Consider the following 144,179-nt stretch of genomic DNA (forward strand, 5'->3'; position numbering starts at 1 on the left):
CTTTCCAGAGTAGTATCATCGAACAAACATATTTTTGAAGTCAAGTTTATAATCATCCCTTCAATCTTTCTTTCTAATTAATTTACCTACAACCAGTATAACAAAGCATGATCCCGCTAAACTAACATAAAATCCCCAGCCTTGGTCATTGTCGTAATATGCATCTAAAACAATCATACATCCAATGAAACCGAGGATTCCTGTAACAACGAATGTAAGAGATCATTGAAAAAGAAGCGATAAGCAATTGTGTAGCTTACGAATCAATAACAATTCCAGTTATAAAAATAAACAGTCTTCGTTTATGAAAAGTAGAATAAAAAAGCATAATTTTAATCAGATAAAAGCTACAAGAATAACATGAGAATTAGCAGTAAGATGCTTAAAATTTTGTGTGATAAAAGAATACCTGCAAGAACATAAAGGCCAAGCAAATAAAATACACAACTGCGCAATTCATGCTCGGGTATATCGTCTTTCTTGCAGCAAATGACAATCAATATAACCAGTGTTGTAAGAGCCATAACAAGCACAGAAGTAGCCTCAAGGCCTAATATAAGGTCGCCAAATGCTGTTAAAGTAAGATGGATATATTTTCAGATAGGAAAAAAATATAGCTGTAAACGTATTTCATTTGGTATTGTATTTTTTACTGCTTTTCGTTAAAAGAAACTTCCGCTAATTCAAATACAACGCTACAGATAATGACCGGTTGCGTGACTCGGATTTTAACTTTCGATCACTGATGATATGAATTGTCACAATAAATTAAAATAAATATGAAAGATTCATATATTCGAACATTCATATTTTGAAGGAACAATGAATATATTACACATGTATATCTATGCAAAATTTGGTCAGAATCGTTTTCATGTATACAAAGCTATAAACATTGTCTACGTTTGTTTCGGAAAACCCTTGTAAATAAGCACATTATTTACAATGTGAAATCCAGAAATACATATAATCTATTATAATTTCCTATTTCTAGTATATACATGTGTATTAATATATTCTTCCTTGTTTGACTGTGTGAGTTAGATGCAGCATTGTAACGACTGCACAAAGCGGACAGGGCCTAATTTCGTCACACAGAAATAACTACTCTAAGTAAGACCAGAAAATTATATATTTTGCCAATTTAAATTACAACTATCTTAACGTAATGACCAACATAAAAATTTTACAATGCCTTAATGTTTAATGCTAGTTACATCCCACACAGCAGGTTATAAACTAATCACTGATCGCAATCATGTTGTTGACAAAACGTCATTTTGGTGAAAATGATGTATTTCCTTTCTTGTGATAGGCAAATCAAAGATTTTTTTATAGTGAAAAATGCAATTTATCAAATATTAAACAGAATCTTTTCTTTTAGGTTTTCAGATAAGCAAGTGATAGTTATTCAAAACTTTCGTTAAGTGTGATTGTTCAATAATTATAGAGATTATTTATTGTTTTATCATTAATTGTTCCGTGTTTCAGGTTACACGTGTTTTATATCAATGTGCCTTATTAAATTGCCTTTACGCAAGGGCTTATACTTTAAAATAGATTTTAACAATTTTTTGATATAAATGGTTTTAATAGATATATATGTACTTCACATAAAGCAGTGTATGCTTTATAGCCATATTGGATCCAGTGGTTTTTGAGTTATTTCTAATTTTATCATTTTCCCCCAATAACACACAAGATCTCAACCCGGTATTATAATTATTACAAAATAAGTAGGGATGAATTCGTTCCTCAGATAATAAACAGTGATATATTTAATTTACCGAGCTTATTTCAGATTTACCTTCGACTGTGTCATCACAATTTACGGTGGAATAGATTCCAATATAGCAATTTGTACTGGTAGTTGAATCCAATTTTACCCAATATGGCGAGAAAAATCCCGTCGTTTGCAATATAACACTCGGTAGCAAAAGACAAGCAAAACCGGAGGCTAACTCAACAGACTCAATAGAAGCAGAACTCATGATGCTTGCAGTAATTGAACACGGATTGTAAAGTTAAATTTGATGAAAGTATTTTTATATTTTTAAAACTTCTATTTTATATGTAGCAAAACAACAAATGCGTGGTTCAACCATATTATACATGTATTTATTATCATATGTATTAACCATGGTTTGCACCTTGCACCGTAAATTAAGCCAATCGGATTTAATAAAAACATCGTATTTTCTTCCTAGTTCTAATATGACGAATAATTTCAATATCTTTAATTTAAAGGACAAGACAGGATAACGGTTGAATCTGGCCCCTTATTTGTAAAAATCAGAACATTGGTAAAAATTGTAATAGTTAAGAAGTTAAAATGATGATGACTTTAAAGGAAGCACTAATTTCAATTATTAAAAGCGTACTTAGAAGCCACTAGAGGGTGCGGAAGTAAGACATTTTCCAGAGTTTCTCCAATTCTGGTGGAGTTTCATCATATTTGAGATATTTTTTTCTTTAAAATATAGAGCATACGCTTGCCTATCTGGGAATTTTACACATAAACTGCATCTTATATTAGTGTATAAAATATATATATTTGGCACGCAAGTGAGTTAAGGCTAAATATGGATATTTCTATGCAAATGAGCTAATAAAAATTCGTTAGTTGTATATTTCATGTACAGAGAAATTTCAAATTGATTTCCTTATACATTCTTAGTACCCATATTTTATTAATGCAAGTGCATATTATGACGTCATATTATGAAGTCATCGCTCTCTCCCATTCAAGGTTATAAATCAAATCAACAGAACCATGTCGGTGCAAGGATCTTTCTAATTTAAAATAAACAATGTATAATATTAAGGAAAATATTCTTAAAATTAATAAAATTGCTGCACAAATCCTATGCACTTTTTCAATCGATAAAAATGTTAAGAAACTTACGCTAGACTGTGAATTTTTACCCTGTTTTAACTTAAAATTGCTCGAATAGTAACTAAGCAATTGCAGTGCAGACACACATTTGTGCAGCAATATCCTAAATCCTTAAAATACCCTGCGTCTTTTTATACCCTGTTTCTGTAAAACAAAGTAAGGTATGCCCTTGCGCCGAAGCGTTTTTGTTGATTTTCGTATAAACTTGTGTAGTAGAGGTCGATGACGTCATATTGTGTACTGGCTATCGCATGCCCTGGGTACAAAAATTGTATTAGAAAACAAGTCTTAACATTTTCTGTGTAGTATGTAGAACAATCATGGAATTTAATTAGATATTTTGCATAGAAACCTACATATAAATAGCCTTAACTGACATGCGTAGACAGACAAAAGTGTGCTCTATGTTCACTGAAACAAAATGTGCTTTAAAATTAATGAAAATTTGCATAACAACGAGAATTTTCGTAAAGTGACCTATTTCTTGGCTTCCGTGTGACCTCTGTATATTCTAACTCTTAGAACCAGTACTCTTTTTGTGGCAAGGGTGCTAAACGCAGCACTGTTAAGGCTTGAAAAAGTGGGCGGGGCTTAATTTATACGGGAAAAGTCTTTTGTGACGTCACACAGAAATATGACTTTTATGTATTCTCATAATACATGAGAATAAAATAATTTGCAACTTTTAACTGTATTAGCATAATAAACAACAATATAACTTATAAATGCATGAAAAAAAGTTACTAATTAAATCCCACGTAGCTGGTTATAAACATAGTACTGATCGCGATGAACTTGTAAGTATGACGTCATATTGGTAAACATGATGTATTTCATGTGCTGTGAGAGGCAGATTGAGGAATTTTTAACAATGAAAAATGCGTTTTCTTATTAAACGGAATATTATTTACAGGTTTTAAACAGTCGATTAATACCAAAGTATATCCTTTGTTTAGTGCGATTATTGATTAACTACCAAGAAAATGAATTTAATTAATTATGTCGTGCTTTTATGTACAGGTTACGTATATTTTACACCGAGATGCATTATAAAATCGTACTTTCGCAAGGGTATACACTGCATATATCTGAACCATTTTTTTTAATATAGATAAAGGATATTTTTCTAAACTTGAAAAGTACTGCTGCTTTCTTTAAATCGAGAGCGTGATTTAATCGGCACACAAAATATTTGGTAAAAGTCATACATATTTCGCCATTGGCCTATTTGCTTTAAATTTAACTATTAAAACATGAATTCTATTCAAAGCAGCAGCACTTTTCAGAATCTACAAAGTATGCAAAAACAATTAATAGCTACAATATTTAATTTCAACTACAGTATGCCCTTACGATATTGAAAGTTAATGACCTACATACAGTACACGAACTATGCATTCATCACGTGACTGTCCATTGATGGGACTCAGCTTCATACAGTACAGAGTGGGTTATACTATGTTATTTCACTAAGTATTAAAGTTATGTGATAATAAAACAGCTTAAGTAAAATAAATCAAATTTTTAAAAATCCCCCTTTTTGCACGTCTTTTTTCCGTTGATTTTCTCATAGTAGGTCTTAACAGTGCTGCGAAGGTTTTTATAAATAAGCTGTTGGATCATTCTGAAAGACACCCAAATTTGGGGGGCGAATACTGGTCTTACCCTATCTTGCTTTTGTTGTGGAACATGAACTTATGGGGAAATTCTAATATTTTAAATATATGTATAGCTCCGAATATGTGTTACATTCTATGTACATTTGAAATTATTAACGTCTTATAAATGTTTGAATTTTTTTCTTTTTCCGTTGTTTTCAAACTGTTTAAACAACACCCGTACTGATGTTTAATTTTTTTTGGATTTTAATTTTTTAAAAACTGATTAAGAGGCCTTTGTATATGTCTTTTTGTTGCGTCTGTATGCATCCTTTTTATAATTTTCACGGATAAGAATTTCAACTGATTTTTATTATAAGAATTAAAATTGGTTTTTATTGGCGTTATAATCCATTGGAGCAACAATAACTTTTTAACTTTCATATTACGGTCAAATCAGCTTCAACAGAAATGTGAAAACGCTAATTTAGATAGTAGTGAGTTTGTTTTATATTTGAAATAGAAATAAAACTAGATTTTAAAGAAATTGCATTCACCTGAACACAACTTTTTTTCTCGACAAATTATACATTTTCAACGGATTGGATTTCTGCAGCTGAGTAAGTGTTAAGCTGTTGCAATTCGTCATCACTAAGTAAAAGAAACCTGAAAATTGATCTTTGATCAAAGAATTTGAATAGTATATATAAGTGAATAATTGGGAGAAGAAGTTCATTTTAAATTCAAAGTTTTCTTTTATTTGCAAGTTACAGGAAATGTAAAATAAAATCACTAAAGTCCAAATCCTCTACCAAACACGAGAGACTCTTTCTAATATGTGTCCTTAATGGATTACACAAGGTTCATGCCAATAAATTAGATGTAGGCAGGAAGTGTTACAACCCCGTATTATAAAGACAGGCTATAAATATACATACGGAGACCAGGCATTTCAGCTGCTAGTTCAATAATGCTGATAAGTATGTCATGCAAATGAATTCTGTATTAAAGAGATAATGACGAACTATTGACAACGTTTTAATGTATCTTTAGAAATGTCAACACATCTGTATCACGAAGTATACCGTAACTATCTTAAAACAAATATTAAGTACCTTTTAAACTATCTTTATCTCTTCGTGCTGTCCTTACATTTTCGTATACTTAGATCTTATTGGTCAAGCTATATTTGTACATTTGATACCAGGCCTTCTTTGTAAACAAAGATAAACTATCTGCTCAGACAACATTTCATAGCTTAGCAATTTCGTGGCTAGAAAAAAAAGGAAATTCCACTCACTGAATCAAAACAAGTAGTCTACTCAACATTATAATAAGGTATCATAGATTTATTTGTCAGGTCATATTCGAATCACTGTATGTAGGAGGGGTGATCAAAAAGTTCGCGAACTAAATGAATAAATTTTATAAAAGAAACTGAATATGGTTTCAGTGTTGATTATATTTTAACTTAGGACTATCTGATTTTGATACACATCAGCCACCGTTCTGAGCATGTGCAAATCACTTGGCGGTTACCTGATCCGAAGCTTTCTGTCACAAAATCTGTAATATTTTTTCTGAGTGTTATATTTCTTTCCATGTAAGTTAATTTTCATAACAAGAACAGTTCATTTGTCAGAAATTGTCAAATCTCGGCAACAGAATGAGAAGATAAGAATATCCTTTCCAAAAATAAGCATGGCGACCATTAAAACACAAATCTTCTGTATCGGGAAAGATGTTTATTGAAGGTGTAAAGAGAATGGGTGCCTCCTTTTCAACATATCTAATATCTTTAAAATTTAAAGTAAACGATATCTTAGGTATTGAATAATTATATTATTGTTCAAATATTCAGCTATTTTTCAAAGTGTTAATTGGAGGTCTTTGATAGCAAATTGCTTAATTAAAAACACATATTTTTCAAACTCGCTTTCACTGAGCAATATGACGTGTGTCATTTTTAACCAGCTACCTTCCTTCACTTAAACAATCAATCCAATCATTTATTAAATTTATAGTAAGTCATTTGTCTAAATTAACTGTGTAACAATCATTATATGTTATATTTTCCTAAGATATGCAATAAATTGTACAGTCGTTTGTTGAACGAGTGAGACAACCATTTTTCGTCACAAGTGACCTACATAATGACGTCATTTTCACATTGAAACGTTACAAACAAGGGGAAAACATTATTCAGCATATGCTTTTTCTAGAACTTGTGTATGGTTAGGAGTGTACCAATTTTCATTCTCATCTGAATTTTGGTTTTATTGATATAGAGAGAGTTTGCGAACTTTTTTATCACCCCTCGAATGTTTAATTTTATAATCGGACTATAATGTTTTTTTTATATTATAATGAATTGATAAACTTTTCAAAACATATCGTTGTTGGCCTTTCACACGCCACGAAAATTCTTTGAAAGGAAGGATAAAATATTATCTGGACGTCAGTCTGTTACGCTTTCGGATACCCATCTCTAGTCCGCAAATCCTCTTAAACCACTGAATGAAATTTAACAAGAGTTTCAAAGAATCTTTATTACATAATAACATTGTTCAACTTTTGTTTTACTTTTTGATTTTAAATATTCCATAGCTAAATATGGTCACTGCCATCTATGATGTGAGGTGTGGCGGCTTTGAGTAAGATGGAAAACCAAGAGTTATTCATCTTTACACTTTACCTTAAAACAATATGGAGAGGACAATTTTCCATTTTCATAGCCATTTTATTTTTATGGGAGGCGGAAGTATCATTTAGTGAGCGCATTGCTCAAAGTACCTTTAGTTTTTCATTGCTTAGAAATTTATTGACAATACTCTTTTTTCAGAATTCGTGTACTTTCAAATTTATCTATCATTTTATTAACTATGTGTACAACTTGAAAAATTCTTGATTATGTTATATATAGTGTTATGTAGAATTTATCCGTCATTGTTTTAGTAATATGAAAATTATACAAAGCTCAAATTATCTGTAGCACCAGCATTACCTTTTCTCAATTATTTTTTCAATGATGCCCCCTGTAATTTATGTAAAACTTGGAAAATATACATGTACCAACGGAATTAAATTACGATTGATTGATTAATCAACAGTTGAATTGATATTGATATTCTTTTTAAAAAATGAAATGTATGCTAGCCAATATAGCTAAATATTTACCTGTAGAATGTTAAAAAATGTCAATCCTAAGATTTCTCGACACCTAAATAAAACGCCAATAGAACCCAACATTATTAAAAATTGTATCACCTAGGAGCATTGGTCAACCAAGGAAATACTTTGTAAATATTCCTACAATTTTATTTCAGGAATGAAATAGCAATCCATAATTTCAAGTGCATTGATACGTTTTTGGCGTTAGTCATTGCGATGTAGGCAAACCAGGTTATATGATTTAGCTATAGATTAATTATTTATCGAATCAAATGAAGTGTTAAAACCAAAATTAAATTATTTGATTTTACAATAAGATCGAAAACAATTTCTATGTTTAGTTTAATTGAATATATATCTTGCAAGTGTAAGGGAAATGTTTACAATTTTTGAGTATCAAATTATACATTTTATGTATGGGCAACACAAAGAAGCAAATGCAATTTTTCATTAAGTCTGAGTCATTGAGCTTTGCTCCTTTTTTGTATTGTTTTGTTGACCTTTATTCATAAATACTGTTCGATAACTTCATATATTTAAATAAGAGACCTTTTATACAGTCTTATGAAGCTGTACACTTCTAATAGAGTTATTTCTGAAACAAATATGCTTTAAATATACGCTTGGAAATTCGTTTTGTTACTTGATATAAATTTCTAAAAGTCCTTCTTACTGCAATATATGTTTATTATTTTGTTTAAGATCTAAATGGTGTTTTAAACTTAAAATATCTAGAGCAATTATCTTTTGGAGATACGAGTATCTGGTGAAAAGTAATTGTGAATGACTTGAAATCGATAAACACGAGAGAAGTATTATTAATAATTCTGCCATCGTATATGTTAGCTTATATGACCAATTACTCCAGCTAAAATATTTTGTATTAGTTAAGTTTACATGTGCAAATACTTGGACTGTTAATTCTCTATATATCTAAAGTTCACGCTACAGAAACAAAGGTTTAGAGAAAAAATCAAAATGAATATCAATGTTTTACTTTTGTCGTAGACAATGGGATTTTCGAATTTAAATAACCATATACTTTCTTTTATCATAGCTGTTCGTTAAACGTTGTTCTCACTGAAAGTATTCCAAAACAGTCATGCTCAAATATATACATAAAAGATTGATTTTTAGAGTCACAGTTGTTATTAGTTTATTTTAAACAGAAACAATTTGTCTGGAAGCAGGGTTCATTTGATATGGAAAATTCTTGCGAATTGTCGCGTGCTAATTATAATGCTCCCTCTGTTGCTAATTTCCACATGGTGTTCCTCATGCACATGACCCAAAACAAGACCCCCATCTCCTGAAGATACCATAACTCTGTTATCCTGACTGCTCCTAGATTCATCATATTGGGCAACCTCATTGCTTACATAGCTTCTATTCACTCTCCCTTCCTTATTATCTGTGCCTTTTTCTTGCTTTGCATTTTTGTATATGAAACAGCAGAAGACTAAGCTCTGAAAGTACAAAAAATACTTCAATTTAAGTTTTTAAAAAAATTCTAAAGACCTTTCACACTCATTAAAACCGCGTTGTATGTGCAATATTGTTTGAACATACCAAAAGCATCACGTAACATGATGCTGCAAGGGAGAGATAAAAGCTGAAGCCCTTCTCGTGGTCTTTGTAGTCGCTGGCAACAAGCATGCACCCAGCAAAGCCAATTATTCCTGTATAAATGAAGGCCATTCAGGAATTCATTAATAACAAATTAGCTGACCTTAAAGAGCTGAAATCTTTAAAAGGGTTGATAAGTGCATAAAGCAACGGATGCTGAGAGTCGTCGATTCTACTTCACGCTCGTCTGGAACCTGGTTGAACTGAATCGATCGTTTGTGGTGACGTGACTAGCACATTAGAATTTGGAATAAACCAACAGAGGGGAAACAAATAAGAAAAATCATTTCTTTTGTTTTGCATGTCCATATTCTGATATATACGATTCATAATTATGTTGTTTTAAGGAAGAAGATAAAATTTGTAGAAAGAATTTCTGAATTATAAGAAGATGGAGGTTACAATAACAAACTTTATTAAATTCCATGGAAGTTAGCACCCCCATTCATACAATAGAACAATCCAACAAAAGGCGAGTAGATCCCTTACTCATGACATTTGGCGCGAAAGGAGCGATTCACCTCTTTCGTAGAATTTAAATGGACTGATGGAAATGCAGAAAAAAAGATACACGGACACGTTGAAACGGTAAATCACATGGAATAATCTGCTTCATGCAAACAGAGTAAACAAAGTAAATACTGCATTATTTTGCATCTGTAAAATCATTGTTTTCCTGAAAAATGTTTCTTTTAAAATGCAGGTAAAAGATTTCCAATGTAAATCAGCTTGCACAAAATCTAGCTCTCTGGGTATGATCTATGAGTTTCGGATCAAGCAATTATCAATCCTTATACAGCCTGACACCGTGACGTCAGGCAATAAGGCCGCTTTAGCTCCTTACCTTTCGCTTAGCAAAATTTACATTCCGGTAGAATTATCAAGAGATAACAAACGTACAAACATAACTGCGAGTGCAGAAAAAACGAAACTAAAATAATTACGATGCTCTAATTATCAAATAAATAGATAGAGTTCGATTAATTTTCTTCAAAGCTTCTTATTGAGAAAAACTAGAAGCGTGAAGTTAAAAGCTTCCTTTTTATTGTTTGTCTGTTTTATTGTTTTAGCCCCTCTCAAGAATATCTCACTAAGACGAAGTCGCCACCATAGGCCATAGTAGAGTAAGAAATCCTTTTTATGCTTGCATCGATCTTTTCTGCGACACAGGACCTCGGTTTATCGGTTTATTAGGAAAAACCGGTCTCCACGTCCCACATTTGGTTCGAACCCGGGGCGTAAAGATCGACTCCTAACTTTTTGACTCCAGCACAAAAGCTTTAATTACTTTCCCACAAAGTCGATGAAAACGTGAACGTATTGACAATCGACGAATAATTTTTCTGACATCCTAAATGCATAAGAAATTCAGTATAATTAAATAAACGGTGCATTCAACTGTTTACCGTCCAAAACAGGCACTATTGACATATGGGAACTGATGATTGCCTCAAAAGTAATTACATTTTGTACGTACTCTTTCAGATTATTGAAAATATTGTTTTAGTTTTATAAATAGCTATATGTTACCGAAAGTACATGTAACACACGGCTACTACTAGGTTTACAACTTATGACCATTATTAAAATAATTCTCTTTCCGTTCCTTTCAGGGGGAATAAGGAAGCATAAAAAATATTCTACCTTGACTTAATCAGTGCTACATTATGACATCATAGTAGGCGAGTTGACGTCAAATTTAGAACACAATTCTTTGTAATAGCGAGCGCAACGAGACGGCGCGAAGCGCCGCTCGCGTAGCGAGCTCAATAGACTAACGTGTACAAACAGAGGAAATTCAGGTTGAAATCTGCACATTGATCCAAGAAATTTTTATGAGTGCACGTGAAAACATTCTTCAATCCCAATAATCCTTTGCGGTGCAAAGCAACATGGTGGCTAAAACATAGCAACAACTTACTTTAAAAAGATTACAAACAACGTTTAAATGCAATCTCCATGCCACAAAACTGTCGTTTGTGTCAACTGGACTTTTTATTTGACGTCATACTTTCGTCACTTTAACGGCTCGGGTATTTCCGATTTTGTCGGAAACTTCCGAAAAATCTCGATCCCGATGCCTGGGAAGTGATGAACTGAGGATAGGCAGTGCAAGTAAAAGTGTAAAGGTTTTTGATAGTTAAATAACTGCGCTCGCCCCAACGGTCGTACCGTAGAACATATTATTGGTATTTAGCGATATAATTTAGCTCTAGAAAATGAACAGATACGTGTAAACATTAACAAAAACTAGAGGTACTGTGAGCAATGAGTTCACTAAATGATACCCCCGCCTCCCATAATGTCGATGTGTTGCTATATTGTTTTATGGTAATGTGTAAAGAGAAATAACTCGTCCAATCAAAGTTATCCAGAAGCTTGTATTATGTGACGTCATAGGTAAACAAAAAATGGCAATGTCCATATTTTGCTCTTGGAAACGTAAAATACGTGTCGAATAAAAAAGTAAGATAGGAGGTGCACAATGGCAATATCTAATAAAGATTCTGTGAAAGTTTCATTAAATTTCACTCAATAGTATAAGAGGAGTTGCGGATAAGAGCAAAAGTGTAACAGACGGACGGAGGGAAGGACGGACGGACGTACAGACGGACGGACGGAATTAATGATTACTATATACCCTCCCGCTTTTCAAACAGGGGGTATGATAAAATGTTCTTATTTCGTTATGATGTATTCTGTCATTTTGATTAAAATCTACCACTGATGACGTCATCTGTTGAATTGATCGGGAATTGATCATGTCTGGCTATGACAGCATGAAAAAATGTACGTAAAAGCAAACATGAATATTTTCTAAAATTCATATGGAGTTCAGTTAATAAAATAGGTATGCTAATTTATTTTTGTAGATTATATTCTCTTTTGAAGACAGTCAGCTATACACGTATCCCGGACGGCATTTCCTCTGTCGATTGTGACAAAAATAATGCAACTGAAAAACAATTAGCTGTATATTTTCAAAACATAAAATTTGTACAGATGGAAAGTTTGCATCCTAAAATACTTGGAAAGTGTTGCTAGAATCAAGAGTTAAACATGGTTTTAGGAAAAATCTCAGTTCATAGGTAAAAAATTCAAAACATTGGGGACCGGTCACGGTAACCTAGTGGTAGAACGTTCGCTTCGTGATCGAGAGGCCCGAGTTCGATTCTCAATCGCGGTGCCGCGTCGTACCTAAGACGTAAACAAAGGTAGTGATTGTTTCTTTGCCAAGCGCTCGGCACTAGAAGTGAAAGTCACGGGTCTTTCGGATATGACCTTAAAAACGTTGGTCCCGTGTCACGGTAGGCGTTGGCACGATAAAGAACCCTCGCTGCTCAATGGCCCTAAGTACCGAGTTTAGGTCTCAATTTGAAGACCTTCACCGGCATCGGTGACGTCTCCATTTGAGTGAAAAATACTGAAGAGGGACGTAAAACAATATGCAATCAATCAAAACATCAGGTAAGGTTTCGTGCGAATGTGTGGAATAATTATTTTACTGACGGAACAGTGGGATTCTAGCAGGACTTTTAAGGCAAATTAGATGTTTTTCAACTAAATAATTTACGTAAAAAAATCATTAAAATCCGGGGTATTGTTGTTTTTGTTCGCTTTTTTTTTCAAGGAAAATTTCGCTATTAATAGAAGTCACATGATGCCGTGGTGGTGCTGCACGTCGTTTCGCTAGACATTCTTTTATCTTTACGCAATAGATGATAATAGGTAACGCTTATCAGCGGTTTTTTGTAAATTATCAAACATTTTTTTTAAAAAGTCTAAATTTCCAGAAAAATGACACGTATGCTTCCTTAACATACCCGCATATTATTTAGAGCATGTTTGTGCATATCGAATAAGTTTTGAGGTGTAAGCAACATATGCAGATGATTGAGGGATAAATCTACATATAATAAGAAAGTTGATGATAAAAAAAGTTAAAATTTCTCGTTTGTCACTCGGTTTGCCATCATCGTTTAAAGTAATACAAACCAGTATGTTTAATTACACAATTCCTGGTATATATCAAGTCGACATCTGAATGGAAATTAATATATTGAATGTCCTTAATACATTTAATTTTGTTAATAAGAAATAAAACAAACTGCAAGCAAAATTATTTTTAAAATATCATACCTTCGAATATTATTGAAAATACTTTGAAATTTTAAATTATAATTAATCTTACTATACAAACGTATTGTATAGTAAGCAAAAAATTAATGTACTATATTTTTTTTTTTGTTTGATCCTATGACACAAATCTAAATTTAAATAGTGAAACTAAATTTAATTAAATGAATGAAATATAAAAGATTACAAAAAAAATATTAATACTCAAAAAATACAATAAACAAAAAAATTGTAACATAGCAAAAAAGGATCTCAGAATCATCAGACGTTGGATCAGGTTCTATGGAGGAGTGATCATCTCCTTGTGCATTTTTTGTTTTATGATTTCAATACAATGAAGATATTCGTACCTGCAGCAGGATATAAACACAATACACCCACTCCAAATTTTGTACAACATCCCACTTTAACCAGGCCGTCTTTATTACAACAAATGGAATACATGATGACCGCTGTTGTCAGAGCGATAATAATGAACGCAGTAGCCTGAAGACCAAGAGCTGTGGTACCAAGTCCCTCTGACGTAATACAGGAAAAAATCAGGTTAAGCTTACAACCAAATGAAATTGAAGCATATATACTCTTCAAAAAAAGAAACGCATAGTAGAATTTTAGTGACGCATTGGACATAAAGATAATTTAGTAAAATGATGCATTGATAAAACAGAAATGTGGTAAGCAACAGGAATACTATCTAAATGTCATAATTACTCAACAATTTTAAAATTAAAGTCGGTTTAAAACCATTAAAGATCAATATCTGGTATGCCCCCCGCAGACACAAATGATAGCCACAAACGGCATCTAATGGAAGCAAATGTGTGTAACAAAAACTGTATAGGCATACTCTCCCACTCCAAATGTAGAACTTTAGTCAGCTGTTGCAGAGTCTGGGGATGCGATTGTCTTTGGCAAATCATGTCAATCCATTTTGTCCAATGCTGCTTAATTTGGATTAAATCTAGCGATTTAGATGACTGTGACTGAAACAGGTTGTTGTTTCTTTGCAAGAATAGGTGTGTCAAACGAGCCGTATGTGGATGTGTATTGTGAGATTGCAATACCGCTCTAGGATGCTGCAAAATTGAATGGGTATGTGTAGGTAGAACATGGTTAGAGTACCTTTTTAAATTCAAAGTCCAATGAATTCGAACCAAATCAATCTTACTTTCTTATAATACCGTGTTTTATATCGTTACACTACCACCACCAACTTTTTTAACGTCCTGGAGGCAATTATCTGTCTAACATTCATTACAAAGCATTAGCACTCTTAAACTTATAAGAGGCTTTCAGATAAACATTCTGGACTAGTAGGTTAACCAAAATGTTCAGCAGTGATGCTGTGATCATACGCTATTGATCTGAGATCTTTGAAGTCGATATTTGGGGTGTTGCGGGGTCGAAACAATGGCATGAATAATCCTCTTGCAATAATTCGTAGTCATCTGAAAACGGTTTTGTTAGATGATCTGTGCAGTTCAGGGATAGCTAATGCTTTAGATGACGTCCTTGCATTACATTTATGCAATTAACGAAATCCTCCGAAGTGATGCTGTGCTGCTGATGTCACACGTAGTCTACCATATTTTTTGCTAACATTGGGTGTTCGATGTTAATGGTTTATGTTTTATAGGTTAGATATGGTCTGTGTGTAACATTAAAACCTCTTGCAATTGTAGATTGCAGTACCCCTGCTTCCAGTCGCCCATTTTCCTTTTTGTGCCACGCAATATTCAGATGCAGCAATTTTAGGAAGCGTCATTTTTCAGATAAAACCAGATTCAAAATATCGAGAACCCCCGCTTTTGATAGCCCCTTTGTATCTGAAGGAATTGCATCGGAAATTAAGAGATGAAAATTGAGATAAAAATTTTGGGGGAAATTTTGCAAAGTCAGGTCTTTTTGTCTGTGAGACTTGAAGAATAGCTGTAAAGTTAACAATTGCATTAAAAAATCATGCATTTCACTCGAATACATCGTATCCATACAAAAATAAAAGGTATGACAAAACTATCATACATTTTTCAGGGCATTGTTCCTACTATGCGTTTCTTTTTTTGAAGAGTATATATGAGAAAGTTGATTGAAAAAGATTATTATTTTATCACATAATGTTCTGATACACATTTTTATATTTTGAATTATTTTTTAATTAATATGAAAGTTACAAAATGAAATTTTTCATTGTAAGTATCTAACTTTATATATTATTCTCTTAACCAACTGAACAAATAATTATTAAACGGTAGTTCTATATATATACATTATATAAATACATCGTAAAATTGAAGGGATTCAGAGATGTCATGTAGAGACAAATATTGTAAAATAAATAAGAAAGAAAAAGAAAACAAAGAAAAAACCCATAGACCCTAACGGATACTCAGTATCTAAGTGTTACACTATGTCACACAAGTATGAAAATAACCTGATAGATGAGGATTTGTTGCTTAATTAGAGGAGAAATTTGAAGAACAGGATATCCAGTATCAGCTTATAGAGTAAGTTTTTTTTTGTTTCCATTCATTTTTATTATCATGCAAACTACATGTACTATCAAAGCTTAATTTCTTCAGCATGCCGTGTGTGCAACAATTTTTTACTCATATTATAAGCTACTTCATACAAAGGCCTCACGTACGTCATTGACTGACCTCACGGCGGCAGACAGTACTAAATTTAACAAGTTTGGCTTTCCAGAAAGCCTTAAATGTCATCTCTTTGGCTCCATCTGTGTCAAAGTATAAACAGTGGAATGTAACATTTTTCTATTAAAGACAGAATATTTTCATTACTATTTTTAGGGGAATGGTAATTAGAACAGGAAAAGGGGTAGCTTTCAAACTCCAAAATCGTATGTTGTACATGGGAAGGAAAGTTCTTAAGTTTTTGATTTTTTTGAAAAACCATATATTTGGAGAAGACATGACTATGCTAAAAGAAAAAGTATGGATAAGGGAGATGACTTGCAGTGTACATGCATTTACAACAGTGAAATGTTAAAGGGCCGGGCTGGGACACTCAGATTTGAAGAAAATATATTTTTCTGAAATTGTCGAAATAATATTACGTTTCATGCTTAAGCATTTCACACTGAACTATATATAAATCGTGTTTAGAAAACTCTTTTATATGGAAAATCCCAAAACTACTATTTTTTTGCACGTTTGATTGTAACGTATTCTCATACTTAAGTATGTGAAAGGATTATAATCTTCATATAGGCATGTATCTAACTTTGGGATAATTATATTTTTAAAGGAAAATTTGTGGATGTCAATTTAAAATACGTTAAACATAAAGGAAAGAATGAATTGGCCATTCATTTCATACCTTCGTACTATTCAGATAGAATCAATGAGCAATTCATATTTTCTGAGAATTTTTTTTTTTTAAATCACATAATGTTATTATAACTAAAAGAATTTTAGATGCATTTGTATTTGTTAATTTATTTAAAAACACACTCAAGATAGTAACAACAGCTGTCCAAGTTCCACTTAGCGCAATACGATAGTAAAATTTAAAAGGTATCAGCTAAAATTAAGCATTCACGAATTATCTGGAAAAAATCCCAATTTTCCAACCCTGAATTTACGACTGTTTTTGGAATATATTTTAATTTTGGCTTCATTTCAATAAAATTGTATAGAAAATTATTGCAAGCTCTTTTATTATACCGGGTCATATGATTAAAAAGAAAACTGTAAACATTCAAGAAAATACTCAATCATAATCTTTGTGAGTTTTCTTCCAATGCTCGTAGTTTTTCAAATATTCTTGTCTCTTCTTATCCCCATACTTGTATTTTTTTGTGGAAAAAATGGCAATAAATTATAGAATGACAACCATAAAAAAGTTTTTGACATCAATTCATAGCAGTTTATAGTACTAAATGTAAATGTATTAACTTTGATGTTGTTTTTCTGTTAATTCTTGGATCCACGCCTCAGCAGATCATTTGTGATTCAACGCGCTGACCTAGTTAGAATATTTCATCTGGTGCAGACCATAGATCATTTACGCAGTAGCCTACATGGAAACATGTAGATGATTAAATAAGTACATATATATTTTGAACACCATGCAAACAACCAGCAGGCGATATTGTGTGTCTGGCCCTCTGTGATTCCTGTGCAGCCCTTTTTCTTTTTCAATGTTTGGATCGCTCATTGTTTACCGCTCTATATTTAGAAATTTGCATCATCATCAAAGTGACCACTCGGTGCTCCTCGGATAGTTCTTGCCCCGCACGAGCGTAATCATCCGAGGCTTACCGATTTTTAATGGCTGCTTACACTGGGACCTCACATCCGGAAATCAAACTTAATGTGTCATCTCTCGTGAGAGATGACAATCAGGGCTTATTTGAGCAGTCGTTCCATGAAATAGTTTAGATAGTTCGATAGTGGAAATTTCGATACATGCATATTCTCCAAAGACTTTTGTAGCTCGTCCCAGGAGGAAATAAGCTTTTATTTACATTTCTGAATGATCTTGTCTGTAGTATAATCCGTGCTTTCATCTTTCATGTCCACTTCTGTTCTTAATGAAAAATGCCTTATCATATGAATCTCACTGTTTTGTGTTGTGTATCAAAGATTAATCATTTTACATGTTATGGTTAAATAATTAATTGCTTATTTTCAGTACAATTATACATTGACATTGAATTACATGTACTAATACCTAACCATCAGGCACGTGGTCAAATATTTTCTCTTAGTTTCCCTGCTCCAAATATTGTAAAAACTGATAATACAGTGCCTGAGAATAATGCAGTGAAAACAGAAAAAATGTCTTATTCAAGTTCGCTTTTAATTATCTATTATGTAAATAGGTTTGTATGTTACTGAAGTGTTATACTTCACTCCTATCCAACGATTATATTTTGGACGATATAACATTGTAAATTAGAATGCAACTTCTTATTTCTTTTCGCAGATGCTTCAGTTCAGAATTTCATCAATCCATTCCGTAACAGTGTTTAGTAGATATAAATTGTATATCAAATGGTTTGAGAAGCAATTAAAACTGTAAAGCTCTGTCAAGATTGTTATCCCCAGGGCTAGGGTCAGGGTTATATGCGCCCATTAAGTGATTAAAGATCTTCCATTGATTTCATTATTTACAACCTTCATTTTATTCTGTTTGTTGAATAAAAAGTCAGTTAAGCCATTTAACATTAAAACATTACTTGAAAAATGCTGACCCGATATCTTGAAACATCTTAAGCCTAAGTTGATCAAGATCTTTATTTTTATATTAAAATGTTGTAAAATTCAAGCAGACCAAAAGGGTTAGGGTTGGGGATATTTTTATATTGTTTCACAGAGATGTTGTTATATGCAAATGAAGAAATAAATTCCATAATTAATAAATATTTTATCGGTGATTAAAAATTTCAATTAAGTCTTATAGTTTGTTTCATGATCCCGGAGCCAGGAACTTCAATTAAAAATTCTTTGTACAGTATTGTATACAATATTGATTACGCATGGTCTCTTGAAGATATATTATCGAACGAAAGATATTAAATAACATAATATATTATGAATGCCTAACAAGATTTCAAGTTATTTCATTTTTCAGTAATGTGTCAAATATTAAACTGCAGTGGAAGATAATCAACTTAACTACAGAAAGATATAAAGGATATGGAGTAAGGATATGGAAATAACGAACAGTATTCAATCTCAACGTCCATTACACAAATATACAAAACAAGAGCAGAGCAAACACGGACCTCCGAAACATCAGAAGTGGGATCAGGTGCCATGGAGGAGTGAGCATCCCCTGCTGACCGGTCACACCCGCCGTGTGCTCATTGTCATAATCAGGAAATAACGGAAAAAATCCGTAGTCAATTCAGTGTATAAATAATGGACTAACAATTGGTATGAAAAACGTCAGTCAGCATTTCATTCAATGATAAATTGTATTTGCTGACAAGGTCATTGTATCGACCATAGAATTTACGAAATGATGACTTTAAACGAGATAACGAACAGTATTCAAACTCAAAGTCCATTAAAAATATACAAAATAAAAGCAGAGCAAACACGGACCTCCAAAAATCAGAGGTGGGATCAGGTGCCATGGAGGAGTAAGCATCCCCTGCCGACCGGTTACACCCGCTGTGTGTTCGTTGTAATGATCAGGAAATTATGGGAAAACAAATCCGTCGTCAATTCAGTGTATGAATAATGGGCTAACAATAGGTATGAAAAACGTTCAATGATAAATTGTATTTGCTGACAAGGTCATTGCATTGACCATAGAACTTACGAAATGATAATTTTAAACGAGACTGCTGATATTTTTGCTTCATCAACTTGCTTGTCAATAATTTACCTCGTTGAGGAAACTGATCATACGTAGAGCATGGTCTAGTGTATCGAATCAACTGATATATATATATATATATATATATATATATATATATATATATATATATATATATATATATATATATTTCTTTCTAAAATTTTATAGCGATTTGATGAAAACAAACAACAGGCATATTCATAATATAGAGTCATTATGCAACAATATTGGAAAATTTTACTACTTTCCAATTACCAATGTGGTCACACGAACTTTCTGAAAATGGATAGTTGTGAAACCCGGGGGAGACTTCGACGTAACGTCAAGTTAGATATGTCACGTCCCGTTATACATGCAACTCACGCTAATTTAAATTGAATTCGTAATTCTACAAAAAGCTGTCTTTTTCTCTATTTTTTTTCTTTACAAAGCCTGGGTTTCCTCTTGCGCCAACTAATCTTCATTTTTTACAGATACTTCAAATTGCTACCCATCTTTCCACATGATGTTCCAGTAATGATCCAATTTCAGTAGCAATTAACAATAACAGTACGGCAGCCGACAACGTCCATTAACGCTTTTAATTTGTTTAAGGAGATCTGCACCTAAAACAGTCTCCAAAAAGCCACCACACCTTTAATCAACTTCCATGGCAGTTCTATTTTCTTAAATTTCTCATGCCACCGAAAAACTAGTCACTAAATGCATTTTTCCCAGGCCTTTGTCTATTATATACGCTTTTAAGAAAGAGTGGTCCCGGATTTCTCACAAAACGTATGACTTTACCGAAATTTGACGTTGTCTAACAACTTAAAGGTGAACCATAAATAATAAATTAATAAACTAAATATCCATTAAAAATCAATAAAACGTTCACACAAAGGTTTATAAAAGACCAAGCAATCGTAATAATGACATAATTTTCGTTTATATACCACACAGATCGGTTTAAATCTCATTTCACGTATTAAGAATTAAAATAAAAATGAACGTGTTTATGTCTCCCCCGCATAACCAAACAACCGTTTCTATGGCAACTGCCATAGGGTTACTATCAAAGATATTTTAACTATTTTTCAATTTAAAATATTCATCAAGTGTCCATATTTTCATTTTTGATTTTCAACCAATTCAACTTAAAAATGAATAAAATATGAAAAAATTCCACGAACTTTTGGATCAACCCTCGTATATATATATACACGGTATGCAGGTAATGAAGGTATATTGCATAAGTAAGGGAAGTTGACGATAGAAAAGTTTAAGTCATCACGTTTATCATACAGCTTGGTTGTTAGATTACAATAAGTGTTTTTTTTACAAGTAAAATATCCAAATATGAAGCAGAAGTGTCGGACTCTTTGGTATCTTTTATCTTCAGCCCACCAGGATATATCGTATCGACGTAGGAATGGAAATTATCATTAGTAATTGACAATACGTCGTCGATATATCTAAATGTCGAGTTTAAGGCCACAGCAAGTGTTTTCTTCTTTTCACGCATAATACTTTGAATGAATTCCGCTTCATATGAATATAAAAATCAGCCTGCTTATAACGGAGCGCAATTTTTTACCCATTGGACTTCCAATAGATTGTTGGAATACCTGGTCTCCAAAAACCACATAGATATTGTCAATCAGAAACTCAAGCATCTTCTTGATGTCAACTTCACAGTACTTGTGTGTGCAATCAGAATCTGTTTTAACAAAATAGTTTTGCAAATGAGCAATGACGAGGTAAGTAAATTTACGAATTCCATTTTTGTTGAAGAAGCAGCTGTCAATGATATCAAAAAGCCTGGATTTTAATTTTTCGTGGGGAGTTGTTTATTTTTGTAAAGTCTTGTGATTCCAAATTGTCCAAAAGTTCTTTAGAATTTTTAAGTATTCACATCTGATTCACACCACTTCTTGAATAAATAGTTGAACAGTTTTCTTGAAGTTTTTCTTTCACTACTGTCAATATCTTAGTGAGCAGTAACGCAAGAGGCTTGGTTGAATTTTTTTCTTAAACACTGTTTCGAACGTACAAGAATATATGTAAATACAATTGATATATACTGTATTTGAGTACAACATATAACAATTAACTAACAATTAAGGAAGATCAGGCGCTGAAGAAATAGCATGATAATGAAAATGCATTTCTGATTTGTCTACATTCAATAAGCTCTTATTCAGTACTATTCCTGTATAGCAACCGTTCTCAGTGGGTCTTCTGTCTATTCTTACATTACATTTTAGCCTAATTTAGTTTTGGATTGTTTCCAATATGTTTGCAAATATTATGATGAATTTGGCATGCATTGGGAGTTCTAACACCATAATTAATTATCGTCAAAAGTCTTATCATTTTAAATTGATTGATCGTATATTGTTTAACGTCCCTTTCGAGAATTTTTCACTCGTATGGAGACGTTATCATTTTAGAAAGATATAGATTATACTTGCAGGAAGGAAAATTATTTTCTTTATCTATTCTGTTACAAGGAGTAATTTTTATGTCAAATGATTTTTTAACCACGAAAAAGAATATCAGCAGGTAAGATTTATAAGTAACACGCATAAACTACGTCGTGAATATTTACCTTCTATCGTGCCATTACAATTCGCTGTATTGAAAGCGATTCCCCTGAAGCAGTCTGATGTTGAATTATGTTTGATCCAATATGGAAAGAAAAAACCTGTCGCCTGTAATAAATGACTTGGTATCAACAGACAAGTTAGACAAAAATAAAATGCTGCAGATTCAGAACACATGATGATGTCGTATGTAAGGATTGATAGTACAGTTGACGGTGATTTTCCCACCCTGGGATTTTTTACTTTTGGTTTGTGATAATAAGAAATTGAAGTATTTGTGTCACCCTGTGTTATCATGTATATTATGGCTCATGATTACACTGCACATGTACGTTTTTATAACTGGGTCATAAAGATTATAAAAAAATGGGCACATCTTTTCTTACAATTCATTGAAATTTGCAAATAAACTTCGAAACACTTGCATATGTTGAATTCTGTTATCTTCTTATATTTCATTGCACCAGAAATATTACCTTCTCCCTTTGGAATACAGCAGTATGAGGGGATATTCGAAAACTATATCGTTGATCCTTTGACGTTGACTTTGTAGTTTGACTGAATTTTACATTTGAAATCCTAACTTTTTCTATGGCCCAAATTTTTGAACGGTAGGTACTAGAAATTTCATAATTCAATATTCTTTTTGGGGTTAAAGCCTTTTATTTAAAACAAGCAATTTTGACCTTTTAACTTTGACTTTGGGGATTTCCATACTTACTAGAAAAGTTTAACCTTGTTCATAACATTTAAACGGTAAGGGATAGTTCTTTCATACTCTACATATGTAACCTCTGTGACAATGCCTTTCATTGGATATCAACAACTTCGACCATTTGACCTTAACCATGGAAATTGACCTACCTTTTACAAACTTGAACCTTCGTTTTGTATGTTTGTTTGGTGGACGTTGGGATTGAGTGCTGTTCGTTATTTCCATATCCTTCCTTACCATAACCTTTTAACAGCAAGGGTAAGAGCTTTCATACTTCAATTATGTTCTGAATGTGATAATACCTTTCATTGAATACCAACAACTTTGACCCTTTGGCATTGACCTTGGAGTTTTTACACACTTTGACCCCGGCAATGACTATTGAATGGTAAGTGTCAGCGCTTTAATACTTCCTTTATGTTATTTGTGAGAAAAAATCTTTTTTTAGAAACCAACAACTTTGACCCATCGATCTTGACCCCGGCAGTTTGTCCTCCCTTTAACTTTAGGTACCAGCATATTTGATCTGTAACTGAGAAAGCTTAATCTTCGATTGTTGCCATACGGGGGCATCAATGTTTCACAAACACATCTTCTTTAGGAAAACAAATAGGGATGTGTATCTCTATTTCTGTTCCTTACATATTTGTTGGATTTAAAAGTATTTCTTCAGAAGCCCAACATTTAACAGTCAGTTGAAAATATAATACTTTACAGCAGGAAAAAAAATGATTTCTCCAACAAAAGCGTGTCATTTAAATCTCTCTCTCTCTCTCTCTCTCTCTCTCTCTCTCTCTCTCTCTCTCTCTCTCTCTCTCTCTCTCTCTCTCTCTCTCTCTCTCTCTCTCACTTCTCAATAATTTGATAAGTATTTTTCATGAATAGAAAATTATAAGGTTACCAAAGATCTAGAAGGAGGATATGGAAATAACGAACAGAATTCAATCTCAAAGTCCATTAAACAATATACAAAATAAGAGCAGAGGAAACATGGACCTCCGAAACATCAGAGGTGGGATCAGGTGCCATGTAGGAGTGAGCATCCCCTGCCGACCGGTCACACCCGCTGAATGCTCGTTGTCATGATAAAGAAATAACGGGAAAAAACCTGTCGTCAATTCAGTGTATAAATAATGGACTAATAATTGGTATGAAATAAGTCCTTCAGCATTTGAGTCAATGATAAATTGAATTTGCTGAAAAGGTCATTGTATTGACCATAGAACTTACGAAATGGTGACTTTAAATGTACTTAGACACATATTTGAAGTTAATATTTTCTATATAATATTACGACTTGTATTTTAATGGCATTTCACACAAAAATTTGATTAAAAATCTTATTTCATATAAAAGATTTTCAAATTTCAAAGAGGTCGGTTCACTTTATGCATAAAATGGCCCTGTTGATATACCAATTAATTGATCAACACTTGACATTCTATTTAAAGCAATAAAATAAAATAGAGACTTGGTGCTTTCATATCCTATTAAAAAAATTCTCCTCAAAGTCCAGGTCTTGGAGAAATGGCTTTATGAAATTGCAATGTTCTTGAAATTTTAGAAAAATAATATGAGCGCACCCTCTGATCTAAAAAATAAAACATGTCCATGAATTCTCAGAAACAGTTAGTAGTTGCATATTTTAGATCAGAGGATGCGCTCTATATAAAATATCAAAAAATAACTTTAAAAAATTGTCGTTTTTGTAGACTTCTTCAGAATATGAGGAAATTGACGCATTTTGTGACGTCATAATGCATTTACTAGCCAGAAAATGACGTCATTTTTATGTGATCGCAGTCACCAACGATCGAAGTGATATTTTAATGCATTGTTAACTAAAATTATACAATATCAGTTTTTCAGAAATTCACAGGGCCAAATAAAGCAAACTTGAACCTTGTTCTCTTTTGGCGTGTTTGATTGACACATCCTTGCTCTTTGAAAAATTTAATTTTTTTCTTAATCCTTAGGAAAAGTGGCAATCTTGTTGTATATAAATGAAAAATATTAATACTTAGTCTATAATCCAGAAAATTCAGAGTAAATTTGTTCGAAAGCCAAACAAAAACACAATATATTGTCAGTCTGTTCAGTTGTGGTAAGCAGACTGTGACGATTGAACGCACCCGGTGAATTGTTCACATCAACAAAAACACAACCTCTATAAATAAAACGAGTGTGCTCGATTTGCTAAACTCTGTACGCAACTCTTAGTTCGGAATAACGATAATTGTGAAGGAGTTTTGCCTTCTAAAATTTCTACTCTGAATAAAATTATTTTTCTGAATAAAAGTTTTAATATTTCTCACCAATACACAACAAGAATGCAACTTTTCCTGATTAAGAACAAGGTTAAAATTTGTGAAAGTGCAAGGATGTGTCAATCAAACCCGCCAAAATATTTGAATTTTTAATAACTTTTAAATGAAATGAGATTTTTAATTAATTTTTGTGTGAAAGGCTATTAAAAATATGTAACTCGTAATATTATAGCGAAAATATTTACTTCAACTCTGTCTAAGTACCTTTAAACGAGACTGCTGATATTCCTGTTTCATCAGCAATGTAAACACATAAATGTACAATCGGTGCCTTGTTGTTTCTTTCGTTGTTGCTGTTGTTTTATGTCGAGTGACAAGCCAAGACTACAGGCACAACAATGCTTTAGCTTATGTTTATTTTTCGATTATACATCAATGTAATACATGTAAATAATCATCTTATAAAAAGGTAAAAAATAATTCATTTGTACTATTGCATGTTTTAATAAAAAAAAAATTGTCGCACATTGCAAATAAAATAAATCTTAGACTTTTCTCTGAATTTATCTTGTGAGATTTATCTCAGAAATGATGGTTTTTTTTTACCTTTGCACGGAGTGCTGACGGTGTGCTTTTAGACAAAGACAATGTACGGAAAGTTTTAACTATATAAACACATTAATCTCAACATTTCATAAAACAAAAATAACTGGTTTTAGAATAAAGCACAAAATTAAAATGTTGCCCTTGAAGACCGATAAGCAACCTTAACTAAACTCCCGGCCTTCACATGTTAGCGAATCCAACAGCATATCTATGACTACCAAAAAGGTTTTTCTATCTATTAATAAGTCAAAACAAGTTTAAATGTCAATTTAAACCTTCAACTGTAAAAGTCAATACTTCTTTTAAAAATTCTATCAAGGATATATCAACTGCATGAGGCAGGAATTTCGGATTTTAGGCTGATAATAGGCTGATATTTTGGTTTAAATTTTCAAATAATGGTGGCAGGTTGAAACCTTAAACTTACAATCACTTTTTTCACAGGAAAATAAATATTTTACACTCATGGTCAACAAGGGATTTATAACTCACATCAATGAGAATCAAAAGGTTTTTTTTATTTCAAAAGCATTTATCATATTCGTAGCGTGACTCTTTTTTCTTACTAAGAATAACCAGTTGACTTCAAGATTAAAATATGTTTGTAAAACATAAATAAACTTAATAAAGTCAAAATTTAAAATCAATATAACTTTGAAAATAATTTTGATAACAGACTTAATCAATTTTTCGTCAAATGTATGAATTTGAACAAACCTGCATTTTTTTTCTCAATAAAATATGTATTATAAAATTGCAAGGTATTTTTTTCCTCCGTTTATGGTCTCTGGGTTTAACTCGATTATCAGTTACAATGTGAACCTTTTTAAATAAGAGTTCTTCGCACTAAAGGTATTCCAAAACAGAATGTTCAAATATGTACATAAAAGGTTAATATTTACTATAACGGTTCTAACATATCTAATATTTTTTAAACACAGTCAATTTTATATTGAAATCATTTGACTGGAAATAGCATTCATCTGATATGGAGAACTCTCGCAATTTGTAGCTTTCTGATCATAATGCTCCCGCTACTGCTTATTTCCATCTGGTGGTGCTCTTGCACGTGACCAAAAATGATTCCTTCCGCTCCTGGATTAGCTATCGCGCGGTTGTCGTAACTGCTTCCTGATCCGCCATAAGAGACAACTTCCTGTCCAGCATAGCCAGTGTTGTCTTGCCCACTACCATGATTTGTTTCCTTTCCAGACTTGGCATACACACATAGTGCACAACAGCAAATTATGGTCTTGAAATATTTGAAAATCATCATAACATTTCTATCAAAATCATTTTGAACTACAACAACACGAAAATCATAATAATAAAAGCAGAATTCATACATCAAATTGTAATTTATGTTTCTTATCTAATCCCCCCCCCCCCCCCCTCCCAGATTATATTACCATAAAGTATCGAAAGCCATCCTTTCATTATACATTGTATAAATTTTCTTTCTTTTGTATTTGATGACAAACCTCAAGCATCACGTAGCATGACGCTGCCAGGCAAAGGTAAAGTCCCCAGCCTTTTTCATAGTCTTTATAATCTGCGATAACAACCATACATCCAGCAAAACCAATGATTCCTGTATAAACAGAAGTCGTTGAATACTAGTAAATTATTAATAATAAATCAGTTGATTCATATAAGTATGTAATTCATCTCTTGCTAAACAATAGTTGCATTTATTCTTAATTCATGAACTGTTTTTGACATGCATTTTTATTTAATTGTCAAAATCATCATAGCTCTCAAGTCAAACAGATATAGATATCTGTTTTTTTTAATAGACAAACTATCAAATGATTTAAATATCGATCATCGGACGACAGATGGCTTATGTGAAAACTCAATTAAGCTACCGAATCAAGCCAAGATATTAAATGTTTTCTATTTTTTCCCTAACTAGTGGTATTTCATTTTTGTAGAGAGGGTACAGTTAATATAGTTGTAAAGTTATTGAAATTTACAATTCTTCAATTTAGCTTTAATAACATATTGAATTGACTGCTCGGCTAAAAGAAGATGAAAGAGATTAGCTGGAGTACAGAAATAAAAAAAAACGGAATTTTTCCTGGGAATTTTTTTTTTCTGATACAAAAATAGAATTTGATATATTTTTCAGTTCTCGATGAATTGTAAAAAAAATAAAAAGAATTGCGCAATGAAAATATGTGTACCTGCAACAGGATATAGACATAACAAACAAACTCCACATTTTGTACAGCAACCCACATCATCATCGTCTTCGTCGTCGTCTTTATTGCAGCAAATGGTGTACAGGAGGACCGCTGTCGTCAGTGCAATAACAATAAGAGCAGTAGTTTGGAGACCGAGAATAGTGGTACCAAGTCCTGGATTGTTTTAAGACACAAATTAAGGTGCTAAATTTAACCTTATAATTACATTTATGATGAAGAAGGATATGACGATAACGAACATTATTCAACACCAAAGTCCATAAAACAATACAAAATAGGAGCAGATCAAACACAGACCTCCAAAACATCAAAAGTGGTATTAGGTGCCATGGGGGAGTGAGCATCACCTGTTGACCGGTCACACCTGTCGTGTGCTCCTTGTCATGATCGGGAAATAACGGGAAAATCTGTCGTCCATTCAATGTATAGATAATGGACTAACAATTAGTATGAAAAAATCCGTCAGCATTTGACTCAATGATAAATTGTATTTGCTGACAAGGTCTTTGTATCGACCATAAAACTTACGAAATGATAATTTTAAACTAGACTGCTGTAGTGATATTCTTGTTTCATTAACTTGCTTGTCAAAAATTCACCTGGTTTTAGAAATTGTTTTATGTTGAGCATGCTCTTGAGTATCGAATCAACTGAGATATGTATACTCTGTATGCAGGCGATGAAGGTATATTGCTACATAAGTAAGGGAAGTTGATGATAGAAAAGTTGATGTCATCGTGTTTATCATAGAGCTGGGTTGTTATATTACCATTAACGTCTTTTAATACATTAAACGAAAAACTGCTTACATTAAAATTTATTTAACTAACTATGATTTTTTTAAATTATCAAAGGTTAATAATTTTGGCGTAATTTTTTTAGCGGGCGCAGGGTTTCAGCTCTTTGCAAATGGACACTTACAGGTTTTATGATTAAAATTTTTATCACCCAAACGCCAAAATCAAAATTCTAAAATGCCTATTTATTATACAAATTTTTATCACTTAATCCAGGTTTTATGTACATGTATTCTTTAATGCCTATTTAATACAAAAACACTCTTGCTGTATACCTTTTTCTAAAGTGTAAAAAAGTTTTTTTTATTGTAAATTTCATCATCATTGGTGTGAAAGGAACAAAATGTACAAAACATTTAAAAACGGGAATCATTTACGGTAAATTCAAATAAAATAATAAGGGTTTATATTTTTTCTTTAAAAGAGAGCAAACAAAACCAAAAAGATAAACTATAAAAATCGTAAAAATTTTCCATCCTGGTTAATAGTTGACTTTTACGAGAAGCACTGACTTCTTCAGTTGACGGTTTACTTGGACATTTAGACTTGCGTCATGTACAGAGGTACAGAATTGGTAATACATAAGAAAACTTTTCAAGTGGTCATAGGTATGGTGTTAGTGGCACTTACATGTTTAGTTCGGGTTGAGAGTAGGGTAGCTGTTATTTTTTTCAAGGACAACTTATATGTGCATTGAAATGACCCTCTATTTTCGTTTAATTAAATGTTGAGTTTAATATGTATATCGAGAAAGAGCTTCCGTACATTGTCCTATTGTAAAAGTAAGTCGTAAACTATAAAAATCAGCGCTCTTCGTAAAATTCCACTATTGAAATCCTTATTGAAGACGCAAAATTCTGGATTATTATATCATATTTACATTTACAAATGTATTTCCTTTAATGTTTAAGTAAATTGATTTTCAATGACATAAAATTTGTAGCTTGCTCAGACTTTCTTTGCGTATGGGAAGAACAATTCCATGTTTCATTGTGATTTCTAAATAATTACGTAGTACAATTATGCTATGTTGAATTTCCTTTAAAAAAAACTTTAAATGGCATTTTTTTGTTACATGAATGAAAAAATATAATTCTAAGAAATAAAATACAATGATATAAAGATTCATTGGTACATAATCGACTTCATGCAATATCCCACTAAAAGTCCAAAAAATGTTTTTCTTAGTTGAACATTTTCAAATTATGACAAACTTTATCAACTTTAATATTATATAGATTTATTCCGATCCAGGAGTTGTATTAAGATATTGCTAATTTGGGGGATCATTACTTGGCATAACTTACTTTGCACTTCATGTTAAGGTCTAGTAAAGAAAAGGTGCCTATACATTTATCAAACTTGAAAAATGAGTTCTTTAAATGTTCAACAAATACAGCTTGGAAAACTAAGGTTATCGGGAATTAATTTTTATGTAAAGTAAACATTTTTATCTGTAATTTTCATTACAAAATTTAAAAATGTCAGATATATATTTCAGAGCTTTTTCAATTTAGAATGAAAAATCTATCAATATTTCCCAGAGTCTCTCACAATAGTTTTCTTGATGTCTACATTAACAGCTTTTAAATTTGATATTAAATTGAATGTAGGTATCTTTTTTCTCATTTTTTCAAATTATTCAAATTGAATTTCATGAAACAAAAATGAATCTTGCGCCAGAAACATTTTCTTTTAATGAATTTGTTTTACACAATAATTTTATGAAACTGATATGAATCCAATATGAATCTCGCACCAGAAAAACCTAGAGATTCCTTTAATGAATTTGTTGATTGTTATCAACTCTTCGTTAATAATTTTGTAGAGGTAAACATCTTATTTTCGTATAGTAAGTAAATTAAGATTCTTGCATGAATATTCCTGATTCTATTTTAATGCAAAATTACATGCATTTTTACACCTCATTTTATGAATATTCATAATTCTACATTGTGACATAATTGTGTATTTTTACATATACGAGAAAGACAGAGGGAGAAAGAGAGATAGAGGGGGAGGGAGGGGGAGAGTGAAAATTTTTATTGATCTATATTTTATTTTAATCGGATTCTACAATCCTGTTATGTAAGAAGGTTAAGGAATTGAATATATCAATTTAGATTTAAAGCAAATCAGATATTAAAAAGAGTGAATAGAGGGGAGGGGTGAGAAAGAATCTTTATAATCTGTCTTTATGTGATCCATAAGTTTTTGAAATATACAGTCAGTATTTCAAATTTACCTTTAATGGTGTCCTCGCAATTCACTGTTAAAAAGATTCCTCTGAAACAATCTGTTGTTGAATTTTGTTTGATCCAAAATGGCGAGAAAAACCCCGTTGTCTGTAAAACGAGGCCCGGCAGCAACAGACAACTAAGACAACAGATTAATGCAACAGATTCAGAACCCATGTTGTATGTTTGAATTAAACAAGGATCTCGAAAAAAAAATGAGTATTGGATTTTCCTACTTTTGGTTTAAAATATAAAGTAATTGATATATGACTTTATTTTGTGTCACCGTATCCTATTATGCAGTTTGTAAACAGAATCGCTCTTCGCCCAATACCTTTAAAACTAGGTCGATTTGAATTGATAAACGATTTAAACAATAAGAAGGAAGGAAAATCTATTTAAATAATCAAATAGATTCAGAGGGCGTATTTTTCTAAGATTATAATGCAATAGAAAACAAATAAGTTAAAGATGCATTGCATTAATAGATATATGCACCATTTTTTTTGCCTTGATTATTGATTTTGTATTGTGCAAGTATTCTATCACTGTTGACCAATACACATGTACTTCACATACCGTATTTTAAAAATGGTAAAAATGGACATTTTAATCACTCATGGACTTATTCCTATCTTCATATATGTAAACTTTTTAACTTATTCTTTTACGTTGAACCAATGTTTGTCCATGTTGCCTAATTCATTTTTCTTTGTATGTGTTAAGGAGAAATATTGTTGATTTTATGGTTTCCGTCCCATGGACGGTGATTAAAGGTTAACTGATGTAAACAGCATAAATATAAAGAGTGTCTAAGGCATAGACGTGCACCACCTCCACGCCCTCATGTGACTACTATTAATAGCAGTGTACCTTATTTTAAAAATGGTTAAAAAAACTTAAATAAATAAGGTAGTTGTAAAACAATTATTGAGCCTAAAGGGCTGCTAGAATCCCGCTGTCTGGTAATGAAATAATTATTTCACACATTTGCACGAAACCTTTCCCAAATTTTTAACATATAACCTGATAATTTTTGTGAAGCCATGTTTTCCTCGGGATTCTAGCAGCACTCTATAAGTATTTTGGAAGTCAAGCTTTCGATCTGTACAAATCTTATGTTTTGAAATATCCAGCTTATTGTTGTTCTGTTGATTTTTTTTGTCACTTTTTGTCACGAATGACAGAGGAAAGGCCAACCGGGATAGGTAAATAGCTGACTGTCTTCGAAAGAAAATATAATCGATGAAAATAAATTACCGTTCCTACATGTATTTAATAAACTTAAACTCTGTATGACTTTCACATAATATTTACATGATCAGTTCCCAAGTTGCTCGATGTACATTTATGACTTCATCTGTCGTAGATTTAGATCCAACTAACAGAGACAGCATAACAAAATAGAAAAAGATTTTATTTTTGCTTATGTTTTTATGTTTTATTTATTTTCTGGAGTTAAATTACATCTCTAAATACCAATATTACAAACCCTTGCGTTCTAAAATTGACGTCATCTTGCCTACTATGATGTGTTCATGCATCACTGATTTAGTCCTGTTAGATATTCTGAATGCTTCCCTATTACCTCTGTAATCCGACTCTTGAAGAAGTATGGGTGGAATATGCGAAGATATCGAACAGTTTATGAGTTGAAAATCTTTTTAACACTAGAAAATAGGAGTGAAGATCAGATGAGGGATTCGGTGTCCAGGGGGAATTAGCAACCCTGTCGACTTCAACCAATGAAACTTGTATTAAAGTGAAACGTAAATATGAGAATTAATTGTCCTTCCTAAATTTCATTATAAAAATAAAACAGTTTTTTAAAAACACAATTAGTACTGGTGGAAAATCTAAGAGATTATTAGAAGTTATCTTTATAAATTGTATCAGATACTTATCAATGAGAACATAAGAATTATAATTTTAACATATTTTATTTAGCTTAAATTAAAAGTTGATTGGGCACAAATTCTGAAAATTGATAGGACCATCTCCTTAATTAGCATAATGATTAGAGCATACAGAAACAGCTAAAATCCATGGCTGGATATGGATCCATGGAAGAATGGGTACCTCTGTTTAACAGCCAATCTCACCGTAGCTCTTTTTCAGGATCGGATAAACAAAAACAACCCGTAGATAAGTCAGTATGAAATTAAAGCCTACCAGAATGATCTGTCGACATGGCATTCAAATTAAATGTCATGCTTCCTCAACTCAAAAAAAAATACTTAAATCTGCTAAAAGACCCAAAGAATACAAAATAACCAAAACACTTCTTTATTTAATATATATTTTCCAATTAAGTTTTGAGCTTGACGATTGCTGTACGATATGTTCACAGTTTGTTAAAACAAAACGGATAATTATAATATAATATTATATATGATTTTTTTACTTTTATAATATTTTACAGCTCAACACACTTTTTTAAACTTACATGCTTTTTCGCACAAATTAAGGTCAATTATTATGATGTAATATTGTGTATCGAGACAAAAATACATTTGAAAAGTATTTGTTTACATTATTTGAGTTTTATTTCATTTACTAAAACATAATTCACACATATCAATTGGTAGAACTTTGATATATTCATGGCTGAAAAATACCATTTTTATCTCATTTGAATTTTTGTGGTTTCTTGCCAATTGCAGCTGTCTTTTTATCCGTTCTTTTGAAAGCAATAGCTCTTGGAATTAATGTAGACATGGACACGGTACAGTTACAGTAATTAGTATTTTCTGTACATTCTGACTTTTCAGCTCGGGCCAATAATAGTGTTTTTCATCTGTTTGACTGCTTTGTATGTAAATAAGTTTGGAGTTTTCAGAGTCAACTTCTAAAATCTAGAATCACGAGAGATTCATCCCTCTGAAAAATTTTAACGTATCAAACTGTAAATGCAGAGAAATTTTCCTTTTCATAGAAGGAATTAACTATTCAAAAGAATAAACAATACTTCATTATCCTACCCTTTAGTGTGGTTTCCTTCTGCAATATTATCCCTTTTCGGCGCTACATTTCGTCAAAACCAAGAGGAGAATGGTAAATGAGCAAAAACATTGTTAAAAATACTCACCTTTAAGAAGATAATTAAAATTTTCAACTACATGGTATCAAGAAAAGCTTGTTTTATACAATTTGTAAAAACCTATGGCAGAATCGTATAGTCGAAACATCCTACCATTTATTTATAAATTCCCCTTTAAAACGCTTTGGAAACTTAAGATAATAATTTAAAAGACATTATTTTATACTTGACATTATAAATGTATTTCTTCGTAGGGTTATGTAATCGTACTGCAGTTCGAAAATGGTAATTTTTATAATGTGACTTTAATTTGTGCGAACCCAACACGTCTCATCTTAAAATTTCTTTTATCTATTGTATTCTTAACAAGCTTCCGTCGACTACATTCTATACTATTTAAGGTATTAAATGAAGCAAATGCTCCAACATGGTAAGACAGACTATTTTATATGTTATGCATAATTTCATTAGTTGTTGGTAACATTACTCCGCGAAGGCAAGTGTTGCACAGGTATTGATTTAGTAAAAATTAATTTGTCAATTTGTAGCCCATTCAGTCAGACTGACTTTTGATATGAATCTATGACATCACAGATCTTGGATATATATCTTTATTTGTAGAATAGGATAGATATTCAAACAAACATCACTGAAGCATGCAAAATCAAATAGCAATAATATAAGATGCACAATATATATACTGGTATATGTATTCAGTCAAATTTACTTAATCGAATAACAATCAGAGATTTACATCTTTCACAAAATTGTTTACTCCAGAAACATCAGATTCATCATAAAATGCTTCAATACACTTGATTATGAAGATCATGTATAAATGTCCGTTGTCTATGTAATGTGGAATATGTTGTGAGTAACCTGTGTAATCTGGAGTTGCTGCATCACAATAACTCCAGTAGGTTCTTCTTCGCCGCTCCCCTCGTCTTCCATATGTCGGGCTTGGTAGATAAACCAGCAGCAGAAAAACATCTGAAACCAGAGGTTCCATTGAATAACTTCGTTGATGGTAAAATATATGTTTGTTTCAAAAAAAGTCTTATCGCCTTACCTGTAGAATGTTATAAATGGAGGCCGCTAAACAAAATGTAGAAGGCCCAGTAAAACGGCGCTAAACCTTCTGAAACTAGAATCATACACCCAGCAAAGCCAAGAATACCTAAAAAGTGATTTTTGAAAGCTTAATGATATTTTGCAAATGATATGATAAACAGTATAAAATCTCTGTAAAAATGATTTCAATGAATTAAAAATGTAAACAAGGATGTAAAAAAAAGTTATCTATCAAGTGATACAATGTGTTTGCTTTGTGTCGAAAATAGACTCTGTAAAGTGTTGACTTTAAAAGAAAGTGTTGATATCTGCGTTCTATTAGTTTCATTACTCACCGGAAAATGGATAAAAGATTGAAACACATCCAGTGCATAATCTACAACAGGAGGAGCTCTGCTCGTCCTCATCATCTGAGTATCGAAGAGAACACAAAGCGTTCAATGTTGTAAAGGCCATGATAATTGCCGTAATAATCTCAAGGCCGCGAACAGTACCTCCAAGATCTATCACTGTAAAATCAATTAGCAAATCAGTTTATTTAGAATTTCTTTCTTTGAGACTTCAAAATAGTGAATTTTCAAATGATTAAGTGAATGGCGATGTACATGGTACACTACATCTGCAGATTAAAGAAATTGCCCTCAATATAGACAGGAAAACAATTTTCGTTATGTCATTGATATCAGAAAGGAAGGTACACAATAAAAAGTGAATATGCTTTTTTAAGAGACACAAATACATGTATCGGTCCCTTTAATTAATTGGACTAAAGTACCTAATGAAGGCTAAGCTCAAATAAATACATCAATCACAAAAAAGAATCCGTTAGAAACAATTGGGTTTTAAAAACTAAACTTAATGTAATTAAAAGGTTAGATGATGAATTGGGCATTATCATATAATTATATATATATATATATATATATATATATATATATATATATATATATATATATATATATATATCCAAAATATATATATATATATATATATATATATATATATATATATATATATATATATATATATATAAATATATATATATATATATATATATATATATGACGTCACAATGCTATTAGAGGAAACAATAATAGAGCCAAAGTAAAATAACATAATTCATAGCGTAATACATAATTAAGTCATTAGACAGTCTATATTAAACTATTTAGGGATGGTTTAAAAATATTTATAAAATGTTTTTCTTTTTCCCGTCTTTCTAAAACGCTCTCTGTTTTGAGTTTATAAAAGGGATAAACTGTGAATTGTCCCTGTCCACAAATATCAAGATGTTCACTGAGTTTTATTTTTCTGTACTGGGGTTGGTTGATATGCTGTCTGTGTATACGTATGCGAGTGCGAATATAAATGTATAATTCTCCGCATCCAGCGCATTTTATACAATAAATAAGGTTTTTTGATGCACAGGTCATGTCTGCATTTACGGTAAATTTTTTATTTCCGAGTGTAAAAGTACTTCCCTCTTTAATATATCGGCAAGTTCCACAACGTGAATCGGAGCATGTATTGACCGTGTATGAATTCTGTTGTCGAAATACAGATTTGCACAATATTCTCCTGAGATTTTTAGGTTGTCTTTTACTGTTGATGAATTTATATTTTTTAGCACTTTGGACATTTTCATCTGTAGAAGGTTGTTGAGGTTACGCACTGTAGGGGTAATATTCCTGTTCCTCGGATTGTAGGTAGTTACAAGCGGTAATATTGAGGTATCCGGATTGTCACTATTTGAGGAATTAAAGTGTTTCTCTGTCGATTTCTGTGGCCTTTTTTATCCCGCTTGATTCCGGAAGGATAACATTGTTCAAGTAAATACTTTTTCAATTCATTTAGACGTTTATCTCTTGTTTTCTCGTCGCTAACTATTGTGCAGACTTTCTAGCTAAATTGTACGGGATCGAGCGTTTTGTATGGCTAGGATGACAGGAACTGAAATGAAGGTATTGATGTGTGTCCGTCGGTTTGTAGTATATGTAAAGACAGGAATCCTTTTTAATTAAGACGTCCAAAAATGGAATACTTTGAAAACTTTCTTCCATTGTGAAGTTGATGTCAGGATTTAGATCATTCATAATATTAACAAGCTGAAATCGCTGTCATTCCAAATTATAAAACAATATATATTTAGTTTGGAAATAATGTCCCATTTTTATGCTCAAACATTTATAAATAATTTAAATTTTAGTTGTAACACGTCATTGGATTGGTTAAGCGGTTTTATCCATTTTGTATACCATAACTTGCCTACGTCACAATGAGTTACGTCAAAAACGTATTACTCCGCTTAACTTTTAAAATAGGCAATATTTGAAGCCTTTTTCCGAAGGAAAAAAATGGGAAAATTGTCTCATTGTCTACAATGAAATTATAAGGAATGAAACTGAAACTTATTTCAACTTATGTTATACGATATTACATAACTTGAGTCAGTTTACGCTTTATAAACCGCGAAGCGAAGTTGAAACAAGCTTCATTCCTTAAATGATATTGTTCTTAAACTTAGCTGCTGAAACTATCGGCATGAAACGACAAAAGTTGATTTATGAACTTAAAACTTACATATTTTATCCTTATTCGATAAATCTTTTACGATTTGATTATCAGTCTGTGAAGCAAGGGTCGGAGAAATGAATAAAAGAAAATGGCCCAAATACTTTATAGATTATTTTAATTCGTTAATACTGATATCTTCCTTTTATCAACTTGAATAGTTAAACGTAAACATACACATTGAAACACTCTTTAATCATACATGTATATATTCTGATGTAATAAAAATGAAAAATCTACAATAAATTTCCGTTTAAATAAAAAATATCAGAAATTGTATATTAAGGCGAGGAAGAAAAGTTAGTATTCCGTTTTTTCTACTACGCACTTAATCGACTTAAAACGCGGCATTTTTTCTCCAATATTTTAAGAAAAATACCAAAAAGAAAAAAAAGCATAAAAATTGCTTTGTGTTTTTTTTTTTTTTTTTTTTTTTGTTTGTTTGTTTGTTTATATTTTTTTGTTTACCACTCCAGCATCTACAATGTCTATTATCAGTTCATATGTACCAATGGTTGTTAAGGGTCTAATAAAAATATCATTTTTTATCATTTCTACTCCATTACTTTTAAGTAAATCATCAGTGGTTAAAAACTAGGTACACAGATGAGTTGATCTTTTAAAATTATTCTGAGCATAGCTTTGCCTAATTGACATGTTCTCTCAATAATTTTAATCACTTGCACATTCATTGTAATATGATACACGTATTTAAGTAATCTCTCAGGGTTTTCCACGTTTGTCAATTTACCCAGCACAGTTTGTTAATGATATCATAGGCAAGCAACACTCAATGAAAAATAAACTACGGCAGAAAGATTACATAACTAATGTTTAATATTTTAATGATCTCTTACATGTCTTTAAGATATGAAATGCTATGAATATAAATAAATATAGAAAGAAATCTTTGGGAGGCGACTGAGAGATCATGAAAATTACAGGGAATCAACGTCTACCTAAGTATCATGGAAACAGAGATGCAGTAGAGACAGTCCTGGACAATCTCCTCAATTTTTATCTCAAAAAGAGTACATGATTTTCCTACTCATTTTAATAGAGAACGTAACTACTAGAAGATATGGTATCTGAATATTCTATTTAGGTATCTGGATATTTGATTTAAATATCTTATTTATAAAAGACTGCTCACTAATCTTCTATTCTCTTGGATGCAGCTTTACTTCGCAAAGGCGGCAACGCTGTAAGACATACTATTAAAACTCCCTTGATAAAATATGATTGTCATCAAACGATTTGTGTGTTTTTATCCTGGAAGTATTGGATAAAATTCAGTTCTAGATGAATCCAGATAAAACATGTTTTATAAAAAAAACTATCAATGTTTGACACAGATTTATATTTATATTTACCTCATGTTTTACGTGCAAAAACCATTGTGATGTTACAACAATGAAACAACAACAAAGTAGCCATTTCATGATATTCACGGGATAAAGGGATAAACATGAACAATAACCATATTTGAAAAGAGTAAGTTTTTCATGCTACAAATAAATATTTACATTGCATATGTTTTAGCATATAAATTAAATGGAAATCCATTGCATTCAAAACATCATAACACAGACTGGGTGCCAAGAGGTTAAAGCATGCGTTTTAGTTTGACTTCATAATCGTTGAACGCAGAGGAAGTGCAAAATCACAAGCGAAAAATAAAACAAAATCACGCTCAAATTGAATAAAAGCTGTTACGTTAACTGATCCATTAATTGTATCTTACACATACATGTAGGATAATACGTAGGTTTTGAAATAGAAATCAGATGTGCAGTTACGGAAGAAAGTTAAAAGATGTAGATAAAAACAATGAATCATTATTTTTTTAAAGATATATAGTCTCATAACTGCAACGTTGTGTAAAAACAAACGTTTCTTAATTTTTTGCACACACTGTTGCAGTTATTAGAATATATCTTTCAAAAAATAATGATTCATTGCTTAATTAACAGAAATCAATCAAATTAAGATTTGCATGGAGATTTGTTCTTTTCATTAAAGTATTATTTCTTTGAAATTCTTTAAATATTCAAATTGTTGTTGTTTATGTAATACAAAGACTTTCTTCTTCTGAAAACATATATTTTTCCTAGAAGGTGCAGTTAGAATTCCACTGTCCTGACAGTGGAATAATTATTCCACCTATTTGAACAAAACCTTACCCGAAGTTGCGAATTTTCGAATTGTATACATATGAACTGAGATTTTTCGTAAGACCATGCTCAATGCATGATTATAACAGCACTTTCCAAGTCAAAATCAGATTTTTCATTTCAGAATAATCTGATGGAGAAATTACCTCGAGGATAATCCCATGACCAGCAATTATTATTAAAGATGACTCCCACATAACATTCTCTTGTTGCATTAGTTGCTGGTATTTTCACCCATCTTGACGAGAAAATCCCAGAGAGCTGCAAGGCACAGGTAGGGATGAAAAAGAAAACGACTAGAGTCGATGCTAGTCCTCTGTCGCTCATTCTAAGTTCTGCTTTGAAAAAGACAGGGAGTTTTTTTAGGTTATCGATTCACAAATCTTTTTATGATCTATGTTTGAACAGTGATAACTTATCTGTCTTATCTGTCTTTCGTGGAAAGACAGGTATTAAAAAAATATCATAGTCTAGTTTTATTTGAACAGATTTGTATAGGATTACATAACAGATAATTTATATCATAATTATATATCTTATTCTTTCTTTTAATATCTGCTGTACAAAATTCAACTCGTTATCATAGAAGAGAAATTGGTATATATCTGAACAATATTACTTAATAAGTAAATATATTTACTTTGACCTTTTTGAAAACAGTGAAGAGAACCTACTAAATAAAGAAGGAATGTTAAATTTCCTCCTAAGTACTTACAATTTTTCATGTTATGCCACCGTAATCGAATATTATTACGTCTGTATACCAGTCCCTGTTTATCTATTGCTGACAACTTTTGTCTAAGTTTTGGCATTCATATTTATCGTCTGGGTTTTTTGTGAAGACACCTTGTTTGGTGAACCAGCATTTTTGAACTATTTTCGTCTGACCTTTTCCCGTTCTTATAATTACAAGTAATCGTAAATTAATCAATTACCAGGGGAAAAGTTCCGTTATCATGTTTTCTTTTTCTTAATTATTTTTATGATTATATTGGTATTAAGTCTGAAAATTTTCCTTTATGTAGCCAAATGTTCATGTATTATCGTAGATATTATTAAGACCATGTCCTTTGAACATGCAGTGAGTACATTCAAAATATTTGTAATTCATCTTTATACAAGAAATGAATGATTTTACGCTTTATCAACCAAATGTTGAATATAATTGACTCAGAGAAATATAAAATCTTTTATTGTAACTATATGCAATTAGTTATTTCTAGTTTACATGGAATATAAATTTGCACATGCAACCGACAATATTTATTTCCTTTTAATGAAGATATATTAATGAAAATAATAAGTAAGGTCTATAAAGGATATATAAACACCGTATTCAAGCGATGTAGGTATATTGCTGCATAAGTAAGGGAATTTGACGATAGAAAAAAACTCCGTAGTATCTCGAGCTCCCCAGGATATATCATATCGACATAGGAATGGAAATTACCATTGTTAATTGACAATACGTCGTCGATATATTTACATGCTGAGTTGAAGGCCACAGCCAGTGTTTTCTTTTCACACATAACATTTTGCACAAATTCTGCTTTAAATGAATACAAAAATAGGTCCGTTAATATCGTAATTGGTACATATGGGCATTCCAATTGATTGTTGGAAGACCTTGTCACCAAAATCCACATAGATATTGTCAATCAAGAACTCGGGCATCTTTTTGATGTCTACAGACATGTACACTACGTATGAACATGTATCCCACTGTATAGTGTATGTACCTATTGTATCGTATGTGTGTGAATAATTTCTGATTATGTATTTATATTTCCATTGTATCAAAGTTTGTACCCTATCGTATCGTGGGTGTATACTGTCATATTGAATGTTTGCCCTATCGTATCACTGGGCATTTCATCTTAAAGAGGGTGTATTCTATCATTTATAGTTTATTGTATCGTGTATGAATCCTTAACTGCATCTCTGTCGAGTAAAGAATGACACTGTGAGAAAGTATGAAAGTTTGTTTTTGATCATTTGTTTTGCAAAATGATTAGATGATTAATGAACATTCTTGAATACTTTAATAACTTTATAACATGAATACAATTTTAAATTTTGCTACCCTGTGCGTTTTGTTACAGGCGACTCTATATACATATTGCTATCTCTCAGTACATATTGACACCATAAACAATATTTTTCAAGGTATAATTTCGACTTCATTATCCTTATAATCTAACTCTTTTCAATAAAATCAGACAAACAAAAACTCTAGGACTATATCACACCTACATAAAATATGCTTATTTGACAAATGTAAATGATTAACGTACGAGTTTCACTCACAAAAACAGGGAAAAAATCAAAGAAGCCCAACTGTCGAGTGAAAATATGTGCACTGAGAATTGGCACATATTAATGCGAGTTAAAGTCTGTACATATAATTTATCAGTCATTGACAATAAATGTCGGTGGATGACAATGTATGCAGTGAATACTTTTTTAAAGTAGAAAATGTCAAAATGAGGTTACTTCATTGGGTACTCAATACAGATATTTGATAAAATGCTCCATTGAAAAAAATTATTGTTCGTCGGGATATAAATTCGTTGCTGAGAGAGACTCACAGCGTCCACTTATATCAATCCCCTTGTATATAGTCACCCAGAAACAATTGTGACTACTCAATATATTCAATGTGATAATACTTATTATAAAAGTAGATGCAGAACTAGGATAATCATGCTAGAGTTTGTAATACTGAATGTGTGAGTAACATATGAGTTTTTTCTAACTTGCTTTATTACCATATATTTGGAAACACGATAAACTAGCTTGATCTTGATCTGTTTATCACTATGTAATACAGAATATATGTGTCACTTGTATAATCGCGTACTGCTCCATCATTGTCCTTGTAATATGAAAACATTTGTGTAACTTTTTTTATATTTGTTTTGTTCAATAATTATCTATGAAATATGTGTGTATAACTTGTGAAGTCCAAATTGTCACATCATTACCTATGTAACATGGAATGTGTGTAACCTCTGCAGTCTAGAATTTTTCCATCACTATCTTTATAATATGGAATATATGTTTAAATCAAGTCATCTGAAGCTACTCCATCATAATCTTTGTAATATGAAATATGTGTGTAACCTGTGTGATCTGAAGCAATTCCATCATTAAGACTCCTGTTGGACTTTCGTCGGGGTTTTCCCCTTTCAGGTGTCTTGCTTGGTAAATGGAATAGCAGACGCAAAACATCTTAAATGAAAAGTTTGCTTGATTTACCAAATATGGAAATATGTTTGCATTGTAAAAAAATAAACACATTTCATAAATGATGAAAAAAAAACACTAGATTATTATGTTTTCCAACCTGTATGATATTATAAATGGACGCTGCCAAGCAAACGTAGAATACCCAAGAGAACTCCCCAAAGTCACATGACACCAAAATCATGCACCAGTGAAACTAAGAATACCCGAAAACTAGATCGAGAAAGAGTATTGTTTAGACAAGTCACACAAAAAAGCAATGTAAATATGAGGTCAAGAAACCGGTTTTTTGTAATGAAATACTACTATACTTGAGTTGTTGAGAATACTTGTTGATTATCTTAATAGGAATATAGACTTGTCTAAAAGGAAAATGGATAGAAGATTGAAACACATCCGGTGCAACATACACACCAGGAAAAGTCGTCTTCATCGACATTATGAGAGTAGCGAAATTATAATAGAGTATTTATTGTTGTTAGGGTAATCACAATACCCGCCACTATCTCAAGACCCCTAACAGTCTGACCAATATCTAAAGCTGTACTCAAATATCTCATCAGAACCATATACGAGGGTTGATTCAAAAGGAATGTCACAGTGTCCATATCTTTTATATTTGGCGTCATATTAACAAATACAATACACCAAAAGGTGCACAACTAGAAAACTAATTTATATTGAAATTTTGATTAAATAATTCTTATTTGAATTTATTCTATAGATTTTTAAAACATACAGCATAGGGGTGTCGCCGCGTCACAACGGAACATCACATTTTAAAGTGTATATTTTAGAATAAAAAAAGACAAACACATTAAAAAGATATTAAAAAACATCTAATATTCCAATTTTTTAAAAAGACACAATACTCATCTTTTTCTAGTCTTTAATTGAAAATTAAATGATTGATTGATTGTATACTGTTTAATGTCCCTCTCCAGAATATTTCACTGATATGGAGACGTCACCATTGCCGGTGAAGGGCTGAAATTTAGATTTAGGCCTATGCTTGGCACTTACGGCCTTTGAGCAAGGAGGGATCTTTTTTGTGCCACACCTGCTGTGACATGCGGCCTCGGTTTATACGGTCTCATCAGAATGACCGCCCCATTTAGTCGCCTTTTACGACAAGCAAGGGGGTACTGGGGACCTATTCTATCCCGGATCCCCACGGGCAAAAGTAAATGACGGCATTGGTATTGTGATCATAAACGTTGTTGTTTTACACTGTTAAATTGAACAATTGGATTGTCAAAATGGGAAACGGCACGACGAGTTGTTATGCGTATTTGCTTCAAAATACTGTAGAGGGACCTTAAACAATATACAATCAATCAATCAATCAAAATACTGTAAACCAACGTTTATTCACCACGACTTTATTTCGACAAATACGGTAATGCACAGGTGGGTAAATAACTGAAAATACAAACGACAAATACGGTAATGCACAGGTAGGTAAATAACCGAAAATAATGAAAGTCATCTTAACCTGCAGTCCGGCTGAAAAAAAGAGTTTTTTAAGTTTATCTAAGATTAAATAGTCGTATTATTGATATATTACAACAATTTGTTCATAAAAATGTATTCATTTAAGCAAGCATGTGAGCTTAGAAACATAAATTCATAACTCTAAAAGATCTACTATGTCTAATTTCAAACTTGTACGACATAACGTGTACAAACACAAAAGGAAAATAAAACCTATTTTATCCTTAACTATCCTTCATAATTATGATGCATGTTACATAACTCTTTTTGATATCTTTTAAGAAGCAAATTTGTGCATTAATTTTTGCGCCATTTAATACATTTGATTGCAATTATACATATTCTCATCAGTTTTCCATTTTGTAAATTATCCTAATAAACTTTGCTCGATTATTTAATATATCTTTTTATGGTATGCTGATTATATGAATCCACATTTCATTATGTCTTGTATACTCTAGACTAGGTTTCTTTTATTGGGCAATTAACATGAGAAATTGACATTAAATAAAATAAAATGTAATTCAAGGGATATGTTTGCCCCTAGAAATCTTAAATCAATATGTTTTTAAACTTTTCAAACAATCGTTATTCAAGGAAACTAAAACTAACAGATTGTTTTATCACAACGCTTTTTAAGCAATGGCTAAATTGTGTATAATGGCGCCCTAAGAAAAACATTCAAAGCTGCTCAATTCTTGCAAAAAGTTCAAGGATTCTTTTGTTTAAAACAGTTACATTAACGAATAAACACAATCAGTAATCTGACTAAAATCACAATATGTATAAAGAACAGGAAAACGAAAGTCAATCTTCCGTATAACAAAATTAAGATTTTAGGATAAGGAATTATGGTTTCTGATAATATCTATGTAAACATCAGAACACAACACACATATGTGTATATTTGGAATAAAATTTATGACAATCAATGGACATAAAATATTCAGATAATTTTCTTCTAAGCTTTTGATCTTAAAGTAATGCCACCTTCCTATGATGTCATAGGTTTTTGCAAAAAACTGTAATTATTTTAAATTCATACCCAATAGAACAATATCTCTTGGAAGAATACAGTAGGTGTAATGATAATCATTGCTAAATAATTTAGAAAATGCATAATTTCTTTATTTAATCAATTAATCAATCTTTAAAAATGTTGATAGGGGCAATAACTCCTTCCAAGGTCTCTTCATTCAGGCATTTGCTTTATTGTAAAATATTTTCCTTGATATTCACAATTCAAAAGTATCTATTACATAGGAAGTATTTAGGAACACTCAGCGTCGGAATTATGCATTTTATTCAGTTTTTACATATTTTTCATAAGAGTGTTTACAAAAAAATGCGATTTTTTATGTTGATATACACTTCTGTTTATCTGTGTTTAGCATCTTAAATAATATGGTATACATTTTTTGCCATTATTGGAAAGTTTAATGTATATTAAATGACAATAAATGCAGTTTGTGTACTTTGAACCTATAAAATTGTGAGGGTGGAATCACCTAAAGAAATTAATGTGTAATTAACCAATCTGAAACGTAAAAAACCATCAGAAGTGTCTTAATTTGTTTTTTTCTGAAATTGAAATTGTCTACATTTCAATTTCTTTTTGAAAATATTTCTCAGGTTAACCAAAGAATGTTTCAACATTACAGCATTTAAGACTCTGAGCAGACACAAAATTGTTGATATATCAAGATTTTCTTTGCAAACTCTTAATATTTATCAATCAAGTGTATCAAGAAAGTAAAACAACCTTACAGTGATTGGAATGAATTAGAAAAATATACTCAAACTTTGATGTAAAATGGTACCTATGCATGTATGACCCAGGAGCTTGAGGGCTAGTGCTAGATTTGCATTGCCTCTACCTCGATATCATATATTCTTACAAAGTACTTCTCCCTCATTTTGTTCTCTTTTTTCACATTTCATCCAGGCTGATACTTTAAGTACACATGCTTGCAAAACTCATTGTAACACCAATTAACACAAAGTCATTTTGATGGTAAAAGGAATTACTGAAACTTCGTAACTAAAGATTAGTATTAAAATTCTACATTGATTACAGTTATCATTGACTCACTATTTCATTTCTATGGCATTGTTAGCATGCTCGACTTTAGCTATGATTGCCACTTGAGCCATAATGCTGTTGCCGTATATGTTGGATTGTGTTTGTGTCTCGGCATCTTTATTATCTTCATTACTGTTCTTTGCCTCGACAGACTCTTCAGGTTTTTCGTCAGATTTATGTTCTGCGGATCTTATCTTCATCACGATTAATACAATCAGAGGAGCTATAATCTGTAAAAGTAGAAATATAATCTTCATTCTTAAAGTATAAAAGGAAATGTCATATTTTATCGTCTAGAAACTCTTCAGAAGAAAACTGAATTTTTTTCATGTTTAAATTGTTTTTAACTGTTTGCTTGGTAGTAAAAATTTGAGATATATTTACTGAAATGATACATTTGGAAGTTTCTTTTGTCTGCTTATAGCGAGGTTTAAGTCAACACCTGGCTAATTTGTCGGTGTGTTAGAATGTAGGTTTTAATTATTTTACAATGATATTTTTACTTATTTGTTAAGTCATTGAGCAACTGTCTAAACAACTTAGAAAATATTTCAAACTGTGAAGTTTTTGGTATATTGAAGCTTAATAACTCTGAAAAAATGTAGAATAGAATGAATTTTGTTACCAATAGAATCGGACAGGTTCAAATACAAAAGGTTTTAAAATCATTTTCAAAATTATGATGCATAATATGTTTACCTCAATCAAAATTATAACAGATGACCCAAGTTTTACATATACCAAAGTCCTTTTTAAAATAAAAACTCATGTGGAAGCATCTCAGGTAGTGGTGTAGTTTCAAAGAACCAGGCCAAACATAGGTAAAAGGACCATCCCCGCTCTAGGTCAGGGTAATCTCGCAGAATTAGCATACATCCAGCAAAGGTTAGAATACCTAATACAAAAATTGCAGTTTATAATTTATATATATTTTTATTTGTAGTGTAATTGCACGTGTATAGAAAATAAAGTGTAAACTTATACAAAGAGGAAATCAATACCAAAGTCCTCAATTTATTAAATCACATTATAACTACATAGTTTTTTTTAAAGCCGTTGAATTCTATTTCCTTGGTCTTGAACTTTTTTATGATTTTCAATTTTTTTTTTCATTATGCCTCTACCCTAATAAACCTATATACGATTTTCAATCATATCATAGCGACTTGACATTCCATTTTACTTAATATGTAATCATATAATTATTGTTTTGTTGTTTGAATGATTTTGGGGGGAAAAGCTTTTAATTAATCTCCTTAAATTTTGTTTTGAAGATATTTCAATGAGCTGCTTTTCATTATAAAATTATATCAATCGAAAGCCTCAGTTACGATCAGATTTTTATTGAATGCTATGAAACTGATTAAATTACTTTTCATTATAAGCTGCATTTCATTTCTGGAAATCTGCTTAGCATTTTCGACATTTTTTCTTTCCATTTCCGACAAAATTTCTTTTTCATTTTCGGATTTTACCTGCGCGGCAATGTAATGTTTTCCAAGTAAGTGAAAATGAGTTTTTTAAAGTATTTATTCCAAAATATTGATAAAAAATATAAAAACCATCTATTACACATAGCACTAAAGTCTAGGTAAAAGAGTTCAATAGACTGGTCACGTTCCTTAGTTGTCACAATTCTAACATGTATATATGTGGCCCAAGAAAAATATTATTAACAGTCGCTTTATCGATAGATTTACAAATCTCAGAAATTGGATTTTAAGTATTTATTGATGATTTATTCCTTCAAATAAAATTTTCATAGGTGAAGTCTTCACACGTGTTCCTAAAGGTACTATCTGAAAAATGTCGGAAATGCATGAATACTAAGGATGTCCAAAATGAAAAGTTTGTACTTACAAAAGATTCCGGAAATGAAATGCAGCCTCATTTTATATATAAGATTACAAAAGCAAATGAATACCTGTTATTGGATAGAGTAAAAACACAAACAAGGAACATATGCCACAATTTAATAGAAAAGAGTTATTGTGGTGTTGAAGAGCAAGTCCAGCTACCACTGAGAATGGGATTTTGGGTATCATGAAAATAGATGCTGTGATTTGAAGTTGTTTAGTTGCTGAATCAAGTCCTGGAATATGAAATAAAAATTAAATTTGATTGTCATTTTATATACCCTAAAACATCTGAAAGAAGTAATTTGCTCCACCTTTTTATTAAAATGTAGGGGAAAAAAAAGAAATCAGAATAATACTTCTTAATCAGAGCTAAAGTTGTCTAGAATTTGCTTTTAGACTTCATACAGTCAATGGTCTACGTTTTGTGAAAAATCTTACTGATCTTATATTTGATCATATAAATATATTCCACAATTAATTTAAGAGGATTCATGAACATGTTAAGCTCATGCAATGGGATTTTAATGCAGACATTTTTCTATTCCTTTAATAAATCAAAAAAGCATTATACTGCATGAATTCAATGTGTTAATTATATATGTTTTACGAGAATTAAAGCTATTAAACTACTCGTACCAGTTTTCAAATTTACATTTTCAATTTGTCTTGCACTCATAATACGTTAACATCGACGAGTGTTGCTCCAAAAGTTCAGTATCACAACTTCTCCGACTCATAACAATAGTAACGTAACAGTTTTACTTGTTGTCTTCAGATTCCATTCAGACAAGTAAAATTCTTTTAAAAATTAAAATAAGCATAAGGTGAAGATATCCACGGTGATAGTTCTCAGAAAATTAATAAACAGTATAATACTGTAAAGAGAACATAAAACACAGAACCCTGGAATGTCCATATAGCCTAATCTGTTAATCTCATATTCATCATGATTGATTGTATGTTGTTTAACGTCCCTCTCGAGAATTTTCACTCATATAGAGCCGCCACCACTTGCCGGTGGAGGGCTACAAATTTTGACCTGAAAGATTCCCAGAATATATTATTCATTAGAATGCAGTTGTTTACTTGTTTATCGAAAAATGTATTTGGTCGGGATGAAGAAGCAGCCAATAGTATTTAAGCGACCAGAGATCAGATGTTGGGTAGCTACAACAATAATATTTTAAGTGACACCTCCACTCTCCAACACTTGTGAGCCGCTCAGGTCAGGGAAGATCCTCAGATTTAGAAGGAATTGGATATTGAATTGTCAAGGAATTGTATGATAAGATAAAAGCTGAACTGAATCATCCCGGTACAGCTCAAAAGAATTATAAGAGGTATTACTATTACACCTGGTGTATCTTCCCTGAAATACAGATGATCCCGGTCCCTCCACGAGTTCCAGTTAATGAGATCAAATTGGTTATGAAAATAGTAATAGTGCCAGTTCTTGCGTTTTCCTGGCATGTAAAAAATCAAAATCCGGGGGAAAGCCTGGAAGATGTCAGATGTTTCAGACTTAATGTAAGACTGCTTTATAGCATGGATAAATGTACGAGTAATTCCTTAGGTTAGTTTTAAAATAACTTCTGCTATGCTATGCGTAGACATACTGCGTCGTACGATTCATTAACAAGTGTCCTTACTGTAGATAAATAGACTCATCGTCCACGCAATTTTTTCGCAACAGTTTATTATAACCCCTAGATTTAAAAAGTGTCCATGTCGTGATTGGGAGGCCTGAATTCGATCCTCCTTCGCCGCTTCAAACTTAAGGGTCCTGCACACACCCACAGCTTATGTTCTCATATTATTGAGCATTACTTTTAACAAGCATATCAACCTTTAAAAACTGTCCAGGGATTAAAATGTAATTTATACTGATTTTTTTAAATAATTATTTCACAAGTTTCAAGAAATTTTTCCCAAGTCGTTTTCATACCTAGCACAAAAAAATTTGTCTTGCCCTTTCGTATATTTTTAAGCTCACAGAATAACCATAAAAACTTAATTTTATTGATCAACACACTTTTTACAGAAATTTATTTTATTTATAAAAAGTACATAAATCTCATTTTCTCTGAAATACATCACGAGAACAATCAACAAAGACTCCTTTTGTAGAGAAGAAACATTTATGAATTAAATTTCATCAAAAAATTGATTTAAAATTAAATGCACTGATGTAGAAAAAAACATTTTCAAAATCTCTGGTATCAAAGTTCCTTTTTGGAGTTATCTTTCCTGTTGCTCGGGACTCAAAAACTTTGGCAAGTCTCCGCTTACGTCACCATACTATATTTAGTAATATACTGGCCACTGAACTGGACATAAATAAAAGAGGAAAACTAGAAACGCACACTATTTTATCAATATTTATAAACACACAATGAGATAATGTATTATACAAATTAGTGTGCCAAAATTTCAACATGTTCAACTATCAAAAACAGACTCGGTTGATTAGCCTGAAAGTTCAAAGTGTAAATAACCTATACTTTTCTCATAACCACCGGTACCTGTTGTCTAGGAATTATTATCTTTATTAACATAATCCAAGACGTCTGTTGTTCTTTTATTAAAAAAAAATACCGCAATCCTTTTCATCGGTCACTCCGTGATCATCATGCCATGTGTTCATTGTTTACAAACGGTGGTAGGACAATTCGTTCATGTATTTTCTCAATAAAACCGGAAGTAAAAGTATTTTTTTCTCTATATATGTCACAGGTCACATGGTGTGGAGGACCCTTAAGACGGAAATATAGGTAGCGACTGTTCCTTTGCCAAGCCCGCCAAACAGCATAAACAAAACACCCCTAGTAATGTGTTCGTAACCTTTATTTTTCGGTGCTCTGAAAACTTTAAACCCCGATGAGTTCAGAATAGCTCTGACAGTGGCTCCGGCGAGAGTTAGCGAGAATACAGCGAGATAAGGTTAATTATTCAAGGAAATGTGGCTAAGAAGTGATTAGAAGACATGGTAAACAGAAAAGTTATGTTGCGTTTTAGTTTTCACCATCCTATAATATCTGTAGAAATGTACTTCAATCGATCTATCTTGAATTCATTTAAATTTAAATAAGTGTTCTCTATTATACAATTGTCAGGAGTCATGAAGACAAATTTCTTTTTGGACAAATATTTTTGCATGGGAACTGGGACTATATTATGGGCGTCATATTAGCAAATGAGACACACACACACGCCTTTCACTGACAAATCAGCTGAAAGAGAATTATTGCATTATGGGTTACTACAAATACTACAGGAGCTTTGCGCTTGAAAATGGAAAATCTTTTGGCGATCCGAAAGGCACAAAGACCATTTTCCCATCCATTTCGTAACTAAAAAGCATTTTAATAATGCTATTACATGTATTTTCATGCTCACAATGACAAACACTTCATTTGTTAATTTAACGATGGAAGTCTGGGTTTCTCCAAGTCATAATGCCAAGCGATTTGCGTCTGTGTTTAATTCCTTCGTTGTACTATCGGTGAATACAATTGTCAGGTAGATTCCCTGGCCAAAACACGTGATCACGAGTATAGTTATGTAAAAAGTGTTTTGTTCATTTAATAATAATAATAATAACCTTTATTTATCCAGGATAACACAATTAGCATAAAGCTAGTTTTCATTGTGGTCCTGCATTTAAAACATATTTACAAACACATAAGGATATACAAAATTAACATCTTAATATAAACACAAGATATAAAAATACAACACATACATATATAAACATGAAGAAGCATATCTTTTGTACACATTTAAATGCATAGGAGACGCTGCTCGCTTTCGTTACCCTTGAAGCGCTAGTGTTTTTAACTTGACACAAGCTACATTTTATCAAACATGTTTTTTCAAGTTAACAAAATTAAAAACGCCCGTGACATCTTCCATAGTTTTTATTCTTTGTATTTTTTTTTGCATAAAAGCACATTTTCTTTAATTTTGCATTCCCTCATAGACTGGCCTGAACAACATACTGAAAGTAAAATGTAAACATGTATTTGGCATAAAGGTTGCTATCCATTCAACGATTGGTCAGTTGCTCTTGGTTATATCATCTGTGCGCATTAATAACAATAGTCATATAAGGCAAACAAGGTTTGTTAGTGAAGATGATATTACACATTTTTACCAGCGTATTGGTCAATGGTGAGCTTTAATTTTCGCCGTAAATTATTATATTAGATTTATTGTTTATTTAGCCCCCTCCCCATTAAGCAACCTTTTTCTGTTGAAATTCATGAAAGTCTTTCAGATACGTCTGGAAACAAATTTTTCTCATGACATGTTTTCAAAAGAAATAGACTGTAAAGCAATTTCCTGCTTACTGCCAATTTTATTAATAAAACCGGTTCTATCCTATAACATTTGAATAGGTCAACCTAAACCACATGTCTTAAATTAAAATTACAAATACATTAGTAGGGGTGCAAAAGACGAGTCTGCGAGTCACAGTAGGCGCTGGCACGATTAAAAAAAACATTCACTACTCAATGACCAGGGTGCCGAGTTAAAGTGACTTCTAAATTCGAAGCTCTTCGCCCATACATGTATAGTAAATTAATGATGTAACTTGTGAATGGGGCGTACACAGCATACAATAAATAAATCATTTCATTCCTTGCATTTGTCTTTAAATTCAATTTACAAAGGCATGCATTTCATGCAACTTGATTTTTCTCTAAAAATATTATAATTTCTGTGGATACAAAAATGTGTAACCGTCAACTTGTCGTCAACTACATGTAGCTATCAACTATTCTTTAATTTTTAACACAAGAACAGTTGACCACAAGGAGTTGAAACCTTTTCTGGAAAGAGTTTAACTGTTTTGCATAAAAAGGCCAGTTTACCATCAGTTGAATGTTAATACTTTATAATAATAATTCTAAAAAAAGGAATTTGAAATTGAAACATTTAAGATTTTTCTCGTACTTGTTATTTTTTTATACAGATAGTAGGAAGACAAAATCTGTAGCTTTTATATGTGTACTTATTAAAATATATTTAAAAGTGTCGTTTTGTTGCGGTTTGTTTTTTTTTTTTTTTTGCTGTATTGGTAAAAATTTGCCTTTGCTTGCGACAAAATCTATTCTTTATCTGCACAAAAAATAATTAAAGACGGCATGTAGTAAATTATGAGAATGTGCCAGCTTACTTTATTTATCATGTATTTAGATTATGTCATTTTAGAAACTTCATTGTTTTGACTTTTCATACTCAGAAACACGGCAGCTTAATTTTCATGAACACAGCTTATCTAAGATTTCAAATCTCCCTCAATTGGTCAAGTGTAAAGATAATAAAAGAAGATGTGAAGATAACGAAAAGTATTCAAGATCAAAGTCTATAAAACAATACGAAATAGGAGCAGAGTAAACACGGACCTCCGAAACATCAGAGGTGGGATCAGGTGCCATGGAGGAGTGAGCATCCCCTGCCGACCGGTCACACCTGCCATGTGCTCCTTGTCACGATCGGAAAATAACGGAAAAATCTGTCGTCAAGAAGAGAGTTCAACTAATGATCAACTGCAAAGAAAATAAAGGAGCATTCAACTAACGGTCATGCAACTTCAAAGAAATTAGAGGTTAATTCTAATGGTCAAGTGCAAAGATGCAAAAATAAAGGAATATTCAACTATTGACTTATTGTAAAAAATATATAGGACAATTCAACAGTGGTCCATTCTATGAAAATGAGTTGAACGCTCCCTCATTTACATGGCAAAAATTCAACTTCTAGTCAATTGACGGTCAGAACATCGTCAACTAGCTCAATATTCTGATTGAATTCTGATAGCTTTTTTCATATATGGGCTCATTTCTTTTAATGTAGCATCTTCGATAGTCAAAGGTTTCTGATACTCTAATCTCCTCATGAACCCTTGGCATACGATGAATTCAAAAGATGGTATTGTTTTCGTCACGTGATCTCCAATCTATCAGGTACGCAATGATTGCGTCATCGATAGAAATAAAGACGCGTGTTAAAAAACATTTTTGTTGTTTTTTTTTTTTCAAAAATAATTAGGAAGCAATAATTGTGTAATGTTTATTTATTATTTATAATACAAATGTGAATCTTCAATATAGATTCTTAATCACAGATTTAGAAGATATTGGATGACGCCATAGCTATTCATAGAATTGCATGTTATCTTACGGATTGTTGTTTACTTGAGTTTTTCATTTCCGAGATTAATGAATCAAGAAGTATACCGAACGCAAATATCGTAATTTACAACAACAAAAAAAAAACTATTGCTGAATATTTGACTGGGTGTACGTATTAGAAACCCTTGGCTAGCAAAGTTGTAGTATTAAATCGAGACTGAGGCTACTCTTGGTGTTCAATCAGGTTTAAACATGTCAATATTTTATCAGAGAAATTTAAACTTATCGTTTATTTCTCGTGTGGTGATTGACGAAGGCTTTGTTGTGGTTTATGTCTTATGTTTATCATGTTTATGATGCAAGAAGAATCAGTTACACTTGTAAATGAATATTTTAATCAACAGCCCACTTGGGAAGGATTGATAAATTATAAATTTTAGTGATGACTGCCTATTTAAAAGAAATTGATTGATGACATATTGATTTATGTACAAGTATATTACTATGGAACTTACCCTTTTATTCTCTTGTTCATTTATCTTTCAGCTCCGGATTTCTTTTTTGGATCCAGTAAAATACATGGAATATCCTATACTTAACAACAGCCTTTAACAGTTGTTCTATCTTTGTAACATAAGTTGCAATGCCAAAATCTTACCTTTTGTATTTTCAGGACAATTGACATTGTTTATGATTCCAACAAAACAGTCTGAAGAAGCATTGATTTTTATCCAGTATGGTGACAGTATGCCACATATCGCCATTATGATTGAAGGCCAATACAAAAGGCTAACAAAGAAAATGTAACGACACCAATTGAACTTCATTATGTTTGAAACCTGGAATTAATTTACAGCCATTTTCATCTATTTATATATAAGTCGATATATTATGGGTTGGTTGAATATTCTGGATTGGCCTGCTTGTCGGGGCGAAATTGTTAATTCAAAAAAGGAGAGAAAAGATGTATGTCATATATATCAGTTCTACTTGCCGTACAATTGTAAAGGAATTTAACATCTATTCTTTTTAATTCAAAATACCTTAAATATGAAATATCTGTTTCCATTTACAATTGAAAATAGTTGCAATGAATTGACTTAATATACATTAGCAGATTCTTATGTACATTGTTCTGCTTTAATTTGAGTTTCGTTGATAAAAATTTCACAAAGGAGTAAAAAATGATTGTTTGTTGTTTAACGCTCCTCTCGAGAACTTTGCACTCATATTGAGACGCCACCAATTGCCAGTGGAGAGCTAAATTGTTTTATACTCTGCACTCAGGGCCATTGAGCAGGGAGGAATCTTTTCCTGCCAGCACCTTCTGCGGCATGGGGCCTCGGTTTAAACGGTCTCCGAAAGATAAGTCTCCGTGTTCCATAATGGGATTTGAACCCCTTACTTTTAATTGGTGACTCTAGAGCAGAGGCTCTAACCACTGCGCCACGCTGGCGACCAAAATATATTCAAGATGTAGAACACTTCTTAACAATGAAAAAAATTACTTTATCATCGAAAACAAAATGCATTTTCAATTCTATAGACTCAAAATTTTTATTCACAGTTTGAAAATGAAAAACTGAATGAAACAAGTTTATTTGCTACAAGTTCTTCAATACGATCACTGTGAAAATCGGGGTGCTGGAGGTTGACCCGAAAATAACAATGTTTCAGAGTAAAATCATGTCAGTTAAATGATTGCTAGTATTTATATGACCTCCCCGCGGCACGTACAAAAGCGGCTCTACAAAGCCGAACCATGCTGCTCATCAGTCATGAAAGGCTAGCCTGAAGGATCTGTTGCAATTCCTCCTGCAACGCTTTCTGAAGCTCCTGTCGATTTCGAGCAATTGTTGGTCGAACTGAAATCCATTTCTGAAAAATGCCCCATGCATGTTAAATAGGGTTCAGGTCTCGAAGTTTCACCTTCTACGTACTCTTTTATGATTCGAGCTCGAACATTTTCACTCATAAAAATGAAATCCTCCCCCATAGTACCTGCAATAGGTCTAACAATGGGATAATGGATATCATCCCTCTATCTTATATCTGTCAAACAGTCTTTATTCATGTGGAGATCAGAATTGTAGTCAACACGTATGCCTGCCTAAATCATTACCAGGGATGGGGTAATCGTTATCAATAATCAGTTGTAATCGACAACAGTTTACTGTGTAATTATGAAAAGTCAGTAATCATCCGGTCTTTCTTATTACAAGTAATCGTAATCTAATCAGTTCCAAATCGAAAAAAATGCTGTAGTCATGATTTCTTTTTTTATTACTTTTATGATTACAATAGTATTCAATCTTGAGAATCGTTCAATAATTTTCAGTCTAGAAATGTGCATTTAATGTATAAAAATTTACATTTAACGTTATTATTATAGACATAATTATTTAGACCATGTCCATTTAACATGCAGTTGAGCAAATTTTGCCTTATACTTGGCACTCAAGGCCATTGAACAGTGAGGGGTCTTTTTCGTGCCAGCATTTACTGCTACACGGGACCTCGCTTTAATGGTGTCATCTGAAGGACCGGTCTCCACATCCCACTGTGGGATCGTAAGGATCAAATCCTTACTTACCAATTCTACAGCATACGCTCTAACCACTGCGCCACGCGGGAGATATATGTTGAATGATTGATTTATTGTTTGTTGTTTTACGTCCCAGAAGATAATTTTTTACTCATGTAAAGACGTTACCATATACCGGTGAAGGGCTTCAAATTTCACGGCACTCAGGGCAATTGAGGAGTAAGGGATCTTTATCGTGTCAACGCCTGCTGTGACAGGGGACCTGGGTTTTAGATGTTAAATGAAAAACTTATTTAAATTCACTTCATAACACCTACATAAAAACGTATGAACTAGCTTAAAAAATCTATTTTCTAGAGAACTGAGCAATCTTTAAGTTCAATGTTAAGAACATCATTAATATGTATCTGAGTTAACTTATTATTTTAGCTTTATTATAAAAAAAATCCCACCTAATCTATCATTAATCATTATTCCTTCCTTTCTGCATCATATTTCAAGCAAGACGTTGTATAAGAAAATATAATTTATTCAATGGATGTCAACCATGATATGTATACTGTCACAACTGGTTTTGAAAAAAAATAATTTTTAAGCATCAATTTACAAGTAGAGTTAAATCGACTTAGAATAATCTCTAATCAAGACATTTACATAAAAATTGCATCATACTAGTACTTCCATAAAACATACAAGTGTTGCGTTATATCAAAAAGTCTTCATAAATAAAATAGCTTAAGAAACGTAAAAGAAAATGAAAGAGAAGAAACAGTTGCAAAAGTTCACTATAATTACTGAAACAATGGAATGTTTAATAAGAATTATATCAATCAACATCAATTAAAAAAATTACGTAGCAAGAGATTGGAATATACATTAGGGAACAATGGGATTATGTTCTCAAAGGTTATCAAGTGACACGTAGATATATATCAACACAATATTCTTCTCTCTCTTTTATAAATATACACAAATATATCCAAATATCGTCATTTTCACATATTGACAGAAAAATATTCATTAAATATCAACATTTCACATGCATACACATTATATATGCAATATCTCTTTTACATATTACTTATTTATTAAATAAATTCATTTACAAATATGTAGAAAATTAACTACATAATACATGATTGCACCATCCTTATTTCATAATAATATCAAATATTTTTATTATATTTATAAATTCACGATTCCTCCATCAGAAAAGTCCGAACACACAGCAAATGACCAAAATATGAAGCATAATGAAGTATCCCCATATCATCTTCCTGACGCATGCGCATCAGGCGTATTAAACTCCGACTGGAAAAGCAGAGGTATTCCCTGAAGAGCATTATAACAGTGTGACAAACACAAACTAGCATGCTTACGTATAGGATATTCCTGTTACACAGTGGGACATTAAAACATAACACCAAAGCAATACCACAACATATGGGGTTATATATGTAATTGGACAAAAACTAGAATTCTTGAATTTCTAAATGTTCATGAAAGCAGATGTGAATATGAAAATCGTGTATAGGATACTCTTCTCACTCGGTGGGACATCAAAACATAACACAAAAGCAATACGACTACATGGGGGTTATGCATGTTATAGCACAAAAACTAGAATTCATAAATTTCTAAATGTTCATGGATGCAATATGTTGTTATCTAAAATATATCTTATGGTATGTTATAGCCATTTACTCATTTTAGCGCCATTACGTCAGTGTATTACGTCATAAATTTTTGAGTACACATAATATTCTTGAGTACTGCACAAGCAGTAACATTCGCTGAAAGGTATCGTTCTCTGGTCTGTACTTTTGATCAATGCATCTCTGGAATTGGGAAAAAACTACTTAATCGGCAAGCCAATTATTCAAACACCAGCAAATACATATGTGTATGTAGGCATGTTTGTATTTTATTCATGATTCAGTATCTTTGATACTCTGATAATGGACTACATAGTCGTGCATATTGGTTAATCATGACTGATTATGTAAAGCTACATTTATAGATTTATTATATTGAACACAGTAATTTTTAGATTATTTATAGATTCATTGATAGGTCTGCATATTTATACTGTTTGGGATAGGTGTTTAATGCATTAGGCTTAAACTGTGTATCGCAAGGGCAATAACTCTTATATCTGTTTGTTAGCATGAGTTCTGAAAGTTAGATATCTTTATGTACACTCAGTAATATATATAGAATATTAATTTATAATGTATAATTTTTGGTTATTATCTTTGATATTGATAGCATATATTCTGGCATATATTACTAGTCTGAATTGCCTTGGCACTGCCGAATTGCTAGTCCGAATTGTCTCTGTGTTACAAGAATTTTTGTTTACAATATTTTATTTTATTTACTTTATAGTAAATCGTATGATGAATTGAATGACGTATGAGAACATATGAGAAAGTAGGATATAGGATGAAACGAATGAGAACATATGAGACAGTAGGACATGTGAGATATGATGACGTATGATGTCAGTCGTGTGACGTATGATATGTCAATTGGAGGATGTCATTTTGTATGAGCGAATGTTCCTATGATGCGCAGCATTGTTAAGGCTGAAATAAGGAGGCGGGGCCTAATTTATACGGGAAAAGTTTACTGTGACGTCACACTAAAATATGACTTTTATGTATTCCTCATAATACCAGAAAATGAAATAATTTGCAACTTTAAACTGCATTAGCATAATAAACAACAATAAAACTTATCAATGCATTTAAAAATTTGCTAGTTAAAATCCCATACAGCTGGCTATAAACAAATCACTGATCTCGATGAACTTGTCAATCATGACGTCATTTTTGTAAAAATGACGTATTTCATGTGCTGTGAAAGGCAGATTGAGAAATTTTTTAACAATGATAAATGCGCTTTGTTATAAAACAGAATGTTATTTACAGATTTTAAATAGGCTATTCATACCAATGTATATCCTTTGTTTAGGGCGATTATTCATTAACTATCGAGAGAATGTATTTAAATAATTTTGTCGTGTTTTTATGTTCCGGTTAAATATTTTTTTACATCGAAGTGCCTCATTAAATCGTTCTTTCGCAAGGGCATACACCAAATAAATCCTAACCATTTTTTGAATATAAATAAAGGATATGTTCTTTAACTTGAAAAGTGCTGCTGCTTTCTTTAAATCGAGAGAGTGACTTTATAAGTACACAAAATATTTTGTAAAAGTCAAACATATTTCGACATGGGCCTATTTGCTTGAAATTTTAACTATGAAATCGAGAACTCTATTCAAAGCAGCAGCACTTTCCAGAAAGTACAAGGTATACAGAAACAATTAATAGCTTGAATTTTTAATTTCAAATAGGGTATGACCTTGAGATATTGAAATTTGTTAATGACCTACATTCGGTACACATAATATGCATTCATCACGTGTCTGTCCATCGATGAGGCCAAACTTCATACAATACAGAGTGGTTTATACTATGTTTTTTCCATAAGTATTTAAGTTCTGTGATAATAACACAGCTGAATAAAAATAAATTCAGTTTTAAAAACACTTCCCGTTTTTGCACTTCTATTTTTCGTTGATTTCTCATAGTGAGCCTTAACAGTGCTGCGTGTATGAAGGAGTTGAATAAAGACAACCATTTACAAATATTTCTCCATCTTTCTCTGGGCATTGAACAGAACAACAGTTACGAATAAGTATAATCAACAGCCATGTGTGATACAGAAGAAAGTGATACAGAAGAGCAGCCAGGACAGAGGCACTGAGTGATGACCGTGAAAGGAATTTTTTTAACAAGTGCAACAAAAGTTAAAGTTTAGAAGAAGTTGTGATCAGAAACTGTCAAAAGTAAGTGATAACATAGAACTGTTACTGCTGGAAAATCCGAGAAAAGATACAGTAAAAATTGAGTACAAGAAGTGGATGCAGATATACGAGGACTTGATTGTGTAACATAAAGAATATCAAGATTTGATATATTTAACAAAACTGAGAAAATCGCGGATGATAAGAATTTTCCGTCTAGGAATAAAAGATTCGCAGCATTGAAAGATGTCAGATTACCAAACAACAAGAAGCAAGCCGAGTAATGGTTATCGTGTATTATAAAACGATCCAATCGTGATGAAAACTTTCACAGTGAATATTGTGAGTTTATGAACAAGATTATGAAAGAAGGATATGCTGTCAAAGTTCCAACTGGAGATACGAAGCAAACGGATGGCAAGGTTTTGTACTTGCCGCATCATGGACTGTATCATCCAAAGAAGAAAAAAGTTGAGAGTGGCGTCTGATTGTGCGGCTAGATTTCAAGGCACATCATTAAATGGTCAACTTTTACCTGGACAACACTTAACTAGTTCACCAGTTCATTTGTAGGTACACTACTGAGATTCTGACAAGAGAAGATTGCAGTGATGGGAGACATAAACATTATGTTTTACCAAGTTCAAGTACCAATATAGATGCAAGATTCCTTAGATTTCTGTGGTGGGAAGATGGAGACACGACTAAGAAGACTGTAGAGTATCAGATGGTAGTACACTTGTTTGGCGCATCATCATCGCCTAGTTGTGCTTATTATGCTCTTAGAAAAACTGCTAGAGATTCTGAAGAACTCTTTGATTCTGAGATCATCAACACCGTGTTTAAGAACTTTTATGTTTGTGACTCTCTGAAGTCCGTCAAGACTGTTGATTATGCTATCGACTTAATCAAGGATGTACAAAGACTTCTTACTTCTTCGAGGAGGATTTCACATTTCAAAGTGGATAAGCAACAACAGAGATGTCATGATGACAATTCCAATCTCAGAGCGAACAAAAGAAGTCAAGGGCCAAGACTTACATTATAATGCACTACCGATTAAAAGACCCTTAGGAGTTCAGTGGTGTGTGGAATTAGATGTTTTCCGTTTCAACATAGAAGTTAATAAGAAACCCCTTACACGAAGAGGAATCTTATTCATGATAAGTAGTGTTTTTGATCCGTTTGGATTTCTTGCACCGTTCGTACCGAGAGCAAAAAAAATACTTCAAGAGTTAAGTAGAATTCATCTTGGATGGGATGATACCATACCTGAGAAATTTTCTGACCAATGGAACAGCTGGTTTTGTGACCTACAGAAGTTATCAGAATTTAGGATAGACAGATTTGTTAAACGTGTTGGATTTGGAACAGTGTGTTCTGCCCATTTGCACCATATTTCGGACGCCAGTGAAGTTGGCTATGGGATTGTGTCTTATCTGCAATTGGAAAATGTGAACAACGATGTCCATTGTTCTTTCATAATGGGAAAGCCGCATGTGGCTCCTTTGAAGCAAACAAGTATCCCAAGACTAAAACTGACAGCAACAACAGTTGCTGTGCGTACCGAAAAAATGCTGAAAGCAGAATTAGACATTCCTATAGATGAAACTGTTTAATGGACAGACAGTATGGCTTTGTTACTTTACATTAGAAAATAGAAATGAAACATCAAGATTTCACACGTTTCTAGCTTGCTGTTATTCATGAAGGAACAACACAACAGGAATGGAGATATGTTAATACCAAATTCAATCCTGCAGATTATGCTTCAAGAGGACTTTCAGCAGATGAAATAGTGCAGCAAGGACGCTGGATCCAAGCTCCAGAATTTCTATGGACTTCCGTTGATTGTTGGCCAGAAACACCTAAAGAAAATTTGCGTGAAACACTAGATGATCCGGAAATGAAAAAAGCATCAGTTAGAGCATTAGTATTTGATATACAAAAGGCAGAACCAAGTGTTGACCTGAAAGGTGTTGAAAAACTTATCAACTACCATTCTTCTTGGTATACGCTAAGAAAAACCGTGACATGGATTTTGAGGATCGGCAACAAACAACTTCATCGTATTCAACGAAATAAACTTCTTGACAACCCATCATCTAATGAAAACGTTGGATCCCCACCAGATGACTTGGGACACATTGTGAAGCGAAACAGTTACATCCAGTTTTGGATGAAGATGGACTTTTGCGGGTAGTAGGACGACTTCAGAGAGCCAATATGCCAATTGAATGTAAACATCCTATTATCTTACCCGAGAACCATCACAGTTCGACTTTGATTCTCATACAAATCCATGAAGACTTGAAACATAGCGGTAGAAACAATATGATGGCAGTTTTGAGGGAGAAATATTGGCTAGATCACGCAGCTTCAGCAATACGTAAACTTGTTTCAAAGTGCACGTTATGTCGTCGTCAAGGATCAAGTATTGGAGAACAAAGATGCCCAGTTTACCAGAAGATAGACTGATCACAGACGAACCACAATTCACCAGAGTAGGTGTAAATTATTTTGGACCATATATCGTGAAACAAAAGAGAGGTCATGTGGAACGATATTGAGTTTTATTTACAGGTTTGACCGGTCGTGCAGTTCAATTAGAAGTAGCAGCATCTCTGGACACAGACTCATACATCAACGCACTACATCGCTTTATTGTGCGCCGAGGTCAAGTTGTCAGGATGCGATCAGACAATGGTACCAACTTTGTAGGAGCTGAGCGGGAGTTAAGGAGTGCCATCAACGAATGGAATGTGTCTCAGATTGACGATTCTATACTACAGAAGAATATTGACTGGAAATTTAATCCACCTGCGGGATCTCACCATGGGGAAGTTTAGGAAAGAATCATCAGATCCGTCAGAAAAATCTTGAATAGTGTACTGAAAGAACAAGTTTTTCTGGATGACGAAGGACTTTATACCTTGATGTGCGAAAACGAGTCTATTCTGAATGGACGACCCATTACAAGATGTTCAGATCAACATGATGACCTGGAGACCTTAACACCAAATCACTTACTGTTAATGAAAACAAAACCCAACTAACCTCCTGGTGTCTTTGTGAAAGAACACAACTATTGTAGACGACACTGGAAACAGATTCAGTACATGGAAAGCCTTTTCTGGAAACACTGGACACGCGAATATCTTCCCTTACTTCAAGAGAGACAGAATTGGTGTGAAGAAATAATAAACTTCAAAGGGGGTGATATCGTTTTGGTTGTGGATTCTAATGCTTCGAGGAATTCGTGGCCCATGGGAATCATTCAAGAAACTTTACCAGATGAAAAGGGCTTTGTGCGTCAAGTGAGAGTTAAAACTTCATCGAACAGTTTGATCCGTCCTGTAGATAATTTGTGTCTTATTCTAGAAATGGATTAATTTCTGTAGATTTTGTAGATTTTGTATATTTTTGGACTCTGTTAGGATTATTTTGGAGTGTGTGTACATATATGCAGGTATCATGATTTGACAATATATGTTCTACATTGTAACTTTTTGTCAGAGTTTTTTTAATCAAAACATTGTATGATTTTTTTTTTTTTGGTTTTGAATTAAGCTTTTTGGGAGTAATTGTGTCACTATGCTCCACAATTAGGGGGCTGGGTTGTTATAGCCATTTACTCATGCTCAAATTTTAGCGCCATTATGTCAGTGTATTACTTCATAAATTTTTGAGTACACATAATATCCTTGAGTACTGCACGAGCAGTGGTATTCGCTGGAAGGTATCGTTCTCTGGTCTGTACTTTTGTTCAATGCTTCTCTGGAATTTGGAAAAAAACTACTTGTTCGGTAAGCCCATGATTCAAAGACCAGCAAACCCATATGTACATGTATATGTATTCATTTTTGTATTTATTCATGAATCATTATCTTTGATACTCTGATAATGGTCTATATAGTCGAGCATATTGGTTAATCATTACTTATTATGTAAAGCTACATTTATAGATTTATTGTATTGAACACAGTAATTTTTGGATTATTTATAGATTCATTGATAGGTCTGCATATTTATACTGTTTGGGATAGTTGTTTAATGCATTAGGCTAAAACTGTGCATCGCATGGGCAATAACTCTTATATCTGTTTGTAAACATGAGTTTCGAAAATTAGATATTTTTATGCATACTCAGCAATATATATACAGGGTTCTCCATCATTTTAAATTTTACTGTGTTGCAGGGTTTACGCTACGCGCTAAAATTTCGCGGTATTTTCGCGATCAAATTGGCAACTGAATCACTATTCATTGTAATTACAAGACAATACATTCACACACTTTAAAAAAAATCGCTAATTCTTTACAAAAACTCAGAATAGTAAAATATATATATTTTTTTTCAATAATAAAATCTGTTTTAATCGTGGCAACTACCAATTAGGCCGAGCCGTTGCATGGAAGTGTGAAAACAAATTATTTGTCTTTGTTCCTTCATGTGTTAAGTCCGGCAAAGGTCTAGGAGATAATTGATCATGCAAGATGAAGCCTTAGTAATTAAGTGCTCTACCTTTTAGAATTGAAAGACGGTAGAATTGTTTGAATAAAGTTTCAGTTAGAGAGAAGGATTTTCTAATTGTCACTTATCTTACTGTGTCGGCAATATTTTTACTGTGTTGCACGCATAAAATTTGAATCGGTAATAAAATTAAAAATATACCCTTTATATAGAACGTTAACTTATAATGTATTATGTTTGGTTATAATCTTGATATTGATAGCATATATTCTGGCATATATTACTATTTAACTTTTCTGAATAATTAAATATACCATTTTATGGTATGGTGATTATATGAATCCGCATTTCTTTATGTTTTGTATACTCTAGAAGGTTTCTTTTATTGGGCAATAAACCAGAGAACTTGACATTAAATAAAAGAAAATGTAATTCAAAGGATATGTTTGCCCCTTAAAAACGAAAATTAACATGTTTTTAAACTTTTCAAACAATCTTTATTCACGTAAACTAAAAGATTTTGCTCATGATATCATAAAATATTCACAATGCTATTTCACTTTATTTCATCACAAAGTTTTTATAAGCAATGGCTTAATAGTATCAAATATAAAATGTATATATAATAGTGCTTTAAAAACACATAAAGAAGCTAAATCCTTGCAAATAATTCAAGGACTCTTTTGTTTTAAACTAAAAAATTAACACAATCAGTAATCTAACTAAAACACAAAATGTGTAAAGAGCAGGAAAATGAAAGTCAATCTCCGTATAACAAGATAAAGATTTTAGGATAAGGAATTTGGTTGCTGATAATATTTGTGTAAACATGAGAACACAACACACATATGTGTACATTTGGTATAAAACTTATGACAATCATTGGATATAAACATATTCAGATAATTTTCCTCTAAGTTTTTTATGAAGATGAAATCAATGTGTAATTAATCAACTCGGAACCGTAAGAAAAAATCAGAAGTTTCTTAATTTTTTTCTGGAATTGAAATGGTCTACATTCCAATTTCTTTTTGAAAATATTTCTCAGGTTAACCAAAAAAATGTTTTCACATTAAATGCATTTATTTGTAAAGACACAAAATATATATGATATATCAAGATTTCTTTGTAAACTCTGAATTATTATCAATCAAGTGTATCAAGAAAGTCATACAACCTTACAGTGATAGGAATGAATTAGAAAAGATACTGAATCTTTGATGTCAAAAGGTAGCTATGGCCCAGGAGTTTGAGGTTTAATGCTAAACTGGATTGCCTCCACCTGGATATCACATATGTAAAAAATTTGTATCTGTTTTTTTCTCTGCCCACGTTTCATTTAGGCTAATGCTTTCAGTACACATACTTGGGAAACTCACTGTAACAGCAATTCAACACAATTTCAGCTCTATGGTAAAAGTAATAACTGGAACTTCATATCTAATAATCAGAATTACATCTCTACCTTGATTACATTCTCACTATTTCATTCCTATGACATTTTTCGCATGCTCGACTTTAGCTATGATTGCCACTTGAGCATATTTCATTATGCTATGGCCGTATATGTTGGATTGTGTTTGTGTCTCAGCTTAATCAAAAAAAATTTAACATTACTGTTCTTTGCCTCAACAGACACAAAATTTCAGATATATAAAGATTTTGTTTGAAGAATTATTATCAATCAAGTGTACAATTAACACAATCAGAGTAATTATAATCTGAAAAGTAGAAATAAAATCTTTATTCTTAAAGTACCCTTAATAGAAATGTCATATTTGATCGTCTAGAAACTCTTCAGAAGCATACTGACTTCCTTTCCATTTTTATTTGATTTCTCACTGGTTGCTTAAAATAACATAGAGAAAACTGAGATATATATATAATGTAAAAGTAATTAGGAACTAAGAACATAATCAGAAAATATTTTTACTATGTGATTACATTTGGAAATTGGTCAGATTTGTATTTTGGTTACTTTCTTATGTGTGATAAAATTTTGTAAATCCATACGATGCATTAGAGTCACAGACATCACTTTTGCAGTCAGTATAAAGTATTTAGTAGTTGAATTCAATAATGCATAAGTGAATAAACAGGCAAAAACATGAACAGATTGTTTTCAATTTTTCAACCCAATAAAAGTTTTTTTGGTTGTCAGAGAATCAAATTAAAACGTTTCCAACCAAACATGACTGTGACGGTGTAGTTTGCGCGTAACAACGTACGTCACAACAAGATAGGGCTTTTCATCTTGATTTTTATAGCATGTTTACACTGGAAAAATTTAGTATTATAGTATTTAGGTTTTAATTATTTCACAATTATAATTTTATTAAGTTGTTAAGTAATTGAATAACTGCCTAAACAACTTAGAAAATCTAAATAGTTGAGTATATAGTTGGTGATATATATATCTACATTTTTTGTGGTACAATTTTTGTTCACCTCGATTAGAATTATAACAGATGAGGCCAAACAGAGGTCAAAAGACCATCCCCTTTCTAGGTCAGGATAATCTCGAAGAATTAGCATACATCCAGCAAAGGCTAGAATACCTAATATAAAAAAGGAAATATAATTATATATTATAAATATATTACATCAGTCATCTAAAAAATATATTTATAGCTGTTAGTGTAATTTCACTTGTTAAAAACAAAAGAGTAAACAAAGAAAGAAAACAAAATCAGAGTCAGTTTTATGAATATCACTATTTTAACTACAAAGTTAAGGCTCATCTAAACAAACTGTACCTTATTCTTTTCTCTTTTACTTTTTTTATCATTATCTTTTTTTAATAAAACCAATTAATTTTATAACTATTTAAAATATAAAACCTTACAAAGACAAGTCAATACCTGATATTGGATAAAGTAAAAAAACAACGAGGGAACAGCACCACAAACTAATAGGAAAGTGTTGTCTGGGTCTTGAAGAGCAAGTCCAAATACAACTGAGAATGGGATTTGCACGATCATGAAAGCAAACGCTGTGATTTGAAGATTTATAGTTGCTGCATCTAATTCTGAAGTACAGAATAAAATCATATATGATTCTCATTTTTGGCCCCTTAAAAATTTGTTAATGAATAAACATTTGCTCCATCTTTTTATGAAAAATGTAAAAATAAAATTAGAATAACATGTCTACTCAATCAAGGTATAATTCTCTAGAATTTGTTAACCAGACTTTCTATTTTTAAAGAAAACATTTAATGTTCAAAAATGGTTTAATCCTTCAAATCTTATGATTAATTATACTAAAAATAATCTCATATTTGATAATGTAAATATATTCCACACTTAATATGAGAGGATTCATGAACATGCTATGCTTATGACATATGTTATCCAAAAACCTGTCAAGAACAGCAAAAATATGCAATTTTTGACTACTTCCTGTTTTTTTTTTACCGGAAGTGACATCACAAGACGTATTTTGACGACGCCATTAGATAAAGCTTGATATTTTAAACAATTTTTGCTTCTTTAAAACAGCATACACTAAATAAATCTTCTTTCCCCTTACATCTGCCTTTTTGAATTCCATTTATAAAATCGAGGCTTTCTAATGTAACTTTTTATCTCTACAAATATCATAAGTTCATTCCTTTAATCAATATTTGAAGAGTTTTACATTGCTTATCGGTGTTTAATCGATCAGGCTTAAGGGCAGATGATACAAACAAATATTTTCTTTGGATGAGACTTGATATCATGTTTCAAGTTTAGAAAAGTGGATAATTCTTAAGATTTTTACTCCAAAAAACAGGAAAATGAAATACACTTGGAAAATAATAGTAATGTTTCAATAAAATTACAAATATGGATATAACACACTCAGTAAAGGATTACAGATGAAAATAAATTTTAGAATATGTTATATTGGTGCTAAAACTGTAATATAATCTTTAGAAAAGTATACCAAGCTAGGTGAAATTTATCAGGAAAAGCAAAATGGTAAAAATTAGTATATGTGATATTGATGATTTTTTGTCATTTTGTTATTCTTCCTAAAAATCACCTGGCTTGGTATATTTTTCTATTTATAAAAGTATAATTTTAGCAATTTGTTAACCATACTTTCTGAAAGTTGTTTTCAAAGAAATCATTTAATGTGATTTGTCTATTTTTCTTTTTTCATTGAAATATATATCTAATATTTTAATGCAAATTACATTTTCCACACTTAATAAAAAATGAGAGAATTATGAACATGCTTTTCTAAACTTGTGACATGTTATTAATTCTCTTCCAAAGAAAAAAATTGTTTGTATCATCTGTCCTTAAACTGTTAAATATTTTATAATTCGGAGAAATTTAAACTTTACAAATATTTCTCATATGGTGATAGACAAAACCTTATTTGTGGTTAATGCATATGCCTTTGTTTATGTTTCAATTAGCATCAGCTACATATCTAAATATTTATATTCACTGTGTTTTTTCTACTAAGCCAACTGTGAAACCGATTTGAAAACCATTTCCGTGTATACTCACGCGTAGAAATATACTTTTTGAATTCCATTTTTACGTCACAATGAGGCTGCAGCGACGTTAGTAAAATGCAACGATATTCATTCGAGAAATTTAAATTTTGAAGTATATTTTAAATTGCTTATCAGACATGTAAAATGTAAATATAAGGAATGTTTTTAAGTTTAGTGTAAAATATTGGTGTGTGAATCACACAGACTTGCACGTAGGCATATTTTTCATTAAGCGCTAGCACGCTTCATGAAATATGCCTACGTGACAAGTCTGTGCGATTCACGCACCAATAACTCACACAAAACTTAAAAACATTCCTTAAATGAATATTTTAATCAAAGGCCTAAATTGGCAGGGCTTTTTGTTTTTTTGAATTTTGTTGAGGATTGTCTATTTTAAAGATCTGACTTATTACTGATACATGTAATTTTAAAATCGCAAATTTATGTTTAAGTACAGTACTAAAGGACAAACATTTGTATGTTCGTGATAATTTATTTGTCTTTTTTCGTCTCATTGAAATAGCTAGAAAATCCAAAACACAATTTAAAAGCCTAAGACCGGTTCTATATATCTTCATGACATCAATGCAATTTTAAATTCTTACCTTTTGTATTTTCAGGACAGTCAACATTGTTTATGATTCCAACAAAACAGTCTGAAGAAGCATTAAATTTTACCCAGTACGGTGACACAAGGCCACACGTCTCCAATATGATAGAAGGCAAAAACAAGAAGCTAAAACAGCAGATGTAAACATAACAAACACCCAAATCCATTATGATACGAATCCTTGAACTAATTGACAGCCATTTTCATCTATTTATAAATAAGTCGATACATCATGGGTTGGTCGTATATTCTGGATTGGATTTAAAAGGGTGGCATACGCGTGCTTGTCGAACCGAGAAAAAGTATCAGTTCAAAAAAAGGAGAAAAAGAAGTATGCCCTAGTTTTCAGTGAATAGATTTCATTTGCCTTATGATTGTTAGGGAAGTTAACATGATGGCATTTTTCCCTTTTAATTCGAAATACATTCCATGAAATATGTGTTTCCATAAACAATTCATATTTGTTGCCATTAGCATACTAAATATACATAGACAGATTTTTTTGTGTTAATTTTTTGAGTTTTGTTAACAAAATTTCATGAAGGAGAAAAAAAATGCGTTTAAAAATGTTATACAAAGATGTTTGTTGAATGATTTCAAAATACACTTTCAACAAACTTTTATTCTTGTGTTTCTAGAAGTAATTTTAAGTCTAGAAATGTGCCTATATGTAGCAAAATTTACATTTATTATCATAAGCATAATTAAGACCATGTCCATTTGTCATGCAGTTGATCAAATTCAATATATTTGTTAATATTTACATGTACCTTATGCAAGAAATGAGTGTCTTTACTCTTTATATCAACTCAATTTTTCATTTATTGACTTAAAAAATACATGACCTAAATATATACTGTACTTGTAGCTATATGCAGTAAAAGTTTATTCGAGTTTACCAGTGTTTACATAGAATGTGAATTACATAGGCACCTGATGTTACTTATTTTCTTTTAATGAAGGTATTTTCTTTTTTATTTAAAGAAAATAAAGTTATGTTAATTATAGGAGTTTAAATTTAGCGTGTGCCGATTTTTCTTTCCAAATTACCCAATTAAACAAGACTTACCTTGGTAAAAGGCGAAGTTCGATTGGAATTTTATGAGTCACATTAACACTGTAGGGATCAGATGAGATTTTTCGAGCCCGATACCACTCTTAAAAGGAAGGGATTGTGCATTTCCAAAATCAGATTATATCATTTAATATCAAAGAAATCTATAGTTTTCATTACAACATCTCTTCCTCAAGGGTGGGTATTATATCATGACAACAATGTTTGATGATCCCTACAGTGTTAATGTGACTCATAAAATTCCAATCAAACTTCGCCTTTTACCAAGGTACGTCTCGTTTAAATGGGGAATTTTATTACGTCACAACACTTCTGGAATCATATTCGACTTTAAAGCAAAAATGCACAAGCCCGCTGATCAAGTCAATTTTTTTTTATTTCTGCAAAATTCAATGTATTATACTTACTCTCAACTCGATACTGCAGACTGAAACCTTGAATCTATAATTTTCTTGTCATAAAATTTTACAAAGGTCCCAGCCTCACTCCACCCTGCAAAATGTCATCTACAGGTACAGAAGCGTATCTGCTTTAGATACTGAAGCACTCCTAACACTATGACTAGAAAACTTTTTCGTGTCAATACCTGCCCTTGCCATAACAGTTTTAAGCCATCTTGAAATAGTATCCTTAAAATTCTGTTATGAGGCTTCACATAAGCAGTACAGTTAAGGCAACATTTTCTTTAAAAAGTCACCGAAAACGATACAAATAATATTTTACTATTTTATTTTTCAGCATGACACTCTAGTTAAAAAAGCTTTATGCTATCTTGAAGAGTATGTCCTTCGCTATTCACCTAGGAATTTTTGTGATCATGTGACCCTCTAAAGTCACGTGGGCTCCGATTTTAGGTCAACAAATGAAATGTTAAATTTAACCAAAAAGTTCAAGGGCAAGGCAAACAAACAAATAACTGCACAGTGTTTTAAATTGTCCCTATGTATCTATACTTTCGCAAAAGTGATGCTCATTCAGTTGGTTTTCCGATACATTTGAGTTATTCATCTGAAACAGTTAGTAGTATATGAAAAATGGGGTATTTTCCTAATATCATCGGAAATTATAAATTACCTTAAGGTTAACAAAGAAATGAGCATCACTTTTTGAAAAATATACAGTAAAATGAATAATTTAAATCAAAAACCTACTTATTAGATTGTCGCCTTGCCCTTAAACTTTTTGATTCAAAATTTACATCTTGGTACAGTCAGTCTATATATAGTTTTCAAACGCATCGTTGACCCAGCATGGGAGATAACTCTTCCGTACTTGATAAAGTTTGTTTACCTCGTAGATTTTAAATAACCAGACCTAATAATGCGCCGGGATCTTTTTACTTAATCGAAAAGTATGCATATTACTTTCTATTTTGTGACTTCGTTCTCTAATGTGTGAATTATGTATGATATAAGACGTCTTTCAGACCTTCCGCATTTCCTCGAATTAGTGTAAACACCGTAGTTCATGTAGCTATAAATGTAGGTGTAAAGTTTGCCGCAGCATGTAATCTAAAACGCCGATTGTTAATAAAAATGGGAATATTCAATTATAATAGTCAATTGATAGCCTCCATCAATAATTAATTCGATAATCATACCCCTCTGTCACTAATGTACATATACTTGTGTACAAATATTTTTTTTTTTCGCATACAAGATTATATCATGGCTTTCTTTAAAACCTTCAACTCCTATGGGATTTAAGTCATACGTTTTAAGAACTAAGACTAAGTGGAAAACATACAAATTCCTGTATTTGTTAAATTTTATTTAAAAAGAGGGGGGAGGGGGGGTTGGTAGATCTGAAAGGTTGAAAATAAATATGTCCACATTACATGTTCAGTAAATCATTATCAACACATTGACTGCAGCAATGAAATTTTAAATTTAATCTAGTCTAAGTTTGTATTACTAATTAACACCCTTATTACACATGTCGTCTCAAAGAAAATAAGCTACTCGACTCTATATTTATAGTACAATTACATTTTTAAATATTTAGTAAAACAAAGTGATCAACTTTATGTGGGCTGTTAGGAGGGGGGCACACACTGCACTGCATTAGTTTTTCACTGACCGTGATGATACATAGAGAATAATACATACCCTTTTCCATATCACATCCTGTATCAGCCCGAGACACCAATATCAGCTGATATTGGTCGAGGGCTGATACAGGATGTGATGTGGAAAAGGGTATGTTTTATTATATTTATTACATACTTAGTAATAAAATACAGTTGAGAAGAAAATAAGTCAATAATCATGCATGGACTTCTTACATACATGCATGTACATAGTCTAATGTCTCATAAGATTTGGGTTTGTTTCTATTTCTATTTCAATGCACTTGATCCGTAATTTGAAAATTTTCTATAGTATTACATGTATTTGTAAATTAAGATTAACCTTATTTTCAAAAAGGTTAAAATTAAGAGAATATGAACCCACCAAAAATTGTGTATGAGTACAAGTACTGTAATTGTGGTTTTATTTACTATGGGTGTGAGATTGACGTCACAATAGCCGTATCAGCCCTGCAGGGCTGATACAGATATCAGCCCCGCAAATCCATATCAGCCCTGCAGGGTTGATACGGCTACTGTGACGTCAGCCATATCGCATATGCAAAAAACCTGTATTTATTACTAAGTGTGTAATAAATCTAAATATACACGTACACACTCGAAATCGTTTTTTCTTCGATGTTAACAGAAGCATATCTACATAATGTTCAAACATGTGCATACATACCTGGGCTGAATGCACTGCAGTGATGGATCTAGGGAGCTGGTGCAGATCGTCTTACTCTTCCATTATTTTCTGTAATAATGTCCTCATATTCTCGTAATAGGGATAAACAATGCCTTGTCTCTTATCTTATCCCTAAATTTTTAAAGAATGTCTGATTATTGCAAATAAATCCACTGCATATCTCAGCTGATGTCGCCACGTTTTTAGATGTAAACAACATTCCGTGTCATCGAGTGCAAGCGCTTGGCTGAAGCCGAATGCAACCAAACGGCACATAAGAAATCGGATTATTTTAAAAACGTGCCATTCTATATAGGAGAAAATCACTAATAATTATTAATTTAGACATGGAAATATTGCCTCATTACCATATTTTTTCCATGGGTTGCCTTAACCGTACTGCGTAACTAATAAACAAAAATTTACAATCTTTCCTAATAATACTTGTACTCTTCAAATACTCTTTTAACAAAGTAATCACACATAATCTTCTATCTGGTGGATAAGCATTCAATTCTACACAGTTTGTATGACACCCAGGTATATCTTGCTTAAGGAGACCTTCATAACACAACTTATATACATTGCAACTTTTCTCAATCCCATCTATACTCAACTAATGTAAAGATTGACATCTTGCTGCAGTAGTTAATGCAATCGACATACATAATTTGAGAGATAAATCTTTCAATGATATATATTTTTCCATATAACAGAATAGCGTGGTACACTGGGCCTCAAGTTAAAAATGCCCTTTAAAAATCTAATTACAAGCGGATGCTTTCCCACAGTAAAGCCATCACATCACTTCTCACTAAAATATTGACAGTAGTGAAGGAAAAACTTCAAGAGTACTGTACAACTATATATTCAAGAAGTGGTGAAAAATTATTTTGTTAAAACAGATTCTGATTGCACACATAACATGCATAAGTACTCTGAAGTTGCCATCAAGAAGATGCTTGAGTTTCTGATTGACAATATCTATGTGGTTTTTGGAGATCAGGTATTCCAACAATCTATGAGAATTTCCATGGGTACCAATTGCGCTCCGTTATTAGCAGACTTATTTTTATATTCATATGAAGCAGAATTTATGCAAAATCTTTTACGTGAAAAGAAAAACACTTGCTGTGGCCTTCAACTCGACATTTAGATATATCGACGACGTATTGTCAATTAATAATGATAATTTCCATTCCTACGTCGACACGATATTTCCTGTTGAGCTTGAGATAAAAGATACCACATTGTAAGTTGACGATAGAAAAGTTAAAGTCATCACGTTTATCATATAGCTTGGTTGTTAGATTACAATTAGTGTCTTTTTCAAGTAAAATATCCAAGTATGAAGCAGAAGTGTCGGACTCTGTAGTATCTTTTATTTCAAGCTCACCAGGATATATCGTACCTTACAAACGAAGACAATGTTGTTACCTGCTTTGTCGGCAGGAACCAGTACGTACTGATCGTGTAATCTATCTAAGTCTTTTTTCACTTTTGGTTTATTGAACACAGAAGGATAGATGGTTTTCACTTTGCCCCTCAATCTTTTAATACGTGACTTTAACATGGATCTGATACATTTAATCCATTCTGACAAGGTGTCAATGTGTTCTTTTTCATATCTAGCCCATCGTCTGGCGTAATTTTCAACAGAATCCATAATATTTATGAAATTCCGACGCCAGTTGAAGGATCGAGGTTCCCTATATTTATGACCTTTTAAAATAAGTGATCTAAGGTCCTCATTACGAACTATTTTTACGTCACCTGTAATAACGTGTCCAGCAGGACTATAGTTATAGGGCGAAGAAGAACATGAACTCGAAAGGGGATTATTTTTCAGATAGTCAATATCCAGGCCATGTAAAGTGTTTTTGTAATTGAAAAGTTTGGAACCAATGGTCGATGTATATTTGTAGGAAATACAAAGCGTAGTCTTTAAATTGAAATATGGTTGAATACAAGACTGGACCCTTTTGTGATTAAGAATATTACTATAGTAGAATACACAAGTTTCATTAACTTTGTGAATAATCGTGGTGCACATACAATGCCCATCGGTAAGCAGGAAAATTCAAAAAATTTTCCAAGCCAAATGAATCTCAAATATTTTCTTTGTCTTCTGCAATTGGTACTGAATAATAGGCATGCTTAAGATCTAATGATGCCATGAAACAATTTTTCTTTACCAATTTTATTGCACTTTCAAAAGAATCCATCTTAAAATGATGATAAGGAATGTATTTATTCAATTCTTTCAAATTTAATATCACTCTCAAATCTCCATCTTTCTTTGGTATAGTAAAAATTGGAGATAAAAATTGACCTTCTGCAAAGACACATTCCTTAATAATGCCTTGTTCGCTAAATTCATTTATTTGCTTATTTATTTTTTCTATTTCAGACTTTGCAAATACAGAATGAGGTATACTTTTCTGAAATGGAAAACCTAATTCTTCATCAAATTCAATATGACAATTTTCAACAATATCTAAGATGACTTTATCTTCTGTAAGTTTTTGCCATTCAGAGGAATTTTTTTTAATCTTCCTGCACAAAATATTTTATTTTCCACTTACCTGTTCATCTATTTGTTGGAGCTACGCTCCCCTTTCGAGTTTTTTTTAACTGTCTTTAGAGGTAGAGCTGTTTGACCATCGACCCCAACTACATGTACTAGTAGTTCTTTGGTTCCGTGATCGTCCTAATGTTCCTTTACCATAGGGACGTCCCCGTGCCCTAAACGGTCGGAAATTTCCTCTATGAAATTTTCCATGTACTTTACTGCTTATTCTGTTTACATCTTGGATTTCTTTTGCAGATTTTGCCACATCATCTCCATAAAGAAATTCTGAGAAAGGTAGAGAAGGTGAACTAAGATGGTAGTACTCTCTACCTAAATCAGGTCTATGGAGTTCCTTGCGTTTAACATTTATAAGTTTGTTGGTGTGCCCTAGAAGAGCTAACGCATCTGTGGCCAAAGTTATCAAACTCTGATCTATGACTTCTGAATCAATTTCATTCAGTTTATTAGCCAACTTTGTCAAGTTCACCGAAGCTTTAATTACAGCAGATTGAATAATCTGAAATTTTGAATCGCAATTACGTGTCTCTGGATTGAGAATTCTCCACATAGCTTGGTTCACTCATTTTTAATCAGAGCTGTACAATTTTCAGGTCTTTTGATACTTTTCAACAGTTCATTAAAATAGTCCTCATTAAGACTTTCTCTAAAAAGCTCATTAATCATTGAGGCCAATTCCTCATCTACATTTTCGTCACAGTCTTCCTTTACTTTATACTTTACACCAAGTTGTCTAAATCTAGAGGTTTCTTCTTCCTCTTTACTTTTTTTACAAGGAGGTTCACTTTCACCCTCAACATCAGATTGATTTGTATGCGTCATTAAGAATTCTTCTTCTTCCATTTCGTTAATGTCACCGTAATAAAGTTCATTAACTCTATTGTTCATCTTTTCAATTTTCCGGTCTTGACTATCTTGGTTTTCTTTAATTGACTTTAACAAAGTCATAACCTCTGTCATGCCGGGAGTAGGAACTGTAACGACAGGTGCATTCGACATGTTACCAACCGTACGTTCCTCATTATTGGTATTCTCTAACACAGAACTACCACTTTCTTCAATTGTAACTTTTTTCTCATCAGACTTCTTAGAGGAACGTCTAGACGATTCCTTTGTCTGTTTTTTTCTTTTTCAGCGCAGTCTCGTTCCGTAACACCCGCCATTTTTTCACACTTATAGTCTCAAAACCAAATTCACAATATTCACCAGCCACCTGGAGAAAAAGTATTTCGTTACCTTGTAACGAAAATCAACATAAACGAAAATATAACTACTGCGTAGTTATATAAATTGATAACTACCACGTAGTTATCTACTTCAAACAAATACTGACAACGAGAGTAGACCACGTCCACTCTCTATGACAAAAAGTACACTGACGTATCGGGCTCGGAGTACGCATCTCATATGATTCCGGAAGTGTTGTGACGTAATAAAATTATGTTGGTTCCAAAACTTCTTTCTTTTCTAAACTCCGTATATGAAGTTTGACATTAATTTCTTTAAAGTTAAGTCAAAATCAAAGGAAATGCCAAGGTCAAAACTTTTGATTTAGTTGAAAAGCTCTCAACAGTATTTATCAGCATATGAAGTTGAAAAAATATTATAAATGGTTTCTTTAAAACTGACTCAAACACAAATTGATAAAAGTGAGGTCAAGGTCAAATAAATGGACAAGGTTAAAATGTTAATATAGTTGAATTGCCTACCTCAATATGTATCAGCTCATGAAGTTTGACACTAATTTAGGAAAAAAGAGGTCAAGGTCAAAGCAAAGGTCAAGGTAAAAAATGATGATGCAGATACATATCTCTCATCAATGGTGATCAACATATGAAGTTTGATAAAAATATCTACAATGATTTCTTTACTAAAAATGACTTAAAATTATTTGACAAAGGTGAGTTTAAGGTCAAATAAAAAGTGAAGGTCAAAAATGTTGATGCAGTTGAATTCTTTTTATCATTATGAATCTGCATATGATGTTTGTCACCGATTCAGGGAAAGTAAGGTAAATGTTCAGTTTCATAAAAAATATCTTGAATGGTATCTTTAAAACTGAGCTAAACACTAATAAAGGATAAGTGACGTCAAGGTCAAAAATGGTGATGCAGTTCTCTCATTAGTATGCATCAACATGTGATGTTGATAACACCATCTGAATGCTTTGTTTAAAACTGGGCTACACACTAATTTAAGAAAAGTAAGGTCAATGTAAAATGAAAGTTCAAGGTCAAAAAATGATTATGCAGTTGCATAGCGCTCATCAATATCTATCAGCATATGAAGTTTAATGAAAATATCTTGGATCGTCTCTTTGAACTGAGCTTTGAACAGAGCTAAACACAAAGTGTGATGGAGGGACAGATGGAAGAACGGAAGACAGACATGACAAACACTATATGCCCCAGCCATATTCATGACAGGGCATAAAAAATCCACCTAATCTCTCATTCATCATTATTCCTTCCTTTCTGCATCATATTTCAAGCAAGACACTGTATCAGAAAATATAATTTATTCATTGGATCTTAACCATGATATGTATACTTCACAACTGGTTTTGAAAAAAAAACTTTGTTATGCATCAATTTACAAGTAGACTTAAATCTACTTAGAATAACCTCTTTATATTTTTAGACATTTACATAAACATTGCATCCATAATATATATACATGTATTATACTCTTTCCAAAAGTCTTCATAATTAAAATAACTTAGGAAACATAAACGAAAATAAAGGAGAAGATACAATTGCAAAGTTCACTAAAACTACTAAAACATGGAATGTTTAACAAAAATGAAATTTATCAACAACAATTAAAAAAAATTAGGAAGCAAGAGTTTGGAATATTCATGTACATCAGAGAACAATAGGATCATGTTCTCAAAGCTAATCAAGTGAAGAGTACATGTATCACATAATATTCCTTTCTCTCTTTTATAAGTATGTACAAATAAATTTATAGATTGTCATTTTTACATCTTTACAGGAAAATCTTCACATGCACACACATTATATACAAATATCTCTTTAACATTACTTATGAAATAAAATCATTCACATAAAAAATGTGGAAAATTAAGTTAATAATACACGATTGCACCATCTTATTTCATCATAATATCAAATATGTTTATTATATTCATAAATTCACGATTCCTCCATCAGAAAAGTCCAAACACACAGCCAACGACCAGAATATGTAGCAGGATGAAGTATCCCCAAATCATCTTCCTGATTCCAGGGCGCATGCGCATCAGGCGGTTCAAACTCCGACTGGAAAAGCAGAGGTATTCCCTGAAGAGCATTATAACAGTGTGACAAACACAAACTAGCATGCTAAGGTATAGGATATTCTTGTTAATCAGTGGAACACCAAAACAATACCACTAAATGGGGGTTATATATGTAAAAGGACAAAAAATAGAATTCTTAAATTTCTAAATGTTCATGAAAGCAGCTGTGAATATGAAGATCGTTTTGAAGAATGTTCCCATAATCTTGTTATTAATCTTATGATGATCAAATGGGTTAGAAACAACAATGGATGCAAATCATTGATATTAATGGTTTTTATTTTTAAAAATCAACAAAAATGATATAAAAGCTCAGAATAACTCTACTCACCGACGAACTGTTAGCCAGCTACACACCCTCTGTCCGTACCCTGCTCCACTACGGGCTGAAGAACAAAACAAAGTAATAATAACATTCCTTAGACTAAAAGCTTACTTAAAATAATTGATATCTTAGATATGTTAAATTCTTACACAACATGGGACTGGTTTCCAAAATTCTATTTTCATCCTCATCTTCTACTTGGAGCTGAAACTATAAACAAAACATGATAGTCATTGTATAACACAGGTGTGTAATATTCTTGTATGTATACGCCTTACAGAAATAATCAAAATGATAAAAAAAAAAGCATCCAAAACAGATTTTAATTTTTTTTTCACATATCCTTTCTGATCTTTATTCAATATTACAATTTAAATAGTCTGAGCCATACTGATACATGCTTGTTGCATAAATGATTATAAATCTGATCATAAAAAAATTTTCCAAAATAAAGGTAAATAATTTCAAATTCTTCTTTAAAAAATATGCAAGTTAAAAACAGATTTTGTCATATCTAAAGATAATCATGACTTTAAAAGTGAACTCAGTGAAAGGTGAATGATCATTATAAGCCTTAGATGTGAGCTGCACTTTCCACATTAACCCCCCACCCCACCCCTTCTCTATGAAATTCTATATTAATTATCTCCCCTACCTCTTTATTCTCCGCCGCCAGTCTGGCCTGCTCCTGTAGCGTGTTCAGGGCCTCTTCTAACTGTTGTCGCTGTTCTCTTTCTGTCTTCAGTGATTTCTCCATTGCATAGTATTGGTCTTGTAGTGACTCACGAGTTAACTCAGTCTCTTGCAACCTACAGTGAAATGTAGAACTTTTACTCTTCGGAAACCATTCAATAAAACTAACAGCATTCTTACAAAAATGTTTGATTGTCCTCTTCCTACTGACTAGAATAAGCCCAATTAAAAAACTTTTTTTACAATAAAGGACATATCTTTTTTTCTTTCTCTTATCCTATCAACACATGTGTTGAAATTTTCTGGATAACAATGTCTTCACACATACCTTCCGACCCTTTAATTTTACCATATAAGTCAGTGGCAGACAAGCAAGCATTATTTCATTGATAATCTTATCCAAAATAGATCACCGGAATATACAGTGTACATACTTTGAGCGAAGTTGTTTGACTTCCTCAACCTCTGGTTCTGCTGGAGACATGGTGATCCTGGTTTCCTCTGGTACAACCCGTGGTTCTGCTGCTTCGGTGATCTCCACTGAGGAGGCTCGCTGCATGGCAATGTTTATGGCCTTTGTTTCCGATTCCAGCAACTGAAAAAATCATGTATTTGTGATACAACATAAATGAACTTTATTTAATAATTATTGCCAAAAAACTGAAGTAAAAAAATTGTCTAGTAAAATGAAGTTATTTGATTCTGTAAAAGATTGAAAAAGACAGGCATTTACAGCTATAGGAAATGTGTTAAAGGAATAAAGAAAGCTTACCTTGGACTGAAGTGACATGTGAGTCTGGTATAAAATTCTATACTGTTGTTGCAGAGACGACAGCTCACTTTCTTTCTCTCTTAATGATCTGGATAAGTTTCCGAGCTGAACATTTAGGTAACCCCTGTCTTCAGCCAACTGGCTAACCTACAAGTGCAAAAATCGAGTAAAAACAAATTTTTCTATTAAATTGATATGGAAAAGCTGGAAAAATAAATGCTTCTAAATCTTACCTGCAGTGCCATTTGCTGACACCTTGCATCTCTCTGTTGCAGTCTGTGAGCCATTTGATTAACTTCAACTTGTGCCCTGTTTTTCTGATCCATCGCAGCTGAAAAATGTCCTTGAAGTCTCTGATAATCTCCATGGAAGTTTTCCATCTGCATCTGTCCATTCTGTGAAATACCTAACTGAGCTCTCATTGTTTCGTTGTCAAACTTCAGTTGTTGCATCTTTCCCTCTGATTCTACTAATTGGTGACTGAGATTTGAATTTTTCTGATTAAGGTCTTCACATCTTTTCTCAAGCTGCTTTATATTTTGAATAAATGTTTCTTTCTCCCTTGCCACATGCTCTCTTTCTTCCTTTATAAATAAGGCATCATGGTCACCACTTTTCTGTAGTTTGTTGTGTAATTCTTCAATGTTCTTCGCCATATTAGTGTTTTCCATCAACAATTTATTATGCTGTTCATTCAAAGATTCATACTCTTTCTTAACTTCATTAAACATCTGGCTCTGAATTTTAAGATGTGCTATTTCTCCTTTTAATGAATCATTTTCTGATGTCACTTCATTCAGATCCTCTACTAGTGATTCATACTGTTCTTGCTTTTCCTTTAATTCGTTCTGCAAATCACCTGGAGTCGACCGTTCACGTGATGCATCTTCTTTCTTTCCTTTCGACTCAATAGTCATCATAGAAAGTCGAGATTTCAACTGTTCATTTTCTGCCTGGCTTTCTTGAAGTCGTTTATTAAACGTGTCTACCGAATCCTTGCTTTGTTGCTTTATTTCTGATGAGCTGTTTTTTCTTAAACCTTCCACCTCTTCTTTTAAGCTTTGATATTCAACCTGGAGCTTATCAAATAAAAGCGCCTTGTAATCCGAAACCTGTGTTCCACTTCTCAATGTTTCATTTTCAGACATCGCCTCATTCAATTCCTCTTTAATTAGTTCAAGTTCCTCTTCTAGCTCTTGGACTCTGTTAGATGCTTCAGTTTCATCTCTGGAAACATTTCCTACTAAATTTCTTTTATCTTGTTGCATGCTTTCCATTTCTGTTTTAAGTTTATTTTTTTCCTCAAGTAAGTGATCAGCCGTTTTCACTCTTTCTTTCAGCACGATCAATTCTTCTTTTAATTGTTTATTCTCCACTATTGAATTATCCAGTTCATCCTTTATCAATTTGACTTGATCTTCACTCTCTTTCAGAGATTTTTCGACGTCAGTGTCATTGGATGAGCCAAGACCTTCGACTGCTGCATACTTTGACTTTAGAGCTGCGATTTCACTTTGTAAACTATCACAAATGGAAGCCTTGACAGAAGCAACAGTTAGTTCTCCTTTAAGACTATCGATTTCTGTCGACATTTCATTCAATTCCTCTTTAAAGGAATCGATTTGATCCTCTAAGTCTTTGTTTTCATCTGACTTCTTTTGGAGCTCATGTTTTAACGACTCAAAATCTTCATCCGGCAGAAGTTGTAATGTGCTGGTTGTGCTATTACGACTTTTTTCTAATTCTTCTTGAATAGTTTGCTTTTCTTTAATTGCTTGATTTAATTCTTGCTTCTTTTTGTCAAGTTCTGATCTGACTTCTTCTAGTTCCTCCTCCAAAGATTCAACCTCTTCAATCTTCCATTCCATGGCGCCTATTTTCTCTCTCATTCCTTTGTTCTCAATTGCAGCATCATTCAATTTAATATTAATTGTCTCTTTTTCCTCTTTCAAAGCATTCTTTTCTCGTTTCAGTTCGGACAGGTCATCTTTAAATCCATCAATCTCTTCAAGCAACTGTTCTCTTTCACTTTCAAGTTCTTTGATTGTATCCAACAATCTTTCCGACTTTGTTTTATCTTCTTCTGTATTTCTTTTCTCCTTCTCGAGCTCCGAATTAGATTCCCTCAATTTAGCCACAATATCTTTAAAACTTTTATTTTCGACCTCTAAAGAATCACACAGCATGACACTGTCCTCCAGTTTTCTCTCAAGTTCCACACGCTTTATCTCAGCAGCTTCCAATGAAAATTTCAAATCACTCTCCGAAGACAATTTGCTTTCATATTCAGAAATTTTTTCCATAAGTTCCCTTTCCTTTAAATTTAATTCCATGACTTTGCTTTCTAAAGATGATATTTCAATCTTCAGTTTTGAATTAACATTATTCACCGATTCCCATTCACTTTCTTTTTCTTCGTATTTTTGTTGTGTTTGACATATCTCTACTTTCAATGCCTCAATTTCTTTGTTCAATTGTTTCTCAGTTTCCTGTTGCTTTTCTACCGTGGTTTCCAAATTGTGTTGGATGTCCTTCAAAGTTTTAATTTCAGAAAGAAGACCCTCCCTGGTCTCCACATCTTTCTTACATTGCTCTTCTAAATCTTGAATCCTTTGTACATTTTCCTGAGAAAGCCCATGTTCAGAGTCCTTTTTCAAAGTCTTGACCTCTTCTTGAAGCTTATCACATTTGGTTTTGAAAGCTTTCAGTTTGATAAGCATTTTTTCACATTTTCCTTCAGATGCCTGCAATTTCTCGGAAACTTTTTCATAATTTTCTTCCAGCGTTCTTAAACTCTCTTTTGCTGTTTGCAGTTCTGTCTCCGTATCATGTGTTCCAGACTGCCTTAACTTTTCTACTTCTCTCTGTTCATTTCTTTCCACAACCTCAGAGAGGAGCTTGTTGCTGGAGGAGGCAGAAAAAACTTCTTGTGCCGGGGCAGAAGAAATACCCTCAAGTTTAGTCCTCATGTCACTGTTCTCAGACTGTAATTTTTCACTATTCTTGAACAAATCACTGCATTGCTGTTGTATTTCAACCCTTGCTTCTTCCATTGCGCTACACTTTTCAGACAAATTAATTAGTTCAGCTTTTAATTCATTATTTTCTTGCAATAGATTCTGAAATCTCAACTGTAGATCTTCACCTGAAGAATTTTTCTCATTTTCTAGCTCCTTCATTTCTCCGATTTTAGATGTTAAGCCAGTGATCTCGGTATGTAAACTATGATTGGTATTTTCCATTTCTTTCATTTTTTCAATTAAAGTATTGTTCTGTTCTTTTATTTCATCATTTGTTTTTCTGAGATTGTCTTTTTCCTTAAGAGCTTCTTCAAGTTCCATTTTGAATACCTGTATTTGATCCATCAGTTCCATGTTTTCTTTAGTTTTTATTTCTAACTCATTTGCAAGGTCATTAGATGACATTCTATTTTCAAGGTCTTCATGAATTTTGTTTTGAAGATCGATCACCTGTTGGGAAAGGGCCGATTTTTCTTCAATCACAGAACTATATTTGTGTTGCAAAGTTTGCATTCTTTCATGTTCATCTTTCAACTGATTCTCCATTTCACCAAGAATTTGCTGTTCTGCTAATCTTACTGATTCTTGATTTGCAGTCTCCAAACTATTTATTTTTTCTCGAAATGAATTTAATTGATCCTTTGAATAATTTTTTAAGGCCAAAAGAATATCTTCAATGCTTTGTATATTACATTCAACGCCTGTTACTTCTTCATAACATCCTTTCATTGAATGCACTATTCCAGACAAACTTTCCTCTTTTTCAGCTAGGGAATTTGAAAGACTTACAATTTTGTCTTTCAGTTGTTCTACATCTTTCACATAGGACTGAATAGATTCCTCCAACTGACCCTTTTCTATTTCCATTGTATGTAGATTTCCCTGAAGATCATTTGCCAGTTCACTCTTGCTGCGTACTTCTTGTTGTAATGACTGCAACATAACATCAAATTCACTACCTTTACGCTCGAACTCTTCCACTTCTCGACTCTTTTCTGCAAGTTGATTCTCAAATTCTTTAATATTTTTAGACAATTGATCAATGATATGGTCCTTTTCATTGTCATTTACTGTCTTTTCTAGCTTTTCCTTAATATTAGAGATTATTTCTTCCTTAGATGATATTTCTTGAGTCATTTGGTCAAATCCTTCTTTTAAATTTTCATATTCATCATTCTTTTCTTTAAGCAGTTGTTTGAAACTAGAGTTTTCCTCTTCTAATGTTAAAATCTGTGAATGCATCTCCGACTTCTGAGATTCAATTCTTATAATATTTTCTGTCAGTCTATCAGTTTCAGTTTGTAGCCTATCACTTAATTTGCTATTTTCAACTTCAAGCTCATTAATAGTCTCACCACGTATCTCGAAATTCCTTTGGAGCAAGTTCAACTCACTGCTTCTTTTTTCAAGTTCATTTTTCACAACAGTTACTTCTTCAACACTTGAATGAACCAAATCCTCATACTCTTTGAGTTTCAAATGTAAATTTTCTAATTCTTTTTCTTTGCCTTCAAACTCGCTAATTTTTCCTTCATACAACTGAATTTTCTTCTGGAGGTCTTCCATTGCATGTTGTTCTCCACTATCACTATTCTTGTTTATTTCTACACTTTCATCTGTGAATGATTCTTTTTCCCGCATCTTGTCTTTAAGAGAATTGATTTCAGTTTCAAGATCTTCCTTAGCTTTCGTTGCTTGTTGGAGTTGAAATTTGATTTTTTTAGCTGTCGCTAATGCTTTGCGGAAATTCATGTCTTTTTCTTCAAACTGCTTTTTCAATTCTTGAATTTCCTGTTCTTGTTTTTCACACATTTCTTTTGTATTTTCCAGCATTTCCTCTGCCTGTCCAAGTTGATTAAGACGTTCTTCCATTTCTTGCAGATTTCCTAGAAGTGATGCTATTTTTTCATCTTTCTCTAATAACTTTTTCATTAGCATCTCTTCATCAGAACTCTTATTTTCAATCAAATCAGTTAAAATGTTCTCTTTTTCTTCCATAGACTTTGCTAGTTCATCAGCGATTACTTTGGATTTCTGCAATTCTTCTAATTCTTTTTCAAGATCCTTTTCTCTCTTTTCGTGTTGATGAAGCTCGCTAGAAAGAGCTTCAATCTGACTCTCAAGAAAATTTGTTTTTTCCTTTTCTGCATTTAACTCCCTGGTTAAGCTTTCTATTTGCGTTGAAAAGTAGTTCTCAGTTTCCTGAAACTTTGCTCCATCTTTCTGTAGAGCTGTTGCAGCATCGTGACATTGTTTTTCAAGTTCACTGATTTGCAACTGATGCTGTTCAATCAAGCCAGTTAAAATATTTTCCTTCTCTTCCATAGATTTTGCCAGGTCATCAGCAATTGTTTTGGATTTTTCTAGTTCCATCAGTTTTCTCTCCATTTCATTTTTCTTTTGCTCTTCTTGATGTAAATTGTCTGAAAGAATTTTAACTTTCTCTTCAAATAAACGAGTTTTTTCTTTCTCTAGGCTTAATTCACTAGATAATTCTTTAATTTGTGCTGAAAGAGAGTTCTCTGATTCTTCAATTTTGGTCCTATCTTTCTCCAATGCCACAGTTACATCACAATTCTGTTTTTCAAGTTCACTGATCTGCAATTGATATCTTTCACAAGAAGTAATTAAATCTTTCTCTCTTTGTCTTAAATCCGAATTTTCCGCCTGTAAATCTACTGTCGCACCTTTCATCATTTCCACATCTTTTTGATATACTTCATAGGAATGGTTCCTTTCTTCAGTCATCTGTTCAATAGTCCTTTTAAGTTCACCAGTTTCACTTTCTTTGGTATTGATTTCCTCCATTCTTTCTGACAACATCTTTTGAAGTTCTTCATTCTGAGCTTGTAATACTTTCAGATTGTGTTCAGCTTCTTGAAGTTTACTTGTAACCACCTCTTTGTGACCTGTGTCCTCCATGTGGACCTTCCTAAGTTCCTCCAGTTCGGACTCTTGTCGTCTTACTTGGTCTTCAAGTTGCTGTCGGAATCCTTCCATTTGCACAATTTGCTCTTGAAGATGATGCCTCGTCTCATCAGCCTACAAAATAGGATTTAAATTCATCAGATATAGAAAGAAATTGTAATTAGAATAAAAAATGTCAAAACTATGGAGTACAAAAATATACTCTAATATATACAATTTAAACAATTTTATAAGTGTTGATAATAAATAGTATATTATCAAACAAGTGCTTGAATTAATTAGTTTTCTGTATAATATTTCATGCATGATATAAACATTTTATATGTTTTAAATATGAATATATAGTTGATTATATAGCTACACTAATAATCGTTATATCTAAAGAATTCATTATTGAATAGTCTAGCATAAAGGGGTCACAAATAATAATATTAATTTTATACACTTCATATTCTATTTCCACGTTCTTTTCCCAAACTCAAATGTAACCAATACAAATAAACAAAACCACTTTTCAATAACATTTTATAAATTAGCATTTTTCAATAAGACTTATTTATTTAATGACGGAAAATTTTTAACGAAAGGGAAAATGAACAAAATACATAAAAACTCATTACACAATTATAATGAACCAAACAGCATAAACCAAATTAAAACTAGTTAGTAAGAAGGCAAAGCATGCACATCTATATTATTGTTATACTAGACATGCAAATATATGTAAGCATACAATATAACTAAGTATGAGCAAGAAGAGACGTTAGTGGAAAGACAGGAAAATGCAGACCAATACATTCTCTACAACTGAATACATAAATCTACATAGCATTGAACAGCAAACTACACCACAGAGAGTACAGAGATTACAATGTTAGATAGAGTGCAAGTCTACAAAGTCTCTTACATCTTTTGCCAAGTTGATTGGATCCATTTGTTGCATGGATTGGGAAGGCGCAGCTCCTAAAAGTTTTTCTGTAGAAATTTGAATCATTGGTTCTTCTATGGCCTTAGGAATGCTGAAGTTCTCTGATAATTTTCGGTTCAATGATTCCATTTCTTTTTCCATTAAATTGCATTGACTTTTCAGAGACATTAATTGCTCTTCTTTCTCGGAAACAATGGACTGCAATTTGTAGTTTTCTTCTTTCACATGAGTAACTACTTCCCTTAAATTCACTAATTCATTCAACTCAATTTCTAATCGATTTTTTGCATTTTCATTTTCACTCAGTTTCATTCTTGCTGCATGAAGTTGTTCTTTGGTTTCTACTAAATCCTGTTTTAAAGCGCTGATTTCTTTTTCCATGTTTGTGTGTATATCTTGTAATCTTGAATAAGATTCTTCATATGCATGCAGCTTGCACTCAAGATCCCGAATCATCCTTTGACTTTCAGTAAAATTGATGGAAAGTTTCTCTATATGGTCATCCTTTTCAGTCATCAGCAAAGTTTGATTTTCTAAGGACTTCTGTAAACTGGCAATCTGAAGATTCATCTCCTGCGATTTGGTTTCCAATAACTTTTTTGCATCTTCGTTTGTACTCTTCAACTGTTCATTCAAAAGGGATTTTTCTCTTTCTATGTCACAATATTTTTCCTTGCATTCTTTAATTTCTTCTCTCAAGCCTGTAATAATCTGTTCATTTTGTTCGATATTTTGCTGGTATGCAGCGTTCATTCCCTGTAATGAAGCTTCAGTGTCATCCTTCTCCAATAAAACAGTCTTACATTTTTCTTCCAATGCACAGATTTTATCATCCTGTTGGGTACAGTATGTTTGCATTTCAGCACATCTCTGATTCAGACCATGAACTTCATTTTCTTTTTCTTGATAATAGTACTGGTATGCCTGATTGGCTTGATTTAAATTTTGCACCGTTTGCTGTAATTCGAGTATATTCTGCTGAGTCTGTTCCAAAGATAATGACAAATCTTTATTCTTCTCCTCTTCTTCCTGCAAACGTTTTCTTAAATGAGTAACAGCCAAGTCTTGTTCCTCCATTCTAATGCTCCTTACATTGTTAGCCTCATCTAATGCTCTGATTGTCTCCTCCAATTGCTCACTTTGGCTATTATACAGCATCTGTATATTTTGCATTTCGTTTCCTTGACGAGATAAGTTATCTTTTAGCCGTGTGATCTGATTCCTCAGGTCTTGGATTGTTTGTGTCTGGTGTGCATCGTTACCACTCTGCACAGCCTTCAATTGGTTACTGAGATTTTTAATGTATTCTTCCTTCTCTTCTGAGCTCCTTACATGAGTACTCCTCATTTCTTCTAGTGACTGTAACTTCTCTTCCAAGAACAGTACTTCCTGTACTTTTTTGTCGTTCACTTCTTGCAAGGACGTGACTTGTGATTCTTTGTCTTTCAGATTTGCAACATTTTCTTCAAATGATTGACGCAGTTGGGAAAATTCTTTACGAAGCATTGATAGGATTGCAACAGGACTACTAGCTGATTCCAAAGCCTCATGATAAACAAATTCCTGATCCTCTCTTATCACTTCAAAAACCTCTTTTTTGAACATGTTGAGTTCAATAGCTACTAAGTTTGACAATTCCTCTAATTTTGCACACTTATTTTCTAAGCCAATGTACTTTTCTTTGAGAGCCAGAATTTGATTAGTTTCCTCGCTTAACACTGACTCAAAATCTTGAACTCTTTGGATATGTTCAGTATTTAGCATTTCAATGTGTTGTCGCAACTTCTGGTTTTCACCTTGGCTATCTTCTAGAAGCTGATGCCACTCCATCTGTTGAGAGCTCGGTACAGGTGTCGATTCTTGTTCTTCTGACTTCTTTGTTTTTTCTTCTAGTTCTTTCTTTGCTTTTTCTAGCTGTTTAATTCTAGTTTCCTTCCCTTTGCATAATTTCTTTAATTTAGCTACTTCTTGTTGAAGAGATTTTTCTTCATTTTCCTTCGTATCAGAAGCTGTAGGATTTTCTTGTGCTGATGTATCTTTAAAGGATTCTAGTTCTTCCTTCAGATTAGCAATAACAGTGTCCTTTTCCATGACTAAATCTTCCATGGATTGATATGAAGACACAGTGTCCCTAAATTCTTTTTCATACCAATCCTCCCATCCATATATTCTATTTTTCAAATCATAAATTTCTTCATCTTTGGCAAGAAGAAATTCTCTTAATGATTGCAATTCTTCCTGTTGACTTACTGCAAAATTCCTCCCGTCAACAATCTCTTCATCTCGTGACTGAATGACATCTTTTAAATCTTCAATTTCTCTTTCAAGCTGCATAACTACTTCAGAATGCATTATTCTTTCTTTCCATTCACTATCAATATGACTGGAGCTTAAGGAAAGATTTTCTATGCTTTCTCTAGTTGTGTTACTTCCACTTTCATCAGCTTTACTTTGATCATCTTTGGCTGCACTTTGCAGTTTGGCAAGTTTAGCATCTTTGGCTTTACATAACGTTTTCAATTTGGATAATTTGGCATTTAAAGCTGTGAGTTCTTTTTGGTGATTATCTTGCATTGAAAGAATTAAAGTCTGCTTTTCTTCTAATAATGACTTCATTTGTTGTGGATCTTGTCCATCGAGCTGGGAAGCATTCTTTTCAGAATAAGTTTCTTGGAACACAGAGTTGCTACTTAAAGTGGATGTTGATTCTTGTTTTTCAATCAAGTCACTAACAACAGGCATGGCCTTAACCTGAGATTCGCTGCCATCTTCAAGTTTCTGACATCTGCTTTTCCAGTAGTCAGTCTCAGATGCAGCTGCTGTAAGAGACTGAATTTGTTGTTCCATATCTTTCTCTTGACGCTGCAAAAATTCAATGGTATTTTCAAGTGCAGAACATTTCTCTTCCAAGCTTAAAATTTTCCTTTTGCTGGAATTACTGTCATCTAAAATCTCTCTGTTTTTATCTCTCATATCCTGCTCCATATCCCCTATGTGCAATTCATGCTGTTTACAGAGTTCTTCCCACTGACTCATTCTCTCTAACTCTCCCTGCAATAGTTCTACTTCTTCTTCTTTCTGTCCAAGTTTTTCAGACAAATCATTGATTCGTTCTTTCATTAAAAGTAAATCTGTTTCCTTTTCTGACAAAATACTCTCTTGCTTTTCTACTACTTCTTGAAATTTGGTAAGTTTTGACAATTTTCCCTTTCCAACCTTTTTAATTTTTTCCACCTCAAAAACAATGGAATCTTTATCCTTCTGAACCTTTTGGATTTCTTCAGATAATCGTTCAACTTCTTTTTCGGCTTTATGAAGTTTTTCTTCAGTCTGCATTAGGGTATCCCTGATTTCTTGACATTGTTTTTCAATTCCTTCTTTCTCTATGAGCAATTTATTATAACTTTCTTTACTAAATTTCACCTCTGCCTTCAGATTTTCAATTTCTTCTTCCTTTTGATGTAGAGCTTGATTAAGATCAACTTGATTGTGTTCCATATCCTTACATTTTTCTTTCAGTTCCTCTACTGAATTTAAACTATCTTCAAAATTGCGTCTTAATTCTATTTCTGCAGCACTAAGACTTTCCAGTTCAATATTTAATTCTGAAATTCTTCCTTGGAGGATCACTGCATCTGTTTCTTTTTCAGCAATAATTTGTTCCTGTTTGGTTACAACATCTTCAAATTTCTTGGCCTTTGCCTCCTTTCCTTTTCCAAGTTTTTGTAATTTTATAATTTCTTGAGCAGTAATTTCCTCTTTCTCGATGACATTCTCATATACTTTTGTGACTTCCTGTAATTGAACACGTGTATTTTCTAACTCTTCCTCTTTTTTCTTCAGCATGTCTTCAAATTTCTTAAACTTAGCATCTTTTCCCTTCATCACTAAACTTACTTTCTTATATTCTGTCAAATGCTTTTCCTCGTTTTCTTCAAGACATTTTAACCGAGATTTCAGACTCTTGATTTCTTCTTCCATCTTTTGAACATTACTACTTAATGTTGTGTTTTCAGTTTCTAGTTGTAAAGCCGATTCTTGTTGGTTTTGATTCTCTTTTATTAATTGTAAGTATTTTTTTTCATGGGCATCTTTCATTGCACTGATTTCTTGATTTAAATCAAATATTTGTTGCTCTTTACTAGCGAGAGCCTGGTTAATGTCTTCAATTTTCTCCTCAAGTGCCTGCTGATTCATTAATTTCTTTTGAAGGTCTTTCTGTGCAAGTTGTTCCTCGTACCTTGCGTCCTCCACCTTTTCATTTAGCTCATTAACACTTTCTTTCAGAATCAGTTTTTCTGCTTCATATTCAGTAATGAGCTTTTCTTGTTCAGAAATAACCTCTTCAAACTTCTTTACCTTCAATTCCCTCCCTTTGTACATTTTCTGCAACTTCTGATTTTCATTGTTCAAACCGTCTCTTTCCTCTTTCATTTCCCTAAGTGCTGCTTCCAATTTTTGTAGTTTTTCTTCAGTTTGTGCCCCACTTTCAAAGTTTGGATTGTTCATATCATGTGTTAATTTGGAAATCTTTGTATCTTTAGCTTTACACAGCTTCTGTAGTTTCTTTACTTCATTTCTAAGTTTATTTAACTCTGTGGTGTTTCCCCCTGAACTCGTACTTGCTGAATCAGTAGACCCTGGGAATTCATGTTTTTGAAGCTCAGCCTGCACATGTTCAGAAGTTGTCAGTATTTTTAATTCCTGTTCAAGATTCATAATTTTAGCTTCAAGTTCACCTGAAGATACCTTGTGCTGCATTATACTTTCCTCCTTTCCTGCAATAGTACATTTTAAGGTAGAAACTTCAGTCTTTAGTTCCTCATTTTCTCTGTACAGTGTTGCTACTTCTTCTTGGAATGTTTCTAGTTTAATTTTAAGGTCGTTGTTTTTCGAATTCAGGTCTTCCTGCTCTGTAAGTAAGTCCTTCATCTTCCTTTTATCTTGTTCTAACTTGTCTTGCAATTGACTTTCAAGTCCAGAAAATTGCCCTTCTTTTTCCTTCAACTGAATAAGAGGAAGTCCAAAAGGTAAGTAAAAGACAAGCTTCAACAAAACAATAAAGCATTGGGGGATAACATAAAAATAAAACCATGCCCGATCTACTAAACGTAAAGAAAACCTAGATCAGTTGCTAGTGACTGCAGCAGCATTTTTTATGTTCAGTGTGATCTTAATTAAAAATACAAACCATAACACTTATTGAAAACGTAATTTCAAAATCTATATCATCAGACGGTTTTCAGTAAAAAAAAATTTTAGGTGAGACAAAAATATGCTTTGTATTAGGATTAAACATACATAATTAAATAAAGAACCATCAAAATCAAATGGTTTCCTTGATTAGTTTTCTGTGACCTCTCACTGGTAAACAAATACCTATTTAACTTCGTCTTACATTTACTCTTTTTTTAAGCCTGTATATATGTTTTCTTCTTGTTCATGGGAATCCAATATCAATGTGATTTTAATCAAGATCCTTATGTAAATAAAGATTTACAAATACTGTTTAATTCTTTTGTATTTATTTTTCACTACTATATGTAATTTCAATTTCTTTCTTTTTTCGTGGGGGGGGGGGGGTGTTAACAAAAAGGACACAATCGTTTTATTCCCAAAAATTCCCTAAAGAGATTGGATGATATAGATTCCTGAGACTTTATTACTGTTCACAAGCTTTCGCTCCATCTTCAACACACATTTATTGATCATAACCATGAATGATTTCTTAATTTACCTAATGCCAAATGTTTTGTCTTAGAATGACCTAATGAAATAAAAACAAAATGTACCCTAAAAATAATTTCTATATTAAACATATTAAATATTTCTTCTTCCATGGGTTAAAACACGTACATCTTTGATTTTAAAAAACCAGAAATAAAAATAGATAAAATACACTCAATAAAAAAAATATAAGTATTTTGTATCAACCTTTTTGCTGATAATTTCATTTACAACGTAATAGTGCAATGCAGGCCTGGTTTTAAAAACTATGTTTAATAATTGTCAATGAGAAAAAAAAACTTATTTTAGAAATTCAAAATTTAAATGACAATTCAAGAAAAAATGAAAAATATCATTGAAGAATAAGCTATGAAGAATTACCTGCAATGTTAGTGTGCTGTTCTCGGTCTTCAAAGCATGGACTTGCTCTCTCATTTCAGAATACTCACTCTTGATTTTTAAAAGCTCAGAGTCTAGCGACTCTTTGTTCTGAAACATCTCCTCTAAATGACTTTCTTTCTCTTTCATTTTTTGAGCAAATTCTTCTCGAGATGCTGTAACGTCTTTCAAATGAGTAACCGCGTTCCTCTGTTCATTTTCAAGGATGGCATTTTCTTCATGTAGCTTGAGAATATTCTCTTTTAAAGAATGTACATTTTCTTCAAGCTTTTCAATAATAGCTTTGTCCACATCATCTTTTCCAAGTTCAGTTGAACTGTCAGGAGAATCATTTTCTGTTTCTTTTATCAATTCAATCATCCTTTGTTCACATTCAGCTTGTCTTTGTTCTGATATATCTAAGGTTCTTTGTAGTCTTTGTAGTTCTGCCTTCTGGTCATTCATTTTCTCCTTCAATTTTTTGTTAGTTGTTAATGTCATCATGTTATTAACATCAACACTGTGGGAAGTCTGTTGCAGTTCCTCCAATTCTGCTAAGATTAAATCATGCTTCCTCTGCAAATCTTCCTTAACAGACTGACTTTTACTTAATTCTAGTTTCAGATCAGCCACATCACCTGAATGTGAATTTATCTCATCTTGAAGGTTGACGTTTTCTTGTGTAACCTTTTCTACTTCTTCTTTCCATTTCATAACTCTAGACTTCATAAATTCAACTAAGGGACCCATATCATATGTGTCTTGGGGGAATTCAGCAATTTCCTCCGAATTTGAACTCAATTCTTCGCATAGTGATTTCATAGGGATGACAATTGAATGTATTTTCTCATGGAGTTGCGTTTTCAATTCGTCACATTGTGATTGAAGGTCCGCCTGTACACCTTCTCCCTGTTCCTTCTCTTTTAAAAATTTTTCATTGTCTTTCATAATCTGTTCAATTTGTGTTGATGCTTCCTCTTTTGTCTTTTCTAAAGCAGTTTTCATTTGCTGACTTTCTGTTTTCAGTGTTTCTAACTCTCTATTACAATCTGTATACTGTTCATTCTTTTCTTGTAATTCAGCTTTGAGTAAATCATATTCAATTTCTACCTTACTTTTTTCCTCTCTCACAACCTTCAGCTTAGTTTTGCTTTCCTCTAGCTGATTATTCATATGAGCATTCTTCTTTCTTTCATTATTTAACAATGAATCCATATCCTGAATTTTCTTTTCATACATCTCATTTTCTGACATCAGAAGAGAGACATATTGTTCATAAGTGTCTTTCTTTGATGCAAACAAATCGTCCTTTTCTTTCATCTGTTGGGAAATAACTTGTTTTTCATTCTCTGAATCTTTTAACAGATCTTTCAAATTAACTACCTCTTTCTCCAGGCTTAATTTGATTTCAAGTAAAGAATCCAGTTTATTTCTAACGGTAGAAAGAGAATCCTCTTTTCCTTCAATTCTTCTGTTGAAATTTTCATTTTGGGTTTCCAGTCTTATCTGCAATTCTTTCATTTCTTCAAGAACTTTAGCCTTTTCTCTGCCTAAACACTCGATCTGTTCTCGGGCGGATGTGAATTCTTCGCGTGTTTTAGAAATTTTTCTATCTAAATCACGTTTCTGCAATTGAAGATTTCCAACCAGCATTTCCATATTATTTTTCTCATCTCTGAGCGACTGAATCTCTTCCTTTGTGTTTGTTAAACTCTCACTTAACATTTCGTTCATTTTAGCCAATTCTTCATACTTTTTAAGGGAATGGTTAAGATCATCATCTTTTGAGTGCATTGCATTACTAAATCTTTCTTCTGCCTCTTTTAATTTGCTTTCAAGGGTATCATATTCGAGTTCAAGTTCCTGATTTTTTTCTTCTAAGATGGAGTTGTTCTTACTTAATTCAAAGCTACCTGCTTCTAATTCAATCTTTCTCAAATCACTTTCCTTAAGCATGTCTTTATATTTTAAAATTTCTCGATCAAGTTCATTAATTTTATTTAATAAATTTAGTCTCCCTTGTTCTATTTCCTTTTCTTGTAAGCTGAAGTCGTTCTTCAGCTTGTCCGACTCTGCTTGCAGTAATTTAATCTCACTTTGTAGTTCGAGGATCTTATGGGATTTTTCTTTAATATTGGACTGCAATTTTTTGGAAAAAATTGTGATTCCTTGATTTTGTTCATTCAGCCTCTCACATTCATCTTTCAGCATCTCCATCTTTGAGACAATATCACATTGTTCCTTTTCATTTCGTGCACAAATGTTAAAGTATTTACTTTTCTGCTCCTCAAGTTTGGTCTCCAGGGAATGAATGTGTTCAGTACTTTTCTCAAGAGTCTTTTCTAAATCTTGACATTCCTTCCTAGCTATCACTTTCTCCTCCTGCAGATCATGCAGTCTTTGTTCAAAATGGCTTCTATCTTTTTCACAAGTCTGGAATGACCTTTCAAGCTCCATGGAAAGGGCAGTTTTTACCTCCAGATCAGTCTCTAGTGCAGCAATTCTCTTTTGCAGATCACTACACTTCTTTTGTTCAATAGCATACCTTTCTTCCAAATCTTTGCAAGATTGCTCTAATAGTTCTGTATTCTTTGCAGAGGTTTCTTCTGTAGATGCTAAATCTGAACAAACTTTTTCTAGTTCTTGGTCTTTACATTCCATTGAAATCAGCAACGTCTTTATCTTTTGATCAAGGTCTGTCACTTGAATACTCTTTTCATTTATTTCAGCAGTGTATTTGTCTGTTTTTTTCTTCAAATCTAATCTTAGTTTTGTTATTGTCTCAGAGGTGTCAGAGCATCGACTTTCAAGCTCCTCTATGTACTCTTTTAAAATGACAATTTGTAAATCCTGTTGTTCTAACTGCTTTAAGACTTTTTCATTTTCCTCTGCCTCTTTAAGGAGATCATTTCTTAACTGAATTTCCATCCTCTCTTTTTCTTCTTTCAAACACCTGTTTTCAGATAGATGTGATGTCTTTTCAATATCAAATTCTCGCATCATTTTGGAATGCTCTGATTTTAACTCTTCAAATTCTTTCAAAACATTTGAAAGGGCATTTTCTTGATCATTTTTCTCTGTTTTTGTTCTCTGTAATTCTGACTGCATAAGTAAATATTTCTCCTCTATCTCTACAATATTTTCAGACTGAGAATGGGATTCTGTCATGCTTTGTAGCAATAACTTTTCTTTCTCTTCTCTGATAGCTACATTTTCCTGCAATTCAGTCTTTAGCCTTTCTATCTCCATCTCTGCATCACATAAGGAGAGCCCAAGGTTCTGGTTAGTTGCCTTCAACTCGTCGATTTCAGACTCCAAAGCATTTAAATGAATTTCCTTTTCTGCCACAGATTTACTCCACAAATCATTTTCCAGTTTAACATCATCAAAGTCCTTGGATAATTTTTCATAGTTTAAACACAGGGATTCCCTTTCTGTTCCCACTTTCTCTAGATCTTTCAAAAGAGTTTCATTCTTAGAAATATGCGCTTCTTCTTTGTTTTTGAGTTCTTCAATTTTCTTCACTAAATCTTCTCTTTCTATGTTGAGAGAGTGAAGATTTTCTTGGAAATCTCCCACATTCTTTTCTAATGCCTGTTTCTCATCCTCAACATCTTCCAACTTCTTCTGTAAAAAGTCATTAGCATTTTGCATCTCTCCTAAAGTTAACATAAGTGACTCAATTTCTTTAACTTTGCTGTCAAAATTTGAATTTTCTTCTGATAAAGTTTGTTCCAACTCTTTAACCAAATTTTCCAATCTCTCTTTTTCTTTAAAACACTTTTCATATAAATCTTTCAAACTTTCCAACTCGTTCTTTAGTGTCTCTTTTTCCGTTGACAGTGCAGAGAGCTCCTTCATCTTTAATTCCAGAGATTCTTTCACTTCATGTAGTTCCTCTGTAACAGCCTTTCTCTTTTCCACTGCTTCCTCTAAGTTCTGTCGTGATATTTTTATGTCTTCCTGGTATTTACAGTTTGATTGCACAGCTTCATCATACATATGTTTCAATTCAATGCACTTTTTTGATTCCTCCTCTAATTTAGTTTCCAAGATAACCATGGATTCTTTAAGAGTTTTTACTTCATCCTGAAGACTAGCATTGGATACAGATAACTCCTGTGTTTCTTTTTGATGATTTATTCCTTCTTTGTCCTTTTCAAGCAATGCCAAATTTAGTTTTTCTTTCAGGGCTTGTTGATCACTTTCAAACTGCTCAAGAGTTTTCTTTTTACCAACCAGTTCATCAGTCAGCAGATCATTTTTTTGCTGCAAAAGATCCTTTTGTTTTGTCAATTCTGTATGACTTTTTGAAAAATCATCTGTCTTTTTCTGATCCTCAAGTTCTAAATTCTCTGATTTTGTTTTTAATTCTTCTACCTTGATTTCAAGGTCATGATTACATTTCTCCAAACAATCCTTTTCCTGTCTGACAGCCTCTAAAGCTTCTTCAGAATCCTTCAGTCTCTGCTCCTCATTCTTTATCTCTTCCTGCAATGAAGAGACCAGCTCTTTAAGCGCAGTTTTTTCCACTTCAAGGTTTCTTTTGCTCTCTGACAACTCATCATTTTGATTTAGCAAACCTGCATTGTTGTCCGAGAGTTTTGCTATTTCTTCTTTCAGATCTTTGTCTAGAATTTCCAGTTGCTTCTGAGTGCTGTGTAATTCTTGTACCTGAGTCTGCAATTCGGATTGGAGGTTCTCAATTACATCAGTCTTTTTACTTATTATTGAAAGATTATCTGACCTCTCCTGTGACAGAGATTCTTGTATACTCTTTACTTCTGTAACGAGACTTTCATTTTCATTTTCAACCTGTTCTAGTTTTGAAGATAAACTGGTACTCTTGGCTTCTAACTCAGATAAGTGCTTCTCTGAAATCTCTAATTTTTGGGTGGAAATGGTGTTCTGTTCATTTATACGCTTTAATTCTTCAATAAGACCATCTTTTTCTTTGTACATTTCCTGTAGAGTCTCTTTTGTTTTGCTCACTAATTCATCATGGCTTTGTTGCAAAACAGTAACTTCTTGTCTGTTGGCTAGCTTCAACTGTTCAATTTCTATCTTCAAGGAACAAACTACTTTGTCTTTATTACTGAGTTCACAAAGATGCCGATGAATTTCTTCCTGAGCATCATTCTTTGCTTTTGTGGCTTCTTTGAGATCATTTTCCATTTCATCTGACTTTTGCTTTTCTTTGACTAGAATCAATGATGTATGTAAATGACTAGATATCTGTGCTTCCAGTTTTACATTCATATCTTCCATTTCCTGTTTCAACACATCTATTTGACATGCTTTCTGACTACATTCCTCTTTGGTAATTTCAATTAAAGATTTTAACTGAACTAATCTGTGAACAGCTTTTTCCATTTGCTGTGAGACATTTGATCCAGGAGACAGATTTTGAGACAGGTCCTCACTGAGTAACATTTCCATAAGAGCTTCTTTTTCAAGCAAATTAACTTTCAGTTCTTCCTTTAAGCTTGAAATGATTTCATCTGATTCCTTCTCTTTTTCACATAGGACATTTTTAAAGGTTTTATTTTCTTCTTTTAGATTTGAAATTTCTGTTTGAAATTTGGAACTCTCCTGTAAAGCCAAATCTCTGTCTTTTCTGGCACTGTCTAGGTCTTTCATCACTTCTGTAAGCTGAGATTCTATTGAACCTATAAGAATCTCTTTTTCTTTCAAAGATGTAGCTAAAAATTGAGAAGAAATTTCCAACTTTTCTTTTTCACTAATGATTCTTTGTATTTCTTCTTCCATTTCTTTTACTTTTACCTCTGTATTCTTCAGTTCTAGCAATAAATGATTGCACTCTTCTTCCTTTTGTTTCAGAACTTCTTGAATTGAAGTTTTGGTTACACTATTCTCCTGAATATTGTCTTTGAGAGCTTCAATTTCTGAATTTTGATTGTCACATATTTTCTTTAGGTCTTCTATAGATTTTTCAGATTGTAATAAGCTATTTTCTAGGTCTGTTATCTGGTTATTTTTGGCCTGAATCTGTAATTCACACTTATGAATAATTTCCTCTTTTTCTAATAGAGTGCACTGAAGATCTTTGATTTCAGCATCTTTTGCTAATGTTGATTGTTCCATTATCTCCACTTTTTCACAGACAGCATTTAATGTTGACTTTAAATCAAATATCTCTTGTTTCTTTTCAGTCACTTCCTCACTCAGTATCTCTCTCTCCTGCAGGGTATTTTTTAGAATGTCCTCTTTTTCTTGAACCACAGTTGAAAGTTCTTGAATATGTTTTTCTTTTTTCTCGCTTTCTTCTTCCATAGATTTTATCATCTCTGTCTTTGACACAATTTCTTTCTGAACAAGGTCACACTTCATTATGGACTCTTTCAAAGATTTCTCTTTTGTGACCATCAACTCATTCAATTTTTCCAATTCTTCAATCTTTTGGTTTTGTTCCTTTTTAAGCTTATCCAAGTGGTTTTCCAAGGTTTCTTTTTCTGATTTTTCTTTCTCACACTCTTCTTCAAGCTTAGCGGTGCTTTCTTTCAGAAAAATTACTTCCTGGTTTGACATTTTGAGATTGTCATTTAATTGACTTTCCAACTTTTCCAACTCTAGAATTCTTGCTTGAGCATTTTCTATAGCATGATCTTTTGCTTGAATCATTTTTTCTAGTCTCTCAGCATTACTTTCACTGCTTTTTCGAAGCACTTCCATTTCTTTGCTTGATAATTCACTAGCAACCTCTTTTTGACTCAACAAGTCCTTTACATAATTAGCATTCTTCAATAATTCTTCTTTCAGTGAAGCCTCCGATATTTCCAAGCTTTGTACTTTTTCATTTAATTTTTGAACTTCAGATTTCTTTTCAGATATAATTTTAAATGAATTTTCTATATCCGTATTTTTCATTTGAATTGATTCCTCTAAAGCCTGCATCTCAATTTTTAAATCAGCATGTTTATTTTTTAAATCGGACAGTTCTTCCTCTTTGCAATTTACTGTGTGTCTAAGTCTTGTGCATTCCTCTTCAGATTGTCCTAATGATTTTTCCAAGTTAGAATTAGTCTCAACCTTTTCCTCAAAGGCAAGCTGCAATTCTTTCAAAGCTTTCTCTTTCTCTGCAATTAGCTTTTCTAATGCTGATGCTTTTTCTTCTAATTTTTCCAAATAAGTTTGCATATTTAAAATTGATTCAGATTGGTCTTTCTTTTCTCTTTGTAATAAGATCACTTCATCAGAAAGTTCTTTCTTTGTATTTTTCAACGAATCAAGGTGGTTTTGATATTCATCAATTTCTTTCTGAAGTTTACTTATGGAAACTGCTTTGCTGTCCTCTGCTTCTTTAATTCTGGTGTTTAAGTCGGAAATACACTCAGCAAGGCCTTCAATCTCTTCCTCTTTCTCCTTTAGTCGAAACTCAACAGTTTTCCTAGACATAGTAACCTCAGCCAACTTATCTATTTGATGCTGTTCAGCAGCTTCTTTTTCTTCAAGAATTCCGTCCTTCTCCTGGATCTTTTGCTGTAAACAATCAATACTTTCTCTTTGCTCTGTAAGACTTCTCTCCTTTGTGACAATGATGTCATTTAGTCTGTTCATCTCTTCAGTTCTGCTTTCTTGATCTTTTTGAAGTTCCAGTATTGTTTGGTCTTTTTGGACAACTTCATCCTGAAGCTCCTTTAATTTGTCAGTACAAACATTTTTCTCTCTTTCAAGAGATCTGGTGTACTTTTCTCTCTGTTCTTTGTCTTTCTCTAATGCACACACTTTGTCTTCAATGTTCACTAAATTAGTTTCCAATTTTCTTATCTCTTCTTCTTTCTCCTGAGTACACTTTTGGACTGCAGCAAGACCTTCACGTTCAGAATCCAGGTCCCGTTTTAATGAAACATTTTCCTGTTTTATCAATGATAAAGAGTGGGAGGTTGTAGAGAGCTTGGATGTTAATTGTTCAATTTCATATAAATACTCAGATAACAAAACTTTAGTTTCTTGAAGACTTTTCTCACTTTCATCCAAACAAGTTTGAACAGAAACATGTTGATTTTTTGCTTCCTGTAAATCATGCTCATATTTCTTTGCTTTTTCTTCTACATTTTTCAGGCAATGACTAGTTTCCTCGTGCTTTTCATGCAATTCTGTCATGCTGTGATTGGCATGCTCAAGCTGAGATTCGAGTGATTCACAGAGGGTTTTAAGATTTTGGCATTCCAGGGATAAGGAATTCACATGCTCATTTAAAGAAGATATTTCAGAGTTCTTAATCTGAGAGAGCTCGTCCATGCTTGTCTGTAAGTTTGCAACAGAACTATTAAGTGTCTCTATAGTGGACTGTCTTTCATTGCATAAAACTGATAATTCACTAACCTTTTCTGCAAGAAGGTTTCTCTCCGTGGTTGAACCCTGTATCTCCTGTGTTAACTTTTCCACTGTCTCTGCTAAGTCAGCCTTCTCCTGTCGTATACTTTCTAGATCCCTCGTCAGTTGATCAATGACTTCCACTTGATGCTCTTTCACTTCCTGCACAGAATTGAGTGAAGAAGACATCTCTCTGATTACCTCCTCTTTTTCACCAAGATTCTTTTGCAACTGTGAGAGTTGCTCTGCTAACTTCCTTTCAGCTTCCTTTTTTATAGCTAATTCTTTTGAAATTGCAGATCTATTGTCTAACAATGTTCTTATTTCACTTTGGAGAGATTCAACTTTTGAATTATGCCCCGAGTCCATATCTGTTAATTTATCAGATACTCTTTCTACCTCAAGGTTCTTGGCAGTAAGAAGTTCCTCCAATTCTGCAACTTTCTTTTCAAGCCCCTCCTGTATTTCAGAGTTCCTTTGTACATTCTTTTCACTTTGGTCTTTCAAAAGTGTCATGTTACTATCCATTTCCTTTAATTTGGCCTCACTTGCATTAACACTTTCCATCATAGTTTGAATTTTGGCATCTTTTTCTCCAACAAGTTCCTGTAAAGATTTTAAGCTATCCTCAGAACTTGAGGACAAATTTTTAATTTGCTCATCTTTTTCACAACAAATTGTTTGTAATTCTGTTACCTGACGTTCAAGTCCACTTTTTTGACTAGATAAATCAGACACAGATGTCCTGACTTCATTCAAGTCTGAATGAAGATTTTCGATTTCATCATCCTTCCTTTTAAGTTCAATTTCTTTATTTGATAAAGTCTCAGTTAATTCACTAACTTGTGTTGATATATAGTCTAATTTTCCTCTTGTCTCTGTTAACTCACTCTGAATCTGTTCCTTTTCCTGGCTTACCTCTTTAAATTGATCTGAAACACTACTTAACTCCTCTTTAGTCTGTTTCAATTCATTTGAAAGCCGCTCATTTTCTGAGTTTGCATTACTTAACATGGAATGTGATTCTTTATATTTTATATCAACATCTTCAATTTCAGAGTCTTTTTTCAACAATGAATGTTTTAATTCCTCAATCTGAATATTAAGGGATTGTATCACAGATTCTTTTTCCTCATTTTCAGTTTGTAATGAACACAATTGAGATTTCAGTTCACTTTCAGTGTCCTGAAGTTTTGAAGTTATAGCCTCTTTCTCGTGTAAATTGTCTTTGAGATCATTGATTTCTTTTTGTTTGCTTTCACAGTCCCTCCGTAAATCCACTACTTCACTTTCTTTAAGGTCAGAATTTGAACTTAAACTTTTTAACTGATTTTCTAAGTCACTGAGTTGAGATTTTAAATTCTCAACTTCTGATTCACTGTCAAGTTTAGATTGTTGTATTTCATTTTCATGTTGTTGAATTATCTGTTGTAGTGAACTTGCTTCCTGTACTTTACCTTTAAGCTCCTCATACAATGAATTTACTTGTTCTTCCTTACTCTGGAGTACTGCATTCAAGTTTTCAATCTTTTGTTCTTGACACTTGACAAGTTTCTGAAGGCCTTCATTTTCAGACATTAAAGCTGTGATTTCTTCTTTGAGGGAACTTGAGTCATCAGACGTTTTTAGATGAAGCTCTTCTTCTTTCGCTTGCTGTTCCTTGAGTAGAGCAACTTCCTCTAAATGTTTGCTCTTCTCAGCACTGGTGGATACCTGTAAAAAATTTAACATTTAAGATTTAACATTTAGAACTTTTTATTTTCCATAGCTTGACAAATTGGAAAATAGTTTAAATTTTGTAATCAATTTGGAAACAACAGAAGTCATGTATGTAAGATTTAATTTGTTTTATACAATGTGCAAATTACTTTATTTCAACACTAAGACAATCAAGCTAATGGTGGTAAATTTTACAATCTCTAATCACTAATGTACAGCCCCCTTCAAAAAATGAAATTAAAAAATGAAAAAAATGTACAGTTACGATTCATTCAAAAGTTTTCAATGATTTCTAATTTTAATAAATTCAAGTACTTGAAACATTAAATATGAGAGAAATATGAGAGAAAATATAAGTACTTCCAGACATAGATAAGTATTTTTCATTCCCATAAATCACTAACAAATCAAAATTTTTGTGTGACCTTGACATTTTATTAACAAAAGACGTCATTTTTTCCCTCTCACCTTGAGTTCTTTAATTTCCTTCTCCAGGGACTTCACCTTTGCTGTTAGCTGGGCTTTCTGTTTCAGATTCTTAGAACTAGCTTCCTCTGTCCCTTTCATACTCTTCTTCAACTCCTCAATTTTTTCTTCCATTTGTTTCTCAACTTCCACCACTTTGGCTTGAGCCATTTCAAAGTCACTCTTATAATGTTCTAGCTCTTTGATTACCTTTTCCTTTTCTAAGAGTTTTTCTTTCAATTCCGCCATCACCTGTGCTGTGGCATCCAGTTGCTCTGGAGCCTGGAGTGTGGTCTTTTCCTCTTCCTGTGGTGGTACCTGAGAGACTGGGACAGCTCCCCCAGGCCTCGTGTTATGAAGAAATCTTTCCTGAAGACTGTTATAATGAGCTACAGCTTGAGTGTAAGCTGTCTGATATTGATAAAGCTGAACTTGCATGGTCTGTACTGTCAGTTCTTTTTCCGTTTTCTCTAGTTCATGCTTTTCAATTAGATCTCTGATTTTTCCATCTAGCTTCTTTTTCTCGTCTTTCCATTGCATTTCCATGTCTACGATGTTGGCCTGCATGAGCATCAGTTGTTCTGAAGTGGATTGAAGCTTTTCTTTGAAGTTCTTTTGCACCTCTAAACTTTCCTCAATTTGTTTGTCTTTAGCTGTCACTTCTTTCTGAAGCACTTCAATCACTTTTATTTTTCCTTCTAAAACTTCATTTGTATCTTTCAGTTTCTGCTCCAACATTTTTAACACATGATCTTGCAAATCTACTTCACCTTTCGCCATTATCCTCTGAATGTCTTTTTCGTGTCTGGCTATTAATTCTCGAAGGTCATTCTCCCTCATTAGAAGTTCATCATCCTTCACTTTTACATTCTCACGAAGACTTGTCACTAATCCTTGACTCTCTTGTAAGGATTCCTCGAAATATTTCTGTGTCTCCCGAAGCTTCAAATCGAACTTTTCACTTTCTAGTTTCAGAGCATGATCAGCTTTTTCTACTTGTTCTTTCATTTCTGCAATTTTCTCTTCATAGTTTTCAACTTTGGCGGAAAGTTTGGATATTAGCATAGCTTGGCTCTGGATGTTTTGGTCCTTTTCTCTAATTGTGGTCTGCAAAATCTGAAAATTAAAAAAAATGTTTTAAAATGTCATCATTAAAGTATAAGAGTATAATTTTTTTCATTATTAGAAATTGACATTAGATCAATCAGATATGCACTTGCACACTGTATCCTCAAACATCGATATCTTAAAAGGTGCACTGTGGAATCCTTTAAATTAATGGGGTCAGGGCTCATGGGCAAGTAAAATCTTACTTTTTCATAATAAATAATTTAGTTTGTTACTCATTTTCAAGGAAGATATGATGAAACAATATGTTTACAAAATAAATGTGCATGGAAATATAATTTTGTGGGTAAGATTGACCATTAATTCCATGAGCATTGATCTCACATAAAGACTGGTGATTTCAGAGAATGTTCCAGTTCACTGGAAATTCCTACAACTTTTTCATGCTAACTTATTTAACAACTGCTATCTCAAATTCTCAATTTTTTATAAACTTGGTCACATTTAGTTTAAGAAAAAGAAAAACTTTATTTCCCCATCAATTATTCTTGTGACTGGCAGATGCATAACTGTGACATAGGGTTCAAAATCAGCTAGTTGAAAATAACATCAAGTGTACAAGGTTGACAAAGTGAATATGGAGCATAGACTTATGAATCAGAATGAGAGTTGGTGTATTGTTAATTACTAATGTTGCTTACTTCAAACACTTTGTCCCTCCCCTTGATGACCTCGTTCTTTTCTGAGATGAATTCCTGGAGATCCATCATCTTCTTCTCCAGATCCAGAACCTTGTTGTTGAGCTCCAGAATTTTGTTGTCTTTGTACACAATCTGAGCATACATCTCCTGCACTCCACTCTACCAATAAAAATACCTAACATGTTAATCTCCAAAACTTAAAACTAGCAATGGATTTCTTTTGTAGACATTAATTTACTCTCTATCCAGATTCCATCTTCACAATATCAAGGTTTAGTGATGCCTTTCCTCTTCAAAAAATTCATAACAGAGATTGCTATTTAAAAGTTGGGCTTGTGGTTGCACGACAGAATGACTAATAATAAATCAACCAATGAGAAGATATATCTTTCAAATCTGTCATTTTCCAGTGACTCAAAGCCTTAGCCATTCTTTTGAAATTATAACGCTGAGGACCTTCCGAAAATCAATTTCTGATATTTTACTTGACAAAACTAATCTCAAATCCTGCAATATTTTGCAATTTCAATTTTAAAGACACACTATATTTTTTTATACAAAACTTAAAAATATCTACAATAAAGGCTATTTTCTAATCCATTCCAGTTCGAGACAGGGAACTAATGAAAAAGCAGCTTTCTAGCTCTCTTTTAAATTGCAATTTTTGTCAAAAGTTTGTGAAGAGGAATAAGAGGGAGAGGTTTTTCTAAGTTGCTAGAACTTCTTACCAATCCCTTTGTATCAATTATACAATAGAATGTGTTAAAAACAAGACGAATGACATTATGAAGACATTCAGATTCCAGACCCTTACCTCTGGAGAGGAGCTCTCTGCCGTCTGTTCAGACTGTAATTGTGCGATCAGATTGGCGTTTCCCTCTAGCTGGGATGACAGGGTCTTGATGGCTTCCTCCTGCTCGGATATGACCTTGACCTTTGCCTCAATCAGTGCATCCTTGGAGGCTAGGAGTTCCTCTTTCTCACTGATGATGCGATGTCTCTCCTCCAGTTTCTTCTTTAACATGATCATTTTAGCCCTCCCTGCTTTGTCAGTGGCACTCTCATCTTCTCCTGTGGCTCCATCCTGGTGTTCCTTTATAAAGTATTAAAACAAATTGGTTAGATTTCTAAACATACTATCAATTAGAGCTCAAAAATGCTAAGTTCAAGAAGAATTACAGTAACTGTAGACCACCAAAATACTGTAAACGTACTTTTTTTCTACGGGGTCATAATTCCGTGGAATCTCTATTTCTGTTTAATCCACTGGAAGTAAATTACACGGATATCTTAAGATTCTCCTTATATGCCTTATATTTGAATTAAGTTCGATGGGACTATTTTCCGCGGAAAGTTTGTGACCGCGTACATAGCGTAAATAAATACCACACGGATAAAAGTACTTCTACAGTATTGGGCTATCTAACTTTAATTCTCTGGTTCTCAGGCCAATTTTCTCCAAAACAGATGCTGGAGAGCGGCATTTTATTTATCATTTTATTGGCAATAAAGTAGATGAGGAAGGTTTTTTTTTTATTTTAATTTTCGAATTTTCTTTAAAATAAAGATAATTATTTTTATTCACAGATATACTTTCCATACTGTTCAAAGGGTATGTGTTATCCATTGCTTATCAGCGTGTGATGTCTTTGAAAGTATTTTCAAATGAAGTAGCCAAAATCTCTTTGCAAATGGCAAACGAAAGTGATATTTGAGTACTAAACTATGAAAAAATCAATACAGAATTTTTTTCTTAGATTGGTCTCCGCAATACCAACTTTTTATTTTATCAAAAGTAAAATAAAATTAGCAATGTGGCTACCTCAAAACGGATGCACGCGGGCCTGAGAACCAGAATTTCAATATTAAGTAGCCTTGTGATGTCTTATTTTCATGAGAAAGATATTTAGTACATGTATTCATAAGCAAGACCAAATTTTCATGAATCTAGTTTAAAATTTTGTAGAAAAACAAAAAGATACCTGAAAATTGTATTTTTGCTAGCAAACAATTTCATGTAATGATGTGAACATTTTCTATATGTCCTTGATTAAAAATTGATTTAATATATAAGGCCAAAAAAAATTAATCAATTGTTTCTCAGGCCAAAAAAATCAAAATTTGATGCGGCAGGCAGGCTTTTTTTTTTTTTTTTAGAAGCAGGTTTAGCACCTTTTCTAAGCCATTTGTTCAATAAAGTGATAATATCTACCAATTCTTAATTTTTGCCCTCTGAAATTGGTTGTAGTATGTATTCAACTTTAAATAATGTTACTCCAAACATTTATTTAAAAGTTAATTAATAAAATGCTGAAAATTTAGAAGAAATATATTGATTTTCTTAAAAAATAGCATTTATGAAAAGGGGAATAATCGATTTTCTTTTTCAACTTGGAAAAATAGAAAAATCTCTCTTTTCAATATGTCAATAAAATTGATCAATGCGGCCGTTTTTGAACTGATGCGGCGGTGCCTGAAAAACTATTGATTAATTTTTTTTGGCCTAAATGGCCTTTTTAGACCCTCCCATACTAAGAGTATAACTTAATGTAAAATACAACCTAATGTGTTAGGGGGAAAATTGCAAAGAATTTGTATATCAATAGAAACGACTACAGCAATGAATGTTTTCTCTAAGCATTCATCTCAACTTTGGAGTTGGAAAGTTAGCTCAGAACTGTTTCAGTGCCACACTCCTCACATGTAACACATTATCTGTACCTTTGTAGTTTCCTCAACTTTCTTTCCAGCAGCTTTTGCATCCTTGGCCACTTTAGCTTTTGCTTGAAGTTTTAATTTGGAAATCTTTGCATTGGTCTCCTATTACAAGAGAAAATAATATCTGTATTGTGGGGAAAAATAAATTCCTATTGCTATTTGTACTGCAGTGCATTCTTGAGATTAAAGTTAGAGATCAACAATTTCCTCAATTTAAAATAAAATGTCAATAAAAAACAGTATTCATTTAAAAGTATACGTATGGACTACATTGAGATCATTCCAGCAAAGTATGCATATTTTTTCTGCCATTGACAATGTAGATAGTTTGTTATATTCAGTACTGTTTGTTTTTACCTGCAGCTCTTTATCCTTGGCTTTTATAGTTTCCTCCCTGTCTCGGATCATGGTCTTCAGCTGTTCTATCATCCTCCCCTGTGCCTCGCACTGCATGGCAAGGTCACTGTCAGCCATGTTGCTGTCTTCCCTTAGGCTGTAAATGAACAGACAGTAATAACACTTCAATTCCATTAACTCTGACAATATATTGTTACCAAAATCATGTTTTTCTACAAGGTCATTTTACATTAAATGTCTCCTTTACTGACTATGTTTGAGAATGGTGTGATGCATATCAAATTTAAAAATATGGACTGGTTCAGAAAAAAAATTGTTTTGTTTTTATTTTAACTTCAAAATTAAAATTGTGGTAAAGAAAATTACTGAACATGGAATAAGAGGGATTTCTCTTTTATCTCAGATAAAGTTTGAAATTCTTAAAAATAAAGGATTTGCACAAATTGTAATACTGTACCTGTTTGCACCTTTAGGACTTTTTTCAGGTTTCAACACATATTATATTCATCCTCCATATTCTGCAATAGAAAAAAAATACATTCATGGCTTTTTTTTAATGCCACACATATTTTCTTTCTTTTGACATATCCTTCAAGACTCCCACTTTGACACTTACACGAATAAGAAAATTCAGAAAATCTTTTTGGTTAAGAATGACAGAAAGAGTTCTCACTCCAATTAATTATTACTTTATGTAGAAATAAGATTGGTTACAGTAAATACTTATCTGGTTTGCTATTGACTATCAACAGATAATCAACCTTTAGGCTTACAAGAGTGGGGTAAAGTCTTCATGGGATTAATTAATCCTAAATATTTCTTTCCTAACAGACTGGGTAAAAAAGTGGTTATGCGCAGTGTTTGAAATAATTGTATGGCCAACCGCCCCAGATTCTGTCACATGTGAGCAGATTTGCACCTATTGCGTGATGCCCCGCTGGACATGTAAAAATTTTCCATAAATTAAAATTCAGATATTTGATAAAACTCTCAAATCAACTTATATTTCTGGTTGCAATGTGTAACAAACAACCGGATAAAATTCATCATGCACCCTATGGACCCGGGATCGCAAGTATAGTGAGCTGGCCCAATTCACATTATTGCTAAATCAAACTTTTCAAAGACAATTATTTTTTTCTGGCTTGTACATTTTTTGCAGGCCTTTTACTAGCAATCAGTCCTGCATATCTAGCTAATTTTACAGTGAGTTTCAAACACTGGTCATTCATTATATATAGTGAGAGTAGGCTCCCACTAGTGCTATAACATGTATAACTAGGTTACCCTATAGCTTAGTTGGTAGAGCCTTGCATTTTAAATCTGAGGGTAGTAGATTCCAGATACAGTGTGAACAATCCCCTTTCTATACAGTTATACTTAAAATGTATTTCCCCTCAAATGAAAAGTCACAATTTTATCATTTAATCCTGTCTCACAATCTATGAGATTCATCAACCTGGTATATCTCTGTAGTTGGTCAGTAACAAACCTTATAAGTAATATTAGACAGTCATTAACAAATGTAATAAGTTATTTATTTAACCAAGAAGGGCACATACTTAATATCAAGAGGGATAGTTTGTCAGTCATTATACTTGTACAATCATTTCATCAGTCATGCATAGCAAATACAGCAGGGTTGCAAATAACCACTCGCCCACTCGCAAATGCGAGTAAATTTTCCTGTGGGCGACCAGCTTTTGAGAATGTTACATGTTACATGTTACATGGCGAGTAAGAATTTATAGGACCTTTTCCAGAATCAGATCGTAGTTTGTTTCTACTCAATGTACTTTCGTTTTCATATCCCAGACGGATTTTTCTGTGTTTGATCATTCAGCTGATTCCATTTTTCAACAAATATTAATTGTAGCTTTATTTGCGATATAAAATATGTCAACCTAGTCAACATTTACCTTAAATTTAAAGAGTAATAATTATTGTCACAAGAATTCCCCCAACAACTTTTTGAAATTCATTTTCTGCCGCTGGGCAGCCATTTTGGGTGTCCACTGTAAATACAACACCTGCTCAATTCAGTCCAGGGATGTTTGGCTCTCTCATTTATAAACCAAAAATACCTGGCATACCGACCCTTGGTTTTTATGGAATCAAACATTTTTTTAAGCCTAATTCAAAATACATGCCCCGAAACAACTGAAATCAAAAGAAGCAAATTTGAATTGAATGACAACATGGAATTTCATACATATAGTAGTGTCAAAGTCTGCAGGAAAATTTTGAAAATAAATAATGAAATACTATGGGCAGTAAAGTTTTTTCTAATGTTTTAATATTAAAAGATTTTTTAAAAAAGTGAAAAAAAAATTGTGGGCCCCATAATATCAATGTTGGCTAGTAAAATTTGTGAAGTTGGGGGCACATGCCTTTAACAGGTCCAGTACAAAATACATTTAGCTACATATAGAATTACCTACGTAAAATACCAAGGTAAATTTAGCTATTTCAATGTAACTTTTCTTTTTATTGGAAAAGAGACCAAAAATCGCAGTTAAATGACTATTGATATTTATACTAGGGAGACTCTAAAAAACATTCCTAGTAAAGCAGAGATAGTTTAAACATCGCTGTGTTTGGTCAGTTTTTGCAAAACATTAATTCCATTGTTTGGTTATCTGTCCATGCGGTGAGGCATGACTGAGTATGATTACTTCAAATTGTGCTGAATAATTACCGACCTATTATCATGTTAACCAGAACTGGACTTCTTTGTCATTTCATTCAAGGAGTAACTGTTCTAACTGTCATACATAACATGGAATTTCATACTTTAATTACAATTAGCAGAAAAAGACATTTGCAAGAGGGAAAAAATTGTTTTGAAAATAAAGTTAAAAATGATCACTGCATCAAAATGAAAGTTTTTTCACATGTTTTAATATTAAAAGATGCTTTTTTAAAAAAGAAATTCATTTGGTAAAAAAAATTGTGAGGCCCCAGGTAATATCAATGTTGCTAGTAAAATTTGTGAAGTTGGGGGCCCACATGGACCTGTCTAAGGTTTATATGTTATTTGCAACCCTGTACAGCCAGCAAGTGTGTGTCAGTTGTTCTTGTGTATGTGTATTTGTGTATGTGTGCTGTAACTGCCTTCCTGTTTCACATAAAATTAATCGTGTTTATATGAATGTAGGATATAAACGATTAACATGTAAACAAACACGCCAACAGGATTTTATAGCTCTTTTCCTTTACATTCATTTACTCATGGCTTTTCACATTATTTTACAATACACCAGAATGTAACTGCATGTAAATATGTATATAATTTTTTGTAACTTTCATATGTTTGTTTTGGTAAGTAAGATAAGGTATCGTGTCGCCGAGATGTGACGTGTCATCCACATGTGCCTCAGGTAGACGCGTTCGTCATCCAATCTGGGCATAAATTCCAATTGAGCATCGGTTATCCTTACAATCAATGCTTACTTGGTATTATTTTGTGAAAGATTCGTTGTTTCTATCTACTTACGCTCAATCCTGCCTGCAAATGTTTATGTTGTCTTCCAGCCGTCAACAATGTCCTCCATGTTGGAATTTTGCACTTGATCACGTGACATTCCGATCCCGATGAAAATTTGAAAATATTTTCATAAGTGCACAGATCGGCCGGCGAGTTTAGTCTCATGCTAAAACTTGAAGTAAACATTTCTGTTGTCCATATAAATAAAAATATATTAGAACGCTATCCTTGTAAACTAAATTAACCAACATAAAATGGATTTTTTTTTTTTTTTTAGATATTTTACATATTTTGTCTTCAGTTTGCTTAGAGATTATACATGTACTGTAGTAATCAATTTGAAATAAGTTACTGATGGTGAAAAATTTATATACATATATTCATGGTGACAAACAGTCAAATTCTGAACAGTCAGGCCCGTTTCACTTTGTTTGGGATTGGGAAGGAGAAACAAATATTTGCATCTTGCTAAATATGACCATGGTTTTTCATATATGAATTAAAATTAAAACATTTTTGTTATGTAATCCTTTGTGTTTTTAGTACATTATATAGCATAATAGATTTGGATATATTAAAACCTGTACATTAAGTCACCTTTAACCGTACATTAAGTTGACAAAACTCTCAATTCTTAACTTAATCGACAGCGTTTTGTTAACTTAATGTACAGTTACAGGTAACTTAATGTCCAGGTTTTAAATATCCAAATCTATTATGCTAAAAACAATCCATGAAATGCTAAACATTTTCTGAACTTCATTAGTAATGAAAACAGTCAAATATTTTTTTTTAATTTAATACACAATTATGCATAAATATCAAACATTTTATTTTATACATGAAATGATCAACAGTATATCGTCTTTGGAAAAAATCTAATGAAAAAAGACACACTTGTAATTTCCTGATGCATAATAATTTTATAACATGCACATCCAGAAGTTTCTTAGTTTATTAATAAACAAACGTTTATCCTCTTCACAACATTTGTAAATGAATGCTGGACGTGGTAAATCCATTCCATAAACGTTTAGAAATACATATCCAACAGCAATTTAAATTTTGAAAGAGAAAGGTGTATTTCCCGATGAAATTATAATCTCACTAGAGGCACCGCAGAATCATTTTTGGGACAGGGATCACAAATTTTCATCTTTTTAATACACTTGCCATCATCTGAATCTCCCATATTTCCATGAATTATTTCATTTACTTCAGAATTTGTATACCTACAGAGATTTTTGTAGAAATATTTTGGAGAAATATGTATTACTTTCTTCATCCTATGAGGACATCTTTACTCATGAAGCTTTACGTGGGAAGTGGCCAGAAATCAAGGGAACTATGATTTAAATCTAAATTTACTTGGCACTGTCCATTAAGTTAAACAATACACTATTGTTTTCTCCCCTCACTCTCTGGATAATCAAGTGTGTTACGTAATCATAGCAAATACATAACCATCTCCTGGGACAGTTTATTAAGTTAACAAAAGAGAAAATGTTTTAAGTAGGAGAAAGTCCTCAAACTGTCCATTCTGTGAGAGAGAAAAACTATCCTCGGCCCTTCGGGCCTCGAACAGTTCTTTCTCTCACAGAATGGACAGTTTTCGGACTTTCTCCTTTACATAAAATATTAAAAGATAAACAATATACCAAGTTTATGAAGATTATGTATTCTATTAGAACAATGCAACAGCATTTTGTGTACGTATCATTACAATTTATATGTAAAACTAAGTTGTTTAGGTTATTAACAAATAAATTGATGATGCAGGGATATCGGTAATAGTAATCTAATTTAAAGAAAGCATTTTGCAAATTCTACGTTTAATATGATGAAATTGTTGGCAGATATATACATCATTGATCATTTGATTGTTATGTCGATTGTTCACTTGTATATACACTGAATTGAATGTATAAATTATATTATGGATTTTTTCGGTTTACCCTATTATGATAAAAATCCTTTGTGGTCCTTGCTACAACCCTGTTGTTTTAACCTTACGCCCGCTCCGTTTGAGCTATTTCAAATAATTATTTGTAACTTTAAGAAAAAACTGCATCGAGATCAACCCAAAATGTAATAATGCAAAATGTCATTATCATTTTTAAGGGGTTAGAATATATATCATACATGTATTACCATTTAACATCGAGGTCAACGTAATTAATATTGTGTTAAAATAAAGTATATAATCATCATTTTGCTCTTTTTAAATATTTATTGGAGGATCAAATAAGATTTTTATTCTTTAGAGTAGAGTACAGTCTAAAGTTTGCACATTGCATTAGTTTTAAAATTATTTTACTTTGGTTAAAAAAATACGAATGTACAATTAGACATTTTATACTTAAGGGGTTATTAAAAAGCTCGTGGACTGATGCGATAAAATTAAGATCAAGTACCCTGCATGTGGTTACAAAAATTTAAAGGAACAAATATTCTTTAAGCTTGATACTTCAAATTATCATAAGGCGAGAAAGAAATATGAATTAAAAGATGAATTTCATTTTATACTTAAATTAGTACAATTCTCAGTTAACCTTGGACTTTCATGCAGTAATTAAGACGTCCGCCATTTGACAGACGCTAAATTTTACGTAGCGCCGAGAATTCCAAGCCTCACTAAAAGTGCAAGGTTAACTGAGAATTATACTAATGCCCTAAATATGACAATTTGTTGACAAAGAAAATTATGCATGTCGCCCAAGTGTTTATAAACTGATACAAACAATACTGTTGTCAAGTTCCAATACAGGATTGAGGAAATATGTAACCTTTGAAAAAATAGATTATACGTTTTGAAAACAGATCAAGAAATGAACTGTTGGATTTATACGTATGCATGCTTTATTTATTCATACAATATCAATCTACTGTAATATATACGGTATGTATAATGGTTTAATTCCTATAAGATGTGTCTCTTTGTTTTAATAAAATCTGAATTTTTAAATCTGAACTAAATCGGATGTATCTTATCTCTCTGTACTCTGTAACCCGTTGAAATATTTTCTGGGTGTATGTCATTGTTTTTCCAGGGATGATACTACATGCGTAGAATCTTGGAAAACGGAACCCATTTCCCCTTTTGACGACAATGCAGTTTCTTAAATGATTAGATATTATTCATATAAAATCTACGATTACAATAATTAGAAACTGCAGAATAGGGAAAAATTGAAAATTTTCAGGAACAATTGTATCCTATCATATGAGAGAAATAATTGGATTTTTGGATTAATTACATTTACTCGATCATATTAATGGAAATTTTTTTTTTCTCCGTCAAACTTTTAGAAAAAACGTCTTCTTCGAGGTTGCACCGCCTGGACATACCATGATTGAAAATTCCTCATTCATTGATTTAATTATTGTTTTGTTTTCCTGTGAATAGATAAACATGTACAAGAAGTAGAAACATTGTTGATTTGTTCCTTTTATTCTCCATAACTTTACGTACAATTCTCAGTGTATATAAATAAATGTTTCACTATATACAAAAAAAAATTATTATTAATTCAATAACATTTGAAAATCCTAATTCCATCGTCGCTACCTAGTTTTTCTTGTATTTAAAACTTTCTTTTTCAATAAATGGCTGCTCCGTATCATGTCTGCCGCCTTTTCCGCCATCATTATAGATGGCGCTACTAGATCAGGTGACACTAATGTCGGCATCACAGAAGAATCTACAACACGAAGTCGATCTATCCCCTTCACCCTGCAAAAAAGTAGAATGCATTATATGCGCTAATTATACATCAATTACTACCAAGATTTAACCTTGCTGCACGATTTCTTTTCCAAGAATTTTAAATGGCCAAATGCAGGTGTGCATACAAATTCAAAACCGTAAAATGTATGTACATGCATGTATATTGCATGCCTAGTCTGTGAATGATGTAAAAATGTGATGTGATAATCAAAAGTGAGAATACTGTTAAAGTAACATCCGCTGAAGAAAATTCATACTCTTACAAAGGTATATGTTGAGGCAAATATTTGAAAAAGAGAGCTTTTGCTGCTCAGTTTGAGAAATAAAGATCATCATCAGCCATTAAGACGAGATGTGCAGACGACATGACACGTACCTCAGCTTGTGATCAACCACTGTTGTGTTATCCTTCTGGGACCCCATTTTACATCCACCAATCAGATTGCTCCCTGGTACCGCTAGATGGCGCACTAAGCACTCTAAATAATTGTCAGAATTCAGTTTATGTTTCGAACACTTGGTAAATGGAGAGTATGGTGGCCTTGTCTGTATGCGGCTAAAGGCTTTAGTCTTCATAAGCTTATAGTAATACCTTATCCCTGTATAATGGAAAAAATGTGAAGATAAGAACAGTGAGTGATCTAAAAGGAAACTATACAACAAATCTATGAACAGGGCATAAAACACGGATCCGGGTTATTCCAGCAGTGGGATCAGGCGTCTTGGAGAGGTCAGATTTCCTGTCAAACGGTAACACCCACCACAAGCCCTGACCAATAATTATTATACTGAATATATACCTTAGTCAAATGTATATTTCGAATGTTATCTCCATGAATGAATAAACAAGTAGTGAACAAGATTTTATTCTTGACAAGCACAGATTACCTTGGATGAGACCAGTGACGTCATCTGGATGATCCAGATACCTGGGATCCACATCCGGCGGATCAAACGGATTAGTGCTACGTATCCTCAATGTTCCTTTACTCTTAATCCCCAGAAGTTTGATAAGGAAGGTGACGCCTTCAGTAGAGTTAGGCTTCCCATTTCTGACAGGTATGAGCTCTTTCTTAACCTTCAGTGAGAAACAATTTGAAGTCGAATACACTTTAAGTCGGAATGATTACGTCCAATAAACCTTCTCAGTACTTCTTACAAATACTGGTAATGAGCGGTATAATTAACATTAAAATGAATTAGGGAGCAACAAAATGCGCAAACTTAATCTTCAAGTAGGGATTTTAAACTTTAAAATTATACAGAATATTTGTTATATTGTACCTACATTTGCATCATAGCCATAATCCATTGCTGACCAAAGTTCCGGAATGGTTGCTAGGAAACTGAACATTACATCGGCTTGATTCGTCTTATTCTGTTTTGTTTCTACCAAGGAATGGCCTACAATTGCGCCATTTGATGACAAAGGACCTGCCAAAAGATTAATATTTTACCATTTTTGTGTGAAAATATGAATACTGATACATGTAACACATGTTGAATATTCTAATATTCAAATATCCTGACAATAAATAACTTACCTCCCCCAAACAAACTGTATTTCAGTTTTGCCAGGACGCTGGTTGACCTTGGGTAGTTCACTGTTAAGGATTCGTTTATGGAGCCTCGGATTGGAAAGATCACGTGATCTTGAATGAAGTTTCCTACCGGAAGATCAGAGTGGACCGAAATCTGTTTCAGAAAGAAGACTCCGTGTTTAACTTTTGAATTTCAATGTACAACTGATACAAAAATCAAATATGAAGTAAGGGCATTGAGTATAGGATCACAATGTTTGTTTGCCTATCTACACATAGTAACACGTACTTTATATAATATGTTGTATTTTTATAGAAAAGGGGTAGTAAAAATATAAGTTGGAAGAAAAATAGATCATGACAAATTTTCAATGTGCTTTCAACTTAAATTCTTGATTCGTAGTGATTGATACACTTTTTACCAAATGCAAACTCACTTTGTGTTCCTCTAGGTGGGCCCTCGGCCCGACCCCCGACAGAAGCAGTATGTGTGGGGACCCTATGGCTCCTGCCGTTAGCACCACCTCCTTCGTGGCCCCCACGACTTCCCGCCTCCCGTTCTGTAGGTACTCCACCCCTAACGCTTTACCGTTAGAAATCAGAATCTGGAGGCAAAATATTTCTGATCATCGTTAGATCCATTTTGCAACAATTCAGTGAGTAATAAGTTCCAGTGTAAGATGAACGTCATTCTTACAGTAACCTTAATTCTGTACCAACCTTGGTGACATGGCAGTAGGTGGCGATGTGGAGATTCTTTCTGTCCATGGCCTGTGTTAGGTACGCAGAAGCAGTACTCACTCGTCTTGAGCGGTCCAACAGCGAAGGACTGGAGCAAAATCCTGAAAAGATATACTCAAGTAACGTATACATGTACCTCTCAAGGTAAAAATAAAAGTCGTCTTCTTAATTGCGCCTAGCCCAGCAGGAACTTGATTAGACTCGCTCTTCTGCTGTCACAGAGGGGACACTATTTGCTCTGTTCACAATTTTTTTTATTTGGTCACTTTTGAGCATGGTTACTGTTCATCATGTTCACATTTTATTAACGATATATGTTAATGCAAATAAGGTTCGAAGCAATGCTGCCACGGTTACTTGCCTATGGCGTCTTTGCCGTTACAGTCTGTGGCTTTACTCCCCATTGTTTCTGACGCTTTCTGGTATATGTCGTGAAGAAGTGGGTGATGCTGAGAGCCGTCGCTGACAACTACAGGTCCTCTTGTGGAATGATATGCTGCTCAGGCAAAGGAAAAGTTCGAAATAGTTACTGTATTTCCTGACAAGTGACAACATTCCAAGAAGCGAAGAAAAGATCAGGGGAAGAATTACTGTGAACATATAAGTCTGTCAAAATTGCTTTGATCTTTGAAGTAAGCAAAATGATTATAAAATAAATGTACATGTAAATATCAAAATTGTGTAGCATATACCCGAAGTTTGGAATTTTTCAATACGAAAGTCTTCTAATTTGTGGAAGTATGGAATGACGTCACGGAAGCCCCACCCTGAGGCCCCATTCCTCTCCCATTCATTATAGTTAGTGCTGCCACCCCGTAAGTATACCATGTTATTTATAGAACTGCTTCCTCCTAGAACGCGACCCATGTTGAAGTGCCCCCTCTGTAGAAACGAAATCAGCATGATTTTACTTAAACTCAATCAGGATAATCAACGAAATTCAAATACTTTTGTATAATTTCTTCGCTAAACTTTCAGATTATAAGAACCTATTGCTGTAAACAGAGAACTTTTCGTCTCCGTTTTATTTTTCGTCCCTTTTTCCATAGCTTTAGTTGGGCAAATTTAAAAAGGGGCGAAATCAAAGAATCCAGTATAATTTCTTAAACAAAACTGTAACTGGGCGAATTTTTAAGCGGGGAAAAATTGTTTGCAAGGGTGAAATTGCGAAAATAACACGAAGCGAAAGTAACCCTTTATACAATATGTATTGTAGCATGTCTTTTTAAACCATTGTGGCAACGCACTTTGAAAAAAAATTTTCAAAGTGCGTTAAAATTGGGACAAAATCAACGCACTTTGAAAAATTTTTTCAAAGTGCGTTAAATTTTGGACATACTCAACGCACTTTGAAAATTTTTTTCAAAGTGCGTTAAGAGTTTTCATCAATATATTTTACCATGGAGACACTTAACGCACTTCGAAAAAAAATATGTAAACACGAAAATACGGGATATAGATTTTAGTAATGGAACGATTCTATTTCAGTGTTATTTATCTGACAAAAAACTTATGAATTGTTTTAATCCCGAGGAGAAGAGGAAATGCCGGGTAGAAGATCTTTCAGCTTAACTCTTTCTCTTTCAATACACAGGCGTCGGTAACAACTCAACCTACCTAAAATGGATATGTACATGTATTTACATAACCGGTATGACGTTAAAAACTATATATCAATAATTGTATTAACTTAAAGCAGATGAAAACTAGAAATTTTTAAGCACAGTAAAACTTATGAGAAAGAATTTTCATAGTCTTGAAAAATCAGATTACCCCTTTTTGTGAAGATAAATGGCTATGCTCCCCCCCCCCCTCCCCCCTTACTTCCTACATCTACTTATTACAGATTAGAACTTTTTCTTTTAAAAAGAAACGAAATAATGATATTAAAGAATCATCTCTATTTTTTCTAAAAGACCCATTCCTGTTTTATAATTACTGTATTTATCAAAACCTTAAATATTTAAAACGTCAATATCTCTGGTCCTGAAGTGATCTTATCACCAAAAAGTGATCCAACCAGTGTCAATTATTTATCAAACCAATTATTTGTAAGAATATTGATCAAGCTTTATATTTTTTTCAAAGTGCGTTAATATGGTCGATATTAACGCACTTTGCAAAGAAATGTTATTTTTTCAAAGTGCGTTAGCTTGGTCCCAAAATTTAACGCACTTTGAAAAAATTTTTTCAAAGTGCGTTGTAACAAACCATGTCTACTTCAAACCTTAAAAGGTTCCCCAGAGGCCATTGGAATAAAAGGATCAAACTTGAAGAAGTCAAATTTGTAGGTTATTCTCGTATATCATTCAACTTGCTTTAAATGCTTAAAAATTTATTTGGAATAATTTTACAAATTTTAATATCAATATCAAACATCCTTAAGTTAAATCTACATCTCCAAATTCAAACCCCTTTCTTTTTATGTGTTTATTCAAGTTAATAAACGGCTTTGCAGAATCAAATTTGATCAGACACCACCCATTATAAAACTATTATAAGAGGGCGAGTATTACCTTTCCAGCCAAAGATTTGAAAGCATGTTGTTGTGGAGTTGACATAAACTTCCAATCATGCTCCGTTTTCCGCTCAAGTGCGGACAGAAGAGGGACTTTGAGATCGGGATCGGAGTCTAAACCCCCAGCCTCCAGGAGAAGGACCGTCACATCTGGGGACTCTGACAGACGACTGGCCAACACCGAGCCGGTGGTGCCCCCTCCAACTAAAAATAGCATACATGCACTACAAATTTAATATTGGTTGATTACTATAATTTCAGGGAATAAATTGAATCCCACATAAAACAAAAATGAGAAATTGAACCTTAAAAACAATTTTGATTCTAGAAGCAAAATTTGCATTTTTTTTACACACTGTTTTTTTTTTTAAAGTATTGAAAAATATTTTTGAATATCACTCTTTGGTCATACCAATAACGAAATCATAAGTAGCGTTGATTTTGTCTGGAAGAGCCGCCCTGGACTTTGTTCCGTTAAAGTAAAGAAATGCTAGAATGGCAGACAGCAGTCCTAAACCCAACCACCAGGCTAGAGAGCGCCTATAATATACAAAAATACAGACTAGAGAGTGCCTACAATATACAAAAATAGGCTAGAGAGCGCCTTCAATGTACAAAAACACAAGCTAGAAAGCAGATACAACAGACATTTTCTACAAATCAACAATAAGGCTAAAAAGCGCCTAAAATATATTTTTAAAAACATATACAATATATTGTCTACAATACACACTAGGCTATAGAGAGCGCCTAAAATATACAAAAACGCAGGCTAAAGATCGCCTACAATATATATAACAGATATACGACAGACATTGTATACAATATAACCACCAGACTAGAGAGCGCCTAAAATATACCCAAAAACAGGTAATAGATCGACTACAATATAAACAGATATACTATGGATAGAACCACCAGGCTAGATAGCGCCTAAAATATACAAAAAAAATCAGGTTAGTGATCACCTATAATATACAACAGATATACAACAGACATTGTCTACAATTCCATTACTAGGCTATAGAGCACCTACAATATACAAAAACACAGGCTAATGATCGCCTATAATATACAACAGACATGCAACTGATATTGTCTACAATGCACCCATCTGATCAGGCTAAAGGGCGCCTAAAATATACAAAAATGCTTGCTAAAATATACTAAAGATATACTACAGATATTGTATACAATATTCATAATCATCTATCAGAGTTAGTGATCGCCTACAATTTGCAACAAATATTAACTATACAATATTAACTACAATTAAATAAAATAACACTACTAGACCATTTACAATAATACAAGAGGAGTCGAAGTTAATATTTTTGTTGTTTTAAAAATGATGCGCCCTCCTTCCCCGAATTTAATGTATGGATTTTAAGTTTGGTAGGCAAAATTTATGACCACATAGTGGAGAACGTCAGATAGATTCCGTTCCTCAGATATCATGCAGACATAAATCATCTTACAGAGCAGTTATACCAGTAAGGTGTCCATCCATTATCAAGTAATGATTTTGTTGACTTTTTGTGGTTGATGTTGATATAAGTGATGATTGATGTTGATATATGTGATGTTGACTTTGAAAATTATATCTTATATAATGTAAATCTAAATTATATAATATGTGAAATCCGGTAATCTGATTGGTCAATACGAAGTAATTATTTTTTAATAACGACCGCTGAATTAGCGAATAAGGACTCGCACGAGCTGCCTCGTTTTCACTTTCGCTTTAGACAAACATGAAAGTTCGCAAGTTGTAGGTGAGGAAAATTTAAAACATATAGTGCAGAACTCTGAGACTGATAATACATAACAATTACTAGGATATTTGTGAATATTTTTCGGGAATAATACGCACATACCATTTCATGATTGAGTTCGACATTTCAACTCGGCGAGCAGAGTTTTAACGCTGTTTACGCGATTACGAAGACTAAAGAAAATATAGACAAGCATGCCATGTAAGATTGTATCTGTTCTTAGAAGACATAGGATATCTATTTTGTCAGTGCATTTCGTCTGCAAGTGTAAACGAGAGCGATTCTCAATCTGGGGGAGGGGTTACTCTGTGTCGCGGTTATTCGGAGATAGATATCTTGTGTCATTATTATGATATGGGAAATTTATTGCAGAAACAATTTCCTCTGAGTAATATTCAATGAATTCTGAAACATTTACATTCAACTTATTTATGGTTAATACCATCTATGTAATTAATAGGATGATATACATTGCATTAATAAATTTGGGAAATTATTATTTATATAATATAATAAATAGACTATGTAGGTCAATATGCATTTATAATGACCCAGGATCAATATTGACCTCAGATACATGAAGTATATCGACCTCGGGCTAGCGCCCTCGGTCGATATTATGTAATCCTGGGTCATTATAAATGCATATTGACCTACATTGAGTCCATATTTGTATATTAAACCGTGTTTATTTTATGTAGATACATTTATTTGTTTTATGTTCAAATCAACTGGCATGTTAGTGATACAAATAGTTATATTCTATAATGGTAAGACAGAAAATTATCTCTTCTATGATTACGTGAAAATCCTCAGATTTACGATAATTATTGTATGATCAAAGATATAACTGAAACTAAATCGTCTATCAAACAAAACTGTCAAAAAACATTCTATATTAAAGCTTCTTAAACCCAAAACTTAAATATGATCGTCTTATCAGAATTTTTCATTACATCATTGAAGTACGAATCACAAAGTTTATACCACACCACACCCTTATAACAGATAATCTCAAGTTTTTGTTCAAACATAACATTCATTATCAACCATTTAATCATGCACATCGGTCAAACGATGCACTGCACGCGCGAGCACGTGCTATTCTCGTTAACGCTTTACGCTACTTTAAAAACCTAATTGCTGAGGTAATATAGTGGTAATACATTGGCTCCTACCTTCAGCTTGATGCAATAGTTAGAACGTAACCCTGCGTCATGGTAAATCACTTACACTGGGCGGACATACATTGATTGCTGTGATCGATGTGCTTTTGCAGACTTTACTCTTGCTCTTGGAATACAGTAAAATCTTCCATGTTGTTAGTAAAATTATTCTTTGACTAATGTTAGCATTATTGGGATGTCACTTTGGGATGATCAGACCGGTAGTAACCGTTTCAAAGGGGGCAGGGGGCAAGAAATCTAACAATACCCCCCCCTTTTAAAAAAAAACTATAACTGATTCAATGTTATATCCCCAAAACATTTATACACTGAATTGTCGAAGTTTTCCCCGTTACTTCCCAATCATGACAAGGAGCACACGTCAGGTGTGACGGGCGACAGGGGATGCTCACTTCTCCATGACACCTGATACCGCCTCTGAATTTTATATACAACCAAAAACGTCGTTATAGATTTATATACATACCTTGTTTATACTACAAACCCATGAAACCGTTTGATCACTTCATTTAGAGATAAAAATTAAGAAAAAGAAAGATTCTTTACGACTGAACTTTTTTGTAAGACGTATTAAGGCGATCAAAAGGCTGTGGTTTAAAATAAAGAGAATGGAGCTAATAAGAATGGTATACGATACAGATATTTATACGGCAGAAGTTTAAATTAGAAACAGCGAAGACATGAAACAAACAGTAAAAAGGCTTATATAACGATAAGACTCACTTATCGCCAGAAGTTAATGGTTAATTATACACACTGCTTAAACAGATAGCGTAATAAGCGGGAATTAATAAAATGGCGGGAATCGCTTTGATGTGGGAGAAAGAAGAGGCAGTGATGGCGAGTAAAGAGGCAGACATTTGCGGAATCAAACAAGAGTGAAAATAGAGATTTGAGAGTCGGAGATAGAGTGTTGTTAAATAGGTTGAAAAGGCTATTCAAAATTCAACTTGTTATAAAAGTCTAGTAAACAAAATAAAAAAATATGTTTTATCTGAGAAGAAAGGTTAAGTGCCTTTCAATCTGTGGAAGTGTATTTTGTAACAACAATTTTCAAGAAACGAAATAAAATTCTAACTGTGCCAATTTTTCAGAACATGAGATTAGGGAATGCATGTATATATTTATGTTCAGGTCTGGAAAAAAGTGTTTGAAAAAGGTTACGTTGTGGTGGAGGCGAAAATTTTGAATCAGTTATTAAAAAAAGTGCATTCGGGAAGAAAAATTCATTTTAATACCGAGTGAAAAAGTCTTTGATCCGCCAATGCCGCCTCTCGTGCACTCGCCAGCTCCATCTAGTGTCGTCCCACTCAATGATGAGTACGTAAGAACGGTCACTCATTGCTAAATTATGACAAAATTGTTGAAATGATCCGAAAGTCTGTATTCCTCTCCCTTGTTTTAGTATCAGAGATCATTTTGCATGGTTAATCTTCCTGTTACAAAAATTAATGAAGAAAAAGATATTATACTTCTAGCACATTTAAGGAATTAAAACCCTGTTTTTGTTGTTTTTTTTCCTTCAATTTAATAGTTATTGCAAAACAAACACAAGCAAAATTAATCAAAACTGAAGAAAAATTGTACTGCAGTCAACGCTGAGTTAGGGGTACTCATGTATTCAAAATTGATAAACTTTTGTATTTGTTTTTCAAAGGGTGAATTGCAAAACAAACAAACGTCAGAACCAGGGTATAGAGGGAAATTAGCCCCCCCATTCCTTTTTTAAAAATAAACATTATACATGTATATGCATTGAAAAATGGGATTTACTTTGTTTTGTTGGTTTACCCCCCCCACCTTTCAATTTGCTTCCGACGCCCATGCTGAACAGTGAACAAATCATAAGAATAGTGAAAAGCATTATATTTATAACGTTTCTTTAAAGAGGAATTTGTCAAAAAGGGTAACAAAATGATCAGAGAGCCCACTAAAAAGTTAAATGAAAACGATGTAAATGTAGGTAAATGACACAAAAACATTCCTTCGCTATGCTAACAATTTTCTGGTTTGTCGAGAACCTGACTGTGAAATAGATGAGGAGTAATCTCCCAATCTTAGTCTATCTTTTATCGCCGGGGAACCTTCGACGCGTGCGTCATCAGAATCAGAAATAAAACACGCTGTGCTAATTCCGCGCTCAACGTACAGAAAATGCTTATCTCTATTTCTTTTAATTACTAGCTGAGAATTTAAAACATCTTTCGTTCCTCTTCCATTTGTAACCTCGTATCCTGGTTGTATCGTATAATAGAATCTGTCTGTTTTGTTTATGTATCGTGTAAACAGGGCAAATTAAGCTGTTGTTTTACGTTAACGAAGAAAGACGTCTTAGATTAGACTAATTCAATGTTTGCTTTTTTTGTTTACACGTCCCTATCATCTTTTGTTATTGTTATTTTTCATATGATAAATTTATAATTACAATAATAGTTAAATAAAGATTCATGATACTAACAAATTACATTAAAATCAATTCAAATTTTAATTTACTTACATCATGTGTATTATATTGTATAAATTTATTGCTTATTGATATAACTTTTAGAAATAATACAATATAATAATAATAATAATAAAATTCAAAAATACTAATTCAGTATAGCGTGCATGTAAAATCTAGTATATTCCCTGGCTGTAACAGGTGGTATATATAAGAATAAACAATTAATTGTTAAAGGAAAGAAATTAATTAGAGGGGGGAGTAGTAACAAAACCTTGTACATACCCCACTTCTCCACTTTTCATCTCTTAAAAAGGAAAAGTAAAATATCCACTTTTCACATCATTACGAAAATTATCCTTCAAGAAAAGGACATGCAGCCATGGTCAGCGACGGGAGAGCTCTAATAACAGACGGGGGTCACTAATCATATGCCCCTTATCAATGCCATAGACGATAGGTATTGAACAGACATGCAAAATGTAATAAAGCACCCCCGGTAAAATGCGCTCACGCGCCCTGCTAATAATATTGAGAATTGCAGGTAATTTACTCGACAGCGCAGCTCGTGTGTGCGGTGATGGGGAAATGATGGCTTACACACGGGAAGACAAAAAGGTATCCCAAGATGATGGAATTGTTTGCATGCTGATTATAACTGATGTTTTGCTAAAGTATTTCGGAGGAAATAATGTTAGAAACAAAACGAATTGGACCTGATTATAACTGTATCCGGACGTTTCATCGGAACAAAATTTTTAAATGTATTTTGTCTTGTTTAAGATTCAGAATCCGGATACATATGTGGACAAATTACTGGGAAAGCGTCCATAAACGTCCAATATTATGATGAAAAGCATATTGGAAGAAAACATACCGTAAGCATCAGTAACGGATCCAGAAATTTTGAAAAGGGGGGTGGGCCGACCAGTTTGAGGTCATGGTAGGGGCCTACAGCCACACCATAAAAACATTGAATCAAAATGTATTTTTTGACTCTCCTTTCCGCCAGTGAGAGAGAGAGAGAGAGAGAGAGAGAGAGAGAGGGAGAGAGAGAGAGAATCCACCATTCTGAAAACATTTTAATATAATTCATATTCCAACATCACCTGCGTCCATATGGTGTTTATTCTCCAAACTGATTCGCTAGGCTCATGCTTCGAGATATTTTTAAACTGAGGCAAGCAAATGTCAAATAAGTTGATGATTAGGTACTCCTTAAATTCTGAATATTGATATAATTTGTAAGAATTTATCAACCTAAACTGTTGGGTCTATTTTTGTCTGACTTCTGTAATATACGTGGTTTTGTCCCGTAAAATCGTGGACAAAGCGTTTTTCTCGAAAAGTAATGGGCGCACTAAGCTGAAAATTTCAGTAAATGTTTATTTATCATATTTAAGTGCATGATATTTTTTTTGAAAAAATATAGGCAAAAAAAATTTTATAAGGCTGAATGCACGGGGTATTGTACGGCGCACGGACAAAAAACCAAGATTTTATTTTACACAAGTTTGAATTCAAAATAAAATTGTTCGATACATAAGATTTGGATTAAAATTATCCTTATTTAAATCAACAATCAATTTTGTAATCTTTGTGAAATTTTTAAGTCATTTGGTTAATTTTTGGCAGTTTCTCGAGCATTCGAAATGGGAAAGTGGTAAACACAACACACGAAAAATGGCGACGTTTTATGACTTACGGCGCACTCGGAGAGCAGTTCCGTTATTTGATGTTGTAATACAGCTTTAGAGACTTGAAATGACCAAAGAAGAAAAAAGTTTATAAAAATATCACCATATCTTAAGTATACAAATGAAATAGGAGTTTTCTAAGCGAATTCTAATTTAATTTGACCATGTCCTCTTGTCTATAATACTAATAGTTCATAGTACAACAACATACGGACAAACTCCTAATATAATAGCAAAAGACGCTGTCACAGTAGACCGCCGAAATGAGATTTTCTATTGCAGTTGAATATGGTATATTGTCCGTAACATGACAAATCTTCAGAAATCGCAGAGGGTGCCATTGGTTCACTGTTTATAAAAAAAAATATCACTGTGACGGACTATATAACTTCAAATGTAAAACGTTACGGTGATGAATTTGAGTTATAATCCATGTCTATTAATTAACGTCAGACAAGGCATAAAATCAATAATTTGTCGTTATTTATGCATATATTTATGAATTTGCTGTGTAGCCTAAAATATGTACTGTGAAAACTTCAGAACGCAGTGATGTATATTTTTTAATTTTTTTCATTTTTTTAACAGGATTAGTTTGACAATGCTATATTTGATGATTTTTGTATTCATCTTTACTGGCGCTGCCGAAGCTTCCTCAAGTCCAAGTTTGAAATCATTCTGGGATGATTACAACAAAATTACGAAAAACGGTGCCAGGCATTGGGATTTGTCAAAGAAAAGTGCAACTGCAAGGAAAGGAAGGGTGAAATCAGAGGTAAATAAATAATAAGCATACTGTATACAGGGTTATTTTCGCCCTTTTCAACATGTGAACAATTTTGCCCCGTTTAAAATTCGCCCAGTCATAGTTCTGTTTAAGAAATTATGAATTCGCCCAATCAAGGATAGGGCGAAAAAGCCGAAAATAAAACGGGGGCGAAAATTTCCCTGTATACAGTATTTCATTCTTATTTAATTTGTAATAATTTGAGTTGTGGATAGTTAAGTTGGTAGAGCACCTGACTAAAATATCGATTCCCGATTCAAAATACATTTTCTCCTTTCCTGTTACAAAATCAGTAATCTTCATTTCGTCTGTCAGCATTTACTTTGTTTTTATGGGAACTCAAAAGCATGCTCTGTGTACGAGTATTTTTTACATCAGTGCAGGCTACTGATGCAGCGATTGATAAACTGATATCACAGAGATTACTAGTATATCATTAGCAGAATGTACCGTAAATAACGTTCACGGCGGACTTAATCGGTCAACAGGGGATGCTTACTCCTCATTGTCACCTGATCCCGCCTCTAGATATTCCGGGATCCTTGTTTAACGACCTGTTGATAGATATGTATTGTTCATCGACTTTTTTATACAGTGTTTTAGATCACTGGTCATTTTTTCCGCCTTTTCAAAAATAAATCATGTCAACTTATTAAAGGTAATATACTGTAACTGAAGAAAAATTCTAACCCGACAATCTAATGATTGTTTTCTTGTGCACTCAAAAATCTTTGCTCTATGATTCATTCTATGTTTAAAATATATTTTTATTGCTAAAAATGATCTAACTTTGCAGCTACAAGGATGGTGGCCTTTGATACAAGATTAAAGAACTTCGTCACTAATGCCAAGGTTGGAAGCAAAATTGTTTTTAATGATGTTCAGTTAAACATTGGAACAGGCTACGATGCATCCACAGGTATATTTACTGCGCCTTACTCGGGTGTGTACGTGTTTGAGTGGACTCTCATGACCGAGACGTCCAAAGAAGTGCTCACTGAATTAATGGTGAACGGGAAACCAAGGTCCTATAGCCATTGTCGCTCTGTAGCTGGGCCGACCAGTGATACCTGTAGCAAAATGGCAGTGGTGGAGCTCAAAGCCAAGCAACATGTCTGGATACAGGTATTCATTCGACCAGCATATGTTTAAAATGTGTATTCATCCTTCACTGGATTTATGCTTTGAAAAATAGAATTCCTGACTCCCCTGTATTCCATGACTTAAATTAATTATTCCTCTCAAATAAATTCACAACTAGAAGGGGTGGCAGATATATTGTAATGTTCAAACATATTTCTGCTAGAAGATGGTCTTGCAGATGACTTGGACAGAATTCAAAGGTTTGGGAACCGGTGAGGAGGGACACCCCCTCCCACCTTTTAGCAATGATGCATTGAATATTGGAGATTGCGGATCATAACTTCTATTCTTATTTAAACTTTTATTCTGATTTATACGATAACTGTCTAACGTGGATGACGTCATCACACAAAACATGCAACGTACATTTGTGCTTACGCTGAGAGAATTTCTTCCGGGGAATATGTGTTGGGTTTTAAATTTGAATAGAACATTAAGATAGATTCTCATAACAGCTAGTAATTTATAATACCAACATTTTACGTAATTCATGGTAAAGCGCAATGGCACTTGTTTCGTATCAGGGCACCCCTAAAATAAGTAGGGTCTGCCCTATAAACCGCACAAGTGCCTGTGGTGAAGCCTCTCTCTCTGTTATGGTTACCTTACATATAACAAAAAAAAAAAGATTCAATAAACAAACTTTAATGAAAATTTAAATATAAATGTGTATATATTGTTCATCATCAAGAGATGAGCTTTAGAGTTTTAAATTTGGAGGTGTCTTATCAGAATGCCCCTCTACCGACAGATCAACAGTTAACAGTAAAACGGATGAACCTGGTAAAACAAGAAAATTTAAAGAATTGTGGTCCCCCGCTTTCGGTGTCGTTGTGGATGTGTTACCACTATATATGCATATTGTGTCAAAAATGAATGCCCTATTATACGTCATTTTAAAGTACATGTCATCACGAAAGTTTAAATTTTTGAAAATTAGGTCAAACATGAAAAAAGTCAATGATTTAAGGACAGGTGATGCAAACAAACTTTTGTCAAAAAATTTGAACATAACAACTTGGGTCATGTTTAAATGAGTAAAATGAACAAGTTTAACTGCATTGTTTTTCATCATTCAATCAAATTTACACAGAAATGGAATCTGAAATGAAAAATATTTGCATAGATTAATAAGGATGCTTTCAAAAAGATAGACTTTTGAACATCACGGAAGGTTTACAATTTCTTTATATTCTGGAATTTTATCATTTGCAATGAAATTAGGTAAAAAAAATATATATACCAATCCAGGCATCCATTTTTTGTTTGTATTATCTGTCCTTAAAAATCATAGCATACACAGAAACATCTTGACATATCAAATGTGAAGGCATTATCTCTTCACAGTCAAAAATTATCAGGAAAGAACATTTTCAAAGAGTAGGTCAATCTTCAAGGTCAATGATACTGGGTCAAAATTTGTAGTATATTTAGAACTTTTCCTTGCTTATGTGAAAGCGGGGGACAATTAACAAGTTAGAATATAGCCAGCCATTTGTATCATTTCTTTAAGAATTCCATACATACAACTCTTTTATAAAGTGCATTATAGAATGTATACAATGGTCTCTTATTTTGCTAATGATATTTTATGTCCACAATTATTTCAAATACATGTACAAGTATACATGGCAAATGGTACATGTGAATTAAAGCATGTACAAGACAGAAAAATGCAAGAAAATTGAGGTAAAACAAATGCTACAGAAGTCTTTGACAATAACATTAACCTTTGTAAACAGATAATAAAGTCTTACTTATCAAACAGATGAACATCAATTAATCTGTGTGAATATAGTTTACTGAAAATGTACAAGAGTAGAGTGTTCACAGTCCACATAAAATTGTTCATTTTTAAGTACCTGTAGTACACCTGTATGAAGATTAGTCTATCCATGTACCATCAAGAGAATATCCTGATGATAAACAATTTGTTACATGCATTATCAAAATGTGCGATACCTTAAAAGTATTGGAAAAAACGAATGTATCTGTGGTTTCAACTCATACCTGAAGTAAACATATTGAAACTTAGAATAATCCAGCTATTCTTTCTATCAAAACTCTATGAGCACTCAACCAGGGACCTACTCAGTGTTTTTATGGAATAAACTTAAAAAAAAAGTCAGAAATTGTTTATGGAATAAACTTTAAAAAAAAAAGTCAGAAATTGTTCATTTTCTCTCATCATTGACAAAATGATTGGATACTATGCATCAATGAAGCAAATCCATTAATATTTTTTCTTTTCACATTTCAAGCATTTCCAGCATTCTTCATTTGCTTAAATTTAATCACAACCAATATATCGCAGAGACAAAACAAAAACAAAATACTGAACTAAGAGCACACATAATTCAAGGTTTAAAACGTCCAGAAAAAAAAGAATAGAACAAATATCAACTCCTGAGAAAATATTCTGCATATGAATAGTCTTTAGTAAAACAAGGTTACAAAACTTGCAGCTGTTTCTCACAAACAAATATACCAGTAATTTATTCTAAAACAACTGAAAGTACATGTATCAGCTTCACGTATTTCAAAACTTTCCTGTGAGAACCAGAATATAAAGATATTTACTCTGAGGGTATAGACATTTTTCTCAGTAAAATTTTCAGGAAATAGTCACTTCTTGTAGAGACAGGCAGGTTTTTTAATTCTAAGATAAATCTTCATAGCAGTCATGTTACTGTGTTTCTAATGTTGTTCTCAATACTTTGATAACTAAAGCATCAATTTCTTTTTTTGTTCCTGTTTCTAAACTAATACTAATTTCTAAAGCATACATGTAGCATATGTTAGTGTTTATTGCACATGACTCTGTTTATATATTAGATTAAATTTCAAATTTTAAATTTTCAAGGTATCTAATACAATTATGCATTACACTTTATAAAAGTGAGTTGTTTTTTTCTTGCTGTACAATTTTGAATAGTGAATCTCAAACATTGGTATTCCGTTTACAACAATACAAATCAAAATGAAGATAAATATGTAACAAAGTACCACATATTGCACAAAAACACAGCTATTATGAAATTGCATCAACAGTTCTGAATTGTAGATAAAATAAATATATATATTTCTAACAACAAAATATAATAACAATTTTGTTTAGGATCTTATATAACTTCAAATGCATGTAATAAACAATACTAATATACAATACCCTTTTCAAGTTATAAATTTAAGTTTACATGTAACATGTTAAAATATAGATAATTTAACAGTGCATATTTCCCACGGATTAAAGAGCTGGTTTGGCACATGTTCGTAAATTCAAAACACTAAAGCAAATCAGAACTATACAAAGGAAACAAGATTTATGTTTAAAGCAAGGGTTTGAAATTGAAAATACTTTCTCCAATTGCTCTGTACAATGAATATATACATCACTTTCATTAATTAATTCATTTTTTTTCAAAAGCTTCCTTATATATTTTCAATCAACAGTATTCTAAAATATTATACATATATACAAATTCTATATACAGTATACACAACTCTGGTACATATAAAAAATTCCTTTACATGATTATACATGTAATATCACTATTTATCCCTCTTGTCAACTAAATCACATAAAAAAAATATCTGCAATATATTAAAAAATATGTATTTTTCAGGTGGGCTACTCCAAGTATATTTTTGATTAACCAATTTTTGTGGCATTATACAACAGAATACATATTTTGTATAAAAAACTGCCACCAAACTTAGTCTTTCATGAAACTGAAAACAGACGTCTATGATGAAACTGATTTTTCTAATTTGCACATTATCAGTGGAAGAAAAATGTTGCACCATGACTTGTGCGCTAAACATTTATGATAACTATTAATCGTCAGAAGTATTCTGCACTTAAAATAATACATTTAAATAAGTGAACAATAAAAATTTGCTTATCTTTAATTCGATCTAAACTCTACCTAAAAGACATTCAAATGGAAACATGGAACTTTAAACATGCTTATAACTATTTGCAAGGAACTGGTTATTTGGCTTCCTTAAAAGCATAATTCTTTATATTCTTAAGCTCCAGAATATGCTTAAGACTGATGGGAAATGAAAATAACATCACCACAATTCATCATAAGTGTGTTTTACTGTAGATACTTTAGGATTCTGTCAAACAAAATCTCCTAACTATCATGACAACATAAACAAAATGTAATTGGTGTATAAAATCATGTCTTTCAACATTATCCATGTTGTATAACTTCACAAATCTTTAATCTAAAATTTCTTTCTCTCAAGCTGTGACAGTTGTCCCCCTCTAAACAAAGGAAAGTGGACTGGATGGCACTGAAAATCTCCTTGAAAGCCCTGCAGCAGCCTCTTATTTGTCAGTATCCTGCCTCTGTAGGCACTATACAATGGCAAGTGAAAAGTCACTAACATGTTTAAGTGTGGCCTGAGAATCACTAACATAGGAAGTGTTCACTAACAAACTAGGAATAACCAAGTCTAGAAAGAGCCATCTTCTTCCTCAATCTTGCAACTTCGTAAAAAGCATCCTTGTCTGAAACGAAAGAAATATCAGGAAAAATTTAACATACATTTACAGCTGAAATAAAATTTTGTTTCACAAAGAATTATTTATTGTGCAGTGCTACCAGACATATTCTAACAGAATAATTTGCTAGAATTATAAGCATATTTTTAGCATTTTTTTCTATTGATTTTATACTTTAGATCAAACTCACAGTTTCTAAAGGTGACTCAAAGGTTAAAAAAAAAAATAAATAAATAAATAATTGCTCAATGAAGCTTTTGCACAACATTATCAAATTTAAATCATAAAATACTGTAAAATCACATATTTCTGTGGGGTCAAATTTTCGTGGTTTGAGAAAAATCTCTTAGTTCGTGGGGATTTGATTTCGTTGATCAAGAATTAATGAGCACTTATGTATGTAACATTTTACATTTCATGGTGGACATGAATTCGTGGGTCTCACCATACCTCATTAAAGTGCCGCGCCACAGCGTGATACGCCCGTCAAAAAATTACAATTTTCTTGAACAGTTTAGAGATTTTAGAAAATCACACCAACTTATTCTAAGATTTCAATGATTTTTCCATTCCTTAAAATATTTATCCATCCCCTGTGATGTAGGCATTATAATTATAATAAATATTACATCACTGATAGATTTCTGTGCTGGTTGTGCACCTTGTCAAAAATCATCAAGGGTAGTCTTAACAATTTTAATCTATTACCAAATTAATTTTGAAAAGAAAAGGCTGGCCATCAAATGCACACATGTTATAAACTGACAGCAGTAAACGTTCTGTTTTCTAATCCCCAAAGGGTACAGATAAACTGCTTAATTGACGACAGACAGCTAACCTTCCTACATTGAACTCATTAATTAATCGCACTTTGGATGCTTCCTACAATTATATATGAGATGAGTGTGTCTGACACTATCTACTATAATTTTTTTTTAAAAATATATAAAATATATATTTTTTTTTTTGTTGAGATTTAATGTCCACAAGTTTTAGTATGTAATTCATATGGAAGGATTCCACCCCACCCAAAAATTAGTTTTTAAATTAATAATATTACATAATATCAGATTAGTTTTTGCAATATCAAATTAGTTTTAATTACTTTTCATCAAATACATTTTAAAACTTAAGTTAGTCAACAAGAGCTATTTTTAATCAAACAGGCTTACCCATTTGGCCAATACTCAAGGGATATAGAAACACCAATGCTCAGCAGTTTGCTCCTACTCAAAACCCATTAATTTCTCTCTAATTTGACATGTTATATTTTCTGTTATCAAAATTCTTCTTGACCAGTGCTTGATAATTACACTCATGGGATAGGCAGGATTTCTCTGAAATACATTATATTTGTTATAGATTGCTGTCAAGTATATGCTTAGAAAAAATAAGTATTTTCGTTGAGTAAGTGATTGATTTAACACTTTTTTAATAAGGACAATGCAATACTCTTACATTATTTGGGATGTGTAAATGAATAGTAAAAAGACACATTTTAAAAAAATATATCACTTAAATTAAAGGTCACAGTGACCTTGAAATAGGTCACAACACACCTTCTATTTAAGATGCATAAACTGGCCAAGTTTGATGATTGTAAGTCTTATAGTTTTCTAGTTATGGGCCGGAAAGGATTTTTCCATATTTGGCTATAACTTCTTATTAGGTCAGCGACCTACTTTTTGTGCGTACACACCTTGTTACCCAAGATGCATCAGATGACAAAGTTTGATAATCCTAGGCCTAGTAGTATTAAAGTTATGAGCCGGAAACGAAAAAGCTAACAGACAGACAGACGGACACGAAGCCTATAACATAATACGTCCCGTCTTAAGACGGGCGTATAAAAACAACGAAAATTAAACCCCAACGAAAATTTGTGATTTCACAGTACTGGATCAGTAAATGACCATAAAAGATAGCTAACCTTCACTCTTCACTAAACCTTGGTTAATGTATCGAATGTATGTATAGAAATCACAAACAGCAGCAATCTGGAATAATAATAAAATACATGTAATCCAGTTTCTGATATGTTATATATATTTTCTTGAAAAGCTTTAATTAATATGATGAATTATAGAAAAATAATTAGTTAACTATAAGTTACTTTAAAATGATTTAAACTTCAAAGGCATTAATAATTTCATAATGTGGCAAGATTGTATATTGCTTTCTTTTTTCTTCTACAAATACAGGTCAAAAATAACAAGCAACTGTAGTCATGTGTGCTCATACAGCTCCTTTCAGAGATTTATTTTTCAAAACTTTTAAATATCCTTGCATCTAATGACAAAGAATTTTTTTAAATATGAATGTGGCTTACCCTTTCCAACAGGGCTGGGATATACAATAACTTACCCTATTCCTACAGAGCTGAGATATACAATGACTTACCCTATTCCTACAGAGAAAGATATACAATGACTTACCCTATTCCTACAAAGCTGAGATATAGAATACCATTCGGAATCTTCTCCCAGCTTTATTTTGTAGTTACACAGTTTGTTGCTTTCTGTTAAGCGACACTTCCTAAGGAAAAGAAGAAAAGATTTAACCATAGGACTTCACAGGCTTTAAATTTATGTTAATATCAAAACTCTCTTTTTGAAGGAAAATTAACTCCCCTGTATTTTAGTGTCAATGAACAAAATTATTTAGTATTTTTCCCTAAAAAGTTATAAAAATATTTACTGTTAAGTCATAATATTCATTCTATAACTACTAGTATAACAATTTCCTAAAATGTTAAAATTTACATTATACACTTTCTTCCTTCGAAGTTTCAATAAAATTCAAACATTCAGATTTACAAGACTTATCAAAATATTAAAGATTCTTCACATTTATTTCATTTTTTCTTTTTACATTTCTTTATAAAATGTTTTTAAAAAGTTGAGGATAAATTTGATTAAGTTTTACTTGACATATTTCCTTTCTAGAGGGCCTTTTATTGTGATCAGTTGTACACAGTTTAAGACACCTGCTAAATATGAAACCTGCTAGGTATAAACATACCTTGGATAGGAACTATCGCCAGGAATGGGTTCTATTGTCAGACTATTACAGGCCACACAACTTTTCACTTTTTCTGCCAACTGCAAATGTAGAAATTATGTACTAAGCACACCCAATACTGTATAATAGAGAAAAAAAGTCTTGTTTCAAATCTGTAATAATTCTACATAATCATCTCTGCTGTACTTTACAGAAATAATTACAAATACTCGTCTGTACTTAAATTTGTATTTGTGGCAACTTCAGGCTGATTTCTAGAGTAAAACCTCTCTATACCTTTAGCTTCACTGTCTTATACTTACAGCTACATTAGAGAAGTTCAGGCAGGGGCCTATGTCTTCTACATACATCCGGTTCAGGAAGGCAGTAGATAACTCGAGGGAAGGTTTCTGCCTCCATTCCACAAACTCTTCATAAATTGTACTGTCAATCTGTCAATGTTAAAATCAGTCATATGAAAAATTTCATTGCATGTTAACATCACCAAGAATATAGATGATTTATAAATTTTATCAAGTGAATTTTCTTTAAACAACTATTTTATAGAGAAAAAAAAAATCAAAAAATAAGGGTTTTTTTAAAGAAAATTTAGAGTTTGAATAGAAAGATGTTTTGTAAATGATTATTCATGCTGTTTGTCTTTTGTGTTTAATGTCTTCACAGATATGACAAGTGAATATCCTGCATATACATGATTAATATGGACTGAGATAATAAAATGAAATTTTAATGATTTTATTTCAAAAATTGTACAACCACACCCTCATATAAATATTTGGTATGCAAGGTATATCAAATTTTGTAACTTTTTCCATTTATAATCCTGTATGTGTTGGAAAGCGTATTAATTTGTTGTTTAAAGGCAAGAAGAAAAATTAAGTGTTTCACTTTCTTTGGTTACAATTTTAAGCATGCATTATTATTATACAGCTAAATTTAACAGTATATTTTAGCCTTTACTAAATAGCCAGTTAAAAAGTAATTTAAGTGGTTGAGAAATTTACAGCCATTCAGAACAAATTTACTACAAAATATTTTACAAAATATGAATGGTAAGATTAAGTTTATATGTATATATATATTATATATATATATTTTAAAGCTGATAATCACGAAAACTTGAATGCAATTAAATCTTAATTTAATAGACATATTAATTTAATTTCAACTTCGTTTATACCAGAATAATTTTTAAAAAGAGAGAAGTTTGTTATAGATTAAGGAATAGATGGTTTTGAGTAGATAGGAATAAACTGTATATGTCCAGTTCCCATGTCTCGCATTCATATGAGATGAATGAAATAGATACTGATATTTACCATTTCGTCATCATTTTCTGTCTGAGAGATTGATGTAAGTTGTGGTGAATTAAAAATGAATGTGCTTGATTTTGCCTAGAGTCAAATATACATATCAGAACAAAAAAATTTTTTTTTCTTCAATTAGCAGCCTAGTTTCTAAACTATGTTAATATAACTTGTCTTTAAGTTAAGAGAGAGAGAGAGAGAGAGAGAGAGAGAGAGAGAGAGCCTTGGGCCATATATACCGCTCAACTGAGTCACTATGATGTTGCTTTTATTAAGCAATATGACTTTTTCAATAGGTATACATGTTTATATATAATGCTGATTTAGTTCTGATCCTACATCATGTGCATTATTGAAGAAATCTGGATCTAAATTTTCTAATTTTTTAGGAACTCCCCTTTGAAAGAGGCTATGATCCTCCTTTTTGAAAAAAAAAAACAAGAATTATACCATTCAATTAAGGAAGATCTGTGGCAGGTTTAGTTTACCATCCCAATGGCTCTTGAGAAGAAGTTAAAAATGTTTTAACATGTTAAAAAATATTACAAATGGACAGACACCAGCAAAAATAAGATCAGAAAAGACATAAAAAGCTCAGTTTAGATTTTAACTCAGGTGAGATAAAAACATACTGAAGTATTAACTAATGTCTTCAGTTTCTAAAAAGATATTTTTAGTTAAAAGTGAAATTGTCTACTTTAATTTTAAAAGTAACTTAAATCTAAACTAAGAATTAACTAAAATCAAATATGACAAAGTTATAAATAACTTTTAAGACAGTCCCTGACCTCTTTACAGCGGTCAGCCTTGGCTTCCTGTTGGGCCTCTACTTCCTGTCTGGCCTCCTTGGTAAACTCGTGGTGACTGGTGGAGCGTCGGTGAGTCTTCCAGAACGGCTTGCTGGACTTGGGCTTCTCCTTCTCCGCCGCCATTGTAGTGGCTATCTGGGGGTGGAGGTGTTTGTTGGGGGAGGCTGGGGTGGAGGTCAGGACCAGCTGTTTCAAGGCCACGACCTCAGCCTGAAGGACCTCAATCTGTCACAGATAATTAATGTTACTTTTGTTATATTCCACAGTGTGAAAGGATAACATGTTGGTTATTTCATCTTTTTTTTATCATCTCTTGACTGTCACAATAAAATATAACATTATGCATATATCACATGGCTTTGAGGGTGACATACCAGAATATTTGCCCTTAGGTGACAGGAAAGCCCTGGAGTGTTATGTCACCCTCTGTCTTCGGCATCGGGTGACATAACACTCCAGGGCTTTCCTGTCACATCAGGGCAAATATTCTGGTATAGTCACCCGAGAAGCCATGTGGTATATGTTATATGACATTTTTGAAACTAGAAAACTGACCAGTCAGCAAGGGCCCCGCCATGGGGTAGAATTAAAAGGGTGCAGCTTACAGAATGATTAATAAATGTACAAAGAATAAGCAACAGTAACTGTATTCTTAAAATTTCAAGATGATTCCTGAATATTCAAAAACCTGAAAATAATATCCTTGTATTTACATTATGCAGTAAAGGACAACTTAACATTGAATGTATATTTAAACAATTATGAAGCTTGTGTTATATAAAATGCCAGCTTTCTCAATCAATGAATGCAAATATCATGAAGGCTTGACCTTAACTTCAAACAAACAGCAGTTGCAGACAAAGGTTTTCATTTATCTTAAAGTGACAGATAAAGAAAAGCCTACTAAATTTTCTGCAGCAGGCTAGATAATTAATCCCAAGGGATTAATTGTACCTCTCTCTTCATTTTCTTGTAAATTAACAAGAACTTTTCAGTATCAATGATAGAATGGGGTTTTTATACAACTACATTAAAAATTAGTAATATTCTTGAATTAATATATAAAAAAAAAGTGAAAAAAGTGAAAAAAAAAAGTAAATCAAAAACTCTTCTTTAATCTATTTTTTTTTAAGAATTCAATGAAATCATTACTATTAAACAAAAATAAATAATAAAAATTTATATTTAAATCCACATTTCAGAGTGTTCATAGCATTCCAAATTGCTTTAACTTCAAAACAAACTTCATTTGCAGACAGAGGTGGTAATTAATCTCAGTGTGACAGATAAAGATAATGCTCTGGATTTTCTTCAGGAGAAAAGCTACTTAATCCCAAGGGACTCCTAGCAGCATTCAGTGTACAATGGGAACATCTTCAGCAGTTATCTCTCTTTGCCAATGCATTCTTATATAAAGTTAAGGAATCTTTCCCACCACCCCAGCTCTAAACAATGGGACATAGAGAACCAAACTTAGCATCAAAATATGTATTTTGCCTACTGAACTACCGTACCAAATTTGTACTTGATTGGGCAACCATAAATTTTTGCCTGTTCATTCTTATGCATAGTTAAGGAATCTACCCCACCACCCCAGCTCCAAACCAGAAAACATAGAGAACCAAACTTAGCATCAAAATATGTATTTCTGCCTACTGAACTACCATACCAAATTTGAACTTGATTAGGCTACCATAAAAAAAGTTATTAGAAAAAAACAGAAAATTTGTGGACGGAGAGAGAGAGAGAGACAGCAGAGAGAGAGACGGACGGACAGAGTGATTACTATAGGGCACCCGCAAATCCTTGCGGGGCCCTAATTAAAAGAAAATTTAAAATCATTCAAAATTGTTAAAATGTACACAAATAATCCAAAAATGCATGTTTGATGTTAAGAAATAGACTGTGTTGTTTATTTTTGCTTAGCAACCGACGTCATAAAATCTCGAACCCGAACTAAAATTAGTAACGTAAAAACATGTGAATGTGATCGAAAGGATGACATAACTGTTTCCGTCGGAGGTGACGTAACTGTTTCAGGTGTGACTCAGCATTTTTCAGGGTTTATAGCGAAACTTATTACATTTGTGATATAATAAGAAAACTTATTCAAAAATGTTGTATAAAAGTATATCATTGCACGCCTATAAACATTAATCATTTGAAGCTCAGCCTCTATATGTAGTTGCTTGAATCATACATTAGCAAGTGCTAGATAAACCAAATACTTGTAAAGTGCTATTTAGCAGACAATAAGTAGTGTCACTGTTTATTAATTAAAATAGCATTTTATAACAAAGTTGGTTTTTACATAACATCTTGTACAAAGAGAAGGTAATTTTCAACACACAGGTGTGATATGCTGTGATTATACCTGTTGATGAGCTTCCCTCAGCAGTTTCTCGGAGTGCATCCTCTTAACATTAGCGTCCTGTACCATGTTGTTGGCTTCCTGTAAAACATCAAATAAAATTCAATTTCTTTTTCTTCTCATAACCTAGAAAAGGGTTATATATCAACAAAAACACACACAACATCCCTTAACTTAACAGATAAGAAAAGTTGTATTGCCCTCATGTCATAAAGAAAAAAAAATATTGCCCTGATAGTATCAGATAAGTTAAGATATATTGCCCCCAAGACATATACAGATACATAATGACATATTGCCCTGACAGTAACAGATAAGTTAAGATATATTGCCCCCATGACATATACAGATACGTAATGACATATTGCCCTGACAGAAACAGATAAGTTATGATATATTGACCCCATGACATATACAGATACGTAATGACATATTGCCCTGATAGTAACAGATAAGTTAACCCTTT

General features: G+C 32.7%; 8 protein-coding genes, 2 long non-coding RNA genes and 1 pseudogene across 15 annotated transcripts in view; 1 reads left to right on the forward strand and 10 right to left on the reverse strand.

The window, feature by feature from the left end:
- Positions 1 to 8,689: 8,689 nt before the first annotated feature.
- Positions 8,690 to 22,558, reverse strand: LOC134238195 (uncharacterized). Its single transcript, XM_062720312.1, has 4 exons — positions 22,349 to 22,558; positions 13,779 to 13,946; positions 9,235 to 9,344; positions 8,690 to 9,131 (listed from the first exon to the last, which is right to left on the reverse strand). The coding sequence occupies exons 1-4, from the start codon at positions 22,518 to 22,520 to the stop codon at positions 8,859 to 8,861; spliced, it is 723 nt and encodes a 240-aa protein (XP_062576296.1). The 5' UTR covers positions 22,521 to 22,558; the 3' UTR covers positions 8,690 to 8,858.
- Positions 22,559 to 26,644: 4,086 nt separating this feature from the next.
- Positions 26,645 to 31,402, reverse strand: LOC134238196 (uncharacterized). Its single transcript, XM_062720313.1, has 4 exons — positions 31,181 to 31,402; positions 28,118 to 28,291; positions 27,413 to 27,522; positions 26,645 to 27,183 (listed from the first exon to the last, which is right to left on the reverse strand). The coding sequence occupies exons 1-4, from the start codon at positions 31,347 to 31,349 to the stop codon at positions 26,911 to 26,913; spliced, it is 726 nt and encodes a 241-aa protein (XP_062576297.1). The 5' UTR covers positions 31,350 to 31,402; the 3' UTR covers positions 26,645 to 26,910.
- A 3,459-nt stretch (positions 31,403 to 34,861) lies between these two features.
- LOC134238197 (uncharacterized) lies at positions 34,862 to 40,386 on the reverse strand. The gene is made up of 4 exons (XR_009985950.1): positions 40,175 to 40,386; positions 35,619 to 35,792; positions 35,282 to 35,389; positions 34,862 to 35,202 (listed from the first exon to the last, which is right to left on the reverse strand). It is a non-coding gene; the product is annotated as an uncharacterized LOC134238197 (long non-coding RNA).
- Positions 40,387 to 46,861: 6,475 nt separating this feature from the next.
- On the reverse strand, positions 46,862 to 70,997 carry LOC134238198 (uncharacterized). 2 transcript variants are annotated; one of them, XR_009985951.1, is made up of 4 exons: positions 70,781 to 70,997; positions 68,542 to 68,708; positions 68,129 to 68,238; positions 46,862 to 47,081 (listed from the first exon to the last, which is right to left on the reverse strand). It is a non-coding gene; the product is annotated as an uncharacterized LOC134238198 (long non-coding RNA). The 2 variants fall into 2 exon arrangements; XR_009985952.1 differs by lacking the exon at positions 46,862 to 47,081 and adding an exon at positions 67,372 to 67,401.
- On the reverse strand, positions 47,403 to 55,675 carry LOC134238194 (uncharacterized). Its single transcript, XM_062720311.1, has 4 exons — positions 55,506 to 55,675; positions 48,776 to 48,943; positions 47,617 to 47,746; positions 47,403 to 47,442 (listed from the first exon to the last, which is right to left on the reverse strand). The coding sequence occupies exons 1-4, from the start codon at positions 55,672 to 55,674 to the stop codon at positions 47,403 to 47,405; spliced, it is 507 nt and encodes a 168-aa protein (XP_062576295.1). The 5' UTR covers position 55,675.
- A 6,212-nt stretch (positions 70,998 to 77,209) lies between the features above and the next one.
- On the reverse strand, positions 77,210 to 78,424 carry LOC134238189 (uncharacterized; annotated as a pseudogene).
- Positions 78,425 to 79,707: 1,283 nt separating this feature from the next.
- On the reverse strand, positions 79,708 to 103,617 carry LOC134238188 (extracellular matrix-binding protein ebh-like). 2 transcript variants are annotated; one of them, XM_062720302.1, is made up of 9 exons: positions 95,282 to 103,617; positions 89,153 to 94,180; positions 82,531 to 88,359; positions 82,298 to 82,444; positions 81,960 to 82,120; positions 81,488 to 81,641; positions 80,982 to 81,042; positions 80,839 to 80,893; positions 79,708 to 80,487 (listed from the first exon to the last, which is right to left on the reverse strand). In XM_062720302.1, exons 1-9 carry the CDS (start codon positions 103,538 to 103,540, stop codon positions 80,376 to 80,378), a joined length of 19,806 nt encoding a protein of 6,601 aa, XP_062576286.1. In that variant the 5' UTR covers positions 103,541 to 103,617; the 3' UTR covers positions 79,708 to 80,375. The 2 variants fall into 2 exon arrangements, with proteins under 2 accessions (XP_062576286.1, XP_062576285.1); XM_062720301.1 differs by having other exon boundaries at positions 79,708 to 80,508.
- On the reverse strand, positions 103,569 to 110,760 carry LOC134238180 (myosin-11-like). Its single transcript, XM_062720292.1, has 7 exons — positions 110,644 to 110,760; positions 110,290 to 110,388; positions 108,383 to 108,661; positions 107,569 to 107,727; positions 105,803 to 106,915; positions 103,625 to 105,328; positions 103,569 to 103,592 (listed from the first exon to the last, which is right to left on the reverse strand). Exons 1-7 carry the CDS (start codon positions 110,758 to 110,760, stop codon positions 103,569 to 103,571), a joined length of 3,495 nt encoding a protein of 1,164 aa, XP_062576276.1.
- A 6,800-nt stretch (positions 110,761 to 117,560) lies between these two features.
- Positions 117,561 to 128,646, reverse strand: LOC134238191 (L-sorbose 1-dehydrogenase-like). The gene is made up of 12 exons (XM_062720303.1): positions 128,348 to 128,646; positions 123,070 to 123,197; positions 122,656 to 122,861; positions 120,832 to 121,021; positions 120,501 to 120,635; positions 120,119 to 120,240; positions 119,836 to 120,003; positions 119,402 to 119,552; positions 119,146 to 119,291; positions 118,746 to 118,935; positions 118,234 to 118,456; positions 117,561 to 117,863 (listed from the first exon to the last, which is right to left on the reverse strand). The coding sequence occupies exons 1-12, from the start codon at positions 128,365 to 128,367 to the stop codon at positions 117,695 to 117,697; spliced, it is 1,848 nt and encodes a 615-aa protein (XP_062576287.1). The 5' UTR covers positions 128,368 to 128,646; the 3' UTR covers positions 117,561 to 117,694.
- A 2,704-nt stretch (positions 128,647 to 131,350) lies between these two features.
- Positions 131,351 to 131,698, forward strand: LOC134238181 (complement C1q tumor necrosis factor-related protein 3-like). The gene has a single exon (XM_062720293.1). The coding sequence runs from the start codon at positions 131,351 to 131,353 to the stop codon at positions 131,696 to 131,698; it is 348 nt and encodes a 115-aa protein (XP_062576277.1).
- A 2,080-nt stretch (positions 131,699 to 133,778) lies between these two features.
- The window catches only part of LOC134238192 (guanine nucleotide exchange factor for Rab-3A-like), a 23,300-nt gene continuing 12,899 nt past the window's right edge, over positions 133,779 to 144,179 (reverse strand). For 3 of the 4 annotated variants that reach the window (XM_062720307.1, XM_062720308.1, XM_062720304.1), the window contains 9 exons: positions 143,717 to 143,794; positions 141,322 to 141,567; positions 140,546 to 140,566; positions 139,529 to 139,657; positions 139,227 to 139,306; positions 138,641 to 138,740; positions 138,136 to 138,202; positions 133,839 to 136,211; positions 133,779 to 133,801 (listed from right to left, as the gene is read on the reverse strand). In XM_062720307.1, the coding sequence (XP_062576291.1) occupies positions 136,141 to 136,211; positions 138,136 to 138,202; positions 138,641 to 138,740; positions 139,227 to 139,306; positions 139,529 to 139,657; positions 140,546 to 140,566; positions 141,322 to 141,567; positions 143,717 to 143,794 (792 nt within the window). In that variant the 3' untranslated portion in view covers positions 133,779 to 133,801; positions 133,839 to 136,140. The remainder of the gene's footprint in view (positions 133,802 to 133,838; positions 136,212 to 138,135; positions 138,203 to 138,640; positions 138,741 to 139,226; positions 139,307 to 139,528; positions 139,658 to 140,545; positions 140,567 to 141,321; positions 141,568 to 143,716; positions 143,795 to 144,179) is intronic. The other variant, XM_062720305.1, reaches the window with a different exon arrangement.

Source organism: Saccostrea cucullata, unplaced genomic scaffold, assembly GCF_032062105.1.
Source record: "Saccostrea cucullata isolate Sc308-1 unplaced genomic scaffold, CSIRO_AGI_Scuc_v1 ctg1076, whole genome shotgun sequence".
Classification (NCBI taxonomy): domain Eukaryota; kingdom Metazoa; phylum Mollusca; class Bivalvia; order Ostreida; family Ostreidae; genus Saccostrea; species Saccostrea cuccullata.

Bases quoted from the DNA above. Each gene is read 5' to 3' on its own strand.
- LOC134238195 (XM_062720312.1), bottom strand. From the start codon at position 22,520: ATGTGTTCTGAATCTGCAGCATTTTATTTTTGTCTAACTTGTCTGTTG. The intron at 9,345-13,778 runs GTACGAATATCT...TCATTTATACAG, and splicing joins GTGTTTATATCCTGCTGCAG to GAATAATTGGCTTTGCTGGG. The intron at 9,132-9,234 runs GTATGTTCAAAC...TTGTACTTTCAG, and splicing joins CATGTTACGTGATGCTTTTG to AGCTTAGTCTTCTGCTGTTT.
- LOC134238196 (XM_062720313.1), bottom strand. From the start codon at position 31,349: ATGGGTTCTGAATCTGTTGCATTAATCTGTTGTCTTAGTTGTCTGTTG. The intron at 28,292-31,180 runs GTAAATTTGAAA...AAAACAATCCAG, and splicing joins TTGCGAGGACACCATTAAAG to GACTTGGTACCACTATTCTC. The intron at 27,523-28,117 runs GTACACATATTT...CTGTTTATACAG, and splicing joins ATGTCTATATCCTGTTGCAG to GAATCATTGGTTTTGCTGGA.
- LOC134238194 (XM_062720311.1), bottom strand. From the start codon at position 55,674: ATGAAGTTCAATTGGTGTCGTTACATTTTCTTTGTTAGCCTTTTGTAT. The intron at 48,944-55,505 runs GTAAGATTTTGG...TTCATATTCCAG, and splicing joins TTGTCCTGAAAATACAAAAG to GACTTGATTCAGCAACTAAA. The intron at 47,443-47,616 runs GTTTTTATTTTA...ACATTTTTTCAG, and splicing joins CCTGAGATGCTTCCACATGA to AGTTATTAAGCTTCAATATA.
- LOC134238188 (XM_062720301.1), bottom strand. From the start codon at position 103,540: ATGGACGAGCTCTCTCAGATTAAGAACTCTGAAATATCTTCTTTAAAT. The intron at 94,181-95,281 runs GTAATTCTTCAT...CCTCTTATTCAG, and splicing joins ACAGCACACTAACATTGCAG to TTGAAGGAAAAAGAAGGGCA. The intron at 82,121-82,297 runs GTAAGCTTTCTT...TGATTTTTTCAG, and splicing joins ACATGTCACTTCAGTCCAAG to TTGCTGGAATCGGAAACAAA.
- LOC134238180 (XM_062720292.1), bottom strand. From the start codon at position 110,760: ATGGCTGACAGTGACCTTGCCATGCAGTGCGAGGCACAGGGGAGGATG. The intron at 107,728-108,382 runs GTAAGGGTCTGG...TTTTATTGGTAG, and splicing joins CAGAGAGCTCCTCTCCAGAG to AGTGGAGTGCAGGAGATGTA. The intron at 105,329-105,802 runs GTGAGAGGGAAA...AATTTTTTACAG, and splicing joins AGGAAATTAAAGAACTCAAG to GTATCCACCAGTGCTGAGAA.
- LOC134238191 (XM_062720303.1), bottom strand. From the start codon at position 128,367: ATGAAAAGTGGAGAAGTGGG. The intron at 123,198-128,347 runs GTATGTACAAGG...TGTATATTATAG, and splicing joins ATGAAAAGTGGAGAAGTGGG to GCGCTCTCTAGCCTGGTGGT. The intron at 119,553-119,835 runs GTGAGTTTGCAT...TTTCTGAAACAG, and splicing joins CCCACCTAGAGGAACACAAA to ATTTCGGTCCACTCTGATCT.
- LOC134238181 (XM_062720293.1), top strand. From the start codon at position 131,351: ATGGTGGCCTTTGATACAAGATTAAAGAACTTCGTCACTAATGCCAAG.